Below are 140,948 nucleotides of genomic sequence, written 5' to 3'. Positions count from 1 at the left end.
TGCCCTCCTGTTTGGTGTATTGATCCATCAGCACCCCACCAGCTTCCCCAAACGGTCGGATTTTGAAATAAAAACTCTGATGACTGGTGACCCCAAAGGGTATGTTCAGCGTGGAGAGAAGGCCCCTCCTGGAAGAGGAGGTGGGGCGGTCCAGGGCCCTCTGCTGGGAACAGCGGGTGAGCACAGCCTGCAGCCCCTTCAGAGTAGCGCGTGAAATGAGCAGGGAAGGGAGGGGGAGTGAGGCCCTGGGGCCCTGGGCACAGCAGGTGGAAACCAGGGACGGCCAGGGGCCAGCGTGGGGGGGTGGGGAGTGATGGCTGGAGAGAGGCAGGTGAGACCCCATCCAGACTTGGGGCTCTGTGTGCATATCCTGGGGACCCCATAATAACCCCTTGGGGGCTCAGACCAGGAATTGTTCCAATTCCGTGCAAAGACCACCAGAGTGAGGAGAGCACACTGTGTGACCTTGAGCAAGTCCCTTGCCCTCTCTGTGCCTCAGTTTCCCCTTCTCTCCAGGGGGAAATTGGAGCAGGACACCTAGAGCCCCCTTCCAGCCTGACATTCTGGGAACTCCAGTGAGGAGGAGGGGGCGAGTCCTTGCTGGCCAGCAGGTGACTGGTGTCCCCCAGGTGAAACCTGTGTGAGGACAGCTGGAAGGTGCCTCTGGAGCAGACCAGCTGCCTCCTGTGCTGGCTGCGGGCTGTGTCCTCCTGGTGCGGCCGTGGCCAGTATGGCGCTGCCCCTTCCCTTCTGCCCTGGCAGCCCTCCCCTCGAGCCCCTCAGGGTCCAGCTAGACCCCTGAGCTGACCTGACCTGCATCCACGTGTGGCCCCTGCTGCCCACGAGATGTGGCGTCCCTGGTGCTGGCCACGGGCCTGGGGGCCAGCAAGGCCCTGGCTGCCAGCTTTCCCACCCGCTGGCCCTGTGGCTGCTTCATGGGGGCCTCCCTCACCCTCTCCATGGCTCTCGGGTACCATGGGGGGCCTCTGGGGGCGCCCACTCGGGCCAGGCCTATCCCACTGGAAGGGGATGTCAGGTGGCCCAAGGGCCCTTCTTGAGAAGGCGGGAGAGACACCGCGGCTTGTGAGCTCTGCTGTTTGTGGGCAGGCCCCTAAGCTGGCGTGGGCAGCAAGTTGGCCTCAGATGTCCAGCCTCTGGGCGGGTCAGCGACTGGTCCCCATAGCCCTGGACAGAACAGGCTCCAGAGAGGCCTTGGCCTCAGGCCATCTGCGTCTGCTCAAGCCTGGAGCTGTGCACCGTCCCCCTCCCACCGGGTCTTCTCCCTGGGGGCCACCTCTCCTCGGCGGTGGGCTCACACGGCTGCCGCCTTCTGCGGGGGATTTCTGCTGCTCTATGGGGTGAGTGTGGGGGAGACTGGTCAGTGGCTGCTCTGTTGGCCACGTGTGTCACCTCCCTCTGCACCTCCATGCAGCACCAGGCACCTGGGGGTAGGACAGGGACACAAAGCCACTGAATGTCTTGCCCCCCTGGGTCCAGGAAGGGGGCGCTAACCCCTGCCATCCCTGCAGGGAGGACCCGTGGGCATCCTTACCTCCCCCCTGCCCCGCAGGTTCCCAGCTCTGTTCCCTGGTCTCCCTGCTGGCTGCTGGCCAAACCAGGAAGGTCCTGTGGCACTTTGTGGCAGCGGGACGTGGACCCTGAGGACAGCTCAGAGGAGAGCTCCCTGGACACGGGTGATCACCAGCGAGGGGGAAGGGAGGCCTGGGTGTCAGAGGAGGGAAGAGAGGCGTCGCCCAGAGACACGGACTCATCCTGGGCTTCAGTTCATGAGGAGGGGAGGGAGCAGGCAGGCTAGGGGCGTCTGCACCCTCCACCCTGGGGTGGGGGTTTGGTCACTGTTGTCCCTGGCTCAGGCTGGGCCCAGAGCTTCGCCCGGCCTCCCAGGCTGATGAGCAGGGACCTCAGGGCCAGCTTCCTTGGCAGTCTGTCCCTGCGTGAGCCCACCTACTACCAGCCCTAATTCCTGGTGGCCGGCCTGGAGGCAGCGGCCACCGTCTTCCTGCTCCTGAGGTCTGATCACTGGGGGCGCCACCCAGTTCTGCTGCTGGCACCTTGGTCATGGGCCTGGTGCCCCTGCTGCTCCTCGCCAGGCCCAGCATGAGCGTGGGCCCTGCAGGCTGATGGGGTCGTCATGTTTGGCCCAGGGTCTACCCCATGGCAGGGGTCCTGGGATCAGCCCCCTCCTGGGGCCGCATGAGAGAGGCACAGAGCACAGGAGACTGCTGTTCTCTTTACTCTGTCCATCTCCCCACTGTGCACCCAGGGAAACTGAGGCCCAAAGAGTTAAGGGGTCAAAAGGATCCTCTGCAAAGGGGCTGAATGTAAGGGTCTGGTTTGGATGGGGGCAAGCTGGAGCACCTGACCCCCAAGCAGAGCGTGCAGACGCAGGCAGACAGGTCGAGGAGGCCAGGCCCACGCGGGACCCTGAGACGTGGACGACTGGAGGGCAGGCCCTGGAGTGGCCTGGCGTGGGCAGCCTGGGAGTCCTTTCTGTGTCCCTAGACCTGGGCTGGACTGTGTTGTCCCTCTCTGTCCTGGGGTTCTGGGTCTCCCAGGCCACGTCCACCCTCAGCAGCTTCTTTGCAGCTAAGGTCTCCCCGACAATGACCAGGGGGGCTCCAGGCTGCCCAGCCACACGGCAGGACGTGAGGTCCTGCCAGCCCAGTGCCTGAAGCCCCAGCCCACTTGGGGGCAGGCAGAAGGGAGGCGCGACCCCCGTGCACCTTCCTGGCTCCGTTCCATCTTGACCTGAGTTCAGATCATCTTCCTGGGTGGCGTGGTGGACACGGCCCTAGGAGGGTCTGGACAACAGCTCAAGAGGCGAGGGGGCAAGGGGAGGCGAGGAGATAGAGGCCTGGCGGGGGTGGGGGAGTGATGAGCCAGCCCCCAGAGAGGGCAGAATTCCAAGGAAAAAATCGTCATCCGATTTTCTAATGAAAATAACGAAACTTGTTCCAGGGCAGAGAAGAAAAGCTTTTCCACAAAAATTATGAGTTTTGTTTTCCTGGCCCCCCCATACCTTTGGTTCTGCTAAGCACTGGCCCCTCCCTGGGTCACATGCGTGTGTCCATGTGTCCATCTGCGGGGGGCCGTCTGTCTCAGCTTCTTCCTGCGCACGTGGTCTTTGCCCGCCCTGTGTCCTGTCGCCTGCCCCTGCTGCTGCCCCCCACATCCACCCGCCACACCTCCCAAAACCACTGCTCCCAACCAGCAGCCCCCATGAGCCAGGACACGGATGGCAATCAAGGCCCAGGGCACGGCTGGTCCAGGCGCAGTGACCACACTGGGCAGACACCCCCTCAGATGGCCACGTCAGTGTGGGCGGAGGCGTCTTGGGAAGAGCTGCAGGGACAGCATGAAAGGGGTGTCCCCACTGCGCCCCTTGCCCCTGGGTGCCCCCCAACGTGTGGAGGACAGAGGCGTCCATGGAACTTGGTGTCCTTGCTGGGTCCTCCCTCAGGCTGCACCCCGGTGTGACCACGGGTCCACTAGGACCAGGCCCACTGACCCCATCTTCTCAACAGGGTACCTGAGAGCAGTTTTCCAGGAACTGAGAGTCAACCCCTTGTCCAGCTCAAGCCAGTTGAGATCAACTCCTCAACTGGGTCTGTGCAAATGCCCGGTAGGTGACCCTTTTGATGTCAAGGGGAACGAAAGCCCCACCCCAGATCTTGCTAAGGCCACCCTTCCGTGAACACGTGTCCTGTGCAGAGCCGTGAAGCCTGACTGTGCTGGCGCGGGTCATCAGTGCCCTCACTCCTCCTCACCTCCAGGCATCCATCCCACACTTCCGACCACCTGCCCTCTGCCCCACGAGAGCTGCCCCAGGCCCTGCTCAAGGAGCCTGAGCTGAGAGTTCTCGCCGCCTGCCTCCTTGCAGGTCGACCTCGTGATAAAGCGGTTTTCTCTTCTCACAGCTGATGCTGTGATAACTGGCTTCTTATCCCATTGGGCAAGAAAGCCCCATCTTTGTTCATAAACCCGGGGCTGGAGGGGTTCCTTCTGGTGCCCCCCCCAGCTGTGTTTGCACCCCCCCCGCCCCCGCAGAGGCCCCAGGCTGGAGAGTCAGCACGTTTTAATTCATGTCTGCCCACACTGCTCCCTTTCACACACATGAGGTCCTCGTGGGTGGGAGATGAGCTGGGCGTGGGGCATCTGACCCCCGTGGAAGCGACTGACAGCAGGCCTGTCGGCCCTCGGGACACTTCCTTCTGGCCACTCCACTCCAGGCTCTGTCCCCGGGACTCTGTCCTCCCCTGGGAGAGGCATGCTGCCCTTCGGCCGCCTCCACAGAGGTCAGCCGGGTCTCCCGGCCACACGACCAGGTGTTGGTGTGTCCAGTGGGGCCCCTGTGGTCAGACTGCACGTACTGGGAGGACATCGTCCCCTGTGTCCAGGTGTTTGTGCCCTCAGCAATGTGGGTGCAGGTCCCCAGCAGGAAGCCCCCTCCCCTGGCCCAGGTGGCCACTGTGTCCTGCCCTCGCTCCAGCCCTCAGGGGGGGCCGTACAAGTCCGCCAGCCGTGCGAAGCGGGGGCCCCAGTCCCGGAGGCAGGTGTAGTCTTGGTCCTCGTCGCCCAGGCTGGACAGGATGGAGCTCAATGTCCCAGCCACGGAGCCGCCCCCCTCGTAGTCATAGATGAGAGCCGTGTCGTAGGGTGGGACGCTGGGGTCACTGTCTGCAGCCTCCAAACCCTGTGGGGAGGCCCAGGAGCTCAGGACCGTGCCCTTGCGGGGGGCACTGCAGCACAGGGCGAGGTCAGCCTCCGAGTGGCGGAAGGGGAGGCCCCGAACGGACAGGAGCTGAGGGGTGACCTCACGAGGATGGCTTGGAGGAGAGAGAGTTCCCCGGGGCAGCCCTCCTTCCTTGGGGTTAGAGCCCCTCGGCCCCTCCCCCCGGCTTTGTCCTGCCCCAGGGCGGGTCCTGTTTTCCAAGCTTTCACAAATAGTTCTGTGGCCACCACCTGTCCTGCCACCTGTCTGTGCACACCTCGCCCCCACAGTACTGCACACCCTCCTAACCAGGACCTGCACGGGGCCTGCTCCTCGCTGGGCACCTGGGGGGCTTTTTCTGAGCCAGAGGGCTATGTGTGCATGCCACTGGGCTCGCTAGTGAGAGGTCACATGTGCTCCTTGACATCACCCAATTGGATTTCCCGCATTCCAGGCATCTGCCGTGTTGGCTGCAGGAATCACTGACGCGTCCAGAGGGACTAGTGTGGACGCCCAGGTTCGGCTGATGGCTGCACCCCCACCCACAGGGGACACTAAGTCTCTCCTCGGCCAGCACCCCATGGAAAGTGCTCCGAGCAGACTCCAAGCAACTCCAGCTCAGCCAGGCCCTGCGTGACCCCAGGCGGGGGGTTGCCAGCCTCCTCTTTCCTCAGATTCCTGCCTGTGGCCCGCGCCTGCCCCACTCAGGAACTGGGTCCTCAGGAGCTTCCCAGAAGCTCCGCCAGGGTCCCCAGCGGTAAGGCCACTCCCCGCCGACAGCTCACCTACAGGGATGGGCGCACGTGCAGGGGTACACGGGCTACATGGGGTACACACAGGTACAAGTGTGTGCATATGTATGTGGGTGTGCATGCATGCACGGGTGTGTGGCCCTGATCCCCAGGCACCTACATCATTGATGAAGTCGGCAATGTCGGCAGGGCTGGTGGGCAGCAAACGGGGCGGCGGGGGCCGTGCTTGACCAAAGGGGGCATCGCGGCGCAGCAGTGGGCGTCCCAGAGGGGTGCCCAAGGCCCCTGTCGGGTGGCGCAGCTGGCTGATGTCGTAGGCGTCCTGTGGATGGAGTGTGTAGAATTCAGCCGTGGGTGATCGCCATGGGGTTTCCATACCAGGCACCTTCTGGGATGGCCTGATGGGGCCCTCTGCTCGCGTGGGGCCTAGGGTGTGGGAGGAGGCCTGTGGCCTGGCTCCTGGGGACCCTCCCACTGCTCTGCACTTCCACATTCCTGCGCCCCCTCCCCAGGCCCCCCTCCTCCTCCCTCCCTTCATGGGGTCCACCCCTCCCCTTGCCCTCCGCCCTCACCTGGTCCTCCTCCCCGCCCCCCTGCTCATCATAGTTGAGGATGTTGTCCCGGAGGTCGTCTTGCAGCCCCGGCAGAAGCCCCTTGTCCCACGACCGCTGCCGGGACCGTGCGACGAGGGCCACGGGCAGCGCAAGCACTGGGCGGGCAGACAGAGCAAGGTCGGTGTACGGAGGGGGTGGGGACTGTGGTGTTGGAGGGCAGGGGTCCTGGGGCAGGGGCACTCACACAGCAGCAGGATGACGCTGGCCAGCAGAATGACCAGGGCACCCAGGCTGAGGCCGGCACCCCCTGACCGCAGCGCACTGGCCCCGGGCAGGCAGGTGCCGTCTTGGCCGCAGCGGCACACGGTCACGTTCAGGAGCTGCTCACGCTGCTGGGGCGGCTGCCCTGAGTCCCGGAGCAGCAGGCTGAGGCGGTGCAGCCCCTCCTGGACCTGGTGTCTCAGCCGCAGGCGCACGTGGCTCACTGCGGAGGGCGCCCACGGTCAGCAGGGGCCCCACAGCCCATCCCACCTCCCATGTCCCCTCCATGCCCTGTGCTGCGGGTGGAGCAGCCTGATGGGTGGGGTTCCCGAGATGCTGGGCCTCAGTTTCCCCATCCATGCCCTGGGCATGATAATGAATCCCTGCCCCACCTGAGGATGCACTGCGGTGGGTAGCAATGGGACCACAGTGTTGACTGCATCCCCAAGTCCCAGGCTCTGGCCTCCTGGGGGGCCCTGGGGGAGCTCACCGTTAACCTGGCTGACACTCCAGTTCCGGGCCAGCTCTGGAACCCTGGGACTCAGCTGGAAGTGGAAGGGGGCCCCATGTGGGGGCAGGTCTTCATCCACAGCACCCAAGACAAGGCCGGCGCCCTGGTCTGGCTCACTGCACAGGCTGCCAGACGGTGAGGACAGCTCAGGGGCGTGGTCGTTGACCTCCAGGATCTCAATAGACAGGGTCCCAGTGGCTGTGCAGGGCGGGGAGGCTGCAGGCAAGAGAGGCCTGGTGGGTTCCTACTCCTCTGGAGCCCACCCACCCAAGTCTGCTCAGTGGAGGCTGCACTCCCAGCCCGCAGGCAGCCGCAGGGAGGCCCAGCCTGCATCGGGAGCCCTGGAGCCCAGCCACGGCTCAGTGCTCACCATTGTCGTGGACCAGGATGATGGCCCTGTACCAGCCATCCTTGAGGAAGGGCGACGCTGGGCTGAGCACACGCTGGGTCTGGACCTGGCCCGTGGCTCCGTCCACCTGCAGCCAGTCCTCAGGGTCGTAGTCCTTGGAGTAGCTGTCGGCCCAGGAGAGGAAGAGGGGACAGGGTGACCCTGAGCCTAAGCAGGACCCCAGACGTGTGGTCACACATAGACACACACACATAGACATGCACACACAAGCACATACATACACACATCCCCCACATACATGTACATACACCACACACAATGCACCCCCACACACATCCCCTCCACGCAGACGCACACCCGTACTACACCACACACACCCACACACACTTGCCCTGGGCTGGTGTGTTTTCTGTCCCATTGACAGATCAAGAACCTGAGGCTTAGGGAGGGCCGGGGAGTTGCCCAGGGCCCTGGGCCACTGAGTGACACAGCCAGGATCCAAGCCATGCACACAGTGGAGACGCGGCCAGCGCTGGGGGTGAAACCCAAGATCCTGATGGCCAGACCCACAGGAGCAACAGCTCCCCTGAACCGATGACTCAGACACTCAGGACAGCTGGAACAGCCTGTGGCCATGTCATTGTGTGTCAGCTGGAGCCCCACCCTGCCCTAAGGGACAAAGTTGCATCAGCACACACGCATGCGTGCATGGGGCTCGAGACTCCTTGGGCCCCCCATGACGCACACAGACAGATGAGACCTCCACCCTCTGACCTGAGCCTCAGGGTGCAAGGGCTGGGGCACCCTCAGCTGTGCCCTGGCCCTGCTGGGCGATGGTGGAAGGGGCCCCATCCCAGGGTCCGCAGGGCCCACCTGAGTCTCTGCAGCTGCTGGGTGTCCGGGTCTTGGGCAGCAAAGGTGGCCACGGGGGTTCCTGCGGCCGCCCCCTCAGCCAGGCTGGTCCGCAGAGGGTTCTCCTGGAACACAGGCGCCTCGTTGACATCCCGCACCTGCACGTGGACCCTGGCCTGGCCCCGCTCAGCTCTGGGGGCGGTCGCCTGCAGGGGGGCCTCGTTCTGTACCGCCACTTTGAGGTCATACTGCTCACAACTCTCATAGTCCAGGGGCTGTGGGGGGAAGCAGAGCAGGCGGTCCACTCAGGATCCGGGCCCAGCTCCCATCGGGGCCCCGGAGGCGGCCATGGGGCAGGGAGAGCCCTTCCACGGTGGCACTGCCGCCCCTGGGTCTGTCCTGAGAGCCCGCACTTTCCTTCTTCTTTTTAGCCTTGGAAAAGTAAAAACTGTGCAGGATAAAAAAGCACCAAGAATAATGCAAAAATGATAAAATAAGTGCTTGTCACTCAAGGTGAATTTGTAGTGTGGTCACTTTTGTGTCCCGTGGTGGGCGGTCCTCCCAGGGACTCATGCACACATTGATCTGGGTGTCGCCAAGAAAGTATGGCAGGTGTGGTTACATGAGCCACTACAGCCAGCGGGCTTCAAATGAAGAAGATCGTCCTGGATGATCTGGGTGGGCTGCACCCACAGCTGAGAGTCTTTAAGAGCAAGACGGCGATTTCCCGAGGAAGTGGGAGTTCTGCTCCAGACAGCAGCGTCCGAGTCCCAGCTTCTGCCCTGCAGCCCGCGGCCCGCAGCCCTGCCCGGCCAGCCCCACAGCAGTGTGAGCCATGTCTTGCAATACAGCTCTCCATATCTCAATATCTAAATCATCTGTGTGTGTGTGCACGGCTGTGTGTGTACACGCATCTCCTGGTTCTGTTTCTCTGGTTTCACACCTGGCTGGCACAGGTACAGGCCGCATTTGTACACACAGGTTACATTCGAAAGTGGGAGAATGCTGTAAACGACATGCATGCTCTCTCTGGGCCCGCAGCCCCCATGCTCCCCAGCCTCTCAGCTCCACCCCCTCCCTCTGCTCCTCCCCGAGGACAGGCACAGGGCCCCAGGGGGTGAGGGGCACCCTCCTCAGCCGTGCACCCCGCTCACCTTCACCACAGACAGCACGCCCTCGTTGGTCCTGGGGTCCGTGCGGATAGCGAACTGCCCATCGGGGTCACCCTCCAGGATGGTGAACCTGGCCGCCCAGTTCGGGGAGCCTGGCAGGTCCCTGTCCTCCACCTGGAGCCGGCCCACGTCCACTCCGCTGATGGCCTCTGTGGCCTCCATGAAGAACTGTGGGAGCCCCGCCCCAGTGGCCCGCCAGAGTTGTTGGGGTGGGGAGATGGGGTGGGTGAGGCCCTGGGTCCATGGGGACACCGAGGCCCGACCGTCCCCACCTCCCCACAGGGATGCCCTCCTTGCTCCTGCTGGCTAACTCTGCTGCCCACCCACTGTGGTGCTCCAGGCCTGTCTGCCTCGTAAGTCGCTACCCTGCAGGAACCCCGGGAGCCCCTCTTCAAGGCTCAGCTGCAAGCCAACCCTCCCACCGACCGTGCTGCCTTTTCCTGTTCCATCCCACACAGCGAGGCTGGGAGGATTCCCCCACTGCCCCAGGCCACAGAGGGGTCCCCCTGCCCCAGGGCCACAGAGGCGTTCCCCTGCCTGCTCCCCGACAGCTCCTTCTGACTGTTCATGTGTTTGTGAGCACCCGCCTCTGCTGACCCCTAACGTGTGTTTCTGCACCACTCAGGCAGGACGCCCAGACTCCCCCCTCCACAATGCCCCTTGTCCCCACCAGGAGCCTGAGGGGGAAGGGCAGCTCGAGCAGGGCCGGTGGGGGTGCGGGCAGTGGTGGCACCTCATCCCTGGTAAACGCGGGGGCGTTGTCATTGACGTCCTCCAGGGTTATGATGGCCAAGGCGGTGGCAGTGAGACCGTCTCCGGACATGTCCGCCACCTGCAGGGTCAGATTGTGCACGGCGACCACCTGGGGGCAGGGTGGCAGGGGTCAGGCGACTCAGGCTCAGGGCCAGGGCTGCTCGGCCATTCAGGCCTGTGGGCTGGACAAGGAGCAGGCCACCCGCGGCTCTGGCCTCACAGGAGAGCCCCGTGGGCAGCAGAGGCCGTGGGGCTCCAAGCCCTGCCCTGCTCCCAAGCTCTGGGGCAACACGTGCAGCCTGGCCTCTCGGGTCCGCCGGCACTGCTGTCAACCCCAGACTCTGCTGCGGGGGTCCCGACGGAGGAAGAACGTGCAAAGGACGGACGGGGCAGCTGTTACTCCAGAGCATGAGCAGTCGCTGTGGGCCCGAGAGGTGCGGGCAAAGACGGGCCAACACGACCCTGGCTGCCCAGGCCTGGCCTCCCTGGCGGAGCAGTGGCGGCCTCACCTCGCGGTCCAGGCCCACTTGCACCGTGCGGATCTCCCCCGTGTGCTCGTGGATGCTGAAGAGCTGGGGGCCGCCTTGCTCCAGGATGGAGTACCGCAGAGCCGCGTTGTCTGTTTCTGGGTCGTCGGCATCTGTGGCCTCAGCCTTGGTAACGTAGGTGCCTGGGAAAGATGCGGATGTGTGGGGCAACACCCACGGGGGTCAACCCTACCCGCAAAGCGCGGCTCACGGTGCTCCTGTGGCCACCACGCACCGTCCAGGTCCAGCCTCCACAGCCTGTGCAAACTCGACCGCCCAAGGCTTTGGCCTTGTGCTGTTTGGGGAGGAAGGGACTCGCAGAAACCTGAGTCACCAAGAGCTGACACCCATGTCTCCTGCCAGACACCAAGACAGCCGGCAGGGGCTGGGCACTGGGTCAGACCTGGTGGGCCAGCTGGAGACCCTGGAGCTGGCACTGGCCCTAAGCCCCGGCCCTGGGGAGACAGAGGGTGTGCCGGCACGCTGAGTGGGCACCATCCTCAGCCCCACCCGCAGAGAGAAGCAGCCACGGCCAGACCTGTATTCTGGGGCAAACAAGGGGAGAGGCCCAGGTCGGGGCCCTGGCGCCACTCTGGACCCCAGACTAAAGCCAGAAGGAAGGCTCTTGGCAGGCATCCTCTCACAGGGGCACAGGAGAGCTCTTCCCAACGGGCCTTCCGTGCAGCCTAGGACTGAGCAGATGAGTAAACACATCGGGGGGCCGGGAGCCAGGTTTCTCACCGTCCGAGAAGGGGCCAGAAGGGACCCCACCGATCTGGAGTGCAAGCGAGGGTGCCAGCGGGAACTCGTGACGTGTAATGAAGACAGACATTAACCAGAGACGTGCATGAGCACACACTGCACACCAAATAAGGCGGTGTGCACGCACACTCACACACATGTCTGTATGTACACAGGCACATCCCCAGCTCTGTCGCTAAAAGAGCCGAGACAGTAGCCAGTCTGATGAGTCCCCCGTTGGCCAAATGTGGGCAATCTGAGCATCAAAATAATGGTCATAAAAAATTATAACCCACTGAATGAAGTACAGCACCATGAGTCCACACTAATGTTAACAACAAGATACAGATGCGTGAGGAGAGGTGAAAGTTCTGCCATATACTGGAAGCCAAGTGATAACGGAGAAGGATGATGGGTTCAGAAAACCACCATCAGAATAATAACTGATTCAGGCAAGACCATCAGTGATGCTAAAACTGGTGGGTGGAAGTTTGAGGAGTAAAATGATATTTGCACAGTCTCATAGCATCTTCCACAAGACACCTGCTAATTACAAAGGGAAAAAATAAAAAAAATCCCCGTGGAGAAGCCTGGCAGACAACCCCCCTCAACCAGGTGGATCAATCAACATCTCCAGCAACAGGACATGTGTGCCTCCTGATGTGCCACGCCGAGGAGGACACGCATCACTTCCGTGGAATTCCCACCCAAAGTGCAGAAGCCGAATCCAATCACACAGTCCACATTCACAGATGATCTTCAGAATGACAGCTTAAACGCTTTACGTCAGCGTCACCACCGAGGAGGTGAAGGACTGGCACACTGAGAGCTATAGAACAGCGCTCGCTGAAAGAAACTAGAGAGACTTAAATAAACGGAAACACACCCACCTTCGTGGACTGGAATACTTAATGTTGCTGAGGTGCGAGTAGCACCCAGAGTGACCTACAGACTCAGCGCAGCCCCTGTCAGAATCCCAAGGAGACAGATATATTGTTTTGCATAAATAGAAAATCCATCCTAAAATTCATAGGGAACGTCAAGGGACCCCGAATAGCCAACCAATCTCGAAAAAGAACAAAGCTGGGTGACTCACATTGCCTGATTTCAAAACTTACTCCAAAGGTGCAGTAATCAAACAGTGTGGCACTGCCGTAAGGACAGACACACAGACCAGTGGAGCAGAGTGGACAGCCCAGGAAGAAAGCCTCCCAGATATGGTCAAATGATTCCTGACAAGGGGGCCAAGGCCACTCAGTGGGGAGAGAACAGTATTTTCAACAAATGCTGCTGGGAAAGCTGGATCTCCACGTGCGAAAGAGTGAAGTTGGACCCGTACCTCACACCATCTTCAAAAATTACCACCAAGTGGCTCCAAGACCTAAAACTATAAAACTCTCAGAAGAAAACATGAGGGCAAAGCTTCACAACACTGGATTTGGCTATATTTCCTGGATATGCACCAAAGGCACAGGCAACAAAAGAAAAATAGACCAACTGGACTTGATGAGCATTTTTAAATTGGTCATCAAAAGACACTGTCAATAGAATAAAATGACAACACACAGAGTGGGAGAAAATATTTGCAAATCACGTATCTGATAAGGGATTAATATCCAGGTTATACAGAGAACCCCTAAAACTCAACAGCAAAAAATCAAATAACCCAATTCAAAAATGGGCAAAGGACTTGAACAGACATTTCTCCAAAGAAGATATATAAACGACCAATAAGCACATGAAAAGATGCTGAACATTACCAATCATCAGGGAAATGCAAACTGAAACTACAAGATGCCACCTCACGCCCATTAGGATGGCCATCAAATAAACAGAAAACCACAAGTATGGTGAGGAAGTGGAGAAACTGGAACCTTGTGCTCTGTTAGCGGGAATGTAAAATGGTGCCGCTGCTGTGAAAACAGTATGGTGGTTCCTCAAAGAGGTAAAAATACAACTGCCAAGTGGATCCAGCAACTCTACTTCTAGGAATACAGACAAAAGAAACGAAAACAGGGTCTCAGATCGATACTTGTACATCCTTGTTCAGAGCAGAATCATTCACAAGAGCCAAAAAATGGAAGCAACCCAAGGGTCCATTGACGGATGAGTGGATAAACGGAAAGTGGTCCATCCATACACTGGAATATTTTTTTTTAAGATTGGCACCTGAGCTAACATCTGTTGCCAATCTTTTTCTTCTTCTTCTTTCTCTTCCCAAAGCCCCCCAGTACATAGTGACGTATCCCAGTTGTAGGTCCTTCTAGCTCAGCCATGTCTGACGCCGCCTCAGCAGGGCCGGACAAGCAGTACTAGGTCTGTGTCCAGGAACCGAACCCACGAAACACTGAAGCAGAGTGCACGAACCTAACCACTCAGCCATGGGGCCGGCCCCCATAGAATGGAGTATTATTCAGCCTTAAAAAAGAAAGAAATCCTGACACCTGCTGAACTGTGAGTGAACTCTGAGGGCATTATGCTGAGTGAAATAAGCTAGTCATGAAAAGACAAATACTGTTTGACTCCACTTCTCTGGGGCCCTAGAGAAGACAAATTCACAGAGACAGAAGGTAGGATGGTGGGAGCCAGAGGCTGGGGAGGGGTGGGGGAGGAGTGTTCAGTGGGTGAGAGTTTCAGTTCGGGAAGACCTAGGGAGAGGGAAGCTGGGGATGGCTCCCGCCTCACCTGGGACGGCGCCTTCCAGCACCCGGCCCGTGAACACCTCCTGCCGGAAGACGGGTCGGTTGTCGTTCTGATCCACAACCACAATCTCCAGGTCCGTGGGCTCCTCCAGGGCAGATCCTCCCAGGTCCAGAGCAAAGGCCCTTAGCTAGTCAAGCAGAGAGCAGGGACTGGCACTGTGGGCCCCAAATTTCAGTGGCTCCCATGAGGGGCATGCAAAAGGGACAGCAAATGCAGACTCTGTGTCCCTCTGAACACCAACTTGAAGGGTGCAAACCAGCCCAGGGCAGGGCGCACGGGGCAGATGAGACCTCCCCAGGAGGGGGCTGCTGCCTCAGCCGGCAGGGCGCCTCGGTCTCCCCCTCTGGCCTCCCCCCCAGGAGCTTGCAGCTGTGTCAAGTGTGACTGAAGCCGCGCTCTCACCAGCACTCCTTCTCTCTCCCTTTCTCTATATGGTTCTGGCACCTCTTGAAATTTACTTTAATTCGTCTGCACACATGAAAATTTAAATTCAGCTGCCTCCTATCCTTTTGGAGAGTGGGCATGATATAATGTCCAGGTGAAAACATGCTCTCTGCTAACTTTGTGTAAGGGAATCGCAGGCGGGGCGCAGATCACTCTGTCTGTAGGGAACTCAGAGGAGGGTCCGGGCTCCCCTCCTTGGCCTGTGACTGTCTCCCTCCCGCTGCCTCTCTCTCAGACCTCACCACCCCAAGGCCTCCAGGGGCGGGTCCTGTGGTCCAGCCATGAGAATCAAAGGGCAGCTGTCGCTGGCATTTGCCAACACTGTGGGATCCTTCACCACACCCCGTCCCCACCAGCGCAGCCGGGCTGGGGAGAACTGGCCGTGGCTGACGAGGGCTGCGCCCGCGTCCAGGGGCGCAGTCCTCCCGGCAGGACCGAGCCCCTCCTCCCCCCGCCTCGGTCTGCCCAAGCTCCTCTGCTCCGTGGGAACGCAACCCTGACCCGCTTCCTTGGGCTGCACGTCCCAAGTCCCTGACTCCGCCCCCCCATTAAGGACTTCTGCTCTAGCTGGAGCTGCAGTCTGGCTAAACGTCCCCAACCGCGCCGGGAGCCGGCGGGCGTGGCCGGGAGCCCGTGGGAGGGGCCTGGAGCCCGGTGGGCGGGGCCGGGAGCCCAGAGGGACTGGAGTTGGGCCGGCGGGGCCGGCAGCCCGTGGGCGGCGCCTGGAGCCGGTGAGCGGGACCGGGAGCTGGTGCGGGGAGGGCCCTGGCCTCCCCCAGCCCTCCGGGGCCCCACCCTGAAGCGGTCTGTCTTCTCCCGGTCCAGCATGGCGTTCAGGGACACCTTCCCCGTGAACTTGTCGATGGAGAAGACGCCCCGGGGCTCCTCGTCCACGCCCGGCCCCTGGATGCTGTAGATGACGCTGCCTAGCTGTTGCTTGTCCGACTTGATCTGCGGGAGCAGGAGACGGGCTGGGGAGGCGCCCAGGCCAGGGCTCCCTCCCTCTCCGCAGCCTCGGCCCCTCCCCCAACTGGGGTCAGGGGCGGCTCGGCCTGCAGGCCCCAAGGGCGTCCGGTCCTAAAGCAAACCCAGCCCCTGCTCTGCCGGGGCCTCCCCTCGGCCCTCGCCAGCCCCTGGGCCCCTCACCTGCACCAGTGGGTACGGGAGGCGCTTGTGGTTCTCAGACACACTGATGGGGGGGATGACCCAGGCTCTCCGCACACGGCCCAGCCCGGGCGCCCGGCGCCAGGGGTACAGGGTGCTGGGCTTCCTCAGTCCGGGGAGCTCCAAAGACAGGCCCAGGCTCTGCAACAAAGACACAGACAGCTGTCCCAGAGGGCGCACCCCGACAAGACCTGGAGCCAGGCAGCTTCCCGGCAACCGCTGGGAGTGAACCGCCCCTCCCTGGAGGGCCTGGAGGGGGAGAGCACCGTGCCCCCAGCAGCCCTGTGCCCCAAGCCTGGAGCCCCTAGAGGCTGGTGTAGGTCTCCTGCCTTGCCTGGGAGCCCCGGAGCCCAGGGACCAGGAGTTGTCGCAGGCTCTGGTGAACCTGCTGGCTGGGAACTGACGATGCTGTGCCCCCATCTAGCTCATCTCCCTGAGTGCCAGGCACTTCCCCCAGGTGGCCCAGGTGAGGCTCAGGCGCCGGGGCTTGGGGGCATCGGGTGCTCAGGGGGCAGAGAGTGGCTCTTGCTCCCCAGACCCTGGGGCGGGGAGAGGAGGCCGCATGGGAGGCCGAGTGATGAGTAAGCACAGCTGCTGGGAACAGCTGGGCTGGTGGGGCCCCTCCCCAGGGACCCTTGTGGGTGAAGCATGCCAGCAGGGGTGGGGCAGGCTGATCTGTGTGTGGGGGGTGTCTCTGGGCTGGGACAGTGAGGGGTGACACGTGGCCATCCCAGGACTCCTCTCAGCTTGAATTCTCGAGGGTTCCTGGAGATGGACCAGGCCTAGGCTTTTGTCCCAGGAGGCCTGGGGAGTGGGGAGGAAGCAGCCGCCTCAGGTGCCCCACTCAGCCCAGGGCAGGCCTCCCTGTGGGGTCCTGGCCCGGCTGTAGAAGGGCCTATGGGGAGTGTCTGCAGGGGCAGCCCCATGCCACTTGTCCAGGCTGCTTGTGGGATGAAGGCCCAGGCCCCAGACGTCCAGGATGTTAGGAGCGACTGAAAACACCGCGATCCCCAGTGCCCTCTGAATTTGCCATGCAGGCTGCCCAAGCCATGGGGGAGTGTGCAAGGCCCGCGGGGGTGAGATGGGACAGGGGACCCAGGGGCCACTGAGAGGGACATGGTCGGCACAAGGGCAGCGTGGAGGCATCTGGACTCTCCGCAGCACGCCCCACCCCCAGGAGTGGACCCCCACCCCCACCCCTGGCCTACGCTGTTTTTCTCCCAGAACTGTGGAACCAGGTGGGACTTTCACCCCAATATATTAGTTCCTGGAACGTGGGGACACTCACACGCTCCTCCCTCCCTCTCCGCACGCCCAGGGGACTGGGGTGTCCTGTGTGTGACGCCCCCCTGAAGTCGCAGTGTCCCCAGCCTGTGGGGCTACAGACAGAGAATGGGGAGCACATGATGGCCATGCTCCCCCACCTCTACCCTGGGCAGGTGCACGCAGACACACCCCAGACCCTGCCCCAGGCCAGGCCACCACTACTGGCTGAGCTCTGTGAGCAGCGAGCAAGAGGGAGGGCCCGGCCTGCTGAAGCTCTCCCCAACCACTGAGGGGGGAAACTGAGCCCAGAGAAGGGACCCAACCCGCGAGTCAAGGGCAGAGCTGGCAGCTCCCCTTGGCCTCCAGCCCTGCTTTAAATACACGGTTTCTGTACTGGCTCCTTGGTTGGGCATGGGCTGGCCTGAGTGTGGACTCAGGCACTGTGGCCGGCTGCGCAAGGAGATACTGGGGCCTCACGTTCCCCGCATCACGAGTGAGGCCAAGGCTGGCGCAGCTCTGGGGCACAGAGCCCGGCTGGACGTGGCCAAGGGCCATCAGGGCCCATGAAGTGGGGGGCTCCACCACCTGCTGGGACCCAGCTGGGTTTGGCGGCAGGAGAATGTGAGCCACACCCCCACCCCCTGCATTCGCAGCTGACCGCTGCCCTGCCCTCCTCCAAGCCCAGGCAGAGGGGACACCTCCACCCCGTCCCCTTCCAGCCACCAGCCCTCTGTGCTCCCAGATGGCCCTGGGAGTGGTCTGCCCCCACCCAGGGTCTCCAGGCCCCTGGCTCCCTCTGGAGGGGGCTCCTTTCCAGCCCAGGTGGATGGGGTGGCTCCCAGGGCCCCTCTGAGGGGGGCCCACGCTCCCTGCTGCCCCTCTCCTCCTCACCCTCCAGCTGCCCACCCCCAGCCGCCCGGTCCTGCTGACGTCCCCTAAGTTGTCTCTCCCTCTGGCCATGCAGTCTAGGGGGGCTGGCATGGGATGGGTGGGCTGGTGGCCTCAGGGGAGGGGCAGCAGTGACAGTGCATGGTGGGTGCTTGGCCGGGGTGGGGGGAGCCAGCCAGGAGTAGGAAGGAGATAACAGCTCAGCCAGGAGGCTGCTGTCCTGCCCGAGCCTCTGGCCCTCTCTCTCCTCCACTGCCTCCCCGTTCCGCCCAGGGTTCATTCTCTGTGCCCAGGGGAGGCACAGTGGGCCTCCAGGGCAGCCCACAGTGGGTCCCTAGGGCAGCGCACAGTGGGTCCTCACACACTTTGTTGACAGAACAGCAGTAAAACGACCAAACTAAAGCCAACGCCCCTGGTGGCCCCAGTTCTGGAGTCCTCCTCCCGCCACCTCCCCTGAAATGCCAGGGCGTGTTCCCCTGCAGGGCCTGGAGTCCCAGTGGTAGCAATGCTGTTTATAGAAAGGACCATGCGGCTGGCCAGGCCCCCATGCTCCCCGACAGATGGCAGCGCTGGCCTCCAAGCAGCCTGGGCCGCTGGGGTTTCTCGCCAAAAGCACTTGAGCACAAGCCACTGCCAGGTCAGCGTGGTGTTCCTGCCAAGTGCAGACCTGCTGGCCCTGGTCACAATGCCAGTGGGGACAGCTCTGTTCCTGAGCTGGGGTGGGGGTGGGGGGGAAGCACCAAGCTCAGCACCCTCCCTGGCCCTCCTCCTCTCCATCTCTCCCTCCAGCCCCTCTCTAGGCCCTCAGCTCTCACAGCCACTAGGAATGGGTGATAAACACCTCATTTCACAGCTCCCCAGAATGAGGCTCAGAGAGGCTGAGCATTTGCTCAAGGCCACACAGCTGGAGAGCAGCAGAGCTGAGAGCCACAGGGAAGCAGCGTCTGAACTTCCATCTCTCGGAGGAGCCCAGACACACAGCAGCGCCGCCCTGACTTCAGCTTGGGGGGGTGGGGTAGAGGGGGCAGGGCAAGGGGCGGGGGACAGTCCGACCATGCTCCTTGACCTCAGGCTCTGGGAGGGACACGCTCTGCCCTGTCTAGCTGCTGCCACACCTGGGCCGGACCCCATGCCCCCAGCCTGCAACAGAGCCTCTGGCTGCCCCCTCCCTGCCAGTGGCCTCGCTGACACTCAGGACACCCACCAGCCTGGCGCAGGGCCCGTGGGGTCGAGGCACAGCCTGGGCGTCCTGGGTCCCATCTGTACATGGCCCAAGTTCACGAGGTCAGCAGAAGCCACAGAGCCTTGGCAGGGGCCCCTCGCCCAGATCAGAGGCTGTGGTGGGTGGGGTGGCCGGGCTGGGCCACAGCCAACTTCCGGTCTGGGGGACCTTCTCAGTTGGTCTTTTGTCTCCCACCACACCCTTCCCAGAGGACGTGGCCGCCTGGGGATTGCAGGACATCTGGTGCCCAGACAAAGCCACATGGGCAAAGCCAGTTCACACAGACCCTAGCACATGGACAGAGGAAAAAGGCATCCTTGAGTGGGCATGTGTTCACAGACGCCATCTGCCCCCTCTGTCCCACACTGGGCCGGAACCAGCGCGTGCCACGGACCCGGCGCCCTCAAGTGTACACCCCCACACTCCTTCTTGGCCCTGTCTGGAAGACCTAGAGACACCAGGGCCACTGCCCCCTCACAGGGCTCCGCCCCAGCCCTGGCACTCAGCTGCAAGGCTGCCCAGTAGCAGAGGTGCCCACCGCGGGCGGAGCGCTGGCTGAGAGCCAGGAGGAGTGGCAAGCGCATTGCACGCAGTGGTGCAGAGGGGGACATGGTGCGCCCCCTGTGCCCCCCAGGCGTGGGCAGGAGAGCGCCATCCAGCTGCAGGCTGCCGCCACCAGGCCCTGAGCCTGCGAGCAGCTGGCCTCCTACTGCCACGATGCTTCTCTGGCCTCAGGGAAGTTCCCATCCCGCTAGCCGGGCCATCAGCCTCCGCCGCTCAGACCTCACAGGGCGGAGGTCCCGCCACTGTGCAGGTGCTGAGGGGCAGGGGTGCTTCAGGGCAGGCTGGGGGTCCAAAGCTTGACGATCTGGAGCATCTCTGGGATGAGGAGGGGGGTTGGTAAAGACAGGGATTCTGTGGGGGCTGGCCCCATGGCCGAGTGGTTAAGTTTGCGCTCTGCTGTGGTGGCCCAGGGTTTTGCTGGTTCGGATCCTGGGCGCGGACGTGGCACCACTTGTCAGGCCACGCTGAGGTCGCATCCCACATGCCACAACTAGAAGGACCCACAACTAGAATATATACAACTATGTACTGGGGGGATTTGGGGAGAAAAAGCAGAAAGAAAAAAAAGAAGATTGGCAACAGTTGTTAGCCCAGGTGCCAATCTTTTTTTTTTTAAAAAAAGCCAGGGATTTCATGAGTCTACCCCAGACCCTCTGAATTAAAACAGCCAGGTGGTCCCAGGCGATGTCTTATGACGAACCCCCAGGTGATTCTTGGGAGCCCCGGGAAATGGGCAGGCATGGGGCTGAAAACTGAGACGTCACGGTCAAACAGCCCTGACTGGGCTTCTGCTCCACAGGAAGTCCCTCCACGACCCTGGGCTCTGCGTGTGGGGGACACCAGGGCAGCAGCATGGTTTCTGTTCAGGAGCAATGGACGGAAAGTGCCCTGCCCCTGGGGGTGCCTGCCAGCGGCGCCCCCCGACCCCCGTCCCCTCAACCCCTGCAGGTACCCGTCCTGTCTGAGAGCCTGGGGGCGGCTGCAGAGCTCTCTGCTTCTCTCCACCAGCTGTGGTGGGTTCAAAACAAGGAATTACAAGGCACGACCCATCTCCCTGGGAAAAAAGCTGGGCACGTGGCTGGAGGCCCCTCCACCTGGAGATGCTGGTGACCAAGAGGCCAGGTGGAAAGTGAGGAGATCCTGCTTCCTGTCCTGGCACTGCCGGCCTCTGGTGGCCCCCTGGTGAGTGGCGGGCAAGGGGCCTGGGCTTGGGCTGGACATGTGCTGACTGGGGCCCAGCTCACCCACCGGAGCCCGGTCCACGGTGTGTGTCTTGGTTGAATAAAGGGGAAGCAAGGGTTCTCCATTAGCGTACCCGCCCAGTGGCGTCGGGCAAACCTTAAAGCCCCTTGCGGATGCAGCAACGGGCTCTGGGAGGTGGTTCCAGGGCTGATCCTACGCTCTGTGTAGGGACATCCCTGCAAGGTTGCTTTCGGTCCTCGGTGTCTCAGACATTAGGAACCAGGCGCAGGGCCTGTAGCCTGGTGGGTGGGGTTTCCTTGGGCACAGGAGAGGCCCCTGGTCTGGACTCCCCGCAAGCTTCCCAGGTCTGAGCCCCTTCCCCTCAGGCTGGAATCCGGCCGCCCTGTTCCTGGACGGCCTGGCAGGCATCAGGCACGCCAGGAATGGACCCAGCTGTCAGCCTGGCCCCGAGCGAGCGGCTCCTCCACACCCTCCAGCTGCTTCAGGCTTCAGGGGCGGGATGGGGGTGATGGTGGAGGGCGGTGGAGGGGGCAGCTGTTTCCTCCACCCGCCCCTCTTGCTGAGACACGCTCTGCCACACTCAGTCCACCCCAGGCTGTCCTGCCCACCTTGGAGGGGACGGTGGTCCAGGCTTCCCTGTTCTGCCTCGGGCGCTGTCACACTAAGGTGGGCTAGTAACCCCACCCGTCCTGGAGGAGATGGTGTGTGTCTGTGGAGAGTGCACTGCCCCGGGGGTCTTCACACTTTGCAAAGCTCCTAGGAGTGCGGCTGAGCCCTGCTTCCTCCCAGGGACCGTGTGGCTCACTGGAGCCCTCACAGGCTTGGGGCCCCTCCCAGCAGGGTGCAGCTCAGCCCTGAGGCATCCCTGGCCCCCCACCCCTCCGCCACCCCAGAGGGGGTGGGGTCTCAGGGACAGGCCCAGCTGCTGGGGACGCCGTGGGCACAGGGTGAGAGGACAGACGGACCAGGTCTGAAGGCACACACTCTGAGCCCCCTGGCTGACCTAGGGAACACAGGCAGGCGAGAGGAGTGTGGATCTGTGCAGAATCCTGCCTCTGGGCCCCAACTTGGGGCCGACTCCAGACAGCCCTGCTGGACCCCGGCCGCTCTGCCTTGGGGGCTCACGGAGGTGGAGGAAGGAGTGTCCAGGAAGCGGCCACAGGACCCAGGCATCTGGACAGCAGAGGACGAAAGTCTGAAAGCTGAGCTGACTGGGGGCTGGGCAGAGTCCTGACAGAGACATATTCCCGTGGACCCAGGAGAAGCTCCCCTCACACGGGAGCTAATCTGAGCCACACCAAGCGCAGGAACTTGAGGAGCCAGGTCCCACGGGCTGGCCTCCCCAGCCCCCCACCCCCCACTCCCCGCCCCGGCCCAGAATCCCCACAGCCTCCAGCTGTCTAGGGGATGGCCATCCTGCAGTGACCCTGGAGGCAGGGAGAGCAATCTGAGAGGATCTACTCCACTCCCGTGCAGCAGGGTCCTCCTGGGGCCTGGGGAAAGGTAGACACCCCCAGACTCCAGGAACGTGCCCACCCAATGCACTGGGTGGGGGTGCTGAGGGAGAAATGCTGTTCTCAGGGCAAGGAGGGGGTACACCGGAGGCACAGAGCCTCTGGAATGGATCCCAGTGTGGGGGCATCCCAGCCCTGCGGGGGGCCTCTAGCAGAGGGCTGGAGGGGCGCAGGCCGTGGGCAGCCAGGCTGTGCTGGGCCGAGGGCGACCATGGCCGTGCCGGGCCAGCTGGACATGGGCCGCTGAGGCCCAAGCTGTGGGGCGCTGTCTCCGAGGGGGGAAGTGGGCGGACCCAAAGCCAGGGGTGGAGGTGGCTGGAGCCCTGGGGCTGGGTGCCCCTAGGGGCTAGCTGCTGGAGATCTGGCTGGCGGGCACCTGGTCAGCTGCCAGGGGCTGAAACCTGAGCTGCCCAGCCAGAGCTGGGAGGGCTGTGGGAATTACGGGGACTCAGGAAGCCCCTGTGGTGGGTGCTAGAAAGCCCCACTCCCCTCGCAGCGTCCAGCGCTGCCTGGCTGGCCTGGAACTGTAACAGCGATCACTGATTTGGGGCCCTGCTAAGCCCTTAGGCTCAGTACCCATCCAGTCTGAGGCCTGAGGCCTGAGGCCGTCCGTACGCACAATGTCTTGATACTAGACAGCCCCAGCCCTGGCCTGTGACCCTGGCTCAGCCCAGTCCCCTGAAGGCAAGAGCCCACTGAGAATCCACTCCTGGGCCCAGCCGGGCGCCTGCCCAGCAGCCCAGAGCACGAGGAGACGTGGCCTTGCCCAGGGGGTGCCCCCGCTGGGGAGCGGGGCAGCCAAAGGCCTGTGATTCCTTTCACGCATCCTGCTCCCACTGTGACACGGGGCCAGGGGGCTGGGGACCCGCAGGGAGTGTGGAGGGCGGCGGGCTGCCTCTGCTGGGACCTGGCTTCGCTGGGCACAGGGCACTCCCAAGGAAGGGTGTGCTCCTGGAGGGCAAAGCCTGCAGCTGCCCCTGCTGGCCGGGCACATGGAGGGGCTCAGACTCCACCCTAGACTGGCCAGGGTCATTTGCCAACTCGCCTGGGGTGTCTCTACTCCTGGCTCCCGGGGTCGGGGGCGGGGTGTGAGTGCTCCTGCCGCTCCCCCTCTGTTCCTGCCCCGCCAAAGACTGACTGACTACTCCCAGACCTCGGCAGGCTGAGGGGGCACCTCCGGAAGGAGGGGTCGGCCTGCCAGGTTGTCTCCCAGCGGTCGCACTGCTTGGCTCCCTGTCGGGTCCAGGCCAAGAGGGTTACACTCGTCTCTGGACACCCGCCCCCCGGGGCGCAGAGAGCCCTGGACAGTGCTGCCCACCTGACCCTCCCGGGCCCCTCAGCTCACGGGCCCCCCTAAGGCGGCGGGGACCAGTGGTTCCGGGCAGGCTGGGGCGCCCCCCTCTCCCAGCCGTCCCGGACAGGGACCCCGTGCGGCGCTGATGTTACCTGGGCCAGCAGCCCGAGGGCGAGCAGGAGCGCGGCGTCCATGGGCCGGCGACGGGCGAGTGTCCGGCCCCGGTGGAGCGGCGCCTCCTGCTCGGACAGGACCCGGGATGAGTGACAGCGCAAGTGTGCGGCCAGGCGGGGACCGGTGAGCTACAGCAAGTGTGCGGGGGCGGGGCCGGGGCGGGGCCTGTGGGCTGAGTGACAGCACGTGTGCGGGGGCGGGTGGGGGCCTGGGGCCTGAGTGACAGCACGTGTGTGGGGGCGGGGGAGGGTCAGGGCCTAGAGATGAGTGATAGCGCAAGTGCGCTGGCAGGCGGGGACGAGTGAGTGACAGCAAGTGTGCGGGGACGGGGCCGGGGCGGGGCCTGACTGACAGCACGTGTGCGGGGGCGGGGCCAAGGGCTGAGTGACGGTACGGAGTGGGGGCGGGGCCTGGGGGCTGAGTGACAGCACGTGTGCGGGGGCGGGGCCGGGGCTGAGTGACTGCACGTGTACGCCAAGGAGGGGACAGGCCAGTGATAGCACGTGGGAGACCGAGGGCAGCTGGGCTGGCGTTGCCAGGCAGCTGTCCTGGGTCGCAGGCTCCCAGGATCAGCCGGTGGAGCAGAAGGAAGCCCGTCAGAAAAGGCAAGATGGGTCCGGCTGGTCTAGGGACCACAGCGGACTCATTCATTCATTCATTCATTCATCCATCCATCCATTCTTCATTTGGCTGGTCCCTGAGCTCACCCGGCGCCTCTGCCTCTGGGCGTTTGCACTGGCTGCTCCCTCTACCCCGAATGCTGGGCCCGCTGTCCCGAGGTTTGTCCTTGTCTGAGAGGACCTCCTCGGCCCCCTCGGACATTGCCCCTCACCCAGCACTGACCCCTCGCAGTTAAGACCACATTTCCGTGTTTGTTCCCCATCTCCCACTGGGTAGAGCTCCCCGGCTGAATGGTTCCCTGCTGTCGCCAGGGCTAGCACGGAGGAAGGCCTGGGTCAGCTGTCCTCACCCCAGCCAGAAGCCCTTCCTTTCTCTGGTCCCCTGGTGGCCTGAGCTGTTGGGTTAGCATGGTACCGCTCTCCTCCTGGAGACCCTGCACTCCCAGTGTGTGTGTGCATGTGTGTGTCCCTCAGCACCCTCCCACGCCCAGTGTGCAGTAAGGGGGTAGAGAGGGAAGGAGAGGAGGCAGGACCATGTGGAGCCAGAGGTGCTTTGTTCTGAGCAGGAGGTGTCGGCAGTAGGGCTGCTGACCAGCCCCGCTGGGTCTGTGGAGCCCGGGCCCTCTGCTCTCCTCTCCAGATTGCACGCGGCCGGCCGAGCAGGTGCGGCACCATCTGTGCCCTTGGCCTGCCTGGAAGGAGGCCGGGCTGCCTGCAGGAGGCTCGGCAGCAACTGCATCCCTGGCACTCACTGCCCCAAGGTGGGGGGCGAAGAGCCCCTTCCATTCCAGGCTCTGAGGCCCTGGGGCTGAGGAGCAATCCTTGGGGGTCATTGTCCTGCCTCTGAAGTTAGGGGCCCCAAACACAAGTGGGGAGGCCCTCTGAATGCTTCAGGCTTCTGCCTCCTGGTGCTAGTGTAGGGGTGAGTGCCCACCCTCCCCGCCCCAGAAAGTGGCCCCAGGGTTAAACTTAGGCACCCCAACCCGGGCTGGGGGGGTGGCCTCTGAGCCCCTCTCCTCCCGCTGCTTTTCCATCCTTCCTCCGACTTGCTCTTGGCCACCTGCCTCCCACCCAACAACCTCCCGGAGGTGTGGGGGGGTCTCCAAGGGGGAGGGTAAGCTGGGTCTGGTCATGGGTGAGCCCCAAGTACAGGGAGGGGAGGGGACCCCAGGCTGGTGCAGATGCCCCTGGTGAGCAGTCCCCTCCATGGGGCTCCCACTCTGGTCCTGGGACAGGGCAGCCCAGGAGGCAGGAGGCAGGGATGCAGGAGCCTGGGGTCCAGTCCCAGCTCTGGGCTCTGGGCTCTGGGCAGATCCTACTCTCAGCCAGCCTCAGTTTCCTCTTGTGTCCAGGGGAGGGAAGTTGGGTTCCATGAGCCTGGAGGTCCTGTCTGGTACAGGTCCAGCCCAGGCCACACAGGACCGGTTGACTTTCCTTTCTAATGAAGGACTTGGGGTACTCGACCCTTGCGCCACCCTCTCCCTTCCCCAACTCCGAAGCCTCCCTCTGAGGTTCCAGGCCATCAGCCCTCCATTCTCCCACCGACCCTCCCTCGGGTCCCCGTTGTGGGGAAGGCTGCAGACAGCACGGGGCTGTGTGGAGGAAAAGGGACGAGAGTGGGGCACACGAGCGGGCAGGGCGCAAGGTGCTGCATCACCCACTCTGCCCTGCAGGGAGCCCTGCCCCCTCCTCATCTGCGACCCTCGATCTGCGACCTGCCATCCATGAGGCTGAGCCTTAGGAGGCATTAGGGGCTCACGCGGAGCCGAGCTGGGGTCGAGAAGCCCTGGTGAAGGTCAGGGCCACTCCCATCCCCTGCTCCCCTGGGTGACCCCTCTTAGGGGTGCCTCTTCTGTCTCGGGCACCGTGACACAGTTTGGGCAGGACTGACCCACCGCTCACCAGGGCCTGAGTCCGCCCAGCGCTGACACAGACGGGGTGCAGTGGGTACATGCCCACTCGTCTAAGGGGGTGCATCTGTGGACCAGCAGAAGGACAGGGGCTGGGGGTGTGCAGAACCTGGAGAGGCCCAGAGGGCAACCGGCTGGTCCCCTGGCAGTGGGGGGTGTGGTCCAGGGTGGCCAGGGACCAACCCTGGGGGCTCATCCTCCATGTTTAGGGGTTTCAGCTTTCTCATGATAAAAGGGGGGCACTGACAGGGCTCAGCAGAGGTGACACTATTATAACTTTAAATAATACTATAATTATGCAGTGAAACAAGAATGATTATTGTGTATGAAAGTATGCAGGTCTATATAAAATTGCACACAAATACACCCCCCCCACCACCAAAACCCAGGGCCAGGCATTTAGTCCCCCCACTCCTGTGAGGTAGGGGCCTCTCTGCATGTGCACAAGACACTGCAGCTCAGCAGGTGCTGGACAGGTGGCCAAAAATGTCCATGCCCCGAACCCAGAAGCTGTGAAAATGTTACCTTCCATGGCAGAGGGACCCTGAAGAGGGAGATGATCCTGGATTGTCTGGGCAGGTCTCATCTATTCACAGAAGCCCTTACAAGCAGAGTGATCAGCGAGGGGCAGAGAGAAAGCAGAGCCGCACGACTGCCCGACCATGTTCTGAGGCCCAGGGGTCACAGGGAGGGGCCTCTGGGAGATAGGGATGGGCCTTGCCGACAGCCAGTGGAAATGGAGACCTCAGTCCTACAACCATGAGGATCTGGATTCTGCTGAGGGCCTGAAGGAGTCTGAAGCAGAGTCTCCCCCGAGCTCCAGGTGAGAGCTGCCCAGCCAACACTGTGCCTTCAGCCCCGGGTGACCAGGAACAGAAGCCGTGGCTGAGCCCACTCAGACGCCTGACCTGAAGAAACAGGGAGATAATGAACGTGTGCCGTTTCAGCCACTGAGTTTGCAGGACCTTGTTCTGGCGTGTTGAGTACTTGGCAATACCAGCTGTGTTCACTGAGTGTCCGCTTTGCTCTGAGCACCGCGACAACCGCATGTCCACACTCCCCAGCCTGGGGCACGCAGATCCATTTTGCGAGCGAGGGTCAGTTAGGGTCACATGGCAATGGGACAGTTGGTGTGAATGCAGCTCTTTGGGCTGTGCCCCTGCCCACCGGGCTTCAGGCTGCTGTGTGGGCGATGGGGGCTTGGCCTGAGGCTGCAAGCCGAGGGGAGGGGGAGAATGCTGGGCATTCAGGAGCTGCAGAGCAGGAAGGCGGTGACCCAGAGGCTGGCCTGGGTGAAGGACAGGTTCCCTGTGAACATGAGGTGCCCGTGGGCAGGTGGAGGTGCCCAGTGGGCAGTTGTGTGTAACCACAGTAAACCGTGCTCCTGGAGGCCCAGGCACTTTCTCACCACACGTGGCCAGTCCCTCTGGGGCCCCATTTTAGAGGCAAGGACCTGGAGGCTCGAGGAGGCCAAGGTCACACAGCCAATACAGGCAGGCCTGGCCAGGAGCCCAGGCCAACCCACTGCAGGGCCCTTGCCCTTTCCATGTTTGAGGCTGGTCTGGAGGTCGGGAGGGAGGCTGGGGGGAGACAGACACTCCCTCCCTCTCCCCATCCCTTTTCCTTCCTCCTTCCCCCTTCTTCCCTTCCCCTCCATTCTCCCTCCCACATCCCCCCCCCCCCACCCCCGGGCCAAGCCCTTCTAGGCTCTGGGGCTTCCGCTGAGGAAAGTCCACATGGGGCTGTGCTCCTGGAGGAGTTGAAGCACCCACCCTGGTGTGGTGAAGAGCATCAGGGGTCCCCAGTGGACCCGGGCATACGCTGGGCAGACGGGTGCAGAGTGTCTGGGGGATGAAGGGGTAGAAGGGTCCTGAACCCCTGCCTGGTCCCTGCAGCCTGGACAGGGGAGCGGGGTCCTGTCCCTTAAATGAGTCCCAGGGTCAGAGGGGACGGTGGGGGTGGGGAGGCCAGGACGGGGCTCCTGGGCCAGCACCCAGCCTGGGGAGGGCAGGGGAGTCTCTGGCCGGGCCAGACGGCGCCCACCTTCTGGTGGCCCCAGGTGGAGGCCTCCCAGGACCGCACAGGTCCAGGGGCACCTGCCAGGTCGGGGAGGGCATTGTCTTTCTTAGAAGCCCAGTGACACTCCTAACACACGGAGAACAGTCATTCTCAGACTGTTTTTTTAAAGTCTGGGGTGCTCAAAAGATATGGACAGACAGACAGAGAGACAGCAGCTGGAAGAGAAGCTGAGCGTGCAGGTGGCCGCAGCACCTGGCAGCAAGGAGCCTGGAGCTGCAGGTGCCACGCCGTCTCGGTCCTGGTCCCACAGGGGCTGGGCTGAGGGTCTGGGGTACAGCTCTGTCCCAGCCTCCCTCTGGGCTGCCCGCCCTGGCACGGGGATGGAGAATCAGCAGGCCCTGGGTAGGGGGGTTCAACCAGGGGCTACGGCGGGTCCAAGCAGCTCTGGCCATGCCCGCCAGTCCCAGCAGAGGGCAGTGTGGCTCCAGGGAGGCCGGCAGGTGACAGGAGGAGGCGGCGGCCTGGCTCCCACTTACTGGCCCCATGGTCGTCCCTGGCTCTCAGCTCAGGGGCCAGCTAGGCCAGGCGGTGGGCCCTTCCCACCCCACCCTGGACACACCTGCCCACCATGATCCTCTGGAACTGGAGTCCCCACCGGGACCCCACACGCCCTCACCCCTCCCAGGCATGGACTCTCGTTCTCCTCCGCCTTCCTGCTCTCCCAGGAGAGATCGAGGGGCTGTCGGCCACAGGGTCAGCACAGACTCGTGCTCACATCCATTTCCGAGATGTCCTTGACCCCAGGCCGGGCAGGGCAGCTCTGCTGAGGTCTCGCCCTGGCCTTGGCCCTGCAGCAAGCCCGGCCTCCTCCCCATGGCTGGCCTGAACGTGCTGGGGCAGCCAGGGGCAGCCAGACCAGCAGGGGGGCATGGCCTCTGCCAAGTGGCAGTATTGTCAGCCGAGCCAGGTTACCCAGTGCCCTGCGCTCCAGGCTCAGCCCAGGACCCCGGCCGCAGTGAGGAGTCCTCAAGGGCTCTCAAGGTTTGGGGGAGCAGGCCTGCCACAGTGGCGGGGGGACACGCAGACAGGGATAGGTGGAGGGCAGGCCAAAGGACAAGAGTTTGCCAGGCTCGGATGGTCAAGATTTAATGCAGTTTGTAAATTATAACAGCTGCTCCCAGAACTTTGGGGTTTTTGTTTTTGGTGAGGAAGATTGTCCCTGAGCTGACATCTGTGCTAATCTTGCTCTATTTTGCATGTGGGATGCTGCCACAGCACGGCTTGATAAGTGGTGTAGGTCCATGCCGGGGGTCTGAACCCACGAACCTAGGCCACTGAAGCAGAGCAGGCAAACTTAACCACTATGCCACCAGGCTGGCCCCCAGAGTCTCGATTTTGATGGAAAAACCCACTCCAGTAAAAACCCTTGCCGAGCCCCCAGGGCAGGGGTGCAGGCCTTGCAGGTCCCCTCATTCAGAGTCTCGGGGTGCTGAGGAGCCAGGACAGGGGACTGTGTGGGCAGCTGCCCTCTGAGCTAGGTGGGAGTGGAATGCGGGGCAGAGGACAAAGGCGGGGTGGGCACACCAGGCTGGGCCTCGTCATCCGTCTTCACTGCCGCGGCCTGGCTGGCGCCCTGTGCCCGTGGGTGCCGGCAGTGACTGGCCGTGATCCAGGCTTCCACATGCAGCGCAGCGCGTGGAGGGGCCAGGAGGGCGCCTGGACCCATATGCCCCATTCTGCTGGGGGCTCCCGGAGCCTTAGGACAAGGCCCTTTTCTTGGGGTGGCCTCAGCGTGTCTGTTTCCTGCGCTGTCACAATGCATTTCCCAGGCTCTGCACGACGGGTCACATACGCATCCTTAGTGTGCGGCCTGTGCTGGGGGTCCGTGTCTGGATGAAGGTGACAGGACGGGCTCAGGCAGGGGAGTGGAGGCTAGGGCTGTCCCCTCAGAATGGTGGCTGCCTGGGGGCAGCAGGCCCCAGGGCCCCCTCAGCTCCCTCCACATTCTTCCCACGCAGCCTGGAGAAGCCACCAGCACCGCTGCACATTGGCACCTCCTCAATCCCAGCGAGGCAGGGGGGCCTGGAGGGGGTGCTGGCAGGGAGGGAGGTGTGTGGTGTGGGGTCCTGAGTCAGCCCAGGGGCCTGCCCATCCCCAGCCTGTTCCACCCGGCACTGGCCCACTGTCTTTCAATCAACATCAAGTGGACTGGTGACAAATTTGAGAGCAAAGAATCCCAAACAGCCATGTCAATCCCACTGACGATCCAGATGAGCTCAGTGGCTGGAATAGAAGCCATCTGGCTGGCGACAGTGGTGCCGCACTTGATCTAGCCGTCCATCTGCAGCCACTGGGGGCAGGGGCTCGTTCACCAGCAGGACCGGAGGCTCTCCCCAGGGCCCAGGAGGAAGATGCGGGTGGACAGGCCTCGGGGCAGGAGACCAGGGAGAGGCCTGCACCCAGGTCGGTGCGAGAGCTGGTGGACATGCCAAAGCAACACCTGGCCGAACTCGGCCGCTGGGCAAGGCTTTGGCATCGCCGGGGCCCAGGCCCCACTGGGCAGCGCCCGGCTATGGGCCTCCTCACCTCTTTGGAGAATTGGCTCGTCTCAGCTGTTCTCCTGGCTCCTGACGTCCTTGCTTCCTCTGGAACGTTGGGAGCCCACATACCTGTCTGGGAGCAGCACCCTGGCCCCGTCTCGTTGCGCTGAGAAGTCTCTGTGGACATCAAGGCTGTGATGTGTGTGCACGCCAGAGCCCACCTTCCACTCCTCTCCGTCCCTCTCTTCCCACTGTGTTCTCCACCCAGGCTGCCGAGCTGAACCTGGCACCTTCCAGACCCCTCCTCCTGCAGCCTCCCGGTACTCTCCCCCTCTCAGAGCTGGCACACACCTCCTGGCTCCTCCCTCCTGCCAGTCAGCCACCCTCACGAGTCCCGTGATCTTCCCGGAACATGCTCCCATCCTGCCCCTGCCCCAGGCCCTAGGGCTCTGCGGTGGGCACCCTCTGCCGTTCCAGAGAGGACCCGGATGGTGTCTCAGGGCCTCATGTCTCCTCCCGCTGGTGTCAACCTCCCCAGCCAAGGCGTGTGCTCACCGGGATCCTGCAGGCATCCTTTTGGCGCCTGGTCCCCCAGAGTGAGGCTCCACTGGGCAGGACCGTGCTGTGATCCAGTTAACCCAGGACTGAACGAGTCACTGCATCTGACAGGCGTGCACCGGCTCCAGGGGGCCTGGGACGGCCCTTCTGCAGACGCAGAATCAGCACTTCGGCGAAGCACCCGCCCGAGTCCCCAGGACCTTCTGAGCTTCAGGGCGATGGTGCAGATGCGGGCTGAGCAGCCAGCCCGCCAAGCTGCTGCACTGGAGGAAAGGAGCTGTTGGGGCCCACACTGTCCTCGCCTTGCCCCGTCAGCGACTCCATTACTGCCTGGAATGACGTCGTGGGAGGCGACCCGAGGCTCTGTGGCTGTGACAGAAGCAAGAGTCCAAACTCCTTAGAGAGCTTGTCACAGGAGCCTGTCCTGCAAGATGAAACCAAACCAACGGGGCGGATCAATACTGAGGCCACGTTAGATCCGCACGGTTAACGGGTGGCTGAGGGTCCCGTGTGGCTGCTCACGTGAGTGGACTGAGGCAGACATGGCTGTTTCCGCACTGTCGAGTGGAGGACACAGAGAACCTCAGCAGCACCAGAGGAAGAGACCAACGAACTCGAAAGACACGAGGGCCGCGGGCACCAGGAAGCAGAGGTGCGAGGAGGAGAGCCTGCAGCGTGTGCCTTGACGGCCCGTCACTCACGAGTGCGGAAGAGGTGAAGACTCAGATGCAAAGGTTAGAGGTCACCACTCAGGACGCTTCTAACACAACCATCACAGAGTGTTGTTTATCAAAATGAAATCTGTTGAGCCAAGAAGTTGATAAAATGTCAGTCAATTTAATGATTGACTGTAAAAACAAAGCCTATTGATTTTTGTGTCCAAAACAAAACAAACCTGAGACGCTCAGGACACACATCAAGATGCGGGCGGGCAGGTCTCCCGAGGAGCTCGCAGCCCCGTCCTTGGCCACGGGGAGCCATGTGCTGCACCATGAACGCAGCTGGGAGAGAGCCACAGCCTTTAGAGTGGGTATTTAAAATTTTAAGGGTGCTCAAAGAACAGAAATTTAATTTATAATTTCCAAAAAAGCAAAGAGAAAAAAGTACAGAAGGTTATTAATGCAACACAAGAGAAGGTAAAACCATCCCAGATCCCTAAGGTGGCAGCAGAAAATGCAAAGTAAGATCGTGACGTAAGTCTGAATACACCGACAGGCACACAAATGGGCTAAATCCGCCTCCTAGAGGACGGTGACCGGATGCGTCGGCACATCGGCTCCGGCTCCACTGCTGCCAGGAGACGCAGATGACAGAGACGTGGATGATGGGGACGCGGATGCTGGAGACGTGGTGACAGAGGGCGCAGCCAGCCTTTTACTACAAAGCCCCAGATGCTGGAATAGTGACACTAATCTCAGACGAAATGCAGTTTAAGGAAAAACATGAATAGGGATAAAGAGAAATGCTAAATAACAATCCCCCCAAATTGATAAGAACCAAGTGTAACGTGGGCCTAAGAACATGGTGTAGAAACAGAGGAAACACCGGCAGGTGACAAGGGAAACGAAGCCCTGCGAGGCTGGGGAGACTTCCACACGAGAGATGGGGCCAGCACGGGCTCAGATGCACCGAAATAACCAGATTAACAGATTTAATCCAACAGATTCTGTTCCGTCAGTGACTCCGAAACAAACAGAGCCGCACAGGAGGGCACAAAGGCGGCCCGATTTCACAGAGCTGGAAGCACACGGCCGCGTTCCGGGGCGACGGAGGGCAGTGGGGATGGTGGGTTGAAGACGTGCTTGCCAATAGCTCACGGGGAAGAGATTCAATCAGAGGAGAAGTGTCCAAGCCAGGGGACGCTCGGAAGGCGCCTACGGACCCGGATGTGTTTGCAGGAACAAGGAGATGGACGCCCATGCAGAGGGCCAACGAGGCCGCCGGGGCAGAGCATTCCGGGAGACCCTGTAGGCAGGAGGCAGGAGGGCGACGGCAGGAGTTAACGAGACAGAAGAGCCAGAGCAGGCGGGCAACGGGAAGAAGAGTCAGGCCAGCCAGAGTCCTGCGAGGGGAGCAGGATGTCACTGCGGGCGAGGAGCACAGGTCCCAGGAGAGGACTTGGAGCAAGAAGAGTCAGGCCAGCCAGAGTCCTGCGAGGGGAGCAGGACGTCACTGCGGGCGAGGAGCACAGGTCCCAGGAGAGGACTTGGAGCAAGATCCTGCCCATCACTCTGGGCCCTGGAGAGACGTGCAGTGTCAGGTGTCAGAGAAGATGCAGAACCCGAGCGGACTCAGGAGAAAGTAACAGTTTTGCATAAACCAGTGGCCATTAGAGAGACTGAATCTGCAGTCAAGGACCCCAGGCTCCCCAACAAGGCCACGGTCCTGATGGTCTCGGGGGCCAGTTCACTACTCTTAAAAATCCTACAAACAACGCAGGCCGAGTCCCCGTCCAACCCCGTGGCCAGAAGCGTGCTGGAATTCAGGGTTTCCTGAGGTGTGAAGGGCAGGTCTGCCACACGACGGCGCCCCCTCAGCGTGCGGGCAGCACTGAGGGCACCCACAGACGGGGCCGAGCAGGGCCAGGAAGTCCTCACGCAGCCTCGCATCCTTCCGCTCAGCTGGCTGCGGTCCTCGTCCACTCAGGCTGCCGTGACAAAGCACCCCAGATGGGGGCTGGTAAACAGCCAGCACTGCTTTCTCACAGCGCGGAGGCGGCCGTCCAAGAAGTAGGCTCCAGCAGAGTCGGGTCTGCCAAGGGCTTCCCGGGTCGCAGATGGCCGTCTTCTCGAGGTGCCCTCACACGTTGGGGTGGGGGTGCTCCCTGGGTCTGCTTTATAAGGGCTCTAATCCCCGCATGGGGGCTCCACCCTCAGGACCCGGTCACACCCCGAGGCCCCACCTCCTGCCCCCATCGCATGAAGGGACACAAACATTTAGGCTGTCCCATCTGCCAACTGAGTTCCCTGCAAACACAAAAAAACAAAACCTCAAACAAACAACTTAGGTTTTCTGAGCTTTTGGGTTCTGAAACTGTAGATGAGAAACTACGGAGCTGGATCAATAACCCATTAAACAGAGTATAATTCAGCCGCACCCCCCCCCGCCCCGCCCCCACTCTGACCAAGTAGGGTTTATCCCAGGAACATGAGCATCTTTAACATCAGAAAATCGTCAGGAATCCATCTTAACAGATTAAAGATGGAAAGGATGGTCACTTTAATATATGAGAAAAAAGATCAATACATTTAGCACTCATTCACAAAACATCTGAGCAGTTGGGGCAGCAATAAATGAATCGATCTGAGCCGGGGCGTCTACTGCACTCACGTGTGGAACTGGACATTGGCTCTGCAGACACCCCCCAGCACGAGAGCCAACAGGCTGCCCACCCCTTTCTTCTGGTTTTCACTTCACTGAGATTTCAGCCATGCAGTAGGAAAAGAAAGAGACGCGAAGGCTGAGAATGTAAAGGAGGAGATGCAGCTGAGCCAATGGGCAGATGTTGACAATCCACAGAGGAATCCAGCAGGCGGCAGGACGGAAATACCACACACAAACCACTTCAATAACCCATTAAAAATTGAGACAAAAAGTCCCATTCAGGATTCCCACAAAAACTGCCAAGTACCTAGGACTAAGCCTCTCGAAAGACGTGTCAGTGTCACAGAGAAAACTGCAGGACACCAAGACTCCTGAGGAGAGGCGGAGCTGGGTCCTGTGCATGGGCCGGGGGGTGCAGTTTTGTAAGATGTCAAATCTCACCAAATTAATCTATAAATCCAATCACCTCCAATAAAAATTCCAACGAGGTTTTTAAAAAGAAACTTTAAGCTGCTCTTAAAATTCAGACGGAAGAGCGAAGGGCCAAGACAGCCAAGACGGCCCCAGGAGTCCGTGCCTGCCTCGCAAACAGGGAGACTGAGGAGGAAGACGGGACAGCCGAGGACAGAGGTGCGGAGCAGAGCAGCCCTGGACGGCGGCAGGGATGCAGGCGTGGGAGGTCGGGGGCACGGCAGGCTCTGCACGCCATGCTGGGAGCATCAGTTATTCTGTGTGGGAGAGATCTGGGCTCTTCACACCACACGAGAAAGCAAATTTCCAAGGAATTAAGTAAGTGCTTAAATGAGAAAAGCTAAGCTTTGTAACTTTTAGAACATACAGGAAAATTGCATGCAAGAGCTTAAAGTAGGAAAGGATGTTTTAGACAAGCAAAAGTCAAACCATAAGAAGATTAATGCACTTGAATACATTGAAATTTTAAAATTCTGCACATCAACAGATATCATTAAAAAGGCAAGCCACATAACCAACGCACGATCAAGACAATTACCACCAACACACAGAAAATGGGCAGAGAACAGGAACAGGTGATTCCCAGAATAAGAAACCCAGCCGGCGGTCAGTGTATTCAGACTGTCCCACCTCACTACTAATCACGGGAACACAACTTAAGATGCAGGTTCCATCTCACACCCGGCACAGGGGCAGGAACCAAAGGTGAGACACGGTGCCTCACATCTGCGGGAGGGAGTCTCCACGCCTGGGCCTCTTTGGAAAGAAGGGGCCACATCTGGTCAGTCGAAGGACCTATGCCTACCACCTGCAGTTCCACCCAGGAGTGTCTCCTGGAGGAATCCTTGCACGGAGCGCAGCTCTGTGCACGAAGATGGCAGGTGGGAACGGCCTACACGTCGGGCTGTGGGAGGGGTGGGCCTCTCCACGAAGATCGGAGCCCAGGGCTGCGTCTGTAATGCCAGCCGAAACCCAAGCTGCAGAACAGGCTGGCGTCCTGATGAACTGACGTCAGCTCTAAGCACAGAGCAACAGGACCACTCAGGCGCCTGTCACGTTCCGACAGCCGTCACCTCCCGGGGGAGGATGGGGGACCGAGGCTGCAGCTGTGGCGCTACTTCTCGAGGGAGGTCAGAGGCAGGTCCGATGTAAGGCTGAGACTTGGTAAACGGTGGGGCACAGCACCCGTCAGTCTTCTCTTCCGTCCTCAGTGTTTAAAATGACTTTTAAAGATGTTCTTAATCCACTGTTGGATTTCACTGTCCTGAGGTGGGAGAAGCCAGGTGTGTCCACATGCAGGCCCACGGAGGCGGGGAGGTGCTCTGTGGACCCCCTGCTGACCAGGGACTACGGGGTCCCAGCCTTGTGCTGCTGCCAGCTCCTAGCACGTCCCCAAGCTCTCCTTGATCCTGCTCTGGCTGTCACTGGCCACTGGGGCCTGGGGCAGCTGACACCTGGTGGGTGGCTTCAGAGCCCAGCTCTATGTTATTCATGGACATTTATGCGCCTGTGTCTGTGTGTATGCATGTGCATAGTATGTGTCTGTGCATGCATGTACGTGTGGGCGCACAAGTGTGTATGTGGTCGTGTACACGTATATATGTGTGCATATCCATCTTTGTCAGTATGCATGAATACACAGGTGATGTATTCCATGTATGTGCATGTAGTGCGTACCCATGTATGCATGTACCTGTGTGTGTGCCCGTGATTGTGTCTGTCTGTGTGCGTGTGCACTGTGCAGGAGACAGCCGATCTGGCTGCCGCAGGGTGCCATGGTCTTTCTAAGTGGCTCTTCGCCATCAAGGCAGGTGCTAAGGGGATGTCGCTGATGCATTAAGGATGCGGCTGCTTGTTGTTGCTGCTGGTTTAATGGTTTTATTGCGCGGTGGTGGGGAAAGGGCTACAGGCTGGAGTGAAGTAGATTGATGACTTAATGGCCCGCAGCCATTACGGAGTAATTGAATGGCTGTGTAGATATGATCAGACTGTCAATGGACGACGTGCGCTGCAAGCCGATGATGAGACGGGCTCCCGGTGGGCACAGCTTGAGCTCGGGAGGGGACCCTGGGGTGGGGCAGGATGGGCCGTGTCTTGTGCTGTCACCCTACATGCACATTCCCGCAGAGGGAGGTCACGCCCAGAAGCCTGCACGCAAACCCACACACACAGTCACCCATACACACATGAGCACACAGATGCCCGGCCCCACGTGCGTTTGTCACTCATCTTACACGTGTCCTCACACTTTACACACCCATGTGAAGCTCCTTACACCAGCAGATGCAGAAAGATGGCACCTTTGGAGAGGCCCAAGGGAGACAACTGTGACCGTCTGGGCTGAGGGTGGGTGTGCGTGGGGCTAGGGGTCAGAGGCTAGCAGTTTCCCAGCCTGTGGAGGTCACAGGTGGGGCAGAAGCTGGGCAGCCACCTGCCCAGTCCCGTGCTGAGGGGCTGCACGGCCCGAGGAGACAGGGGAGATGGCCAGTGTTCAGGGCGGTCAGTCAGGAGGGAGCCGCCCTTCTGGCATCTGCTCTGTGCTCTGCTGCGGCGGTGCCCTCGGTCCAGCCTCCAGGCCTGCCCCATCCTGTGCGCCTGCACCCCGTTCTGGAGGTGGGCCCTGCTGGCCCCAGCCCCAGGCTCCACGCCTCCCTGCACGGAGAGGACCCTGAAACTCCACCGATTAGTGGCTGAGAGCCAAGGAGGAACCCCCCTGTTTACTGAGCCGGTGGCCTGTGCCAGGAGCCAGGAGGAACCTTCCGGAATGTGATTTCCACCAAAACCTTCTCCTGCCTTTGGCCATGGGCAGCCTTTCCCTGTCTTCACAGAAGAGGAAACAAGGGGTGGGCACGGTGGCACAGTCGTTAAGTTAGAATGTTCTGCTTCTCGGTGGCCCGGGGTTTGCCAGTTCGGATCCCGGGTGCAGACATGGCACCGCTTGGCAAAAAGCCATGCTGTGGTAGGCGTGCCACGTATAAAGTAGAGGAAGATGGGCATGGATGTTAGCTCAGGGCATCTTCCTCAGCAAAAAGAGGAGGATTGGCAGTAGTTAGCTCAGGGCTAATCTTCCTAAAAAAAAAAAAAAGAGGAACCAGGCTCCTGGTGCACAGATGCTGGGGTCCTCCGGTCCTGGCTGCCCACCTCGAGGAACTGTCCCCAAGATGGGACACTAGAGAGGGAAGGGAAGGTGCAGTGGTCAGGAGGAGCTGGCAAGGGGGAGCTCAAGGACCCCTTCCCCAAACCCCTCCCTTCCTCCCTCCAGATGCCTCAGTCCGCCCCTCGGGTGCGGAGGGGCCCTGAGACCCCAGGACGCTGGTTGGGAGAGGCCACTTGGCCCAGGTTCCAAGAGAATCCTTCAGTATCCCGCTTTTCCTTCCTCATGAAATGCCAGCTGACGGGAGAAAGGTGTCTGGGCACAAGGGTCAGGAGGATGCTGTGAGGACTGCCACACCTGGAGGACAAAAGGGCACGCATGGACAACAGTGGGGCACTCATGGGGGGTCCAAGGATCTACAGCGGCTGGGGACCCACAGCAAGCTCCCTCTGGGAAGGCCCTGCTGTTGTAGTTTCCACAGCCCCTGACCAGCTCCAGGAGGAGTGATCGATTCACTAAGACGGGACCAGGCCACCCCAGAGATGGTGCTCTCGTCAGCCAGGCCAGGTCAGCTCCCTTCTCTGTGACACGCCCCGTGCCAGGCTCCTCCCTGCCCACAAAGTGCCGCCTCCAGCATGCTGCTCCCCACGCAGCTACCCCGCTGCTCCCGAACTCGTGTAGCCTCTTCTCCCAGGTTCCAACATGCAGAATCATCCCAGGGCCCTGCTGGCTTCACCTGGGCCTGTACCCTGGGCCGCACCAGGTTGCCTCCTTCCTGGACCACCCAAGCCAACCTGCCAAGACCAGCACAAATGCTGCTTGGCAGTGCTCCCACGGACGGGCCCACAGCCTCCTCCCACACCCATGCACTTTGTCATACAATCCTGATTGTGGTGTCTGACCTCACCCCTCAGAGCTGCTGCAGCTGCAAGACCCAGTGCTTTGGTGTCCACCCCAGCCTGCCTCTTCCTGTGACCCTGGGGCAGTCGCTCACCTCACTGACCGTTTCCTTGGCTGTAAAATGGCCCGGGACACTCTGCTGGAGTGTCCATCCCAGCATGGCCCCTGTGGCTAGTCCAGCTGGGTTGATCCTCCTCTCCCTCATATTTGGGGAAGGTACAAGCCCCTCCTGCCTCGCGGCAGAGCCGGGCACAGGCTCCCCGGGTGAGGCTGGTGGCCCGGCCCCTCCCAGTGGTCATCCATCTCCCAGCTTTATTAATGGCAGTGTCAGCGCCACGCGGGACGCCCGCGGCTGTCTGCAGTGATGGATCGCACAGCGCCTCTGCAGCTATTTATTCTCAGTGACCTTGTCCTCCCCGTTACTGCGTGTGAGAGTTATGAATGTGGGACATGATAATTTGATATTGATCTATTTGGTGAGCTAGGGATTTACTGCATCCTTGATGTTTTAACAAAGGTACACTTTACTCCCGTGAGCAGGATCAAGGCTGCTCTGAGCTCTGCTCACAGCCCTGTGGGAGGGGAAGCTAGCCCCAGAGGGCCCACCAAGGCAGGGTGTAGGGGGTCACAGTGAAGTGTGGGCTGCTCTGTCTCAGGAAGTTTCTAGAAGGGCTGCCAAGCAACCATGACAGTGTACACAGGACCACAATGACAAAGGTGATCTTGAGCAACTCACCAGACTTCGGGGGGGCTCTGACTATAAGGGAGTGATGGGGGAGGGGACTGTGGCGGTCCAGCAGGGGAGGGCACAGACAGGCCCAGGAAGTGAGGGAGGAGGAACAGGGAGAGGCAGGCATGGGGAGGGGACAGTGTGGGTCACGAAGAAGCCCACAGAAGTGAGGTCACAGACAGGACCATTTTAAGAACTAGAGCTGTAGTTTTCAAGTTGACTGTTTAGTGCTGGAAAACTTCAAAGTTTTTTATGTAGAAATTCAACATAAAACAGAAAAAGAGTTGGGATTTCAGAGCTTAAGGTGATTCCACGGGTTTTCGGAGAACTATTTTATAATCCTAGTCCCACTTAGCCCAAAGACTTGGGGAGCGTCACAGGACATGTGTGTGTGCACAGGCACGTGTATGCACATGCACGCAGGTATGTGTGAACACAAACGCGTGCATGCAGGCGTGTGCAGGGTGTATGCACCTGCAGGCACGCACCTCCTGTTTACCAGTCACTGGCGGTCAGGCAGGTGCTGTGCTGTCTCTCCAGGGCTGCCTCGTCTCGCCGGGCGCTGGGCTGCAGTTCCTGCACTGCAGATGTGTCACCTCCTCCTGAGATGGCAGCAGGCAGTCTCCACACCCTCTTCAGACTGGGCGCCCAGCTCAGTGCCCAGACCCGGGCATTGGGGGCGGTGCATTTCTTCCTGCGGGGCCTGGCTAGCCCTCTGAGGTGGCGGACATGGGGTCCTGCTCGGGGGTGCTTGGCCTCCCTGCCCTGGCCTGCAGGGCGTCCTGGCCCCACCTGTACTGACTGGGGGCCAGGGTGGCAGGCGGCTCTGCTCATGGGCTCACCTGCAGTCTGATCCCTGGCCCTGGGGGGGTCGCAACTCACCCAGGGCATGAAGGCTGCCTGCGGTCCTGGGGGCCTGGCACTGAGGGTCCACGCTCATGATGTTTCCTGACCGCCCCCTGTGGAAGGGGCTGTGAGGTTCCAGGGGAGCCAGGCCCAGGTGTGGACGTTCTCAGGCCCCAGGCGTGAAGGCCGGGCACAGAGGGAACACCGGAGGCCTTGGCTCGCTGAGTGACCCGTGACCGTGGGGAACCTCGTGCTGCTGGTGTGGCGGGAGGGCCAGTGTGGGCATTAGACAGAAAGATCCCAGCCATGGCTGCCACTGGGTGGACACAGAGGTGCCCGGTCAGTGGGTGCTGGCGGCCTGGCCTGTGCTGATCCCTGGCTGCTGGCACTCCGCATGCAGCCCACCAGGGGGCCAGGGCGGGTGGTGAGCTCCTGGGTGGGAGGCTGTGCTGGCATTACCAGCACCCCCAGACTTGGCTTCTGAGGGAGCAGAGCCCTCAGTCCTTGGTCAGCCAGAAGAGCCCTGAGGAAGCACTGGCCTCAGATCACAGAACGGGGAAACTGAGGGAGAAAGGGTGTGGGCCTTGAGGTGTCGGGGAGGGGCCAGGTAGTTTTGGCCCCATTTCTGTGTCTATTTCAAGCCTGTCCCCCGGGGGTCTCTCCCCCAAGCTGGTTCTGTCTGCACACATGGATGCTGAGCTCCACTTCGTCTGCTGAATAAATGGAGGAGGAAGCAGAGCCCATTTTGTGGACGAGGGCCTCGCCCCGGCCACCGATGAGTCCACATCCAGAGGAGAGACGTGGGAACACCTGGGGACAGGACGAGCCAGGCACAGCCCCTGCACTCTGGGGCCTGAGGGACCTGCAGGCGCAGGCCGGTCCCGCTCTGCGCGAAGGATGCGGCCTGTCTGAGGAGCAGCCCCCCAGACACCCGCAACACTCCCGGCTGCCTCCCAGTGAGTTCAAGCCCCACACGGCCAAGTGAGGCCACAGGCACAAATGGGTGTCAGTGGCACTGCAGCAACCTGCTCCCCGGGCCCCGCTCCTGGCTCTCCCTGGGGAGCCAAGTGGCTGATGGCAGGGGCTGCCGGGCTGAGGGTCGCACCCTCAGGGAGCAGGCATGCGCATGTGTGCGGGGGGAGGGAGACGTTTCCAGCCATGGGAGAGCTTTTGGGAAGCCTCGCGCCCCTGTCATGTTGACTTAGCAAGTGTGGCGCAGCGTCCTGACTGTCCTCAGAGGGATGTGTTGGTAGTTGAAGATGACCGTTACTTTTTGGAAAATGTTTCATACAGGTGGATAACAGCATAATTCAAATAATCATGTAAACATTTTTAGGAATCAAAATTCTCAGCATCAGGGCTGGCCCCAAAGCCTAGTGGTTAAGTTTGGCGCACTCTGCTTTGGTGGCCCAGGTTTGGTTCCTGGGAGTGGACCTACACCACTTGTCCGCGGCCATTCTGTGGCAATGACGCACATAAAAAATAGAGGAAGACTGCCGGAGATGTTAGCTCAGGGTGAATCTTCCTCAGCAAAAACAAATAAATAAAAATAAATAAAAATAAAAAAATCTCAGTATTAATACAGATGCAATGTCAAACCAGTGGGATTAGGAAAGATCCTGCAATGTTAGATCTGGTTTTTCTCAGTAGCATGTGGCTCCCTAGTTACCGCAGGGCCAGACACAAGGACAGTCAGGAGCTGGGGCCCGGAGTGTCTGGCTATGGCATCGAGTCCCGTGCCCAAGAGGAGCCGGGCTGCAGGTGCAGCAGCTGAGCCCCTCGGCAGCCTGGCCTGCTCAGTAGGCGGGTGACCGAGGGAGCACGGACAGGGGAAATTCCTCCAAGCAAACGCCATGCCCGGGGTCAGGCCTTGGGGGAGCCACAGGCCACACACAGCTCCTGGGGGAGTGGCCTGGGCCCCCGCGTGCTGCCCGCTGGAGTTCCGTCCGCTCTGCCCAGCCTCCTCTTGCTGGGCCACAGCCTCTCAGGGCCTATCTGTCCCCAGGGCACTGCACCTCCACCTGGCCTAGGGGGCCCCTCCAGCTCCAGCTCCCACATTTTGCTGCTCTTTCAGACCCATATTCCAGGAAAACAATGTTCTGGAAAAGTCAAGGCCAGACTCCTACTGTGCTGTGAGCACCACTTCTCAGTAGTCTTGGGCAGAACGGTCCTGGTCTCCAGTAAACGGTCCAGAAACTTCTGGATTCTCCACTTGGTGTGCACACGGGGGCACTCAGGCATCTGAATCAACACAACCAAGAACGGGAGAGGAAGGCCGACACGCGCGGTCGCTCTCTGCAGGTTAGCGCGCCCCATCGTTGAGCTTGCGGGCAGAGGACCTGGGGCCGCCTAGTAGGGAGCCCCTGTAGCGGGGACAGGAATTGTACGTGGGGTGGGGCAGCTGGGAAGGTGATATTTAGACAAAGACTGAAAGGAAGGGGCTCTTGTGGAGGGAGCACCAAGGCGGGGGGTGTGGGTCAAGGGTCATGGCAGAGCAGCTGCAGGCCAGTCGTGACCAGCCTATGGCTACCGCAAGGACTCTGGACTCCAAATGAGGACAGTGGGATCCACGCTACAATGGTGGAAGTGAGTGGCTGTGACAGGGAGCACGGCCGCAGAGCCCAAAACGTTGACCACCTGGCCCATACGTGAAGTTTGCCAGGCCCAGGTCTGGAAGGTTCCCTTTGGGGGTGCCAGGGGGCTGCTCGCAGCCACCCAGCACAGGGTCCAGGCACTCTGCTCCCTGCCTCTGGTCGCTGAGCCCCATCCCCACCGCCGCTGCTCTGCCCTGAAGAGGCCGTCCCAGAGCTGCCCAGGGACACACCAGGGAAGGTCGGAAGAGGCACCCAGGCCTGTCCTCCAGGTCGGCTGCTCAGAACAGTCCGGCGTCCACCCAGGGGGCTCAGGAGAGGTTGCAGGTCACCTGGGGTGGCTCCATGGGCTTCCCCGACGGCCAGAGACACCCTGCTGTGTGGTGCACAGGTGTGCACTCCTGTGCCCTGTGGTGAACGAAGCGGCCAAACGGGGACACACAGCACAGGCATCCCATTACTCTGTGCGGCCTTTACTGCATTCCTTTTGGAGACCTGTTTCCCTGGTGACACCTCTGGACTTTCCAGGACCTGCCTGGCAGCCTGAGGGCACCTGGGGGCAGGGGGCCCTGAGCATGTGGGGCCACGTGCAGGCGCGGGTGTGGCCCAAATACGGGGCAGAGGTGACATGCAGTCACCTGATGACTTGAAATCAGCCAGTGGCTGCAGAGGCCTCGCGCTGTGGCCTCATTCAGTCAGACTTGACTCTGTTCTGCCTGAGCTAGGGGCTTCGGGTCTGAAGGGGACGTTGGCTCACTGGCGCCCGGCCTTGGGGGCGCCCTGGTTGCATGGGTAGAAGTGCCTGACGAGGTCCCTCTTGTTGACCTTCCCCATCTGGTTCCGCGGGATCTCTTCCACCAGCAGAAGCTCCGAGGGCACCACGTACGGGGCCATGACGTCTCTGCAGAGACAAGCACTGGCTGAGCAGCGGAACCCAGCATCCTCCCCAGACAGCGCCACGGCACCCAGCCGCAGCTCGGGCCAGCCCCGAACTCGAACTCGAACACAGAGATGCCACAGTGTGTGGTCCAGGCCCTGCTGGCCCTCTGCCCCCGCCCCGGGGGAGAGGATGAGACCTCGCCCTGGAGCCAGAAAGGTCCTGCTCCACAGCTTGTTCTCTGCAGCAGGCCTCGGCCAGACAAGTGGAGGAGGTGGGTGGTCAGGGCCGAGGGGCCTGCGGGCACCTCGCAGACCACTGGGTGTGGTGGCCACGTGGGCCGGCGCTGCCCTCCCTCACCAGAGCCCAGCACCCAAGCAGCGGCAGGGGCTTGTCTGTGGGTCCAGGAGCTGCCCTGACCCCCCCGCACCCAGTTAGATGGTGTTTTCTCCTGTCAGTAGCTCCACAGTGGGGTCCCTCCACCCCCAGGCTCTACTCCGGAAAACTCCTCAGGCTGCAGGCACTGGTTCTCCCTCTGAGCAGATGAGAGCTGCCTGCTTCTCACTCTCCGACAGCTGCTTGCGGGGCCACAGGCCCTTTTGCGAGGAAATGGTAGACACTCAGGATGCTGCCTGGGGTGAAGGGGGAGACAGACCCGCGGCCGTTTCCTGCACCAGGCACGCCAGCTCCTGGCCTCCTGGGCCTCGGAGGGTCTGCTCGTGGGGCTGCTGGCAAGGAGCTTCAAGATGGGCAGAGGGTCACAGACAGCAAAGCACAGGACACGCGGCACCCCAATGTCTGCCCAGGGCCAGCAGGCGCACGTGGACCTCCAGGCTGCGAGCTGCGGAGCAGCCTCGACCACAGAGCACGCGTCACAGCCAGGAGCCGGCGATGGTGGCAGAGAAACCCCCAATCTCGGCCTTAGCAGCCCGGTGCTTATGCAGAAGCATGAGCCTCACAGCCTTTGTGGGCTGGGTGCAGCATCAGCGGGGATGGCTCATGCCACAAATAGCCTGCTGGCCAAAGGTCATGCTGTGGCTCCCACACTAGGGAGCTCGCGGTGCAGGCTGCTGGCTCGTGAGAGGAGATGGTGCCACTGTCTGTGGTCCTGGCAGCTGCAGGAGGCGGCTGGTTGCCCACTAGGGCTGGGCTGGACTTCACCGGAACAAGCCACCCGAACCGGCCTAGTTGCCCTGACAGTGCAGCAGGGCGAACCCTACAGCCCAACAGCCCCACCTGCTCCTGGAACAAAGCTGCCCATTCCCTGAGCCCTGCCGCCAACACTCTGTCTCCAGCAGGGTTTGGGTGGGCGTCGGTGCCGTGTGGCTGTCCCCACGCCCGTGCCTTCACCTTCCAGGTGGGCGTCCCACTTCCCCTTTGATGTGCCAGCGTTGAGCTGGTGGCAGGGCCTGGAGAAGAGAGGGCAGGGGCGGTCTGGGGCTGTGGCTGAGACGGCGGCAGGTCCTTGTGTGACAGGGCAGGTGAGAAGGCAGTGGAGGACTGCTTTCCACCGACTAAGAGAAAGCCCGTCACTCTAGAATCCCACGTCTGGGAAAGCACCTTTCAAGACTGAAGGTGAAATTAAAGATGCTTTCAGATGCACAGACGCTGACAGAGTTCCTCCTGAACCAGAGACGTGAGGCATCTGTGCCGACGGAACCCAGGTCCCGCTGGGTGGGAAGAACAGCATGTGGGGGCGTACACATCACTTTCCTTAGGACTAACTTCTCTCTAAGAAATACCGATTTGAACAGAAATACTAAGCATGCAGTGTGGGGTCTGTAACAAATAGAAAAGTGTAGTGACAACAGCAGGCAGGCAGGCAGGGTGAGGCGAGGCACGCTGTCTGTGCGGGAACGCGCAACATTGCAGGAAGTTAAAGCCACTCCTTATAAACCTGACTTAGCGACCACTAAAAGAGGAACAAAGGCTGGGACAACGAATAAACGACCTAAGAGTATGGTGAAGGACGTGGACCCTGCTGTTCTGAGAACAGCGGTCCTTTTGGGAAGGAGACTATCCCCTCTGGGAACCAAGGAGCCCGCCCACGAGTCTGTGCAGAGAACGCCGGCTCTCTTCTCCTCCAAAGGTCTCAGTTTAGCAGCTGGTCGACCATGACACTTTTAGAAGAGCTTTGAGGCCAAGGGGGGTCTTGGCCAGGAGCCCAGCAGAGCCGAGGTGCTAGTGAGAGCAGGTTCCCCCAGCAGTGGGGGAACCGCTCCAGCGACTTCCTCTGCTCGTCTCCTTGGGGAAGGACAGTGGGCACAAAGTTAGGACGGGACTTTAAGCCAAAGCCCACTACTCATCCACAGTTCCACGAGACGTCAACGTGGGGCTTGGTTTTAAGACTGGCTTCCTGAATATTCCTGGTGTTGAAGTCCCACATGGCCCATTTCAACTTGGCAGTTTGGGGGATGGAAGGGTGATGGGGCGACCATGTCCCACACCCTGAAAACGTGGTGCTGTTACCCGGATCCTGGGCCATCCTCACCCCCTCGAGGAGATACCCTGCCTGAGCTGGGGGTCGGCCAGCTCTCCTGACTCCCGCCAACAGTGTGGCAAGGGGAGAAGGACAGCCCTTTACTTGGGGAGCAGAGAGACGGAGGCAGCAAGCATCTTCAGAAATGAAGAAAATGGCAGCAAAAGGGAAAACATTATTTTTAAAGAAAACTTTTAAAAAGACCCCCAAATGGCAATGAACGTGACACGGAAAGGACCAGCAGCTTCACTAAAAAGCAGCATCCAGAAGAATCGGAGCCTGGAACCTCTCCCTCATCCCTCAGGTGTCCCACAGACGTGGATGGTGCCTTGGATGTGGACTCAGCCCTCCCTTTGAAAGGAAGACTCCTCCTCTCCCTCTACGGAATGGGCAACCTCGGTGTCGCCGCCTTGTGACTGCCCAGTGTGAGGACACAAAGGCCCAGACAAGGCCTCAACCTTGGATAGTCCTCATGGAGCCCACAGGCTGGCCGCCTGCCCTCCTGGGAGCACCTCCCCAAGGTGCCCCAAACCCTTTGCACACAGCGCCCATCTCAGGGCCTTGTCACACCCATGGTCAAGCCACAGTGACTGGTGCAGGCCCTGCAGGTGCCAGGCGAGGAGCCACCTGAACTCAGAGGGATGGACAGAAAGCATAGCACAGGGTGCAAAGGGGCAGAGCACTGGACATTGGGTGCCCGGGCCTCCTGCCTGAGGACGGCTGAGGGCTGACGTGTGGCTGGAGACCTGGACCCTGAAACTCTCGGGCAGAGCTCTCGGCACAAGGTACCTACTTTCTCTTTTTAACTAAGTAATGGTTTAATCAAAGCAGCAACCGGCTGACTAGCGTCCTCTCTGCCTTTGTTGCCATGCAGCATTCCACCACGAGGCTGTGCGTCCAGGGGAATCTAACGGCCCAGCTGTGTGGCCCCTCATGAAACAAGGAATCCTGCTGTTTGTGAATTCACGTTGGAGCCAAAATCTCTTTAGCACTAAGGAGAAGGAGGCAAGTTGGGGTGGAAGAGGGTGGGGGGAGAGTGGATAGAAAGGAGAGTATTCTTAGATTTAAAATAAAGAATCTGGGGATATTACTAACAGCTTCATTCCGAGCTTGCCAGGACACTGCCCAACGGTCCCATCAGAGGCTTCTCCCTGTCCTGTCCTGTCCAGCCTCTGATGACGGCGGGGGTTCAGGTTTGGGCTGGGACTGACTGCTGGGCACAGAGAAGGGGGCCTGTGTGCCTTGGGATGCAGAGAAACCACCAGGGCTGCGATGGGGGCAGAAGGGCTTGGGAGAAGGTTTAGGGTGACACGAGGGCAAATTGGTAAAGACGCAGGGGAGAGAGGGACAGGGCTCCTGCTGGCTCCCATGCAGGGGTGGGGAGCTCTGGCCTCAGCCAGGCAGTGAGCTCCCAAAGGGCATGTGCAAAGGCCTGTGTCTGCACCACGGTGGGGTGGCCCGCTGAGGGATGCTGCCATGTTTGCCCAGGAGTGGACGGGAAGGCTGCAACTCACTCAGCCCAGCCCCCAGGCCACGTCCACTGCTCTGGATCGCAGTGCTGGGCTCATCCATGTGTTTCCCTGACGAGTCCTGGGAGGACTCACCCGCTCACCGTAGGGGATCCTGTCCCCAGAGCACGTCTGTCTGCCACCTCAGAACCTGCCCCAAATCTGGGACCTGAGTCCTGTGCCAGGAGGGCAGGGGCCTCCTATTTCCCTGTAAGTGTTCACGGTCTTTAGGGGAAAGCACAGACAGGGCCACATCTGCTCCTGCTGTGGTCATGGCGCTTCCTGGGTCCTTGGCGTGTTGTGGGCAGACTCCTGTAAGTACTAGCATGTCTGACCCTCGAGGTTGACCCAGCCCCACGAAGGAGGCCAGCAGGACCCAGGATGCCACCTGTCCCTCCCTGACACAGGACAGTCCATAGCCCGTCTGTCCCTCCCTGACACGGGACAGTCCTCTCCCCACCTATCCCTCCCCGACACGGGACAGTTCTCACCCTGCCTGTCCCTCCCTGACACGAGACAGTCCTTACCACGTCTGTCCTGTTCGTCTGACCCTGCAAGTTGTGCCCTTCAACCCTTACCTTGCCCACTCTTTGAGCTCCCTGTGGGACAGCGAGTGTCCCTCTTGAAGGGTCACTACTGCAGTGACCCGCTGGCCCCACGTCATGTCCGGAACTCCAATCACAGCCACATCTGGGGACAGAAGAATAGAGAGGGGCACCTTGGAAATACAACCAGGCCTCCTGTGGGCTCCAGAGTAGCCAGAACGTGCAGCAGTCGCCCAGGGCCCTAGAGCCAGTCCTGGGACACCCTGTCCGCAGCTGAGGAGCATGAGAGTCCTGCTGGGGACAGGCAAGGACACCCTCCCCTGGCGTCTCTGGGGGGGTCCAGGGCGGGTTGGCCCTCCACCACTCCTGCCCTCCCCCTGCACTGTCCTGGGGCACAATTCTTAATATGAAGGCTGTGGACGATCAAATTCTGGAATGTTCTGCCTCCTGGGCCCAAGGGCTCCCATGGATGGGCCACGTGGACAGCCATCTCTGCCGTCCCCCGGGTCCTCACAGCCTGGGACCCAAGCTCAGGAGAAGGTCTGGATGGGGCCCACACTTCCTGGACCAGCACCCACGTGCCTACTGCCTCCCCTCAGTGCCAGGATGGCCACCTCCTCTAGTCTTGCCCAGGACAGTTGGCCCATGGCCAGCCCTGATCTCACTGCCATTCCTGAGCATGGGAGAGGGTGTGGACACCGCTGCTCTTCTGCTCGCAGGCTAAACAGACCTGGCAGCATCTGGATCAGGCCTGGAAACCAGCTGTGGTGTAGGGTGGGCACACGCTAACTGTGGTGGGTGGTAGGCAGATCCTCAAGGTGGGCTGGGGTGGGCAGACACTAACTGTGTGGCACCTATGATTGCGTCACCTGGTCCCATTTTGTCTATGATCAAGCACAGGAAGACATAGCTGGAGCATGTCCATCTGGGTCCAAGACAGGCTGGGTCTGGATCAAGAGCAGCTGAGCTGAACTGACAGGCTCAAGGTCAAGGCAGTGCCGTGGTCACTCACCTGTGATGCTAGGGTGGGCCAGCAGGAGTCGCTCCACCTCCAGGGCGCTGATCTTGTAGCCCCCACTCTTGATGATGTCCACCGATGTGCGGCCCCGGATCCAGTACCTGCCGTCCTTGAACACGGCCGTGTCACCTGGGAAAGGGGCTCTGGTCACTGGGAAGCATGTCCTGGGCTCCAATAGGGCTGTGGCTCCGTGTACTTTGGTGTGCACACGTGTGGTGACCCCTGGGTGCCTGTGTTTGGGAGCGTCAATACCAGGGGTACAGTGGCCGCATGGGGGTCATTTTGGGACAAGGCAGCGAACACGAAGTTCAATGGCCGTGACCTCAATCTGTGATGCCAACACCAGAAAAGCCCCTCTGGCTGTGGCCCTAAGCAGCTGGCAGCATCCCACGAGGATGGATATGGACTGCCCATGAAAACCAGGGCTCCGAGGCGTGATGGCTGCTGCTGTCACTGCCCACCCAGTGCCTTCCTGTTGTTTCTCAGGCCGTGAAAACAGAAAATGTAAGAGAACTTGCCACCTCCGATGTCCCACTGTGGAGTTCTGGCCACAGCAGGGCCCTATGGGGCCGGCACGACTGCGGCCCTTTCCCAATACCTCTGACACGAGAACAGGGACTTCCTGTCCCTCCACGCTGCCTGCCTGCACTTTCCCGTCTAGTTTCTCTGACGCAGCCCTGATGGCAGCCCTCTCAGCTGAGGACGCAGCCATCCCTTCTCAGATGGCCTGGGAAACGTGACGCCCGACCACGCGTCGCCCAGCATGAGCAGGGGGGTGGGACGGAGAACAGCGAGTGACATGGGGTCTGCGCTCCAGCCCAGGCATCCAGGATACGGGTGAGGCGGGCTGAGTGTGAGCATGGGTACATGTGCGTGCAAGTGCAGGTCCCTCAGATGTGCATGGATGCGAGAGTGTGTGCATGTGCGGACGCTTACACCCGCCCTCTGAGGGCAGCGCTGATGTTCACTGTCTGCTCTCACACACCCCGCACTTCACGCCAGGTTATCAGCTGAAATAAATCATAAAGATTTCACTATACATCATGCCATCCGATGAGGAAGGCGCCATCCATCACCTTGCGACTCCTGGCGACCTGCCACGGCACGCGGCGTCCCCAGTCTATTAAACAAGACAGATGAGTGTACCTGGACGGGCTGCGGCTTATTTATGGGGCCGAGGGAAGGGCAGGCTCCAAGAGCGCAGGGCTGCGAGCACAGCAGGTTCACTCTCCTGCGCTGCAGGAAGCAGGAGAAACGGGAGGGCCTGACATGGAGAGACAGCCTGACTCGGTGGCTGCTGGCCGGCAGGAAAGGGCACAGGCGTGGAGTGACAGGAGGGGCTGCAGGGACCGGGGCAGATGCAGCCTGTCCTGAGTCTCGTGAGGCCCACTGCAGCCCTCTCCCGTTTCTGCCATGCAGCCTGGCTCTGGCTGTGGCCCCTCTGCGCTGGACGGCCATGAGTCTTCCAACAGCTTCCTGACCACCATCCATCTGCCCCTGAAATGCACGGAATGGCCCCAGTCCAGGCCATCACAACTGCCCACGCCCAGAGCAAGGCTATGCTGGTATTCAGGTTGCTCCAGCGGCTTCCTGACCCTGCTCCTGCCTGCCGGCCTCCACTCAGCCAGAGACCCAGCGGAGTGGGGCATCGCTGCCCAGCCCTGGGCTGTGCCTCCCGTTCCCAGTCCTGCTGGAGACACCCCCCACTGCCCACACCAAGGCTGACACAGCTTCAGGGCCTCTGTCAACGCCACCTACACTTCTCTTGCTCTGTGTTACTGCCTCTTAAGTCAGGGCGAGAGCCCCTGACAGCTGCACCCATGCTGGTCCCTCCAAAGGCCCCTGCTCTGTTCAGACACTACTTCTTTGACGTCTCCAGGCGTCCCCCTCCTCGCACATCAGCTCACGGGGGATGAAGTCTTCCTGTGGCATCTGTCTCCTGTCACCAGTTCATGCACATACGCAGACCCTGCCCCAGCCTGATGAAGAGCAGTAAGAACCAGGACCTCCTCTGGGAAAAGTCAGGCCCCAAAATGGTAGGGATGGTGCTGGAGACACATGGAAATTTTATCAGGGAGAGATTGGGGGATTTATATGCCAAGTCAGGAAGGCTGCACACTCAGGAGAGCCCTGGTCACTTATTTGGGTCATCGTCACATAGAAGGATAGGTGGTGAGGTCATCCTGAGTTACCTGGTGGGCCCCAGTTATGATCTCACGCGTCCTTATAGGAAGGATGCGGAGGGAGATCTCACACACAGGAGAGGCCGTGTGACGACAGGGACAGAGATGGAGGGATGCGGCCACAAGCCAGGGACGCCTGGGCCCCACCAAGCTGGGCGAGGCAGGAAGGACCTCCCCAGACCTTGTGGAGGGAGCGCGGCCCTGAGACACCCGGATTCAGAGGCCTGGTCTCTGGAACCGAGAGGAGAAGTATCTGTCGTTTTAAGCCCCCAGTTAGCGGTGAGCAGTTACCGCAGCCCTAGGACACACACACGTCAAGAGCTGTGTTCGGAGTCCTCGCGGGCTGGATGCAGAAGCGGGTCAGCCCGGGCTCAGGGAACTCGGGCTGGAGGGGAAGTGACAGCTGTGAGAAGGAGCCGGGGGCAGGTGTGGTGGACGACGCAGGACTGTGCCCAGATGCACTGTCTTTACTGAGAGCCCCTGAAGCTGTGGGAAGGTCTGGCACAGGGGGCTTTAGACAAGCTCCTTCCAGCTGCATTGTGGGAACTATGCTAGGCAGTGCTGATGACTGGGGGCCCATCGATGGCTGCAACCACGTCCAGGCTGGAGACTGGGGTGGTAGGACAAGCAGATGGAGCTGAGGGGAACTCAGGAGGCAGGAGGACAGCACTGGATCAGGTCCCACACCAGGTGAGGGAGAAAGGAGTCTTGCCGTCTGCATCTTCAGGAAGAGCCCGCATCGATGCCCACAGGCCCGAGGTCCTTTGGGGTGGCCGGTGGCCAACAAATGACAGACACGGCTGTGAGCCCACCTGGCCCAACTTGGGCACCACTGGGGTCACCCCAGCCCAGTGCTCCCATGGGGCCCCAGGCTCCCGCACAGCTGTCCCTGCTGACCGCTCACGGGGAGAAAGCAGCAGAGGTCTGCGAGGCAGAGGCAAAGAACTTTGGGAGGTAGTGTGGCCGACATGGGAAAACTCAGGAGGGACGAGAAGACCAGGATGGGGACGGCCACTGCTTTCAGAAATACTGAGGTCATGAGTGGGGCCACAGTAGAGATGCTCCTGTGGGATGAGGGGTGGGGAGGGTGGGGCAAGTGGAGGAAGGAGACGAGAGTGGACCACAGACTCTTGAAGAACTCTGGTTTTGAGGGCATCCTGGAGCAGGGAGAGGCATGGTCAGGCTCTGGAAAGGCCGGAGGGGATGGGAAGGGGCACCCGCCTTCTCTAGGGTGAAGGAGACTGGAGAGGGTAGGGGCCAGGGGTGAGAACGGAGGGTCTGTGCAGAACAGGGCCCACCCAACACCAGTGTGGAATTGCTCTGCTCTACAGGGGACCCTTGCTGCATGGCCTGGAGACCCCGAGGCCCTGGCTACCTCACTTCCAAACACAGGACTGGGGCGGGTGGGATGACGAGGAAACACCCAGGATGGACACATACACACATGACACATTTGGAATCGGGAAGTATGGCCCATATGGCTGCTTGACACCCCAAAAACTGGGGACCCTGAACACCCCTTCAAGCCCATCTGCTCTGTTTCCCGGGACATTGGCTGAGACAGATGCTAAATCCCAGCCAAGAGCCGTGGGCCCGGAGGAGTGCTGCCCTGGCCCCCGCGAGCCTCTAATGCACACAGACATCTCTGAAGGGCAGCAGACGTGCGCTCAGTGGTGACGACGGAGGCCTTCTGGAAAGAAGGGTGTGGCCTGCGCGGTGCGGGGTCAATGCAGCACAGAAGCGAGCCCAAGGGCGGGTGCTGTTTACAGAGCGCCGGCACGGACATCGCACAAGCCCCATGGCAGGAGCGCACCGCCACTGAGAACCAGACTGCCGGGCGCCGTGCCCACTGGCTCCACAGGCCACCCAGCAACGGGCCGAGCTGGCTGTGAGAGGGGAGGGGATGGCGCTGGACGTGTGCACCTTGCCCGGCTTCCCCGCCAGCCTGAGGCAGCCGCACTACCGCGACCAGGAGGAGTCAGGGAGCAGCGTGGGTCTCCAAAGATCCCAAAGAGGCACAGCAGAGCACAAAGGGTTTCTAGAAGCTCAGGGAGGAGGCGGTGTGGGCAGGAGTGGCCGGGCGCTCCAGGAGTGTGCCTGTGGCCCACGCTGCCTCCCGTGTGGCCCAGTGTGAGGAAGGGCAGAGGCTGGCTGGTGCCCTGGTGTTTGCACTGCGCAGAGCCGCTGCCCAGCAGCACCTCCTGGACACACGACGGACGCTCCAGGATGGGGCCGCCTGTGCGCACCATACTGGACACCGCACTGGGCACCATGAGGCCCTGCACGTTCCTGCAGGGCCTCGGCCTCACGCAGAGCCATCCCCTGGAGGCTGCCACCCGCCCACGTGAGACACCTCAGGCCCTGAGAGCTGAGACAGCCCAGGGAGGGGTGCCCACCACTGCAGCCTCACCCACCTCACCCTGGGGACTGGCTGGCAGCTCCGCAGCCACTGTTGAGCCCTGGCTCTGGTGACATGTGGGTCAAACCCAGGCAGCCACAAACAAGGGCCCTGTGTTCAGGTGGTGCAGCCAGCATGCGACGGCTCATGCCTGCTCTGCGCCACGCTGCACCTCCTTCGGATGAGATCTCCCTGAGCTTCTGGCCAGCAGCTGCCTCGCCCACAGCAGGTGTGACTGTGAGCGCGGAGGCTGGCCCGGGGGATGTGGAATTCCAGGGAGTTATGCTGAGGAAAAAGGCCAGTCCCCAGAGGCTCCATGCACACGATTCCATTTCCATGACACTCCCTAAATGACAAGGAGTGGTGGTGCTAGGGGTGAGGGATAGTGGCGGAGGGACACGAGGCTGGGAAGTGGCAGCACGTGGGAGCCTGTGGTGACGGAAACATTCTCACCGTGGTGGTGGTTACATGGATGGATATGTGCAATAAGAGGGCAGAGAGCTGAGTACACGCACACGTGCACACACACAGGTGCACAGAGCTGGTGGGACCTGAACGAGCCCCGGGGCCTGGCTCTGGCATTGTGCTAGTCACACAGGATACCAGCCCCTGGGGAAACCAGGTGACCCGGCGCTTTACTTGTGACTTCTTGTGAATCTGTAAGTATTTCAGAATAAGAAGTTTTAAGCAACAGCTGTTGGGTTTATGGAGAATTTTCTTCCCCAAACTCCAGGAGAGTGGCCTCCCCAGTGGGCTCACCACCACGCTGTCACTTGCAGCATCTGCAACATGTTATAAGTGAGCAATAATCCTTTAAGGAAAGAATTTATGTTAACCAAATTCATGACTGAGAAATGTGTCACAAACTAATGTGGGAAACTGCCTATCAGGATGCTAATGAGGGGTCCCTTGGGTGTCAGCCCCTGCTGGGGACACCTGCCCTGTTCCCCTGGGGGCAGGGGTGGAGGGAGCTGCAGGGCCGGGTGAGTGCTCGCCCTCCACTCCACGCTCCACCAGGCCCTGTGACCCGGCGTGGGGTATGTGCTGTTCATGGGGCCAGCCCCGGCCAGGGTCCTGAAACAGCTGTGGGAGTGGCTCTCGGGTCATCTCTTCCCTGACCTTGGGCCTCTGCCCCTCCTCTCAGTGAAGTCTGGGTCCCCCACGGCCTCCCCACCTAGAGGCGTGCAGCTGTGCGTGCAGACCACCCAGGGGTCATCACTTGACCCAGCAACTGCACCTGAGCTGCACATGGGGTTTCCGCTCAGCCAGACTGAGAGCAGACCCTGAGGGCCATGTGCGGCTGACCGGGAGGGATGGCAGTGCTGGCTCACGTCCTTCTGGAAGCACCAGACTCCTGTGTCAGAGAACGTGGCAACCGCCGGTCAGGAAGAGGTTGTCCTGGATTCCTCGGTTACAGGATCGAGAGACTTGTCTCCCCATGAAAGCCAGCCAACGGGTGGTCAGCCCAGCCCCACACCCACATCAGGGAGGTTCTGGGGACGCCCAGGACTCACTTGGCTTGAGGGGCGGCCGGTCTGTGCCCAGAGTGTGTCACACATGCAGTGGGCCCTGGCAGAAGGTCGGGAAGCCTCATGCCAGCTCTTAACTCGGCCACAGCCACATAGCTCCTGCCGTCCTACATCAGAATCCTTATCCCCCTGGCTGCCTCGGAGTTCCTTCCCAGCCATAGCAGGGAAGGCTTCCCGAGGGCCACAGAAGAAGCCCCAAGTCTCCTGATGCGCCCATGGGGCCCTGTGGGCTCCCAGCCCTTCAGGAAGCCACAGTGAGACTCCTGGGGGGAGCTCTCGAGAGCACCGTCTTCTTCCAGCTCTGTAAGTGCAGGTCTCCCCCTGCTCTGCACATGGTTCCCTCTGGACACCCCTGCCCCTGCGCCCCCCGCTGGAGCCCCGCAGAGGGGCCTCCCTGCTAGCCCCATACCGCACAGAGCCCGTCCCGGGGATCTCTGCCGCGTTTGTGATTCCTGACTTCTCAGGGCGGCGGTGCTGGATGGGCTCCTTCCCAGAGCCCCTCCCAGCCTATGTCCTTCCGGCCTCCAGCCCCATCACAAGGGAGGGCCCAGCGCATGGAAGCCAAAAGTCTCAACAAGGTCTCAAGAGAGCAGCGAAGGTCGGCCCCATGGAGGGTCAGCACCAGCATCGCAGGCCCTGCTGCCCAGCAGGAGCTTCGCAGACACAAGGCACCAAACAAGTCACAACTTTCACTTTTGTAACAACACATCTACCCAAACATGTCGATTTGGAGTCAGTCCTGCCAACGACGAGTATCCACCTCTCGGCTCTAACGCTGGGGGAGGGGAGTTTTGTGCTGACAGATACAACAGAGCGATCAATAAAATCTTATCGTGGGGAGCCCAGGTCCACGGATCTGCAGCAGGATTTAGGCTCTGCTCGCAAATCAGTGCAACTTCATGTCTCTGCCTTAAACTGTAATTGAAAACAAATCTCCTGACACTCGGAGGCTAATTCTGCGGATGCGTGGGCAACACGTGGGCAGCAGACCTGGCCCCTGCACGTCTGCGGTCCTTAGAGGGTCCTGACCCTGGCGTGACACGGAACAGTGTCGTCCCTGTCCCGTGAGGATCCTGAGCTGTCGATCTGGAGTGACGCCAGGTACCCCACACACCCCAGCCCGGCTGCGCAGACAGTGAGGGGAGGGGGCGCAGTGAGCAAGGAAGCCAGGTAGACGAGGCCTAGCCTGGCTCTCACAGTGGCCATGGAGCACCTCAGACTCAGGCTCCCGGTCCTCCAGGACACCGAGGGGGCCAAGAGCACTGCTGCCAGCGTCCCCCAGCTGCTCTGCCCTGAAGCCACGTGTGCGTCCACTCAGAGTCTTGACTCTGTCTACAGGCCAGGAGGCCGAGGCTGGGTGGGGCAAGCACAGAACCTGGCCCCCTCCCAAGCACTTGGTGAAGGTCAGCCACCCAGGTAGGCAGTGGTGCAGCCATCCCGCCGGGGGCCCCAGAGAGACAGTGCCCACACAAGAGACAGGAGCCGCTCCTACCTGGAGACTCTGTGGCCCACTGCCCCGACTCCTCCCTCCGTGTGCCTGTTCTCTAGGACCCACTCCTATGGAGCAGGGGCCAAAGAAGATACTAGAAGCAAAATGAAGTCACGACAACTTCCAGAGCACAAACCTCACCTGAAAACTGCCAGGAGAAATGGAAGGTGAGCACACACAGTGAGGTCCTCTCCCTTCTGAATCAACAGTAACTTTTTTTAAGGCAGAAAACCTTAAATTGGGGGATGGGCAAGGAGATTATGGGAAGAAAAAGTGAAAGCTGGAAAGCAGTTGGACTAGTGGTCAAGATCCAGAAGAGCTGACCCTGTGTGGGCTGGAGTGGCTATGGGATGCGGATTCCTCCCAGAGGCTGCGGCAGACGCCCGGGGAGGAGGAGGACGGACTGAAGTGAGACACAGGGGAGCCTGGGCCCTCAGCACACCCTGGCTCATTCTCTGGGGGCTGAAGGGTGGACGGCCAGGCCCGAGAGCTCATGGTCCGTGGACACAGGCTCCGCCTCCCCACTCACCCCTCCCGCTCTTAGTACAGGACGTGGTTTCCAGAGCGCCAGCATGCCGAGGAAAATCAGGGCACCCCAGGTGCATGGCTTGTCGAACTTCAGGACTTGAGGATGAACAGAAGATCCTCTAGGACTCCAAAGAGGGGACAGGTCATGAAGTGCCAAGAATCAAGTGCTGCAAAGATGCCAGCAGCAAAGACAGACGCCAGGAACCAATGAAGAGACGATTTCTAACCCAGAATTCCGGACCCAGCCCAGCCAGACCAAAGACACTGTCAGACACGCAAGTCCTCAAAAAGTGCACGTCCCACACATCCATGCCCAGGAGGTGCCGGGGACTGCAGTCTCGAACCACGGAGAGGAAGAGGAAGGAGGAAGAGACTGTGACGACGGAGGAGGCAGCCCAGGTGGGGGCTGTGCACTGACTCGGAGGCGACCAGCCCAAGTGGAGGGCGGCGGGTCCCTGGGGGTCTCTCCCGGAGCAGGGAGGGCAGCGTGGGCGTGCCTGCCCCATGGAGCTAGTTGGGACTGGGATGCAGGAGACGAGAACAAAGCAGCCTTCCCAACAGGAGGACACGCGAGAAGGGAAGGAAGCCACGGTTCCCACCTGGCCTTGGCTCAGCTCTAAGCAGTGCAGACGCGGCACAGAACCGCTGCCTACAGACCACGTTGGGAGGACGGGCCGGGTGAGAGCGAGTCAGAACTTCATCTCCCACAGCAGGGTCCGCAGAGCTGCCAAGTCCTGAGACGGCAATCTCAGCAGTCACTTAGGACACCAGACCAACATCCACGAAACAGCTCACAAGTCTGGGGCAGCTGGTTATGGTTCCCAAACTGGTGAAACCACTGGGATCTTTAAGCCTTGAACGAACCACTTCGATAAAAAACAAAAACTTAAAAACACACCCTCTGCCCAGGGGTCTGGGACCGGCCAGTGCAGACCAGCAGAACACAGGAGCCACACGGGCCCAGGAGCTCTCACACAATGGGGACAACGTGCCCCGACGTCACCATGTCCCTCTACACAAGAGCCAGTTCCAGGTGGAGCCAAGACTTAACTTAGCGTAAGCTGAGCTAGACAAGGTTCAGAAGCAAACACAGGAGAACACCTTTCTGACCACTGGGGAACAAAGGATTTTTAAGTCATGTGAAAAATAAAACACACACACAGGAGACGACGCCAGTCAGGACTGCAACACAACCCAAACCCTCCACACACAGAAGGCACCACCAACCAAGGGACCGCGCCACAGCAGGGGATGTCTGCGCGGAGTCACACCACCGGGGTGTCGGCCTCCTGTAGTCAGGGAAACACCAGGGTGGCTGCTGGACAGGGTGGACTGAACAGCCCAACACCGAGTGTCCTTGGAGGGACCTGTCACCCAACGCAACCTTCACAGTGACCCTGCCTTGCGGGAGGAACGAGGATCACTTAGGAGCCAGTTGGCTCAGTCAGCTGGACTCACGTGGAGGGTGTCAACAGCCTGGGACACGAGCTGCCACACTCACTGACATGCGACATGGGTCCGTGCATCTCTACACTCTGCCGACCTCCTGACTATGATTTACGGTCACAGCAGAGCTCTCGTCGGAGATGGGAGAACTCAGAGCAGCACAGCGCAGTGTGCGGCACCTGGCGGGAAGTGAGCGGAGCCAACAGTACGCCTGAGGGCCACCCTGAGGCCTTCTGCACACGAGGAGGGCTCAACGTCAGTGCAAAGCTTAAACACAACTTACACTCATCTGTGTTTACAAGACTGAAAAAGCTTCCTACGGAAACACTGGGAGAGAGAAAACAAAGGAAGAAACAGAAATCACGCAGAGATGACAACAGGCAGCGCTGTGTGCTCAGCACACAGACCCAACACGCACCCACACAGGACACGCATGCACAGACGTGTGACACACCCACCCACGCACAGGATGACACGCACCGGCAGGGGTTCCCTTGTGTCACTGCTCTCCACAACCTGGCTTCTAAAGGCCTCACATACTCCGCTGTTTGGACACGTCACAGTAGGCCCCCGCCCCATCACTGGATAAGTGACTCTAGGGTCTCGTCTCACAAAGAACGCTGTGACAGATGTCCCTGTGCACTGTCTGGACCTCCCCGATGATGTCCTTGCGTCGATCCCTGGAAACACTCGACATACAGCTCCACTGAGTGGGACAGAACCTGGTCAAGGCTCTGAAGGCCAGCTTATGGAGGGTCTGTGCCAACCTGGTGACGAGGGGTCAGTCTCTGTTTCCGTAATTCTCTCTTCCATCCCACTGAGGAAGTGACATGTTGTCTGTGTTTTGCAGCTCGTTTTCCCTCCTGGGTTGCCCGGGCCCAGTGAGTGGTGCGCGGCCAGCCCTCACGTCATGCACACTATGACTTCTCAGCACTCCCACAATCCCTCAGGCTGCCAACCTCGGGCCGCCGGCCTCGAGGACATCTCTGCGCCCATCCCTGTCAGGGTTCACCCCTGCTGCCCTGCTGTGACTCATTTTCCTTTCTTAAATAAATATCCTTGACTGTCTCTGATGATAATATCATGTGCTGACTGTAGAAGAAAAGGAGGCATCGCCCCCAGAGGCCTGGTGCCGCCCTGGTGGGTTTCCTTATGGCTCTTTCTCCCGGTTAGCTAAGTCTCTCCTCCCGTGTCTTTCCTTGTGAGAGGCACATACAGTCCACCGCGTCGCCCTGACCGTTGAACAGTGCACGAGGGAGTGGTCTTTGAAGTCAGTCAGAGGACGTTTTTGTTTCCTCAAGTTCCGTTATCAGTCTCTTTACAAGGACAAAGCTGCTCAAGGGAAAGCGTTGAGAGGGCAGTTCGCTGGCTCTGTCCCCATGTCCTCATGTCCATCCTGCAACCCCATGTCCATGTCCTCATCTCCGTCCTGTGTTCTGGTCAATGTGTCCTCATCTCCACCCCCCGTCCTCAGCTGTGTGTCCCTTCTCTGTCCTGTGTCCTCATGTCCAGGTCCTCACCTCTGTGTCTTCACATTGGTCCTGTGTTCTCCTCTCTGTCCTGTGTCCTCGTCTCCGGCCTGTGTCCCTGGCTCCGACAGCAGGGTCAATGTATAGCCTGAGGACGCCCCATCTCCCCAGCCTGGGCCAGCCCTGAGCCTGTGTGTGTGTTCACAGCTTCTTTTTGGGCGTGGTGGTGCTCAGGTGGAACTCAAGAGAGTCTGGAGAGGTCAGTGCAGCTGTCGGGGGAGGGTCTGGGGGTGACGTTTGACTTCCTCCCTGAGTGGCAGCTATGACCCCTGGGGGCTTGCAAGAAGCTCCCTGCCCATTGGGAAACCGGGCTGAGGGGAAGGAGGCAGATGCACACAGGGCGGGGAGGGTGGGAGTGGCTGGAATCGAAGTAGGACCTCTCCCCTTTCATCTAGACATGGGGAGGCCACTGAGAAGGAGCTGGCCAACGGCCCTTCCACGCGGCAGCGGCTCTCCAGCTCCTGCCAGAATCCGCGTAGCAGGAGGGGCTGGCAAGGGAAAGGGTTAAGTTTAATTTATCCTGATTTCTATTTAATATCATGCTTTCCCCGTAGGAGCCAGCAGCTGTGAGCTGATTGCGCTCGCTCATTATGCAGTCTGTATCGCTAATGGCCTGTGACAAAGGCATGCGGCTTCCAGGCCTTACCCCGGAGAGCCAATTAAACACACATACTCCCTTCCTGTTCGCAGCGCATTACAATGAAATTAAACTGAATTTCAAAATCATTTTCTCCTAAAGACATCTCTTTACAATAATTAATGCATGCTATTCCTTTCCGACTGGAATATTCATCAGGGTGGTGACTGAAATGTTTGAACACTGACTGCCCCAAGTTTTGCACTGCTGCCACCCAGCACCCAGTGAACCCTCTAGCTGCAAAATCCACGGGCTTTTGGTTCCTGTGCTTTTAAAGAAAAAAAATCTGCAGCTTTTTAGCTGAATTTAAAAATAAAAGGAGATGGCCACAGAGCAAGCCAGGCTTCCAGGTTGGGGCTGTTCAGGGGCTACGGGGGGGATGCACGAAAAAGAGATTAGTTCAGAAGTAACATTTCCTAAATATGCATTTGAAAGACAATAATAGAGAGAGGTTTATTCCCACCAGCTTGCTTGTATTAATGCAGATGCTGATAGAAGGTAAACAGGCAGGTGTGTGTTAACATGGTGACCACATTACAGACAGAGACAGGAGGGCCCCAACCAGGTGACCTGGGCTCCTGGGTCCCCAACCTCTGTGCCCTCTGCAGACCAGCCCCCTGGATGGGCCTGCCAGGGTTCCTGGGGCACTGGCCTCTGCTCTGGGGCTGACACACGTCCACTGTGAAAGCTCTTTGGAACCCTCCACACACCTGCTCTCTCTGCCCAGCATGGAGGGACCAGGGGGACTGGATATGTCCAACTCCAGCTCCTGGGACATGTGTTTTCAAGGCCACGTGAGAGAGAAAGGCATGGGTGGCTGTGGGACCACACGGTGGACGTGAGACTGGCCGGGACCAGCAGGCCCTAGTGCTGTCTGCCAGGGGAGGGGCAGGAAGGGGCCCCTCCACGTCCCCCAGGAGGACCTTCCATCTGCCCCTTCACCCCGAACACCCACTTGATGGGCCCACACAGCACCCCGAGACTGCCGGATTGTCTACATGAACCCCCGCTCTGTCACTCGGTGACCTCAGGCCCACGATGGAGGCCAACTGGAGAGGGGACATGTGATCCTGCCCATACAGACCTACGCGGACCTGAGCCCAGTAAGACGACATGTGTGTGAATGTCAGCCCCAAGCAGCACACCATGGGGGTCACCAGCCTAAGGCCACAGCCACTGACCACTCCATTCCTAACATCTTCTCTCCCTCTCAGGTGCGCACAGCAACTCCTCACAGTCGTGTGCCATCTGCAAGCTGCCTCCCTTCTCCGTCACTCTGCTCCCCACAGAGGAACAGAGAATAGGGTACATTTCTGATTATGTGGCCACATGTGATGACCTGTGAAAACAGGCCTTTCTTTTTGGAAAATATTGCCTTAAGATTATTATGAAATAATGCATGTCAGCACAAAAGTGTTAGAAATATAGACGGGCAAAAAGAAAAGGAGAAACCACCCAGAATCCCACCATCTGATGTTCGGCTCTGACATTCCAGTGGTGAACATGCACACCAGTGAGTCAACGTAGCTGCAAACCTCAACATTCCCAACATCGTTCACTTCAGCAGGACCCCTGGGACCATGCAGGTGGGGAGATAGGGGCCAAAGGGGCCAGGAGGTCAGGGGGTACCGATGGATGGGGGCATGGGGGATGGAGGAGGTGGGGGTCAGGTGGATGAGGGGACAAGGGGCTAAGGAGACCAGGGGACAGGGGAACAGGGGGGTGGCAGGACAGAGGGATGGGGGATGGAGAGGAAGGGGGAACAGGGGGATGAGGGGCCAGGGAGATGAGGGGATGTAGGAGATAGGGGTCAGGAGGATGGGGGTGGGGGGATGAGGGGACAAGAGGGATGGATGTGATGGGGGACATGGGCTCTGGGGTGGGGGATGGAGGAGATGAGTGTCAGGGGACTGGGGGCTCCTCAGAGCTAGCTCTGGCTGCCTGTCTGGGTGAGAGGACACCAACGTGGGGGCCCCTCTGCCTGCCCATGCACAGGGCCCTGGGCAGACTTCAGCGAGGGAATATGGTAAACGAGTGACCCAAACCACAAATAAACTACGTTCTATCCCAACAACTCTGGTCCTGAGTGGGGGAGGGGAAGGTGGGCTAAGGGTGAGGTGGGAGGTGTGAGGGGGGTGTCTGATGCAGAGTGCAGCAGTCACTTGGGAGGGGGAAGTCCTGACCCACGATGGGCAGCGGGGCCACCAGATGCAGGGCTGCTGACGCTCCTTAGGGTCATGGTCTCAGGAGCTTCCTTCTAGGGGCCAGCGGGGGCCAGGGCACTGGGTGGGGGGTGCAGCTGTGAGACACGAAGTGTACCCCCATCCCACTGTGTCTCTGCCCTCGACAGAAGATTCTGGGGGTCCAGGCACGGTGACAACCCATGGTGCACGAGTCACGCTCCTCCCCTCCCGCTTGGGGCCCCTCTCTCCTACCTGTTTTGAACCAGCCATCCGAGGTGAATGCATTTTTCGTTTCTTCTGGTTTGTCCCAGTATTCCCGGAACACGGAGGGGCCCCTGACCAAGAGCTCACCTTCCTTCTCCTTGAACCCTGGGGTCACCTGTGGCGTGGAAGAAAAGCGTGCACGTCAGAGCACACACCTCCCAGGGCAGGGTCTCCAACTGGCTTCCTTGTGCCCCCACCCATCCTGAGGATCACACTCTTCTGAAATTAGACGTTTTGTTGGAAATGATTGCTTTCAACATAGAACTCCACCATGGCACGCTGAGCTGCTCCCTGTCCTGCCCTATTCCAGGCAGGAGATGCGTGTCATCTCTTCATCCTAAAACAGCCCCGCCCTGTAGATTCGAAGACATGAGTAATGGGCCAGGTCTTGGAGCTCAGGGCTGGGCTGCATTCAACCTGTCTGCCCGCTTCTAAAAGCCATGCTCCTGGCACCCCATGAAACTCCATCTTCAAGGCATTTCTTGGACAAATCATGGAATGTGAGAGGTGGGCAGCTGCTCACACCCCACCTGTGGCTACTGAGGAGCTCGGAGTTGGCAGCACCTGCTGCAGGGCCTTCTGGAGTGGGTCACTTTGCTTGGTGAAAAGGAAGCTGACAGAGTGGCCAGCCAAGAGAGGAGGGCTCCACGAGGAGACTCAAGTGCCGGGGGGAGAGCGACACCTGGGGATTCACGTGGTCATGGGGAGCTGGGAATGTCCATGCTTCTCTATCTGTTGCCAGCAGATCTGGTCTAAAAGAATGATTACAGAGTGGTCTTCCAACAGAAGAGAAATGATACCAGAAGGAAACCTGGAGACCAGAAACAAAGGAAAAGCAACAGAATTGGTAAACATGTGGGTGAATTAAACTGACTCTCCTTTTCCTCATGAGTTCTTTAAAACATTTTTGCCTGCTGAAACCAAACATTATAACAGTGTCTAATGGAGTTTATGATATATGCATATGTTACATATGACAACCACACATGACAGGGAGAGGGCCAAGTGACCATGACAGTGGTGACAAAGATTCTTTGCTCAACCAGACTGCAGCCAGGTCCTGAACCTCCTCTGAGGCCCTTCTGTGTCCTTCCTTGCAAAATCCAGTTTTAGCAAGAACCCTGCTACGTCGGTTTAGCAAGAGACCCCCACCCTGCTATCTGGTCACCCTCATATCTGATGGGGTTCCTCACCCCCCACCATCCCCCAGGGGATGTCTGCCCACCTGGCCTGCCTTCAGTAAGCAGCCTGTTAGGTCCATTTAGCCAGAATCCCCCTCCCCCCGATGTTTCCTCCTAGCAATTTTCCATACACTGACCCCGCCCTGCTTCTTGGCATAAATTCCCATTTGTCCACGCTGTGTTTGGAGCTGAGCTCAACCTGTCTCCCCCACTGTAACCCCACTGCAGGGGTCCCTATACCTATGCCAGCAGTCCTCAACAAAGTCTCCTTCACCAACTTTAACAAGTGTCATTGAATATCTTTTTCTTTGGCAGTGGTAGAAGTTATATGTTCTTCTGGAAGTGTTAAAATGTTGATTCTAAGTAGGTTTCAAAAATTGAAGTATGTACACTGTAGTCCCTAGGACAACTACTAAAAAACTATACAAAGACATATGGTCAAAAACTGAACAGATAGATTAAAATGGAATACTAAAAAAATACCCCAAAGAGGGCAGTAAAAGGAAGCTGAGCAATGAGAAACTGAGGGACAAACAGAAAACTGAGAGCCAATGCAGGCTTAAATTCAAGCACATCAACAATCACACTAAATGTAAATGCTCTAAACATGCAAATTAAAGGACAGAGTGTCAGACTGGATTAAAAACACACATGCTCTAACTATATGCTGTCTATAAGTAACTCACTTCAAATACAATTATGTGGGTAGGTTAGAAGCAAAGGAATGTAATAATACCATGCAAATATCAATCCAAAAAGATTGAAGTAGCTATATTGATACTACACAAAATAAACTTAAGAGCAAAGAACGTTACCAGCAGCATTACATGATGATAAAAGGGTCAATTCACCAAGAAGACATGACAATTATACATGTGTTTTCGCCAAGCAACGGATTTTCAAAATACATGAAGAAACTGAAATCAGAAATGGACAAAAAAATTATAGCCAAAAAGCTCAACACTCCTCATTTAATAATAGAACTGGTATTCAGAAAACCAGCCAGGAAATAGAAGAACTGAACAACACACAACCACCTTCATCTAATTGACATTTACCCTTCAACCAAACCAGCAGAATACACATTTTGTTCAAGTGTACCAGAACATTCACCAAGCAAGACCGCCTTCTGGGCCATAAAACACACCTTAACAAATATAAAAGAACTGAAATCATATCAAGTATCTTTTCTGACTGTAATGAAATTAAACTAGAAATTAATAACAGAAATACAACAGAAAAATCTTCAAACATTTGGAAAATAAACAATACACTTCCAAATAATCCATGAGTCAATGAGGAAGTTTTAAGGGACATCAGAAAATCAGAAAATATTTTGAACTGAATGAAATGAAAATACAAAGTATCAAAATTTGGGGGGTACAGTTAAACTAATGCTTAGAGGGAAATTTCTATCATTAAATACTAGATATTTAGAAAAGAGAAGAGGTCTCAAATCAATAACTTAAAGTTTCACCTTAAGAAATAAGCCAAAAGCAAGCAGAAGGAAAGAAACAATAAAGAACAGAAACTAATTAAAACTAGAAAGAGAAAAGCAATAGAAAAATTCAATGAGTTCAAAAGTGAGTTCTTCAAAAAAGATCAATAAAATGGATAAACTTCTAGGAAGAATAACAAAGAAAAAAGAAATAGAAGACAAATGATCAATATGAGGACTGGCGAGGATCTCACTTCAGATTCTGCAGACATTAAAAGGTTAATAAAGGAATGCTATGAAAAACTTTATGCACATAAATTCAGCAACTTAAATGGGCCAATTCTTCAAAAACCAATATCTACCAAAACTCACTCAAGATGCAAGAGATGACCTGAACAGTCCTATAACTATTAAAGAAATTGCATTCATAGCTACAATCTTCCAAAAAAGAAACCTCCAGGCCCAAATGGTTTCACTGGTAAATTCTATCAAACATTTAAAGAAATACACAACACCTATTATATACAATCTCTCCCAGAAAACAGAAGAGGAGAGAACAATGCCCAACTCATTCTGTGATGCCAGCATTACCCTCATACTCAAACTAGACCAAAAAAGTACAAGAAAAGGAAACTACAGACCAAAATCCCTCATGAACATAGATGCAAAAATCCTCCACAAAATGTTAGCAAACCAAATCCAGCACTATACGAAATAAATGATACACCATGATCAAGTGGGGTTTGTCCTGGGAATGCAAGGCTGGTTCAATATTAGAAATTCAATCAATGAAATCCATTGTATTAGCAGTCTAATGAAGAAAAATAAACTGAGGCAGAAAAAGCATTTGAAATATTCAAAATCCATTCATGATAAAAACTCTCAGCATATCACGAATAGGACGGAATCTACAAAAAGCCTACAGCTAATGTCATGCTTAATAGTGAAAGATCAAATACTTTCCCTGAAAGATCAGAAACAAGACAAGGACATCCACTCTAACTACTCCTGTGTGACATCATACTAAAGTACTAGCCAGAGCAATAAGGTAAGAAAAAGAAATGAAAGGCATACAGATTGGAAAGGAAGAAATAAAACTGTTCCTATTTGCAGAAAACTTGATTGCATATGTAGAAAATCCCAAGGAATCTACCAAAAAAACCCCTCCTAAAACTAAAAGTAAATTTAGCAAGGTTACTAAAGGATATGAAGCACACACACACTAAAATCAATTGTATTTTTATATACTAGAAAAGAACAAATGTAAATAAACAAACAAAAAGCTCTACACCTACAATAGCTGAAAAAGAGGAGGAAAACAAGGAGGGCTAGAAGAAAGAGAAAAGAAGAGGAAACACTTAGGTATAAACCTAACAGAACATGTACAGGATCTGCATGCTGAGAAGCATACACACACAACAATGCAGCCCTAGGCAAAGGGAGAGACACTGCGTCCATGGATTGGAAGACTCACCACAGTAAAGATGTCAATTCTCCCCAAATGCAATTTTGATCAAGATCCAAAAGGATTCTTTTTGGTAGATATAGAGAAGCTACTTCTAAAATTGGTATGACAACAAAATTGGGTAGACGACAGAACTAGAAAAGCCAAAACAATTTTGCACAAGAATACAGTTGGTGGAATAACACTATAATTTTGAGACTTACTGTAAATTTACAGTAGTCAACACTGTGGTAACAGCAGAGGAACAGATACATAGATCAACGGAAGAGAACATTCAACCTACACATAGACCTGCTCAAATATGTACAACTGATTTTTGACAAAGTTGCAAAGGCAATTCAATGAAGAAAGGGTAGTCCTTTCAACAAACAGTATTGGAACAACTGGCCATCCATATGCAAAAACAACAATCTCCACCTAAACCTCACATATGCAAACATTCACTCAGAATGCATCAGAGATATAAACGTAAACTACAAAGCTATAAAACTGTTAGAAGGAAACCTAGCAGAAAGCCTTTGTGACCCGAAGTTAGGCAAGGAGTTCTTAGAGAGAACATCAAAAGCATGATTCGCGAAAAAGATAAATTAGACTTCATCAAAATTAAAAACTTTCATTCTATGAAATACAAGAGATTGAAAAGGTGAACCACAAACTGGGAGAAAATACTGGCAAATCAGATATCCAACAAAGAACTCTCAAAACTCAAGACTAAGAAAACAAACGACCTGAGTGGCAGCCAGCAAAGCAGGAAGCAGCAGGACTGTCTCCTCACCTGGACAAGAACTGCGCGGGCAGAAGCTATCTGATCTAACTACTTTATAATGTGGAGTCTGTTTAAGGCTCGTAACTTCCAGGGGAAGACTTGGATGGCAAATTGTGGCTAATTTTGGTCATTTTTAGCTCTCAGCACAGTAGCAGCCACCCATCTCCCACGCCCAGCCCCATGGCAGGCAGCTGTGCACGTGTTCCTGGAGCAGCTTGCACAAAGCTTCCAGGAGCCAGGGTGGGCAAAAAGGACCTGGTCCCCCAGCTATCATGGATCTGTGCTCTGACTGTGGCTTCTGATCGCAGGTGCAGACAAAGAGGCCAGCAGCCACTGTTGTTGCCAGACCCTCTCTCACCAGCTGAAGTGACCTCCAGGGGACTTAAAGGGCTGGTGCCCACCCCCACCCTTCATTTTTCGCTTTTCCCTCTTTCAGGAGCCAGATATTAACATTAGAACATTCAAAAACAAGTGTTTATATAGGGAAAATCAGGAAATGACTGGGCATGCCTAAGGAAAGGCTCAAAAAGACATAAAAAGACACTAGGTTTACACCTCAGGTTGATCCTTAACACAGAGACTACCTTATATTAATCAATAAAACAAAAATAATAAACAAAAATAATGACAAAATACAGCAAACCCTAGGCAAATAGAGAATCTGATTCCAGAGTTACCACATTATTAGATTCAAATGTTCATGTTCAACAAAAACTCATAAGGCACACAAAGAAACAGGAGAGCACGGCCCATTCAAAGGAAAAAGTAAACCAACAGAAACCATCTCTGAAAATGACTTGATTGCAGACCTATAGAGAGAGATTTTAAAACAACTCTCCTACAGATGTTCAAAGAACTAAAGGAAGATGTGGAGAAAGTCAAGGAAATGATGCATGAACCAAATGGAAATAATAACAAAGAGAGAGGAAACCTAAAAAGAAATCCTGGAGCTGCAAAGTACAGTAATTGAAATGAAAAACTCACGAGGCAGATTCAAAGGCAGATGTGAGCAGGCAGAAGGAGGAAGCAGCAGACTCGAAGACAGGACAATGGAAATTGTTGAGTCTGAGGAACAGAAAAAGAAAAGATTGAAGAAAAGTGATCAGAGCCTAAGGGACCCATGGGACACCATCAAGCAACCAACAGATGCATCGTGGGAGTCCAAGAGGAGAGACAGGGAGAGAATATTTGAAGAAATAGTGGCTGAACATGTCCCACATTTGATGAAATACATGAATATAAACATCCAAGAAGCTCAACAAACTCCAAGCAAGATAAACTCAGAGAGACCCACACCAAGACACATTACAATCAAAATTGCAAAAGTGAAAGACAAAGAGAGAACCTTGGGAGCAGCAAGACAGAAGCAATTCATCACAGACAAGGGACCCTCAGGATCAACAGCAGATTTCTCATCAGAAACGCTGGAGGCCAGAAGGCAGTGTGTTGATCTATTCAAAGTGCTAAAAGAAAAATCTTCAACAAAGACTCCTCTATCTGCCAAAACTGCCCTTCAAAAGTGAGGGAGAAATGAAGGCATTCCCAGACAAACAAAAGCTGAGGGAGTTGGTGACCATGAGACCTGCCCTGAAGGAAATGCTCAAGGGAGTCCTGCAGGTTGAAATGAAGGGACATGCACAGTGAGTCAAAACCACATGGAGAAATAAAGATCTCAGGAAAGGTAAATACATGGGCAAGTATAAAAGCTAGTATTATTGTAACAATGGTTTGTAACTATACTTTTTGTTTTCTACATGATTTAAGAGACTAACACATTTAAAGAAAAAAAACAATTATTAGTGTAAAAACTAGCATTATAAACTTTGTGACTCCAAATCTTATCTACATAATTTAGGAGATTAATGCACTTAAGAGAACGTTTAATTTATGTTTTGGGACACACAATGTATACAGATGTAATTCTGTGACATCAACAACTGAAACGGTGGGGACAGACCTGTATAGGAGCAGTTTTGTATGTTACGGAAGTTAAGCTAGTACAAATTCAAATTAGTGTTATAACACTAGGATGTTAAATGTAATCCCTATGTAACTACAAAGAAAATAGCTATAGAGTATACCCAAAAGGAAAACAGAAAATATTTCAAACATTTAGCTACCAAAAAACCCAGGTTGACACATAAGAAGACAGTAATGCAGGCAATAAAGGACAAAAAAGCCATCAAGCATTTAGAATACAAATGGCACACTGAGAGAAGTTAGTCCCTGCTTATCAGAAATTACTTTACATGTAAATGGATTAAACACTCCAGTCAAAAGACAGAGATTCAGGGCCAGACCACTGATGCAGTGGTTAAGTTTGCACACACTGCTTCGGTGGCCCAGGGCTCACAGGTTCAGATCCTGCATGCGGACCTACATACCACTCATCAAGCCATGCCATTGCAGTGTCCCACACACAAAATAGAGGAAGACTGGAACAGATGTTAGCTCACCAATAATCTTCCTCACCAAAAAAAGAAAAAAGGACAGAGACTGGCAGAATGAATAAACACACATGATCCAACTATATGCTGTCTAGAAGAGACTCACTGAAGATCCAGAGACACGGACGGACTGAAAGTGACAGGAAGGAAAAAGACACTCTGTGCAAACAGTAATCCAAAGAGAGCAGGGTGCTACACTAACATCAGACAGAGCAGTCTTTAAATCAACAAGGGTTATAAGGACAAAGAAGGACATAATATGTTAATAAAAGGTTCAGTACAGCAGGAGGACAAAACAGTCGTAAGCATTTACATGCCTAACGACAGACCATCAACACACACAGAGCAAAATGTGAGGGAGCTGCAGGGAGAGAAGGGCAGCTCTAACCAGGTTCCACTCTGTTAGAAGCAAGTCCTCTCCAGCCCAGGCCACCAAGCCTCCTACTGAGTGCAGCCATTCTTCTGGCACAGCTCAGGCACTCTTCTGTCACCTATTCAAATCCTTGCCGTCTGTCTCCTGAGTGGACCCAGATGATACCCACTGTGTGTGAAGTGACTCTACTCCGCGCTGTGGTCACTCCACCTCCTGCAGTCGGTGGATGCTCTCTATTCCTCTGTCCGTGCTGGGCTTCAGGGTCCAGACAGAGCAAAGCCACGTCCTGCCCTTCTCGCCATGGACAGGTGCACGCTGATGGCATGCAAGCTGGTCTGTGTGGTGGGCAGGAAGCAGGGACCAGAGTTCATCAAGTCAGACAGGGCTTCCTGCCCGGCCCCCAGTACTATGTCGTCACTTTCTGATTTCATACAGTATGAAAAAATATTTACCATCTTATTGCAAGCAAGTTGCACAAAATGAAGAGATACTAACTTTATTAATTCCGAGGATAATTTTTTCACAACTGGCAACTCTGAAATTGGGCTGTGTCTCACCTAAGACATTGTCTTGGGTTTGGTGAATGAGAAGGATACTATGGTCCATGGATGTCACACCGCCCCTTCCCATGACACACTGGCCAGTGCCTGAGCACAGCAGCTGCCAGCACGCAGGCTCTGTGGCCACAGACACATAGAGCAGAGAGTCGTGGACCGAAACCAGCTCTCCTTCAACTAGATCCCCTCCAGACTCCTCACCGACAGCTCAGCCCCATTCAACACGCGATCCGAGCCTCTTCTCAGGGCCACCTAATACATCCATCGTGGGCTCAGTCCCACAAAGACAGACACATCCATGAATCACAGTGTTCACACAGATTCACCAAAGTCTCTGGTCTACTGAAAGCAAGTATCAAATAACTAAGATATGTCATCATTTTCTTTATGCCAAAAAAAGACATGGCATTCTTCATTTCTTCGTGGAGAGGGGAAAAGTGAGCCCCCCATGTGAAGCTCTAAGCTCTCCACACCCGCTCCACATTTGTTCCCTAAGACTAACTCCTCAGACAGGCCTTGGGACAGTAAGGTCAACTTAATTTTGGTCGTTGATGTTTGTAAATTTTAGAGACAGGGTATGAGGGGATGTCAAGAGTGAAGATAAACCAGGAGAAGAGGGACAGTCAGAGGAGAATAACACCAGAGAAACAGTCTGAAATAGGGCGCAACAATAAACGTTGCCTTTGACTAAAATCTATCCTCGGCCACGGGGTTAGGCACAGAGCCACAGCCCTCAGGGCTCCTGGTGACTCCTCAGAAGCACTCAGGGTCGACACCCCACAGCCACTGGGCATGAGAAACAGGGCTGGTGGGTGGTCAGCGAGGGCACTCAGGGCGCAGATGGGAGCAGGCACCTCCCAGACCTCGGGCGCCCAGCAGTCGCACATGACTTCATGCCACAGCTGCTTCCCACGCTGCAGCGAACAGTCTGGGCTATCTTCACAGGGAACTCCCATGTTTGGGTGTGTAGGACACGGTGTGACTGAGGGCACACGCACCTGTACAGGAGTGTCACTCCATTTTACGATGACCAGACCCAGGCCTGAGAGCGGCCAACAGAGAATGAACACATCCTCATTTGAAAGCAGGCTGAGTCCCTTTCACAGACTCAGAGCAGGTTGATGGCCCCGACTCTGAGCCGCCTCGCTGGCCCAATGACCCGCAGGCAGCTGCACTGTCTTTCTTCTCTCCATCAGCGGCAAGTGCTACTGGAAAGCCCCAGGTGGGACCTCTGACAGCTGTTCAATTCTCTGACACAAGTTCACGCTTAGGGGATGGCTCTACCCCTCTGTGGAGGAGGGCGTGCTGGAAGAAGGTGCTGGAATCCAAGCAGGTGGGCCATGGGCCAAGGAGAAAGCAGGTGAGGAGACAGGACGCACGGCAGAGTCCCCGTCTCTGAAGGTCTCCTGAACCCCTCCTTGGCTGTGGGCTCCTGGTCCTGCCCAACTCAGCACTGCCCGCTGCACGGGTCAGGCCAGAAGGACCTGGTCGTCCATGTAGGGATGGAGCCAATGGGAGGAAGGTGGGCGACTCCTGCCTTGTGTTTCCCGAGTGTGCCTTTAAAGGGCATTCGGGGGCAGGCTCTGGTTTATGGTCGGGAAGAGAAGCACAGGGCAGCTAAGTGCTCGCAGACACGCACCTGGCATGTCAGGGTGCCCCCTGGACTTGTTCTTCCACGTGAAGATTCCCCACTTAGAGTTGTGTGGCCTCCTACCTGGCCCTGCATAGGGAGGTGCAAATCTACCACACCCAAGAAGCAAGGACCACATGGCCGAGGACGGGCTGTCATCTATCCGAAGCAAGGCCTCTGTGGGGATGGCACCCCCAGCGAAGGCAGTGTATGTCCAGGCCCTGCAGCACCCCCAGTCCCTGCCCCGCCGTGGGTTGCATGCAGCAGTTGGTGGCACACAGCAGTGGCAGTGACAGATGGCAGCCACGAGGGAGGCGGGAGTGGAGCCCAGGAGATGTGCTGGTGGCTGTGGGGGGAGTGGCAGCGGAGCAGACTGCCGTCCAGTGACAGCCTGCATACGGATAAACAATGAGATAATTAATTTTTAAGAGGGAAATGAAGGGAAGCAGAGCTCGCTGCCACCATCCTCCCACTCCAGCCAGCGTGCACATCCCATACAGGTCTCTGCATCCTCAGCAAGTGAAGAAGATTCTGTAAAGGCCTGGTTACCCTGTGTGCCACTTACAGCTGTGAAGCCATTTATCTATTGATGGGCCCTATTGTTGCTGGTTGGTGTCTGCTCACACGTAAGTGAGCAATTTGAAAACACAGAAATAAATAAAAAAAGAGACAGTGGGCGACGTGCTCGCAGAATTTACAGGCGGGATCCAGCTGGGCAGCTAAGGCACATGAAAGATGCGTCGCAGCAAGCAAAGCTCCTGATCTGATCTGTGGGGCGGGCAGACTCACCCCCTGGGCCAGCAGGCGACAGCAGCCAGAGGAAGCCATGAAGGTGGAACCACCTCGAATGGAGCCAGAGAACCGTCACCCGCGTGGGAGAGGAAAGGTGCCGGCTCTTCCAGCACCTGAAGTCCAGCTAGACAAAGTTGCAAGACTTGGCATGGGCAGTGGAACCACGGACAGCTGGGACAACTGAGTGCCCCCAGGCCACTGGCCACATCACCAACCAGCCACAGCCGGGGCCACCACACACTGGTGGACACTGCATGAGGACCAACAGGGAGAGCCCAGACTGTGCTCCGCCATACCCAGGACATGGGAGCTGCTCTCCTGAGCTGTAACAGTAGCCCCAGACTCGGGCATCGCCCTGCTCCACATCTACCGGGCGATGTGGGCATGCGAGAGCCCACATCATCGGCTCGAGCTCCCCTCTCCCCTGCTCTGGGCTTGTGGGAGCCGAGAGGGACTCTCCACGCTGTCTGGGAAGGACTGCTTTGTCCAGCTGGCCCTGTGCCCTCACAGGGCGCTTGTCCTCCCTGGGACTCCCCTTTGTGGGGCAGACAGAAGCCTGAGAGCTCCCCCGGCCACTCACTCCTGATTCTCGGTGGTGGGTTCCGGCCAGAGAAGCCCCAAGACCTGTCAGGCTGCAGAGGCCCAAGGGACACCTTGCCCTGCACTGCATCTGCCATGATGGGTGCCATCACTGCTGACGCCTATCTCCTGATCCCGGTGGCTCTGTGGGGCATGGTGCCTGGCCCAGTGGAGGGCTCAACACATGCCAGGTGGATGAAAGAAGGAAAGAATGGCTGGAGAAGCTGAGTCTGCCATGCTCACAGTAGGGCAACCTGGGAGGTTCTCAGTGAAGGGTCCCTTCCCACACCTCCGTGTCCCACCCTCACGTCATCACGAGGTGCACTCTTGCTCAGCCAGCACCTTCTCTCTTCAATACACGCTCCCTGCACTGACATCATGCCTGTTGCTCAGAGATAAGGGCCTGGTGACCATCTGGCTAAGAAGGCATTTCCAAGTTCAAGACTTGTTCTCGTCATGACAAGAAAGGTGACACCTGTCCCCAGACTGAGCCTGCAGTGGAGGGAAGACATCAAACGTGATATCATGGGGTTAGCAGACAAAAGGAACACCATGGTGGTGGGGGAGGTAAGCCTGTGAGGGTGTCACACAAGTGAAGCCTGATCCTGAGCTGCAGTCATGTGAGGGAGCACCCACGCTGTGGGGTGTCATGGGTGAAGGCCAGGAGGCATGGCACAGAGGAAATCCGTGTATGGAAGAGAGTGGGGCCAGGTCAACAGGTGCTTCTGGGAAGGGGCAGATGGGAGGGAGGGTGTCCTTTGTACTGTGATTTTGGTAACTTTTCTGTAAGTTTAAAATTATTTCCAATTAAAAGTTAAAAAAAAAAAAAAAAACCTTGAAACAAATTGTCTTCAGACATCCTGACTTCTTAACATTAAAAATGTCAGTCTGGGCCCGCCCAGTGACACAGTGGTTAAGTTCGCACACTTCACTTTGGCGGCCCAGGGGTCACAGGTTCGGATCCTGGGTGTGGACCTAGCACCACCCATCAAGCCGTGCTGTGGTGGCGTCCCACGTGAAGTAGAGGAAGACTGGCACAGATGTCAGCTAAGGGACCATCTTCCTCACAAAACAACAACAACAAAACATCAGTCCTTCCGAGCTTGGACTGCACTAAGAATTTATAACGGACCAGACAGGAGCTGGAAGGACTTTGGCAAATCTCTTTTTCAGAAACACTATCAATACTTTTCAGCAACATGTGCAAGACCCGTGTAAGGACACAGCAGACATGGCCTCCTGCAGCATCGGAGAAGCTGTCCTTCCACAGTGACAGTCCACAAGCTCACTGCAGCTTCCGCCTTGGTTTATTCACAATCAAGGTCCCCAATGGGGCAAGGCATTAGTTCCTGTTTCCACTTCGACAAGTCACTGAAATGGACAGAAACGCATTTCCTTCAACAAGATGGCCCGGGCCCGGCAGTTTTCACGTCTTCAAGCTTAGCCCTGCCTTCGGGTTCGTCCTATGCGCTGAGGCACTGATGGGCTTTTGGAAAGCAGAGGCAAGGATGGGATGTCCCACATAGGTCTCACTCCACTCTCACACTACAAAGTCTGGGGGTGGAGGGAAAATATCTCTGAGGCCCCACTTTAAATGATGGAGAAAGTGTTACAAATGCCACAGAGATGCAGGAGGCAGGTGCTGACCTGTTGCTGGGCTGTAGGTCTTACAGGTGACACGCCTGAGACCTCATGTCCTACAGCCCAGAGGTTCCTTCAAGCAGAACCCCGGGGAGAGAGAAGCAGGCCCCTGCAGCTGGGACTTCACCCCAGGGGCCTCTGACAAGTGCGGCCTCACTAGTCGCAGGAACAAACATGAGGCCCAGGTCCACCACAGCCCCAGCGTATGGCCCACAGGCCTGGTGGTTGTGCTTTTCCCAGAGAGCTGTCTTCAGCCTCTGCATGGCCACTGAGGCAGTTCCATTCTGGACTGTCACACTGACCCACTGACTGGGTTGGAAATGTTCTAGAACACGGTGTCACAGCACTAGACCCCTTACTTTCGTATTTAGATGGTCACGGGCATGTCTGTATGGGGCTCACCTTGCATGGACGACAGAAGTCTCTTATCCCCCCTCCTGTCTCATGGCCCCCTAGACCCCCAGTCGGTGGCGCCAGCTCGCCTGGAGCCCCACACCCTGTGAAACAAGTGCTTCTCTCTCTCTGATGAAGGAGCTCTGGGGCTGGGCTGCCGGCTCCTTCCATCTGAGGGAGTTTCAGTGCGGAACTCTCTGTAGACTGAAACAGGAACAGGCAGGTGGGTGGGCTGCTTGCCGCCACAGGGGCAAAGTAGTTAAATTGTATTATAATTTAAGAGGAGACACTCCCCATCCCTTCTCTCTGGCAGCATCTCCACCAGTTCCAGCAGAACAGGTGCACACGGAGGCCAAGCCATCAGGTGACCAGCAGCTGGAGGTGGGCAGTGCAGTAGCCCACGATGCCACCTGTGTTGCTACGTCTGACTGATCCACATGCCCCCATGGCTCCCCTCTCTGCTGGGGACCTCCTGACGGAGTGTGTCCCCAGAACCACACCCCAGCCCTCGCTCTCCACTGGCCATCCCTGACCCAGCACACAGGCTGAGCATCCAGTGGGGAAGGCAGCCTGTTGCTGCAGGGAGGGCTGGACCGCTGGACGCTGGGGCAGTGACCTGAGTGTGAGCAGGAGTCCAAAGGAGACAGAGGGGGCTGCAGAGCATGGGTGGAGGGCCAGAAAAGGACCCCAAGGTGTGAGTGTGGCTGACAGCCCTGGACCAGCTGGGCAGAGGCAAGAGCCCAGGCAGAGGGTGGTCAGGGAGTGACAGCTATGGCTCAGGACCTCGAGGCCACCCTGATGAGGGTGGGGCTCCACCTGAGGGTAGCATGGAAGTGGGCCCACACACCGTGGAGGGGAGCGAGGGCAGATCTGGAGGCCTGTCATGTCCAGGAGGAGAGGCTGAGAGAGCAAGAGCTCAGTGAGGTGCTGCGGGTGGACCCTCCACACAGGCTGGGGTCTGGGTGTGGGGGACCCACCAGGTGAGAGGCTTCCTACGGTCCTCTCTTGATGTCATTCTACAAATGTTCATAAAATTACACTAAAACCACCAAGTTCCAGCTATTCACTCAAGAGAAATGCTCAACAACCATCTCACCAACCCTCCTGTCTCAGGTGTGAGACTCAAGGCCCCAGAGGAGGTGCAAGGCTGAGAGAGACCGAGTGGGCCCAAGAGTGCTCACAAACAAGAAAATGTGAGAGGGGCCAGCCCCATGGCCAAGTGGTTAAAGTTCCATGCGTTCTGCTTTGGCGGCACGAGTTCTCGGGTTCAGATCCCAGGTGTGGACCTACACCACTCATAAGCTGTGCTGTGGTGGCGTCCCACAAACAAAGTAGAGGAAGATCGGCACAGATGTTAGCTCAGAGCTAATCTTCCTCAAGCGAAAAAGAGGAGGATCGGCAACAGATGTAAGCTCAGGGAAAATCTTACTCACAAAAGAAAAACAAAACAAAACCAAACAGAAAAAATGCAAAATGAGGACCCACTACTTTTTCATCCTTTAAAACCTCAGAGTAACAGAAATCAACTACATGTGATGTCTAAAACGGACATCAGCTGTAGGGAAAATAACTTCCTTTTAAATCACAATTCCATTTCCTACTAATCCACAAACTTCTGTGTGACTCCTGCTCACTGACGATTGGCAGATCTGTAGCTACTAAAACCCTCATGGAAGCGAGACAACAGCCCACATGCCTTTCTTCTCCACCCTTGTCGATTTTAGAATAACAGGAACTAAGAGGGAGCCACCAGTGATTTCAGCAAAAGTGGGTAACTTCATTTACAGGGCTGTGTGAAGCTGCCTGAAGGGCCTCGGTGAGGCTGGTGGCACTGGACACACCAGCCCTGGGAGTTTGTGTTAGAGTCTGCTCTGAGTGGGCGCCAGGGTCCAGCCAGCACAGTATTTCTAACCAGATCCTGCTGACAACGACCTCTGTTTTAACTTGGGCTGTCCTTAGCCAAGCTGTCACCATCTGCCTCAAAGTGTCCCCAGTGGACGGAGCCTGGGGAGGAGCCAGACTGAGCACTGGAGGTCGGGGCACAGCTGGGCCTCAGCTCCCTCTACACCGTCCATGGGCAATTCAGGAAACACCAGCAGGCGCCCTCAGTAAACATCAGCCGGCATCCCTGTTGTCCAGCAGGGCAGTGGGGACTCTACCTCCAAAGCAGAGAGACCCTGAACCTCTGTGACTGGCCTGTGACCTCTGCGACCCTTGTGCCATGAGCCAAGAACAGAGAGGCTCACCTTAGTCTCCTTCTCGTTTCCTTCCGCGTGCAGGATATAGGGGTAGCCCTCCTTCTGTGGGTTTTCTGAGACAATGCGTACCTCGACGCCTGGCAGCGGAGTCCCCACAGAACCTGCAGGGAGAGGATAAACATAGGAGAAAAGGAGGCAGAGTCAGAGAGATCCCCAAGGACAGGACCACACGCCCGAGGTGTTTGGACCTGCCTGGACGTCTCGCAGGCGGGAGAAGACCCAAGAGCCAAGGGTACGGAGCCCAAGCAGTGCGCACAGTGGCTGCCCTGGCCGCAGCAGCTACCGGCGGCATTGAGGCCTGGCTCTGAATGCCCCAGAGACTTCAAGTCGTCTTGGGAGGGCCTCCTGGCACCCAGACTGGATGCTGGGACTGCTTCCATTTTTATTCTAGCACCTGATGAGCATTATGGGCACGGATCGCGGACTGTCCCCAACAACGGCACTGAGGTGCACTGTGCAGAGAAGGTCCAAGAGGGAGGAGTAGTGCCGGCAAGCAGGCGGTGAGCAGGCACCACATGGGAGGGGGACACTGCCACATGCTGGGTCCTTATTTGGCGCCATGGTTGGTTCAGTGTGTTCACTCCAGCGTGTGTGGCCAGCTTACAATCCAACTCGGGACCTGCATAGGTGAGGGCAGGTGGCCTGGCCGTGCCCCACAGTCATCATAACAAAGGAGTGAGGCAGGGCAGAGGTCCCGAGATCAGACACTTGGCACCTGTGGAATTCACTTCAGGGTCTCAGGCCCTCTACTCCAACCGCAGAATCAGGGAGGAGCTGTTCGGGACGATCGTTCGGGAGCCTGACTCAGCAAACTCTGCAGACACTCAGTATTCTCGGATGCCCTGTCCACTCGCCACGAGCTCTGCTACGTCAGTCTTGTTCTGCTAGACCAGCGCCATCCCATCCCCATCGCCTGTCTTTGGCCTCTGAGGTCCTGGGGGTGAGGCCTGGGCCCCACAGCCTTCGGGAGCTCTCTGCTGTCCCACGCCCTGGAGGCCTCACACCTCAACTCTGGTCAGAAAGCCGTGTCCCTGTCCCAGCAGGAAGCAGATGGACCAGCATCCTCCCATCCCCGCTTCTTTTTTCTACGTTTTGCTTCCAAAGATTTTTTAAGTTAAACTGAAATTCATATAAGATACAATTAACCATCATAAAGTGCAGTTCAGCGACACTTAGCACATTCACAACATTGTGGAACCACTGTTACCACCTAGCTCCAGAACATTCTCATCACCAAGAAGGAAACTCATGCCCGTCAGCAGCCACTCCTTACTCCCCAGCCCCAGCAACCACTAATCTGCTTTCTATCTGTGGATTTGCCTGCTCCGGACATTCATATAAAAGGAACCACAGAACAGGAGCCCTCCCATCTCTTCTTGGTGATCCGTCTACTCAGAGCTGGCAGTGGCACAGGCGCCAGGACACTCAAGACTCAAGACAGCCTGGAAGTGGGGGTGTCTCACCTCCAGTGTGCAGACAAGTCTGAGGACCAGAGACAAGAATGAGCCTGTGAGTGCAGAGGGGGCTCCAACCCCAGCCCTCTGACCCAGCAGGCCTATCAGCACAACCCTGGGCACAGTGAAGCCCAGCTGCCACTCCACGCACCTGCGATGAAGTTTCCAGGTGATCTCGAGGTGGTTATCTGTTCCAGGTTAAATGAGCCCTTTCCCGGCAGGTCTCTGTTCAGTGACAGGTTTACCTCCTGTCCTCTACACTGCAGCTCCCTGACCTCACGGTCTGATGAGGACCAACAGACGCACGGGCACAGCGACCTGGCTGGGGCCCAAGGTCTTCAGGTGGCTCCCAATTGCTCGTGTGTTACTGACAGACTTCAGCAGGCTACCCTGGTGTTAGCCCTTCGTGACCACAGTGTGTGGTCGTAATTTATAATGTAAGTGTGGGTATAAAAGCCACAGAACAAAAGGTTTAAGGGAGGAACTGGGCAGATAAAGTGCAGAGGAGAAAGGCCACATGTAGGAGGTGGGGCCGAGGCCAAGCGGGACGCTGAGCCAGGCCACGCTGACCTGACACCATGCCGACCCGGGCCTCCCGGCTGTGCAGGCCCTGCTGGGCTGATGCCGCCCCATATCCACATCCAGAGAACGGTTCCTTCTGCTTGAAGGAGGTGGAGCGGTGCTGGGAAGGCTGATTAGTGCAAACAGTGAGAAAACATCAGACACTGCAAACTGATTTATTACCTTCCGAGACTGGTCAGATAGGATTTCTTCAAGTGCCTGCCAGAGATAAAGAGCTCCACGAACACACCTTGAGCAATCAGGCAGAGTGTGATGACTTCATCAGGAGGCACTTCATCAACTGGAGTATAGAATCTTACACAGGACCAACCGCCTCACAGAAGTAAAGCCCGCTCTTCTTCCCTTCCTTCTGAGCTCCCGTCTCAGCAGCGGGGTGACACCTGCTCCGGCCCCGAGCCCTGTCCGACAGCGATGTCTCCTCAAGCGTGAGCCTGCGCTCACCTCCCCAGAAGGAAGGAAGCAGAGGCTCCTTCCAGGCCCTGGATGCCACGAGCTATGTGTGGCAAACGGAGCCGTGTGGAGCTTCGCAGCTGGCCTCATGGCAGGGGAGGCACATGGCCACCCCAGGCCGTCTGACCACCTGCAATGGCTGTTGGGCAGTGTGTGGAGAAGGTTCAGGGCGCCGATCGCACAAGGCTGCCTGCCCTCCAAGACGCCAGTCACAAGTGGTGTGTCCCCAGGTCGCCCACAACTTCTGGCTTGGCTACAAATCGGAGGTTCCCACGACCCCCTGCTCCGGGTCAATAACCCGATAGAGTGGCCCACAGAACCCAGGAATTAGTTTACTTCCTAGGTCACCGGTTCATTACAAAGGACAGGACTCAGGAAGAGCGGACGGAAGGGATGCCGAGGGTGAGGCATGGGGAAAGGGCTCCAAGCTCTCATGTCCTTCAGACACCACCCTCCCAGCCCCTCCACGAGTCCACCAGCATGTTCAGGGTGTTATGGAGGCTCCATTATGCAGGGACGATTGAGTAAAGCACTGCCCATGGGTGAGTGACTCAACCTCCAGTCCCGTCCCCAGAGGTGGGAAGCGGGGGCTGAAAGTTCCAACCCTCTAATCACTGGCTGGTTCTCCTGGCAGCCAGCCCCCCTCCTTAGGGACTTTCCAAAGTCACCTCATTAACACAGACTGGGGTACCGTTGGAGGGGCTCGTTAGGAATAACAAAAGACATCTTTATCACCTAGGAAATTCCAAGGGTTTTAGGAGCTCTATGCCAGGAATTCGGACAAAGACTAACATATATTTCCTATCAGAAGAGGGACCTCCAGGCTCCCCCTCACTGCCTGCTCACCTGCCTTTCAATCCACTGCTTTCTCCTTTCCTTCCCGGGCTCCAGCCCCTCTCTGTCCTGCTCAGTAAGGCCTTTCCTCCCCTCTCAGCAGTGAAAGTTACAAACCGTTAAGAAAATCTATAACGAAAGTGCTGACAGAATCTTAATTAATTAGGAAATCACAAACACAATAGAATTAAAATCTCTAGGCAGAAACAACGACTTGAGTTTCACAGGCCTGTGACCTGTTAAAGTGAGGTCCACAGAGAGGAGACTGCAGCCAGGGAGGGGCAGCCATGGAGCGCCGAAACACCCCTGAGCTGCCCGGGGCAGAGTAGGGTCACCTGGGCAGCAGCCATCCTCCTAGGATCCATGTGGACAGCGCCCCCTCCTGTACCATGCGGACAGTGCGGCACTCCTAGCGTCCACCTGGGCAGCAGGGCTGGCCACAGTCAGAAGTGGCATGTCATTCTTCTGCCTCTCTTTAAAACAGTTGTCAGCTCTTCCCCGATAACTTTAATTGGCCTGTGGCTCTGTCCAGTGTCTGGGGAGCGAGGCTGCTCTGCAGCTGGTCCCGAGAGAATGGGAACAGGCTGATAAGGTCCTGGAGCTCCTGTCAACGCTGGAGTCCCGCTGCAGGAGCCATTAGCGCCTCTGATCTCAACCTCCAATTAGAGCCTGATTAGGCCCAGTGGTGCTTGGCCATGAATTATTCATCTCCCTTCACGGTAACCACATGGGATGCAGAGAATGAAAGATCGGAGGATCCCACTCAGCACTCACCCCTCGGCAATGTCCCTCCTTCACACAGCGTGCCCCTCCTCTGAGGATGCCCTTGCCCTTCCACGCCCCCACCAGGTTTCCAGAACCTTTAAATGAATCCTGGTGGTCGTTTGGGGGATGGTAGGAGTAATGCTCACAGGTTGCGTGGGCAGCAAGAGGAAGGGGCTGCCAGAAACGACCCCTGTGCTGGGAGCAGGCATGGGGGCGCCCAGGAGGGGCAGCACAGCTGTGTCTTGAGTGCAAATGGGACACAGGCCAGGCTCTAACACAAGTCCAGAGCCTCCAGCTGGAACAAGCCCAACCCAGGAGCCAAGGCACACTGAGAAGACACCGAGGCACCCAGAGAACCTCCTCAGGCTGATTTCTCCAGAAACAACTCTCAGAGATGGCACCTGAGGGATCTTCATGTAGCACTCCTGAATTTAATGTTGAAGGCTACTTTTTTCCAAACCACAGACATGGCACTGTGCTCGACTGTTAGAGGCTTGCTTTACAGACAAGAAAAAAATCATGGATGTCTGATTCCGGTGTACAGAAGGGAGACCACGCCCAGCCTGCGTTCTGATGTCACACACACTGTCTTTGAGGCCTGAATAGGAGCTGCAGCCATAATTTAAGATTCAAGAATTTCTGCACTCTAATTTCTTGCCCAATAAACCCTGGGTTTCAGAGTCTTTGGGTTCCACCTTCCACAGAGGGAGCTGGAGGTGGCCAGTTCAGTCGGGGACCCTCTCTGTGTACCTCTGTCCAGGGTGACTGCTCTGCCAGCTCACCTGAGGATTCTGCCTCCACCATCTGACCTGCACTTTAACATTGCCTGCAAACGGTCCCTATGTCTCCTTCCCGCAGGCAGAGATGGTCCCCATCTCAATCCCCAGTTAGTCCACGCATCACCCTTTGCTCACTCCATCCTGTCCCAGCTCCTGGTCTTGGCTTCTCAGCCTTGTGTTTGCTCTTGTAATTAAGGCCCAGAAGACTCCCTGTCCATCATTTTGCCCCCTCTATCTTCCTCCAAATAAGGTCGTCTGTTGTGCCGCTGTGCCCCCAGCAAAATGGGTGTTGCAGTCTAACAGTGCGAATGTCCACTCCGTCACTTACAGCCGGGTGGCCTTGGGCATGTTAGGCAGTCCCTCACAACCTCAGTCTCCCCTTCTGTCAATGGGGTAAGACCACCCCTACAGCAGGGGCTCTTCTGGAGATGGTCTGGCAGCTTCTCAGAAAGTTAAGCAAGCACGCACCCACCTCTGACCCAGCAATCCCACTCCGAGGCGTTTACTCACGAGAAACAAAGACATGTTCACACAAAAGCCTGCACAGGAACGCTAACTGTCAGCCCTACTGGTGATTGTCCAAACTGGATGCAGCCCAGCATCCTTTAGCTGGTGACAGGTTAACAAATGGGGGCCCATCCACACCACGGGATACTACTCGGCAATGGAAAGGAACACGTGCTGACACGGATGAGTGTCAGACACGTCTTGCTAAGTGAGAAGAGCCAGACCCAAAAGGCCACATCCTGTAGGATTCAGTTGTATGGCACTCCAGAAGCACGACTACAAGAAGAGAAAGCAGGAAAGCGCTGGTCCGGCCCTGGGGTGCAGGAGGTGCTGACCACCAAAGGGGGGAGGCTTTGAAGCAATTAAACCCTTCTATATCTTGATGTGACAGCGGCTACATGACCACGTGTGTTTTTGATAACTCAGAAGTGAACGTGAGAAAGGCGAATTTTAGTGTTTGTGCAAGATAAATGGATGTACGGATATAATTACAGATACGGAATTATTTTACTTCCACCTGAGCTCTCTCTTGTGCTTTGGACACACTGGAGGGGACTTATGGCGAGGACGAAAGAAAGGCCGGGAACAGCACAAAACACGTTCCAGTCTCAGGCCTCGGGCTCTGCTCGCAGATGCCCTGTTAAAGGCCCAGGACGTGAAGTCTGTTTAAATGAAAGTCAGAGCAGAACGTCTCGGAGAAGGCTGGACAGGAAGACCAAAGGTCAGGAACTCCTGTCCAGAGCAGCAGGTCATCCAGGGCACACAGTCACCAAGCACGGGGGAGGGTCCCCTCATCCCTTGCCTCCACATTAGCCGTCTGTCCTGCTGCCACCAGCCTTGAGTGGCACAGGGTGCCTGGACGGGAGCAGCACCTGGCCCTAGGAGGCACTCTGCTGAGCACACAGTTTCCACTGGCTCCCATTCTTCCCACTTGTCCTCCCAAGTCACCCGAGAAGGACACAAAAACATTGTCCTTGACCAGCCACTTGGGAGAAAAGTGAGTGCCAGAGAGAACAGGCTCTCCTGGCCCCCATGGATGGGGCAGCATTCCCCAGACTGGCCCACCTGAGCAGCTCAGAGCAGAGGGAGAAGACACGGCTGGGGGCACTGCTCATACCTGGCAGGCGGGCTGCGGTCAGGGGGTTGGACAGGGCCATGCCGATCTCCGTCATCCCGTACCTCTCCAGCAGAGTGTGGCCTGTGATGTTCTTCCACTTCTCCAGCACAGGCAGGGGCAGGGCGGCCGATCCCGAAACCATCAACCTACCCGGCACAACCAGAGGCAGCCTTAGCTTCTCAGACATGACTCCACTTCTTCAGCACCATAAAGAATATCCTTTGTCCAACATCACTATTTTAACATTCGTAATAAAAACTGTAGTTGGGGCTAAAATTTAACTTTGTTCTTTGAAAAGAATTTGTTGGGCATACTTCAGAATGTAAATACGTCTTCAAAAGGAATGTGTAATCAAGGTAAAAGAAAAAAATAATTTTAAGGTCTTTGGTGGCACTATTTGCAAGTACTATGCTGTGCACAAACAATCCTAAATGACAGCAACAATCATAATAAGGTGATGACGACAAAATTTAGTTTATAGATAAAATGCTACCAGGTCTGAGGAGTAGGTGGGGCAGAGAAAGGAGACAGCACAGCTGGGGGACACAGGCAGAGGTCCTTCACACCGTCTCGGGCTAACAGGCTCATAATGGTGACAATGACACTGCATAACCTTGAGAGCTCCTCTGTGCCTTGGCGTATACCACGTCCCTTCAGCATTATGTGTACAAAGACAACACTTTTGTTTCTGGTGGGAGTTGGAGAGTAACCACCACTGCACTTCCCCACAAGGGTGTACAGCGCACGGGGACCTTCCCCACCATGAGCCTGCACCAGTGAGTCCAAAGGCCTCTGTCACCCAGGAGTCACCCTGACTTCCTCTCTCTGATCTCAGTCTTGCCCTCGGTTCCTTAGATTTGGGTAGAATGTGGTGCTAATCCTGCTCCTGTACTGGTGGCCCGCACATCAGACACTGTCATCAACAGCTGCCCAATCCCACAATGCCACAAGAGGCTGGGCTAGGAGGGCGCGGGCAGCAGGCGCCATCAGAAGAGGGTTCTGGCTCCACCAGAACATCTACACGACAGGAGTACAGGAATGGTGGAGCACCATCACAGCAGCAGCAGCAAATATTTGTCTTGGATGATCCAGAATGCTCTCCGGGAAACCAAGGTGCCCTCCTGCGCTCTTCTGAAGGACAAGGAATCAGAAGCACGGAGCGGCGCAGAGGCCACAGGTACACGCACGGAAACACACTGAAAAGTCTAAACGCACGTTTCCTAGCAGCTCGCTCGCTGTAGTGTGAAAGGCTGTGCTCACCACAGGCACAGCTTGTCATGACTCTCTGGCAACGTGCGTTGTTGGCCTGCAAAAACTCACCAAGCTGCTCTCTTGGTTGTGCACTGAGCGGGTCACACTCTACCAACGAGCAGGGAGAGAACTTGCTGTGTCTACAGGTTCACAAGGGAACGCAGAGCAACCTCCCACCACAGAAGGACCCAAAGACTCAGCGCCTCTCTGTCAGGGAGTGTACGGGATCGAGGAGGGGGCGCCAGGAGCCACAGACTGCAGTGCAGAGAAATGACACACAGCGGGTGGGGGGAAGAGCGGCGCAGATGGGGAGTCAGAAAGGACGGGAGTGAGAGGGTCAGTTCACTGCCCTCACCCTCGTCCTTCAGACTCAACCACAAGACAGACACACAGTCAGATGGAATAGAGATAGAGATAGAGAATACAGATATACACAGAGATAGAGAGAGGGATGGACCAGATACGGAGCCCAGACAGATCTACAGGGAATACAGACATAGAATATCGATTGGTAGACATGATATATAGGCACAGATTTTAAAGGAAATGGAATACACTGCTTCCTAAAACTTAGTACAACTGATTTATTAAAAATAAGTTATACTGTCTGATCTTTAATAACGACTTTCTGGATGGGAAAGTGGATTGTTTTCATTTACCTAATTTTTTCTTCACAAACTGCACGCACAAAATCCTGGACATGAGGCTGGGTGAAATGTTTGTCATAATAATCCATCAGCTTGGTGTATATTGTAGGCACTGCCATAAACACATTAATCCGTGGAGTTTCAGAACTTAAGAACTTTTCCCAAACCTAAAAAAGAAAAGGAAGGATATAGCGAAAAGATTAGAACTAAACCCACAGGCAGATGTGTGCGGACACCAGGTTCCAGGAAGGCTGTTCTTCACGAGGCCTCTCCCTTCCTTAAGCAGTAAAGTCTCTGCAAGCGGCTGCCATCCAAAAGGGCGTCTCACTTTTACAGGGTGACACAAGCCTCTGGCCCCCCCGGAAACCACACTGTGCCAGGAGACATTCAGGTCCGGCCTTGGGTGAACTGTGAGGAGGGGCGGATTCAAGGACGAAGAGCAGGGGCAGGTTCTGGCCTCAGATCTGCCGTCAAGAGAGATGTGGCGCCTCAGGCTCTTCCACGTGGCCACCCGCGAGCCTGCGAGTCAGCGCAACGCCAGGCAGATGGGCACGCAACGATGGTGAATGGACGATATCTTCTATTTTACTGGAAAAAGTCACAGGAATTTTATATTTTACTCCATAAAAGATGCTTCCTGTTTTAATGTAAAGACGCTTCAGGGGCTGGCCCAGTGGTGTAGTGGTTAGGTTCGCGTGCTCTGCTTTTGGCAGGCAGGGCTTTGCTGGTTCGGATCCCAGGCACAGACCTACACACCACTCATCAAGCCATGCTGTGGCAGTGTCCCACATGCAGAATAGAGGAGGACTGGCACAGATGTTAGCTCAGGGTCAATCTTCCTCACACACACACACACACACACACACACACAAAGATGCTTCAAGTTTCTCACCAGTTAAAGTACTTGTGTGTGAACGCTAATCTTCAAGAAAAGCTGGCATGTCAGGCTCACTATGTGGCTCTTACACTGTGGTGCCACCGGGTGAGCCCACGGTCAGATGCAGAGCAGAGCTCATGGCACTGGGTGCTCAGTATGTTGTACACACGGATCTCGCCCCGACGACATGTGAGACATGGATGAATGGAATGAACGCCGCAGCCCAGCCCAGCCCGGCCCGATTCCTAACTGGATGGAAATCACTAGCTCCTCACCTCAGCTGCTAGACAGAGGAAAGGCATGCCTCTGCGGGCACAAATAACATCATCCTTTTGAGGACAATGACTGGCATCCCCCCAGAATCACAAAGCACGTAAGGAAACAGAAAAATGTGGCCCATGATTAAGAAAAAAGCGCCAAAAGAAGCAGACCCTCAGAAGATGCAGATGTAGGAATTATCAGACAAGTAATTTAAAACAATTACAATAAATAGGCTAAGGAATTTAGAAGAAAAGATGAACAAAATGAGGGAAAATCAAGGATTTCACCAGAGAACTGGAATTACAAAAAAGAATCATTATAAAACTGAAAAATATATTATCTGAAACGAAGAATTCATTGAACAGACTTCACCAACTAGAAGCAGGAGAAGAAAAGATAAAGGAAATGGAAATGATCTAAACTGAAGTAGAGACACGAAAGAAAAGACAAAGGAACAGAGTGCGCGATGCACAAAGGAAGCAATCTCAGATGCTGTGACGGTGGTCACCAGAAGACTGAGAGCAGAGAACACGCTCATGGATCGGAAGACTCAGTATTGTTAAGATGGCAACTCTCCCCAAACTGAGCTACAGCGTCAATGCATTCCTACCCAAACCCCAGCAAGCTCCATGCCGCAGAAATTTACAAGCTGACCCTACAATTTACATGGAAAGGCAAGGAACCCAGAAGACCCAAAACAAATGTGAAAAGGAAGAATAAAGGGGGAGGACTTACCCCTCCCAACTCTAGAACTTACTCTAAAGCAACAGTGATCAATGCGGCGTGATCCTGGTCTAAGATCAGACATATAGATGAACAGAACAGACGAGGGTCCAGAAATAAACCAACACGCTGAGGGCCAAGTGATTTTTGACAAAGGAGCCAAGTCACTTCAATGGCGGAAAGGATAATCCTCAAGAAATAGTGCTGAGACAACTGAACATCCACATGCAGAAAGATGAATTTTAGACCCTTACCTCACCATACACAAAAATTAACCCAAAGAGGATCAGAGACCCGAACATCTGAGCTAAAAGTATAAAACATCCAGGAAAAAACACAGGAGGAAATCTTTATGACCTTTGGTTAAGGAAAGGTTTCTTAGATATGATACCAAAAGCGTGATCTATGAAATCAAAAAATTGATAAAAGACTTCATCAAAATTAAAAATGTGTTTCAAAAAATACTATTAAGAAAAGTAAAAGATAAGCCAGACTGGGAGAAAATATCTGCAAAACCGTATATCTGATAAAGGACTTGTATCCAGAATATATGAGGAACTCATATAACTCAGTAATAAGATAACCCAATTTAAAAATGGGCAAAAGATCTGAATAGACAGTTCACCAAAGATAAATGGATGCAAATAAGACCATGAAAAATGCTCAACATCATTAGTCATCAGGGAAATGAAAATTGAAACCACAATGAGATACCACTTCATATCTACTAGCACAGCTATAATAATAATTTAAAAACCAGTTAACGAGTGTTGGTGAGGATGTGGAGAAACTGGAACCCTCATACACTGCTGGTGAGAATGCAAAAATTACAGCCACTATGTAAAATGGTTTAGCAGTTTCTTAAAACATTAAACATAAACTTACACACAACCCAGCTATACTACTCCTGCACATCTACACAAGATAAAGGAAACACGTCCACGCAGGAGTGGTGTGCAAACGTTCACAACAGCATTATTCTTAACAGGTGAAAAGTGGGAACAGTCCAATGCCCATCAAATGGCGAATGGGGGGACAAAGGGGGTACACCGTACAATGGGGCGCTAAACAAGGAACAACTGACTGGTACACATGCTACAACAGAGATGAAACTCAAAGAGTTTTACAGAACGAAAGAAGCCAGACACAGAAGACTACATATTACACAATTCCGTTCATATGCAATGTACGGGAAAGGAAAATCTACAGAGGCAGAGGCAGACAGTGGTTGCCAGAGCTGGGCACGGGAGCAGGGATTCAGACAATGATTGAACACCTCTATAAATTTACTAAAAATTGCTGAATCATTTACAATAGGTGAATTTTACGGCACGTGAATTAAATCTCGATAGAACTGTTTTTCAAAAAAGGAAGACGTAATAAAAACATTTTCAGTGAAACAAGCTGAGAGAATTTGTCGTCAGCACAGAGAATCTGTCACTACAAGAACTATAGGCTGAAGGGAAGCACAGATCTGAGGAACAAATGAAGAGTACCAGAGAAAGAAACACATAGGTAATTATCTTAAAATGTAAGGACCTGACTGTTTAAAGCAACAGTAACAGTGCTGCATCATGAAGACACAGGAAGGAAATAATAAGGAATAGAAGTTAATGGAATAGAAAGCACAGCTGCTTTAGGGAAAATCAACATCAAAAAGTTGGTTCTTTGAAAGATTAATAAAATTGATAAACCTCTAAAACAAGAGTGATCAAGAAAAAAGAATGAAAACATAAAATCAGACAGTTAAAGGAGACATCACTACAGATCATAAAGACAGTGAAAGAATAATGAGAAACTATAAACTACTTTATGCCAAATAATTTGACAAATTGACAAAATGGACAATTTCCTTTAAAAACAAAAACTTACCAAAACCGACACAAGAAACAAAATAGAAAATATTAGAAGTCCTGTATCTATCAAAGAATCTGAACCCTTAATTTAAAACCTTCCCAGAAAGGCCCAGCCTAGATGGCTTCAATGGTGAGTTCTACCAAACACTGGAGTAAAGACCAGTCTCAGCCTCACACAGACTCTCTGGGGAGGAGAAGCAGAGGAGCCGCAAACTCCCTTCAGGAGTGAGCACCCAGGACCCCGGCAGTCAGCCTGCCACTGACAGAGGCAGCCTCCATAAACCCCGAAAACGCTGTGCTCAGGGAAAGAAGCGGGCAAGCGCTGAGACCCTTTCCCTACGAAGTTCAACAACTCACATAAACTGACCGACGTGGTCGTCAGTTCAGAGGAGCTGCTGCCTCTAGTGGGTGACTCACTGGAAGGGGTCATGAAAGAACGGGGGGAGGGGAACATCTATCCCACCTGGTGTGAGCTACACAGGTATATTCACCAGAAACCACTACACCACATGCATTCACTCCCTGTACACAACACTCCAATAAAAGGAAATGAAACACCATACACACACATACAACACACCCACCCACATGGCTCATGTTAACAAGACTGACAGTACCCAGTGTGGGTAGGGATGCAGAGAAACCAGCACTCTCGTCCTGCTGGTGGGAGTCTAACACATGCATCTACTTTGGTGAACTCTGGCGGTTTCTACCAAAATTAAATACACGTCTAGCCCAGTGGATGTCTAGCACTAGCAGGTACAGGTCCAAGAGAAACGTCCACATTTTTATGAGATCTTTATGAGAATGTTTATAGAGCTTTATTTACAATACAGGGATACCTCAGAGAAATTGTGGGTTTGGTTCCAGAACACCATTATAAAGTGAATATTACAATAAAGTGAGTCAGGAATTTTTTGGTTTCCCAGTGCATACAAAGTTATGTTTACACTATACTGTAGTCTATTAAGCATGCAGTAGCAGTATGTCTAAAAAACAATCTACATACCTTAATTAAAAATACTTTCTTGCTTACACGCCAAGACATGGAAGCAACCCAAGTGCCCATCCACTGATGAACAGATGAAGAAGATGCAGTATACATACACAATGAAATACTACTCAGCCATAAAAAAGACAAAATTGTGCCATTTGCAATAACATGGATGGACCTTGAGGGTATCATGTTAAGCAAAATAAGCCAGAGAAAGACAAACACCATATGACTTCACTCATATGTGGAAGGTAAACAAGCACACGGATAAGCAGAACAGATTAGTGGTTACCAGAGGGGGAGGGGGTGGGGGGGCGGGTGAAAGGGGTAAAGGGGCACATAGGTATGGTGACAGATAAAAACTAGACTATTCGGGGTGAGCATGAGGCAGTCTATACAGAAACTGATATATAACAATGTACACCTGAAATTACACAATGTTATAAACCAATGTGCTCTCAATAAAATAAAAACATAAAGATAAACAAAAAAAATACTGCTAAAAAACACTAACCATCACCTGAGTTTTCAGCAAGCTATAAGCTTTTTCCTGGTGGAGGGACTTGTGAAAGATGCAGCATCTGTGAAGCTCAATAAAACGAGGTGGCCTGTGTCCCCCAACTGGAGACAATCCAGTGTCCCTCGACACAGAACGGATAAATAAACCATGGCACTTTCGTACAATGGAAGACAACACCCAATACAAAAAGAACCGATGACAACTGATGCAACGCAAGAACAAATCCTAACATCGTATGATGAACTAGAAGCACGAAGGGCACAGCCTGGCGAGTCCAGTTACGTGAAGAACACGAGAAACTAAACCGCAGTGACAGAAGCCAGGCTAGTGCGACCTCTGGGGGGGGGGGGGTGCCTACAAGAGAGGGAATGAGAGAGCACTGTGGATGATGAAAACGTTCTCTCTTCCTCTAAGCGGTGCCTGTTACACAGACGCACAGGCAGCTGTAATGCACCATGCTGCAGACTTAACTTACACACACCTTAATGCACGTAAATCATGCCCCAGTTAAAATAAAAGAAGCCATGACAACATTCCCCAGTGAATTAACAGCTCTGGGCAGGAAGCCTCAGTGAGTGCTGACATCACAGAACGAGGGACATGGGGCGTCATGTGCCCCTGCTGGACAAACACACATCACCTCTGAAGTCTCCCTACCCACGCCCCAACCAAAACCAAACCAAACCCCTGAATCTTCCAGGCCTCTAGATCTAACTACCACTTTTCAAGAAATACAGGGATGGGGAACATGTTAAATGACACCACAGGGATGCAACACACAAAATCTGATGTGAGAAAGTCTACAGGACACACAGCCCCATTCCTTAAACAAAGTGCAGGGAAAAGACCGAGAGAAAACCTCCCCACAAAACAAGACATGCAGCTGATCCCGAAGCACAAGGTCAGGAGGTGACTGAGGCCCAGTTCCAACACTCTACAACAGAGAGGGGGCCCCCCACGCGCTACAACAGAGAGGGGCCCCCCACATGCTACAACAGTGAGGGGCCCTCACGCGCTACAACAGTGAGGGGCCCCCGACAGCAAGGATATGGATGGAACATGTGATGACACAAAGGGACTCTTGCTCACCGCCTTGCTGTGACCACAGTGCTGTCGTCACCTCTAAGAAAAAGCGTCCCCACCTCTAGGAGATGCTGTAACCTTATGAGGGCTGATATTCGTCTGAACAAACTCCTGAGGTAGGAGGAGACGTTTCTAGATGAGACAAGAATGGTTCTGAGTCAGTAACTGTGAAGCTGGGTGATGCACATGGGTATTCATTTCTCTTGGAGACGGCTGGAACATTCCATCATTTGAAAGCTTTAGGATCTGATGAACAGAAAGCTGAGACTAGGCTCTTTCCCTCAGAGCCCTTGAACTCTGATACTCTGTGGTTCTCTACAGGCTAAGAAGGGAGCTAACATCATGGACTAGCAGAAAAATACTCACAACTCACAGTTACCCCGTCAGCATTTGGAAGTTCATTCATGTCAGCACCACTCCTATCTACCTATGGCTGAGCAGACAGAAAATAAATGTGTACTGAAATGAGAAGTGAGGATAAAAAATGTGCACATGGCGTGCCCCTCCATACAATCCACACTTCCTCCTGCCACTGAGCAGAGGAAATAAACCCTAATGGCTCAAACTCACCAGGCACTAACCAGTGGGTCCAGCAATTGAGAGCAAAGTGTGGGAAATCCAGACCCACACGAATCAACGGGGATGAAGACCACCTGTAGGCCACCCTCACCGCCCCAGGGCGGCCGTGACCTTGACCAAGCCCTGCAGCTTCCCTGTCTTCTCATACCACAACATTAATTTAGACTAATCCCTGAGGTCCCTTCCAAGCTCTGAAATGTGGATTGCTGGAAATTCTGTGTGGCATTCTCCTTCCCACTGGCTTGTACAGAAACGCAGGTCTGCCAAATTGGTGCTGACCCAGGTGGTGCCTGTCACAAGGGAAGCTGTGGGTCCTGGGAAGAGTGCAGACAAGGGGACACACGGGATACCACCAGACTTCCCCTGGGAGCGTTGACATCCTGATCTGGCTGACAATAAGCAGCCTCGGGCCCCCATGTCCTTCTTGCCCACAGCAGCATTTACAGGGTAGCAGTTGTGTTTGCTTGAGTTCGTTCAGGGTGGCTGACCTCTGACAGACCCCACCAGCACCCAGACGGACGTCCCAATGACACCCTCACCTTAGCCCAGTCCTTTTCTGCTCAGAAGGGCTCGACTGTTACCACGAGCACTCAGTCAACAGGTGCAAAAGCACAGACTTCACTGTGCCACCTCATAGTGAGGCCCTGCACACCAGCACAAGAGCAGGTAGCACAGGCCGCACAAGCAAACGGTCCGCGCACCCTTGGGGACCTGTGGTCCCCGCCAGGCCTCCTCCACCTGCCACACACGCAGTCCCCAGGCTTCCCACAAGAAGCTGAAGGAAGTGGCACATGGTCAGCCAAATGAAGGATGTTGACGGGTCCTACGGTCATCAACATGGACATGTGACCTGACACACAGCCAACATCCACCCCAGGAGCCACCTCCTGAGAATCGCTGCAGCTGGGAAGGCCTCGCCATTCCTGGAATTCACCCAAATCAGCAAAGTGGCAGGTGCCGTCCTAAAGCAGGATATTTATGACAGCAGCGTTCCTCCTCCATGGTGTTCAACACACTCAGAAACTTTACAACTGCAGATCTGGGGGACCCCCCAAAAGAACACCAAGCCTCCCTAGGCCTGCATTTTACTAGCGACAACACCTGTGTGTCAGCCAGACCACAGTGCTCAGCTGTCACATGAGCTGTCATGGCACAGACCAGACAGTGTTCCCAAACCAGGCTGCAGAGAGGAACCCCTGGGAGTTGGGGTCCCACCCCATTCCAGATGCAGTAGCGTGAGGGGTCTGGCACCTCTTTTACTCACCATCTCCCCACTTGTGCAGCAAGGGCTGGAAACCCAGGGTCAGATCCCAGCCGGGCAGGACCGCCAGACTGAGCCGACCAAGGACGGGGTTCATAAAGATGAAGAACTGTAGTCAATACTTACAGCACAAAGCAGCCATCCCCAAGGACTCAGCTACCCATTTTCTGGTCATTTGAAAAGGCACAGAGGACGGGGCTCCAGTTCTGTTCTTTAAGGGGCTCTGGCCACAACTAGGCAGTGAGAAAGGACATTTCATGATGAAAGGCCAGAGACAGGAAAACAGCAGCTCGTCCAGTTCCTAAGGCCAGTGTCCTGGTGACTCCCACACTGTGGATCACATCTGTGAGGTGTGCGAGCACCCCCTGTCCTAGTGACCCCGCACTGTGGATCACATCTGTGAGGTGTGCGAGCACCCCCTGTCCTAGTGACCCCGCACTGTGGATCACATCTGTGAGGTGTGCGAGCACCCCCTGTCCTAGTGACCCCGCACTGTGGATCACATCTGTGAGGCCTGAGCAGACCCCGTCTGAGTGACTCCACAATGTGGATCAGATCTATAAAGCCTGTGTGGACATAACGTGCTCTGCTTCCTTTCCCCAAACTCTGCCTGCGCCTTGAAACACACACTGCCCAAAAACAGGCCCCCTCCCACTTCAGCAGAAGCTGATTTCTCAGATCCCAGAATGAACTTCATCTGGGGCCACAGGTCCCCCAGGGCTGCATGTTTAACCACGGGAAGTGGTGTCCTGGGCAGGGGCACCTGCCTCAACTAAAACACTGGTGGTTACCCAGCAGCCTGCACAGCCGAGCCCCTGAGAATGAGCGTCTTGGTGCCCCAACCCCACATGACCACAGTTCTGGGGCATTCTCCTGCCTTGCTGGACTCATTGCACTCTGCTGGCCTAGCCTCTGCCCTCGGGCAGGCCCCCCAGGAGGTCAACAGAGGAGTGAGTGCCAACCCATGGTCCTGCCCTGATTTAGTCTCCTGCCACTGGAAGTTGCCCCCTCTGTGAGTGGCCATGATCCCGAGGAAGTCGCCAGAGTGAAGTTATCTGAGACAAGCAATCGACTGAGACTCTGGACAGCCTGCCCATCCATCTTCCTGTCTGTCCTCTGAGTCACTGTCACCTCATCAATCAGCCTCATGAGATGCTGACAGCCTGTCGTCCCACAGTTAGCATGTGTTTTGTTCAGTGGGATGACCTGAAGACCCCAACTAAGACCATTTAAACACCACTGCACATTTTTGGTCACCCGGCACCACTATTTTACACAAATTTCTTAAATATAAGCTTAGACAAAACCCCAAATTTTAACAACACTGAAAGCAACATTTTACTAATATAGTAAACTTCATCAGACTAAAGAGCTTCTTCAAGGCAAGGGAAAACAGGATTGAAACAAAAAAACAGCTCACTAATTGGGAAAAAGTATTTACAAGCCACTTATCCGACAAAGGGTTAATCTCCATAATATACAAAGAACTCACATGGCTTAACAACAAAAAAACAAACAACCCGATCAAAAAATGGGCAGAGGACATGAACAGACATTTCTCAAAAGAAGATATAAATATGGCCAATAGACACATGAAAAGATGTTCATCATCGCTAATCATCAGGGAAATGCAAATCAAAACTACACTAAGATATCACCTTACACCTGTTAGATTGGCAAAAACATCCAAAACCAAGAGCGACAAATGTTGGAGAGGTTGTGGAGAAAAAGGAACCCTCATACACTGTTGGTGGGAATGCAAACTGGTACAGCCACTACGGAAAACAGTATGGAGATTTCTCAAAAAGTTAAAAATAGAAATACCCTATGACCCAGCCATCCCATTACTGGGTATCTATCCTAAGAACCTGAAATCAGAAATCCCAAGAGTCCCTTGCACCCCTATGTTCATCGCAGCATTATTTACAATAGCCAAGACGTGGAACCAACCTACATGCCCAGAAACTGATGATTGGATAAAGAAGATACGGTATATATACACAATGGAATACTACTCAGCCATAAAAAAAGACAAAATTGGCCCATTCGCAGCAATGTGGATGGACCTCGAGGGTATTATGTTAAGCGAAATAAGCCAGTCAGAGAAAGACGAACTCTATATGACTCCACTCATAGGTGGAAGTTAATATATTGACAAGGAGATCTGATCGGTGGTTACCAGGGAAAAGGGGGGGTGGGGGGAGGGCACAAAGGAGGAAGTGGTGTACCCACAACATGACTAACAATAATGTACAACTGAAATCTCACAAGATTGTAATCTATCATAACATTAATAAAAAAAACCCCCAAATTTTAACAACACTGAAAGCAACATTTTACTAATATAAGTCTAATATAGATATCTAAATTCACAAACCCCTGAAACACAGGGTTGCAATCTTTTATCAGCCCCCACATCAAACTTGTTTCAAAATTCAGTTCTGCTGTTCTGAGAAATCCCAAGTCGGTGCCAAAAACCACAGAGGTGGCCCTCCTGTGAGCTGCCCTTGCAGCCTCCTACCTCTGACACCTCGACAGGATAAAGATGGTGCCAAATGGCAGAAAGGGCCCTCACTCCTCAGGGTGGTATAGGGACTGGGAGAGGGTAGGAACAGAGCCCGGGGCCCAGCCCGCCTGCCGGGGCAGAACTGCTAGCAGGGCTCTGCAGCAGAGACAGCCCACTGGGGGCGGCAGCCACAGGGGACAGGTGGGAGGACGGCCGGGAGGCCAAAGAATTCAACGCACAAAACCCGATGCTCAGGGGCAGGTCTGAAACCCCCGCAGGTGTCTCCCTGTCCAGTGCTCACCCACTTGTCTAAAATCCACACTCATTTTCAGAATATCTAAGCTACAACAGGTACATATTCAGCAAAGTTAATTCTATCAAGCTTTAAAACCAGCAAGACCTCTTTGGAGGGTGGAACACCAACGATGAGATTCTCTGCCTGTGCTTCCACATGAATCTCCCATGGCCCAAGGACACCGACGAGCCCATCCATGCTACACGCCTGTCCACAAAACACGCCATCATGGCCACCGGCAATTTCAGGCGGAGCCGAGCCACGGGCACAAGAGGCCTGATCCTGCAGTCCTGGGTCCTCACAAACACTGCAGAACAAACTTTTAAGTGGACCCCTGTATTACATTGTATTTACTTATGCTCAGACTCCTCAGAGAAGTTGATACAGTAAAACTTTTATTCAACAGATAACCACTCCCTGTGATTTCAGGGGACTCTCCCCCAATATGGCTATTGCACAAATGCAGATGGTCACAATGACACGTAAGTAAACTGAGACAGTCTGGAGAGAGGGTTTCCAACCGGCAGCCCAGGAGCGTGCCCTCCTGGTCCACACAGCAAGTGGGGAAGCGAGAGAGGCCCAGAGCCTGGGTGTCGTGTTGAAACACAGTGATACCATTCATCCATTCACTCACAAATGCTCCGACCCTGCTGCTCTAGGACCTGGGGAGACACCACGAACAGGAGGAAAACCTGTGCCTTCGGGGATGACATTCTAGGGGAAGAAAGAAGAAATGAGCAGGACACATGGGCAGATTCCATGAGGCTCCAAGGGGAGAAGAGTCGTGATAAACAGCAGTGCAGGGGCAGGGCCAGGAACCAGGTAGGGGCTGCAGTGCTGAGGAGAGTGGCTGGAGGCAAACGCTTACAGAGCTGAGAGCAAAGCCAGGGCAGGCGGGTCGGCAGGGACAGGGCACTCGGGCGGGCAGGTGTGTGCGGAACAGGAGGGAAGCCATGCAGCGGGAGTGAAAAAGATGGGGGTGGGAGAGGCGAGGAGGGGAACGAGCTCGCGAGGGGACAAGGCCTGGGTTAGCAGTCTTCCCTTGCTGCGCCAGCCCTGCCACGCATCGCTGCCACCCCTAACAGGGGCAGTCATGCCCCTGTGAATCAGGAACAAGGAAATCGGGATTCTTGCAACATCCACTGAGGCTGTCAGCCCCTGGGGCTCAGCCTGTCCACGTTTCTGATCGAGGCTTTCTGGGGCTCTGAGGCTCCTGATCGAGGCTTTCTGGGGCTCTGAGGCGGGGGGTGACCTGGAGACTCTGCTCTCTTGAGCTCTGAGCCCTGCCCTCCCTCTGTAATCAGCTAGATGCTGGTGTGTGGAGGAGGAGCCCACAGCAGCACAGCTCTGGCTCCCAGCTGTCTTAGAGGAACAGTCAAGTGCCCTTGATCCCGGGGAGGCCCTCCAAGTGGAAGAGAATTTGGAGGGGGGAGGGCAATTTGCATTCTTCGGAGACCCCACAGCGCTGCTGCATTCTTGCTGCACAAGCAGCCCAGAGAGTCACAAACAGCTCCCAGGCAAAGCGCCCCCTGCGAAGCACCCCGGGACTGTCTCTGCTTGCCCTTAGCAGTCACGCCCCTTAGCCCGACAGCTCAGTCGCCCCCTGCTCCTCCCCCAGCCCAGTCTTCAGCCTCAGTGCAGCAATGGCAGGTTGGAGAGAGCAGTGCTGAGAATCACAATGTGGCAGGGGCCTCAGTCAGCGCCAGGAAGGAGCGTGTGCAGGCTGGGCCTGACCATCCTTTTCTGAGAGTCACCTTGGCCCACCCCCCTGGCCAGGAGGCTAAGGGAGCCAAACATAGGTTTATGTCTAGAAGGTGAACTTGGCCTCAGCCTGCTGCCCTGAAAGGCATCTTTAAGCTGCAGACTCTCTGTTCATCTAAAATCATTAAAGGTCCTGCAGCTTAAAAATCCAACACAGGGGGCTGGCCCGGGGCCCAAGTGGTTAAGTTCGCAGGCTCTGCTTCAGCAGCCCAGGGTTTCACCAGTTCAGATCCTGGGCATGGACCTATGCACGGCTCATCAAGCCATGCTGAGATGGCATCCCACATAACACAACCAAAAGGACCTACAACTAGAATACACAACTCTGTACTGAGGGGCTTTGGGGAGAAGAAGAAAAAAAAAGATTGGCAACAGATGTTAGCTCAGGTGCCAATCTTAAAAAAATAAATAAATAAATAAAACACAGAAAGATAAAGGTGAAGCTGTGGTGGGTGAAGGTGGAGGCGGCAGGAGCCCCAGAGCCTGCCTGCTGGCGCCCGTCCTGGAGCCATGCCTGGGGTTCTCGGGACGGGGTCTGAAAGGGACTGCCTTGGCCCATGGGCTGCCACCTCTGTTGTCATGTCGACCACTACCGTGCTAGATTTTTAAGTGTCTTTCTCTAAACCCCAATATCATCTGTCAACAAACAGGCTCACAAGGTCTCCTGAAGCTTTTCTACACAGTAACCACTTCTAGACTCTCACTCAAGCAGAAACAAGAGGATAAAGATCCCTTCTCAATTCTCTGCCTTTCTGGGACTAGAAGGCACTGACATTGGTCTTGTTGCCCCTCCATGTGCCAGGCTCTAGCCCAGACACTCCCACACGTTCCCTGGGCTCACATGGCCAAGGGCAGGGGTCACTGCCCCTCTTTCTCAGAAGACGAGACTGAGGGTCAGAGAGGTGGAAGGCTGGCCTAGGTTGCACTGCTCTAAACGGCTCTAAAAGCTGGGACTCAGCCTGCCTCATCCTCTCCACTCTCTGGCGGCTAAGGCTCCAGGCCGTGAGAGGACAAGGCCCAAGCCTCTCCAGCCCTGCCTCTTTTTGGTGGCCACAGACAGGAAGCTGGACTTCAGTGAACAGTGACTTCTGCAGCCCAGGGACCCCTGCTTTCAGGGACCCCTTCATGAGGAAATTCACACTCGACTAAAATGCAAGCTCTGAGCTGCTAGGCAGAGAGCCTGGGAGCTCTTCCAGACGGACGCTCCAAGGGGCCAGCAGGGCTTCAACAGTGGGAGTGCTGGGTTAGCACTGTGCTGAGGCAGGCGGCCTGCTGAGTGTGGGATCAACAAGGCCATGCTCCACTGGCTGGGGACGGTCCACCCCACAGGAGAGCCCCTGCACGGCCACCAGCCTACAAACCTGTGCACACCAGGAGCCTGGCCTCAGGGGTTTCCTGCGCTCTGCTGCTTCCGCAGTCCGAGCATTCCATGATTTGAGAACTACCATGATGTGATCCAAACACTAAGGGTTTTTACCACGTTCACTTTTTCCACCTTTTCCCCTTGAATAAACACTGTATTCATGATGTGAGTTACCGTGTAAATCAACGGACATCTTGGGCCTCACTCAAGGCAGCTGGCAGCACAGCCTCCCTGCAGGGACGTGGGCACCCCTGCTCCCGGGAGCTCACAATCATCCTCTCATGACCTCTGCAGCCCACGGAGCAGCTCCCAGGTGCAGTCAGCCCAAATGCATGAACAGAGTGGACAAGGACACACGGCCTAACAGCCTTCCTTCGAGGGTGGCCCCATGCAGAGCTCTGCCTCACCAGGCCTGTGCTCAAAGCCACCCCATCACCGCCGACAGATGGAAAACTGAGGGTCTGGGGGAGCGCTGGGCACCAGGCCACTAAGTGTCAGGGGACAGGGTCGGGATCTTTCCCTCCAAAGAGGCACCCTTCATCACTACACTCTGCTCAGCAGGACAGCTCTGCTCCTGCCTCCATCTCCACATGGCAGCAGCCAGTGTCCCTCCCCGCCGACCTGACAGCAGTGTTGGGAAGACCACCACACTGCAAAGGGGACAAGCGGGGAGACCAAGAAAGAGCCCCCAGCTGGACCATCCACGCTGGAATGCTGGTGTGGTCACCTGAAGAGCCCCAGAATATCCACATCCTAATCCCCATGAACATGTGACCTTATGTGGCAAAAGGGACTTGCAGACATGACGAGGTTAAGGATCTTGAGATGAGGAGGTTAGCCTGGATATCCAGGGGGCCCCATGCCATCATAGGGTGCTTATGAGAGGAGGCGGAGGGAGACTTGATCACAGAAGAGGCGGCGGCCATGAGACCACAGAAGCAGAGACTGCAGTGACGCCACCACGAGGCAAGAAATGCAGCTGTGTCTAGAAGCTGGAAGAGGCAAGGAACAGACTCTCCCGGAGAGCCTGCAGACAGAACCAGCACTGCTGACACTTTCATTTTAGTCCATGAGACTCATTTTGCACTTCTGACTTCCAGAACTGTGAAGGAATAAACTGTGCTGTTTGAAGCCACCCAGTTTAGGATCATTTGTTACAGTGGCAACAGGAACCTCACACAACCTTTGCCAGCTGCCAGAGTCTACACACCAGAGGAAGGAGCAGGGCCCAGGGGGCATCCAAGCCGAGAGCCCACCCCGACTTACCAGCTGAGCATTGAAGTTGGGCAGCATCACACAGGTGGCTCCCACCCAGAGTGGACAGAGCAGCTTGTTGACCACGCCGTGGACATGGTGCAGTGGGAGGACGTGGAGGATCACATCGTCTTTAGTCCACCCCCACTTGTGGACCAGCCCGGTCACCTGCAGGACATCAGCAGAGCCTGAGCAGGGGGAAGCCACAGCAGGACGAGGGAGTTCAGAGCAGGCACTCTAGCTGAGAGGAGGAGGAGGAAGGCCATTCTTTGCTGTCCCGCCCTTAACAGGAGATGGTAACAAAACCACCGAGGGTCTGTGGGTTCACCCACTCACCCTCGTGTCAGAGAAGAGAGCCGTACAATTCGGGGCTTTAGCAAATTGGAAAGGGTCTTTGATTTGGGGGTCCCATGGCCTCGGCAAACACTCTTGGTGGCTCTCCCCCAAGGTGGTCAAGAGTTGCAACCACAGCTCCGACAGGCCCTGGGATTCAGGGCCTCACCAGTCCAGGCTGGAATCCAGTCACCGGCCTCTGCTGCCTGGCTGAGCTCCCTGCTGAGTCCACCACTATCCTCGCCCCAGCTCAGCCGTGACAGAACCCAGAGCTGGGTTTTCCAGGTGTATCCGCAGGTTTTACTGAGAAGCAACGTGAGACACGCCCATGTGAACCCTCTGAAATCACTACTGAGGACGTGGTCCTGCAGGGACCGCTACGTGCAAACACAGGCGAGAGACTCACTCCCTTGGAAATATAAGTCCAGAGATGGTCTCTACAGAGAGCAAGTCCGCCTTCCAGGAGAAAGGTAACAGACCACTGCACCTTGCTTACAGCCAGCTGGACTCAGTGTGCCCCTGACTTGGGGGACTGAATTAGCCTGACGCTTGAAGGCACTGATCACTACCTTCCTCTTTGTGGTTCGGAGCTTCTATTTTATCTCATTGCTCCTACTGTGTAAGAGTCTTTACGGTACCTAGAAATACTTTTTGGAAGCAAGAAGGTTATACATTACAGATAAATAAAGGGGCTGGGAGTTTTGCACAGATGTAACTGAGGCTACAGAACACAAAAACAAGGCCTCAGACATGATATGCATGAGTTCCTGCCTACAGGTTTCCCTAATAAGCCCCAATTTGGGGTGCTGATCATACACCCTGCATATTCACTCTGTGGCTGGTCTCCTTGAAGACTACCTGAACATCACGCACAGTGAGTGGCCCCTTCTGTCCTCACACACTAGTAAATCCCTCCACACCTGAGAGCTAGCCCCTTGGCCCTTTCCCAGGAGCCATCCTACGCGGGTTAGTGGACTGGATCCCCTGGCACTGTGACCCTTTATTGCTGAGTATTTCAGGTAGGGCTGGAAGGGTGGTGACAGCTGTGACTGGCCCTACAGAAAGGTGAAGGAACAACAGACCACCCCGGAAGGCACTTCCGACCTACGGACCTGGCCCAGGGGCCACACAATAACTGCTGCTGTAGGCAATGGGCCTGAGAGGGACAGAGCAGACCCCTCCCGATGGTGTGGCCTGAGCGAGCACTCACCACGGCCCTGATGTTGTAGTGGGTGCTCAGGACGCCCTTGGGCCTCCCAGTGGTCCCACTGGTGTAGATGATCATGGCACCCCGGTCTCTCCAGTCCCGCTCTGGTAACTGCCCATCCCCGGCTTCCTCAGCCACGCCATCATAGACCGTAGGCGTGAGAGGCAGGAGCGGGACCCCCAGCTTCCTGACCACCGGGCTCAGGAGCTCCACGTACTCTTGGCCGGCAAGGACCACCGAGCTGCGGGAGTCCTGGATGAAATACTCCAGCTCGGCCTGGGGGTGCTTCCTGTAGAGAGGGACGGCGATGCCGCCGCTCATCCATGAGGCCCACTGAGCCACCACATAGGAGACGTCGTTGGAGCACATGAAGGAGATCCTCTCCTCCTGGAGGTCCCCGCCGGCACACTCACGGAGCCTGCAGATCTCCCGGGACAGGCAGAGGCTGCGGTGGTAAAGGTCCTTGTACGTGTGGTGGCCGTGCTGGTCAACAAGGGCAACTCTGTCCCCGAAGGCCAGGGCACGGGTGAACACCGGGGCGCTTCTGTCAGAGCAGGCTGCTGGGGCTGCATGCAGGAGGTGGATTCCTTCGTGTCTCAAGGGAGCCGGCCGGTGGGAGGCCAGGGCCCAGACCAGGCGCCGGAAGGACATCACCACGTGGGGTGGCATGGCACCGACAAATGTCCGACTCGGTTTAGCTGGGGCGGGGCTGGAAAGAGAGGGGCACCAGATTACTGCTGCCAGATCGGCCCTACTTGCCCAAAGCAAGATTTAAAATACCCATCCAGATGGAGTCTGTTGACCATCAATCATAAGGTAACATCCCAAAATAGAAACCGTAAACGCTCTTGCCATACACCTTTGAAACTTAAATGTCCAACATTTTAGCATTCTATTTAACGTTAGTTTAAGGATTTCAAAACCACACAAGGTTCTAAAACAATGAACTAAACTAGGTAAAACCAAGGCAAAGTGAATAGAATTCAATGCACTTAAGGTAAATTCTGAACACCAGTTTTTAAAAATCTGAGGCTGGATGGGGCTGGTCCCGTGGCCGAGTGGTTAAGTTCACGCGCTCCGCTGCAGGGGGCCCAGTGTTTCGTTGGTTAGAATCCTGGGTGCGGACATGGCACTGCTCATCAAGCCACACTGAGGCAGCATCCTATATGCCACAACTAGAAGGACCCACAACGAAGAATATACAACAATGTACCGGGGGGCTTTGGGGAGAAAAAGGAAAAAATAAAATCTTTAAAAAAAAAAAAATCTGAGCCTGGAAAAATACTAGCTAAGAGGAGGGAACACAAGGGTCACTATCCAAATATTCTCTCTCCACTGGCGGGCGAAGCTGGACACCTGAGCGAGCCCAACACAGACCCAGGCTTGCTTCTGTTCTCGAATGCTTCCCAAATGGTGGGCATCCGGGAACCTGGTGCCGCAGTCTTAAACGAAGCCAAGTGCACATGTCTGAACATCAGGGCTTTCTTTTTAAGCTGAAACATAACTCTTCTCTCTCTCCCCAAAAAACATAACTACTAAATAATGGCCAAAATAGTCAGCAAGAAGTGAGAGCTCACTGAAGGGGTCATGACCAGCTGGCTCAACTAGAATTCTTAGGAGGGTGGAGAGAGGGGAGACGTGGGAGGGAGGGCCCGGTCCAAAGCTCCAGCTGTCAAGGGCCAGTCTGACTTGCCATCCTGCTCTAGGACACTGTCCCGGGGGACAGTCACCACGTGGGTACTCAATAAGAAAGGGCATGCACTTTTCAAACTGCTTCTGCATAGACAGCAGTTTACCACTGAAGCTCAGCTCAGTTCAGGTCAGGAGCCCACCTGCCACCAGACTCTTTGCTACCAGCAAAACTGAAAATGCTTCCTCCCCAGTGCCAGTGCGGCCTGGAAGGTCAAGAACCACCACTGGCCCTGGTTTGAGGCCCCAATTTCACAGCTCCTCCAGGAATCCCTGCTCCCCACTACAGCCTCTGGAGCCAAAGAAGGGTCACAGTGCCTTCCTACCCAGCAGCACCCTCTGGCCTCTGCCCTCCTCTCAGCTCCAACTTGTGGCTCTTGATCAGAGCAGCATCCATGACCGGGAGCTGAGTGGACGAGCTATCCAAGGGGCTCCTAAAGGATTTTAATGAGTACTGGGTTTTGTTTTTTTTTTTTTGAGGAAGACTGGCCCTGAGCTAACATCCATGCCCATCTTCCTCTACTTTATATGTGGGACACCTGCCACAGCATGGCTTGACAGCAGTGCACATGTCCGTGCCTGGGATCCAACCTGGCAGCCCAGGGGTTCACCGAAGCCGAGCATGCAAACTTAACTGCTACGCCACAGGGCAGGCCTCTTAATGAGTATTGTTTTGACAGTGATAATACACTTAATATGTTATGATGTGTTTTCATCTTGTAATTTCACCTTTAGCCACCCTGTTCAGTAAACACGGCAACCACTTTTAACTCTATGGGACACACGAGAAAACTCAAAGCTGTCGAGTTCCTAAAGCAGAGACAGGAGTCCGACCTGAGCCTTCCCACGCCAGCCATCTTTTCTCGCCACAGTCAACCACACTAGAAGCCCACGGCTGCTTTGGCCCACATGAGCACAAGGAAATGACTAGTGGGTGGAAAGTGTAGCTAGCTGTTCCTGGAGGGGGACAGGCACAGGGGACCCCAGAGGGCGCTTCTGAATGCCACAGGCTGACAGGATGCCTGCCAATGGGCCGTCTGACAACATTATAAAATAAAAGCTGTGGGTCTCGTTCCCTTCCTTCAGGCCCAGGAAAACAAGGAAGGTGAGGAATGACCTGGCAGGTGGCCCCTGCCCACAGGAGGCGGCCCAGCCCCACTCTCTGCTTCTCCACGCCCCTCGCGCTGCTCTGCGGGAGCTGCTCCTCCCGTGCTCGGCACATTCTCCCTGACAAACCCTCATTTCTCTGGCTCTTTCATTAACTTGCCATGGGGGAAAACTAATGTGTTATTGTTTGTTATATGAACTGAACAGTTTTGTTCTCGGTTCTTAATTTAAAAAACAGATTATACACACTTTATAATTACCTAACAAAACAAACAAACTCTACTACATTAAGAATAGCCAGATCTGAGCGATGCTTTGTACATGAGGCCCTCAGCATGCTGGTACTGGTATTGCCTGTTAGCTTCGGTGGCCTGGTTTCCGCTGCAGCCATGGGCTCCCCATAGAAAGTCACCCAGCCCCGCCCCCAGAGGAACCAGGGCAACCACACCAGCCTCCAGCCAAGTGGGGAAATCAGACACCTTGGAGACAGCCCACCCCAGGCGCTTCTGCAGGGACTCCCTCTCAGCTCTAGTGGGCTGCTCTGAGGACCTGTGCGAACACTCCTTAAGGCTCCATGGCCTCGGCCAAATGGCTGATTCTCACATACACTTGACCCACACTCTTTCCTGGTGAAAGAAGCAGGCTCTCAAAAGCCAGAGTGGCCTGGACTTCTCCATGTCCTGCCCTCCACACACGTTCATCGGTGGAGTCACGGCTGGTTTTACACCCCTGCATTTCTGTTACTATAAAGAAACCTGGCAAATTATAAGAAACAGCTGGGCTCAACCAGAGAAAACAAGAAATGTGATAAACATGTGAGATATGCCGGTTTCAGAAAGAAAGTCTGCTAGTAAAAAGCAACCCAGGGCAGCTTTTACGTGTTTCCTTTTCTCACTTCTAGCAAATTCTTCTCTATTTGCTTGACAGGTGGCGGGGGGGCCGGGGGGGCTGGGGGGGCAGACACAAAAACAAAGAGAACATGCAAACAGCAACAGAAACCCGAATACACAGTATTTCTGAGTTACAGCCCGAGGCCAGACTCCTGCTGGTAAGAGCACAAGAGAGATATTCCAGGGGTGCCAGCTGGAAGCCACGGCATCTTCTGGGGTGCTCAGGAGAACTCAGGCAGCTGGGTGCTGCTCACACAGACAGACACATGGAAGACAGACAGATGACAGACGAACCAGGAATGGCAGCTCCTCCCACCCCTCTCCCTGGGAGGCACGGGGGAGTGGGCGGTCAGACACCACCCCACAGCTGCAGGTGCCAAAATCAACATGACTCCCCTTTCCACAACACCTCCCAGGTCACCCTGAAGGGCATCCCTGGGGTCTTAGAGAATAGGCACCCTCGCCTCTTATAGGGAGGTGCGAGCACTCTGCCAGTTCCCCCTGGGGCCCCAGGAGCTGCACCACATGGGGCAAGGGGGGGGGGTCACGAGAAGCTGGAGTCTGAGGACTCAAAATGGAAAAGTGGAAAACAGGGCTGACCCCCAGCTTCCCTCCCTCGCTGGGGACCTCTGCTTAGGGTGGGAGGGTGGGCTTGCTGCCTGGGCTGGAGATGGACGGCTGAGCAGGCAGTCAGAGCCACGACTCCCAAATGGGACAGAGAGAAGAGGTGAAGTAAACTGCCCGAGGCCACAAAATCACAGGAGAGGCAGCAGTCCAAACCCGCCCAGGCTCGCAAGCCCAGGCGATGAGGAGTATCAGCCACAGGGAGCAGCGAGAGCGCCATCACACCATAACTCAATAGCACTTCACAGGCTACCTGCAGGGCTGCCCCAGGACGCAGGCGAGGGGGAGAGGCCCAGCAACCCTCGGCCATCCGAAGGGATGCTGTACAGGCACTTCAAAATGAGACATGAAAACAGGAAATGCAAGGCTTTTGTTCCCAGTGTATTCTAAGAATGTATCCCAAGGAAGCATCAGAGATGTACATAAAGATGCAGACACGGGGGCGCACGGCAGAGTTCTTTATAACATGGAAACACCGGAACCAAACCAAATGGTCAAGAAGAGGTCTGAGAAAACTGGGCACACATGTGTGGTGTTGGGGCCCCAGAACAACTGTGGGGGCACATGCTGACGGGGAGAAGCTTCCACAACACCACTAAGGGAAGAAGGACGGCCAGTCACAAAGGAGACTTGAAGGTCAACGTCCAGGTGTGATTTCTCTTTCTTCTTAGTGCTTCTCAATTTTCTCCAATTTTGCTACATGTATACAATACATACAATGAGCATGTATGACTTTTGTAATCAGATAAAAAGTCTAGTAAATGTCATTTATTTTTTAAAAATGGGGATGCTTCAACTTCAGCATTAATATTTTCTTTTATACAAAAAAGTATATAAAAATATACAGAAAATATTTGTTCTGGATGGTGAATCTACAGGACGTTTATAACTGTCTACAGCTCTTTAATCTCTCAAAATCATAGAAGCAAATAAAAATGAGATAACGGCATTCTTCTTTTAATTAAAGCTACTGGTTCATAAAAGGTTTACACAGACAATGAAAAAGTATGTTCTGACAACAGCCATTCAACCGCATGCTGTGCCAGCACTGAGCACTGGGTTCAGTCAGGCCGCACACCTGCGGCAGCAGAGACTGGGTTCCACCTCCTGCCACCCAGTCCCTGAGTGGGAGGTAGTGAGACTGCGATGAGCTCTGCATGGGGGCTCTGCATGCAGCCGGGCGTGAGCCAGGCAGACAGGGTCCCAGTGCCCGTGAGCAGAGCGCCCCTGCAGGCAGGCCCTCCTGGGAGGGCGGTGGAGCTGGAGCACAGAGTGAGAAGGAGCCAGACAAGCATGCGTGCAGGGCAGGAGGCATGGGAGGTGCACAGAACTGCGCTCCCCCAGGGCTGTCTGCGGAGTGGCTGTACTAATCCATTCTCCCGCCAAACATGTGGGAGCAGGACGCCACCCCTTCAAAACAGTTTTTATGTCCCTCACATTATGTGACCCCGAAACCACTCCATCGTAGTAACTTCTTTCAGTACAGAGCTAAATCTTCACGGTCATGGGGATCAGGGCCCTGCCTTGAAGAAGTAAACCAAAAATCTGTCCAGGGCAGATGACTGTGTCCTGAACACCTCCAGGTCCAGAAAGATCAACAGCTCCCTAGGAAGAGACCCACCTTCCCACCACAGGATCCCTTTGGTCACGGGGCTCCCCATCACCCCCAGCAGAAAGCCTGGAGTGATGCTGCGCCAAATAAATGCACTTTGGCCCTGGGTTTTCCCTGTCTCAATTAACCCACTTCATAAAACTGCTCTCAGCCCTTTGACCAAGCTGAGATAACCGCTGTCACCAACCGGCAATGTGAAAGACCCCCAGCCAAGAGCATGGAAACCTGCCTGCTGGTGAGCCAGGACACCCTCCTCCCCGAGAAGGACATGCTGCTCTCAGACTGCTCTGGGAGGCAGGAGCCCAGCCAGAGACCCAGCAGAGACCACTTGTGGTCTAACCACCCAGATGCACGGGTAGCCCACCTGGCATATGGACTCTCAGGACCCGGACACCACCAGGAAGATTACGTCTTTTGTGTCTTAAGAATACTGGTTAAGAGCCCAGATTTTAGAGTCAACAAGGACCCAGCCTGGGACATCCACTCCTTCCTTCCTAGCTTTCTTCACCCGGCTAAGCCTTCGTGTCCATCTGTAGTAACAAGACCTGCAGCAGGGAGCTCGTATGAAAACGACCTGGCACACATGGAGGCAAAAAGCAAACCGCCACGCCATCCTTAGCAGGGTGCTCACCACGGAGCCGCACGACAAAAATTACTTGATAAGAATGATACTTGCATTCAAATGAAGGCGGCTGGTTTCGAAATGAATAAAACGGCACCTGATCCATCACCACCACCCCAGACCCCCCAGACCAAGTTCAACGCAGACCCCAGCGCTTCCTGTCATCTGCTGCAGTGACGAAGGTGTGGGGTGGCAGAAGTGGACCACACTCCCCATGTGGAGGACACTTGTTTCAATACGATGCCTGTGGTTTAGGGGGTTGTTTTCAAAGTTACATTTTTAAGTAACAGCCACTCACGTTGCTTTCATGAGCACTACATTCAAATCAAAAAACCAAAAGGGAAAAACACGCACTTAAGCCCATATCCATATTAGGAAGTAAAATACTACTTTTAAAATGCCATCTGGAGGAACGAAGCTTACCCTCCCAGGCCCACAGTTTAATCCAGTGATTCAGTCTGCCTTGAATGGGGGTTCCGGGACTACAGTGTGAGCACAAGCAAGTCTCCTTTTACAGTGGTCACAGCATAGACCCTGGAACCATCACTAGATTGAGTCACACTTCACATCACAATCTCCCAGGGCACCCTGAAGCCCACTGGCAACGTCTGCGCCCCTGGGCCCAGGATAAGCGCCCCCACTGCCGTTTCCACCCAGGCCCCCAGCACAAATATCTCCCCTCCGGGGTCTGGGAATCCACAGCTCCCCAAATGAGTGACTCCTGTTGCCACCTCGAAGCTCTCGTCCTTTCCCTTTTTGGCAAACTCCTAGTCATCCTTCAAAGCCCAGCTCAATATCACCTCCTCTTTAAAGTCTCCCTTCTCTGCGGCAAGTTGGCTGCTCACCAAGTCCTCCAAAAACCTGGCACTTACACACTGTCATTGTTTGTGTACAGAGGAACCTGCCGGCGGGGGCTGGGCCGGCTCTACCTCAGCGCTATGCACCTCACCCAGCGCCCCGCGCAGGCGGACAAATAAATACAACGGGGGAGGGAGGTGCTCCAGGCGGCCCTGCGGGCCCGGGGAGAAGGGAAATGGATTTACTGGGACGCACAGACCGAGTCCCTTCTAACCACGGCTGAGAGCGGACTCGACGAACTCAACACCCTCCCGGGCTCCGGTCGCTCCCCGAGCGCCAGCACCGCCCGGCCCGGCGCCCGAACGGTGGGGTCCCCGCACGTGACCCGGGCCCCGCGGCCAGGAAGACGACGCCCCGGGAGGCGACAAAAGGGAGGAGCCGGACCCTCGCGGCGGCGGCGGGAAGAGGAGGCCTGGACGGCGGGGTGTACCTCGGCAGCCAGCGCTCCGCTCCTCCTCTTCCTGCTCCCCTCCTCCTCCTCGGGTCGCGCCGGAACCGGAACCGGAACCGGAAGCGCGGCTGCGCGCACCCCGCGTCCTTGCCCGTCGCGTCCCCCGGCGCGGCCTGGGGCCCTCGCGTTGGGTTCCGGTGCGGACGGCCGGCTGGTGCCGGAGGGCGGCCCGCAGAGCGGGGACTTTTGCTTTTATTCTCGTTTAACTTAGCAGCCGCACGGCCGCCTCCCGGGGCCCGGGTCCGCGGGCTCCCTGGGCGCTGAGCGGACACCAGCCGAGCTGGGGAAAGTCGTAACTCCCGGGCAGCAAAGGAGGCGTCTGCCCGACGCAGACTCCCTCTCTTTGGCGGAAATGTGTGGCTTCTTCTCTAAAATAAGAATAAAAATCAAAATCAGGCAAGCCGGATGTGCCGCCGTGGGCATGACTGACGCAGGCCTGACTTTCCCGAGCGCCTCCCTTCCTGGCGGGGCGCGGAGGCCCCTCTGGAGGAGGGTTTCCTGGGAGACAGGAGCTGGGTCTGGGGGCCGGCCGTGGGCCCGCCGCCACCGCGGGGTCACGCGGAGAAGGGGCATCCGGGCCTCCGTCTGCGTCCACAGCTGCTCCAGGAAGGACGGGCCGGAAACCTCCAGAACCAGGGCGACGCGGCTCAGGGATGGGGAGCGGGAGAGCACGATGCGGAAACGTGCCCTTCCGGGGGATCAGGAAGGGAAGAAATCAAAGAAATTCGAGAAAATGAGCAAAACTAAGGGGCATGGGCTTCTGGGTCAAAGGCCACAGGGCGCCTGGTACGTGAGTGAAAGTGGCCCGCAGAAACTTAGCCAACAGCGTGGGGTGTTGAAGACCCTAAACTGCCCACGGGACATCGCACTCACACGTCCAAGAGAGTCGCTCCCACGACGTGATCCACCTGAACTCAGGGCCTGAATGTTGTGTCCCCCGCATTCATAGGTCGAAGCCCTAACCCCCAATGTGATGTGGTAGGAATTGGGGCCTTGGGGAGGTGCTTAGTCATGAAGGGAGAGACACCACAAGTGGGATTAGTGCTCTTATGAAAGACGCCCCAGAGAGCTCCCTTGTCCCTTCTGCCATGTGAGGACACAGTGAAAAGATGGTATCTATGAGGAAGAGGCTCCCACCAGACACCGTATCTGCAGGCACCTTGATCCTGGACTTCCAGCCTCCAGACTGTGAGAAAAACGTGTCTGGTTTGTAAGCCCCCCAGTCTGTGAGCTTCTGTTACAGCCTCCGGAACAGACCAAGACAGTGCCCTAAGCAGTTGCCCACAGCCGTCCCGTCTCCTCCATCACCCCTGGTGCATGTCTAGTCCTGTTGGCTTGACCTTCAGAATCTTTCAGAAGCCAGCCACTTCCCCCATCTCCACTGCAGCCACCCTGGGAGGCCCTCTTTCACACCCGAATCACTAGAACAGCCTCCTGGCCTCCCCACTTGCACCTCCCCCTCAGTCTGTTCCAGCGCAGCAGCCAGAGTGGCCCAGTTAAAAGCTGAGTCAGATCCCAGCTTCCTGGCTGTCCCCACCTCCTGTGCCCCCCAGGGGACCCCCACCTGACAGTGGGAGCGGTCATCCTCAGGAAGACAACACTGATGGGATGTCTGGTGTGTTTGCCCATTAGAGGAGATTTGAACAATCGAGGGAGAGTTTGGGCATAGAAGATGGATAAATACAGAGAAAACTGATCAAGAAAAAAAGGCGATGGTGGAATACTAGGAAAACAGAGATGTGCAGCCAAGGGGAAGTGATCATGTTATTCTAGGAGGCTCAGTTCCCAGCAGCATTCACAAAACGGCAATAATGTAAACATTTATAATGTAAACACTGATGTGCAAACATTGGTGTTGATCTAACTGAGTTTATGGCAGACTCTTGTGGGGAGGGATGGGGGTGCAGGAAGGGTGTGGGGTGGAACACGGGGTATGGTGGGAGAGCGTGAACCCTGAGTGTCCATCACAAGAGCAAACAGTGACAGCAGTGACCGTGAGGCTGCTTAGACACATGAGGGTAAATATCAAGAGAATTGTCCCACGTTGTCACCTCCAGTGATCAGGAAGGGGAGGGTGGTTCCTTATACTGTGTGGATTATAACTGGTGAACTGTGGTAAATAGACTGTAGTGTAATTTTAAAAGGGAGGGGACAAGGAAACGCTTCAGGGGTGTCCATGTCAGTCTTCAGGGAGCCCCTGCCCAGCACTGTCGTCACCTCAGCTGCATTCTTGCCTCTGGTCCCCTAAACACTCCAAGAGGATTCCCAGGGGTTCAATTTGCACCAGGCACAAGATGGGAAAAGGAACCAGATCACCACCCACGTGCAAATCCTATCATCAAGGCTCCAACCCCCACGGAAGAACATGGACCCTAAGTGCTCCCCTTGGCCTCCCAGGCCTTCTGGGACAGATGGGCGGGTGTTGCTGCAGGTGCTAATGTGCTCGGTTGTGTCCCCAGCATGGGGTGTAGACAGAGCCCTTCCCTCCTGTAGCTTACAGCTCAGGAGAAGGAAAGTGAATGAATAGACAAACAAGTAATGTGCTCGGGGATGAGGTTATGGATGAATGTGTGTGTCCCCCCAAATTCACCTCTGGAAACCCTACCCCTTAATGTGAAGGCGTTAAGAAGTGGGGTCTCTGGGAGGCAATCGGGATTAGATGAGATCTTGAAGGTGGAGCCCCGGGATAAGATTAGGGCCCTTCCGAGAGTCATGAGAGAGCTTGCTGCCTCCCTCTGCTCTGTGCCCTGGGACACACAGAGAGAGGACGCTATCTGCAGACCCAGAAGAAGCTCTCTCAGACGGCAGGTCTGCTGTGCCTTGATCTTGGACTTCCTGAGGCCCCTGAGAATGATATCTGCTGTTTACGCCCCCGTCGTCTGTGGTGCTCTGTTATAGCCGCCGGAGCTAAGACAGAGAAGTGATCTGAAGGGAAACGAAGCCAGTCAGGCGATGGAGAAGGCTTTCAGACACAGAGGCCCCAGGGCCCTCTGAGGAGGTGCGTGGGAGCAGGGCTCTGCGGGCAGCGGGCCATGTGACGGTCTGGCAAAGGGCTGCATGGTACCCATTTTACAAATGAGGAAACTGAGGCTCAGAGAAGTCACATCACATGTCCGTGCTCACATTCCTACAAAGGGGCAGAGCTGGGATTTGAACCCAGAACTCCAGGTCCCGTGCCGCTGCTACATGCCTCACCTCTTGTGAGATCAAAGGAACAGACACGTGTCCCTGTGCTGAAGACCAGACTCCCTACACCAGGCCAGACCGTCTCCTGCAGGCTCTATCCTCAGAGGCGTTATTCATTATAGCCACAAACCAAGAAACAACCTAAGTGTCCTACCCCTGGCTTCTAAATTAGGAGACAGCGAGATAATGAGAGACGCATGGCCATCACAAGGATAATAACAGAGTTATATAGAAACCCTACAATTGCTTATAACCATCTATGGTTGAATAAAAATAGCGTAAAAGGGACCAGCCCAGTGTCGCAGTGGTTAAGTGCGCACGTTCCCCTTTGGTGGTCTGGGGTTCGCTGGTTTGGATCCCAGTTGATGACATGGCACCGCTCATCAAGCCATGCTGTGATAGGTGTCCCACATAGAAAGTAGAGGAAGATGGGCATGGATGTTAGCTTAGGGCCAGGCTTCCTCAGCAAAAAAGAGGAGGACTGGCAGTAGTTAGCTCAGGGCTAATCTTCCTCAACAACATCAAAAAAAGCATGAAAATAATTTCCCAAATCCTACAATTCAAAAATTACAACACAAGGGCTGGCCCCACGGCTGAGCAGTTAAGATCATGCGCTCCACTTCCATGGCCTGGGTTTTGCAGTTCAGATCCTGGGCGCGGATGTGGCACCACTCATCAGGCCAAGTTGAGGCGGCGTCCCACATGCCACAACTAGAAGGACCTACAACTAGAATATGCAACTATGTACTGGGGGATTTGGGGAGAATAAGGAAAAAAGAAGAAAAAGAGGAAGAAAAAGATTGGCAACAGATGTTAGCTCAGGTGCCAATCTTTAAAAAAAAATTCTAGTAAAAAAAATTACAACACAAAATTATGTGTACAGTAGAATTTCCCACGATGTCTGTGGACAGGTTCTAAAGGATGGCATGAAAAATGGGAGCAGCTGTCTTACAAAGAGATGAGCACCTGCACCTGCTCCCAGTGCTGCCTGGTGAACCCACGCATTCTCCCCGCACCTTCGATTTGGTGGGAACTGGCCCCAAATGTACATTGCCGACAGCTTTCTTCCACCTTGGTGGCTTAGAGCTGGGAGGCCTGCATCACCTGGGAGGAGAAGACCTCGCTGCTCCTGGAGCCCTCCGGAGGGAGTTCCACCTGTTCCGAACCTGAGCTGCACTTGGATTGGACCCTGGGAGAGGTGTCCTTGGGAAGGAGCCTTGGGTGGGCAGGGCCTCCACAGGGCCGGGTGGCGCTGGCCACTCAGTCTGCATCTGCTTCCACCTGGGAGCCCCTGCGAATATAAGGGAGCTCGCCGGTGTCTAATCCTCCCGTCTAAAAGATGGGGAGATGACAGCTCTCACCTCAGTTCCTAGTTTAATCCTGCTGTGAGGATCAGGGAGCCAGGACACTTAAGCTCTTCATAAATGTTAACTGCTGTTACCGTCCTCTGCTGTCGTTATCAGCATCTTTATCGCCAGCCCCCTCAAACAGAGACCCGAGTGGGCGCTCAGTAAATGGATGTTGATGCATGGGGATGGCTTGTCCAGAAGGCAGACAAGAGGGGTTGCGGCCTCTGCAAGGGGTGATGGCTCCCACCTGCCCCTCCGGGAGGCGGGCCAAGCCTCCCCACCCCGACAACTTGGGCAGAGCTCGGGTGTAGCTCAGCCTCACCCCCCATCCCCTCCCAACCCCCAGCCTTCCCCAGAGGAAGTCCTTCCAGCTGGAGCATCCTGGGAACTGGCAGAGGCGGGAGGAATCACCTCCTCCTTGATTCCTTCACACCTCCAGCTTAATGAGCCCAAACTGCTGGGGGCGTCTGGGTCGCACCTTTTCATTTGATTAAAGCAAAACACAGATCTGGCTGGCAGCAGTTCCGCACAAAGGGAGCTTCTGCAAACTGTGAACACATTACCTTCCCGCTGCAGGCTCCCAGCTCTGACCGGGAGCGGCTGTTAAACGCTAGGAAGGAGTCCCCAGGGCTGAGTCAGCTCTGGAAGCCATTACAGAAGACTCGCTAGTCAGCCACGGCTCGGGGTAGAGGTTACGGACCCCAGTGTCAGGGTCACGCAAGATCTGGTTCCGATCCTGCCTGCGGCCCTGGTGGACCCCGCCTCCTGGTGTCCATGCCCACATGTAGTTCCATTCCAACTGAATAGGCCTGACCCGTGTCAACAGCAGGGTTTTGAGGAATGGCTGTGTGTGACTTCTGGGCAAGAGCATAAAAAACATTAAGCTTCCTTCTGGTTCTCTCTCCGATCGCTCACTTAGGGGACGCCAGCCACTACATTGTGAGGACACTGGAGCAGCCTGTGGAGAGGTCAACGTGGGGAGGGACTGAGGCCTCCTGCCCACAGCCCTGTGAGGAGCCGCGTTGGAATCAGCTCCTCCAGCCCCTGTGGAGCCTTCACATGAAACACTGAAGCCCCTGTTCACGTGAGACCGGGAGCCAGGACCACCCAGCTGAGATGCACCCAAATTCCCAGCACAGAACTGTGAGATAATAAATATTTGTTATGTTAAGCCACTAAGTTTCAAGGTAATTTGAACACAGCGACAGACAACTAATACACGTCTTCTATCAGTTACAGCTGTGTGATATTGGGTCCGTTAATCTCTGGGTCTCAGTTTCTCACCCAAGGATAAGAATGTCTGCCTCCAGTGGGTGTAATAAAAACTAAACAAGATCTTCCGTGTAAAGCTCTCATTACTGTGCCCGGAATATAGAAAATGCTGAACAAATAGTGATCCTCATCATTAGAAAACATCTATAAAAATGTCTGTATCACAAGGTAGGAAGGGATCAGAAAGACTTCAGTTCAGATGGGTGGGTTCAAGGAAGATGTTGTGCGAAAGCAGCATTCGATCTGACCCTTGCAGGATGAGCAGGATTTGGAGATGGGAGGGGGAAGGACAGCAGGGCCCAGGGTGAGCAGTTCCTGCTCAGTGGAGAACTGCTCAGTGGAACTCGGGGCTTGAAGAGGTGTGCTAGGAGATAAGGCTGTGAGGGCGCTGGGGTCAGGTTGGGGGGTGGGATGGAGGAGTCGAGAATTTACACCACGGGAAGTAAGAAGCCACTGGTTCTGAGTCCACCGTGGGAAGCTGGAGGGAACCGTACGGTGTGCACTGGATGGGGCGGCCCTGCCTCTCTCCTGTGGTCTGCCCGGCACACGGAAGGCATTTGGAAGGGATGGAGGAATGCACGGAAGCCTCCCTAATTCTTGTATCTGGTCACCCCAAAGCATCAGCTGACGGATTCTGGCAGAAGCAATATTAAAGGGAAAGACTGGCATTGGAAGGAGCTGTCATCAAAGCCTGTTGCCACCAGTCCACCTGTGTACTCCCAAAACCCAGGACCACAACCCTGGCAGACCTGTTCACACCCACTTGACAAACGCTCACCACTCCACCTTCCTTCTTTCCTCTGAACCCTGATTTTGTTCATGTTCCCAACTTCCCCACGAGTCATGTGTTTCAGGAGAGGTGGGCCCAGACCTCCAGCCACAGAGGGCAAATCGTGATTGGCCTAAGCCACTGACAGCCATCTCGCTCCTCTTGCCGGGGATCTGGCCTGTGAGATGCAAGGGCAAGTCCGGAAGGTTTTCCTCACCAACGGAAGAGACGTGTTGGAAGAAGCAGCCCCACTTTTTCCAAGATGGATGTCACGTCTGCGTGTGATGTCTGGAATCTACACAGCCATCTCGTAACCATGAGGAGCGCCATCCTGAGAGTGAGCCAACAGGAGAACAGGCAGACAGAGCCCAAGTGCCAGAACCACTGCACTTATCATGTTGAGAGCTGTCCTCCCTCTAGACTTGTGCTCAGGCTGGCTAAGTGGCTTTGGCCACTTTGAGTCTGGATCTTCCGTTATTTACGGCTGAAGGTAGCAGAAGGTGGCAGTAGGAGGAGGGATAAGGCAGCCAGTCAACTCATCAGCCTTCCTCGCTGAGCACTGATTAGGGATGAAGAGAACCCGGTCAACACACTCAAGGAGCCTGGCCACGCAGCTGGGCTTCAAAACTGAGGTTCTACAACACGGCTAAGAGCAAGGAAGCAGGGAACCGTGAGGCTGACCTCGGGGCGAAAGAAGTCCCACAGAGACGCGTTTGGGGGGCTGGGAGGCTCTGGGCAAGGCAGGTGGACATTACGTTACAGCTGGGGCAGCACCAGGACAAAGGCCAGCGGTCAGGGACGGGCAAGTGCTCGGTGCTGGGGAGACGAATCCCCTGCGTGTTCCCTCTCGGGGCAGTGGAGGCGGGCAGAGCATGAACTCGGTCCTCGGGACCGGCACTCCTCATAGTCCGTCCCCCTGGCGGCCCCAAGGCCCTTTCAGGGTCTGTGAGGTCAAAACCAGCTGCGTGGTACACTCAGAGGTCATTGCCTTCTTCACAGGTTGACCTTTACGATAATGGTGTTGATGCAGGGGTGGCGGCGACATTGCTGCTGCGGGAGCAGGATCGAGGCCGCGGCCCCAACCTGTCTTCATGGTTGCCGTGCCCTTCACGGCTCCACACGCAAAGAAGCATGGCTTCCCTGAGACTGTCCTCGATGAGACCGCAAAATGACTGTTTATATTAAATCTCCACCCCGAGGGGTGGTCTTTTAACATCTTCTGTGACAACAGGGACGTACGCGCAGACCGCGCCCCCTGCTCTGGTGGTGGATTCCACGTGTCCACTTGGCTGATTGGGGGAGCCCGGATACACTGCGGTAAAACATCATTCCCGGGTGTGTCTGTGAGGGTGTGTCTGGAAGATTAACATTCAAATCAGTAGACAAAGAAGATTGCCCTCCCCAGTGCGGGCGGGCACCGCCCAGTCCACCCGGCCTGAGTAGAACAAGAGGTGGATGCTCCCTGCCTGAGTGGGCTTCCATCTTCCCCTCCCTCAGGCGTCAGCACTCCTGGTTCGCGCTCAGGCCTTCGGACTCAGATGAATTACACCACACACAGGTGTGGAGGGGCACACACAAATATAAGGGCAAGCACACAAATGCATGGACACACACGTGCATGTACGGGCACACGTAGTAAGCACACACGTATGGGGCACGCATGTGCATATGTACTGGCACACACACGTGTGTGGTCATGCATGGGTGCACACGCAAATGCATGGGCGCACATATGTATGTGTGGGCACACACATGTGTGTACATACTTAACAAGCATGTCCGCAAGCCTCTCCCTGGTTCCTTCCACCAGGCTCTTCCTTTTTCCACCCAAGGCCCACATCAAGGAGATGAGGATGACGGAACCTGACTAGGGAGTGCCTGCCCACCTGGACTTGGGGAAAGTTCTGCATTAGCTCGGAGCTCCAGATTCAGCCTCGCTGGCACCTTGCAGAGGGCCTGACTCCCATGGATGCTCATGCCATTACGTAGAGCCAGGCAAACCGTGGGGACCAGACTCTGTGGCTGACCTCTCTCCTGGAGATAGATAAACAGGCTGACTGCTCTGGGCTGATGCCATGGATGCAGCTGCCAATGGGGAAGGCCCAGCAGGATGGAGCTCCAGCATGGGCATGCTGCCCAATGCCCTGCGTGCAACACCTCCCTGCTCGGAGTTGGGAGAGAGGAAATTGTCCAAGTTCCAAAACATGTGTCTCTCGGCAGCCGGGCGCTGACTTGGCGCCAGCCCGCTACCAGCTCTGGCTCCTTGAAGGCGGCGCAGCAGCACAGCTGCCAGCTTGTCGAAGCAGCTGTAAGAATGGCCCCAGCCTCCCCTGTTGGTGCCAGTGGGGATGTGGCCGCTGCTACTTCGGTGACTACCTGTGGCTGGGGATGCACTTCCTGGCGACTGGAAATTGGATCTGTTTCCAAATCCTTCTTCATCCCATCGTGCTCCCCTCCTTCTCGGGCCTCCCTCCCTCCTCTGTGGTGGCCAGCAGCCCCCGAGCCCCACCGTCCCCGCTGCATCCCATGTGCCTCTCGCTGCTCAGCACCATCTGCACCCACTGCCAGTCAGGGCAGACGCAGTGTCTTCTGTGAGGGCCCCTGGGTCCAGGCCCTGCCTGCTGCCTGGTGCCCGAGGTCCCCAAGCCTGGGTTTTGCCCTCCACAGAGGGGGCAGCTGGTGCTGTGCAGGAAGGGACCTGAAGCGCCCTGAGGGATCCAGAAGCGGCTCTCAAGAAAGTGGCTCTCATGAAGTTGAAAGGTTCCTCCTGAGCAAGGGAACCTGCACTTGAATGGGGAGACCCACAGGAGCCAACGACAAGAGGGGAGCTCCTGCAAGAATCACCGTGTGTGGACCAGATGGCCCCTCAGCCCCAGGAAATGACGGAACACATCCTCACTCAGCACTTCTCAGTTTACAAAGCTCTTTCCCAGATGCTATGCCACTTGAGCAGCTCTTCCCAGCATTCGGAATCACCCCATCTCCACAGAAGGAGAAGAAGGGGGTGCTGGGAGGGGCCTGGGGTCTTTCCAGAGCATGGTGACAGCATCCCCTGAGCCAAAGTCTGGCTGAGTTTGGAGTGTCTGAGAAGTAAGGCACTCATTTGGTCATCCTTTCACTCGACCACTGTGTGGTGGACGGAGGGCAAGGATGAAGATAGAAATGGGTAGGGGTGAGATGGGGATGGGCCCAAAAAAAGATGGGCCAGGCCCCGGGAAACCGGCCCATCTGCAGAATGTTCTCAGGAATCCCGCAGCCAAGGCGGGAGCAGGTGAGCCAGACAATGCATCTGGAAGCCACAGCCCTTGTCCCTGCTGTCAAACACGAGCCGAGAGCTCCCAGAGGAGGACCACAGCCTCTGGATTTGTCCATGGGCCACAGTCCTCCCGGGTCCAGGGAGATCTTCGGTCGCCCAGGGCGGAGCCGTGGGGCTGATGGCTGGAGGGGTGGCTTGTGCTCCAGGTTCAACCCTGTCTCCTCAGAGCACGCTTACTGTCGGGAAAACCAGAAGTTCCAAACTGCTCCAGGGCCCAGCTCCACCACAGTCCTGACATACATTCTGGATGGGGGAACTGCATGGAGTCTCAGCCTGTCTCTGTTACCTTGGAAAGGTGCCCTGGCAGGTCGTGGGCAAGCGTGGCACCATGTGGCCAGCAGCTCAGCGCATAGGGGAGGTCCTGGAGGGGGTCCTGCCCGGCTCATGTCCACATCCCAGGCCCAGGCCAGGAGGTCAATGGAGCACAGCATGCGCCCAGGGAGGCCCCTTTGGGCCTGGCCCCTCCAGAACCACCCACCCCTAGGCCCCGCCCCGCCGAGTGCCCCCAGTGAGTCCAGCACCACCGCAGAGGCCCTGGCCGAGAAGACACATGTGGAGCTCTCACTTCTGCTGGGGCCTGGACTCGGCCTCCACGCCTGGTCTCCTCAGCTGTTCTCTGTCAGAATGACTTTTGAATTCAGGCCACTTTGGTCTCAATGCCCCATTTCCACATCAGCCACAGCTCTGGTGCTGGCCACAGCTCGTCCATCCGGGCTTTACCCTGGGCAGGCTCGGGGGAGCAAGGTGGCCCCGGGCCCAGTCCCAGCACCCACCCCGCTCGTTACCCCCCAGCAGGTGTGGGCTGTTCTAGTGACCAGAAGCAGCAGTGACAGGCTGGTGGGTGGAGGGGCCGCCCTGCACCGTGCCACAGGCCATCAGTGAGGAGCCTGGGTCTTCTGCAGCCTGCTCCTCCCTCCCCCGGCTTCTTACAAAGCCGGTTCCCGGGGAACACTTCTCCAGTCCTCTGTTTTCTCACTTAAACTCTCCCCAGAGCACATTTGGGGCATCTGGGTTTAATCACAATGACAGCTGAGCAGTCTCAGGCCCTCGCCTGGGGCGTTCTGGAGCGGGCTCAGTGCCAGCCAGTCTGCAGCACAGACTCCTGTCCTTGAACCCCTCCCTGCCACCCCACTGGGTCCCTCTGTGCCTTGATCTTCTTTCCCGGAGCACAGCAAGTGGGGCCAGATGATCCTGTGCTCCCCCAGGGCCCTTCCTGGGCAGGACCCTGTCCCATCCCCCCAGACAGGAGCCACAGCCCCTGGGATACCTGCACTCAGGAGCGAGCACAGGAGCCAGCCCCCGCCCTCTACATTGTTGCAGACCGCAGGGTCAGGCCGATTCTTGGCCCAGGAGAACGTTATCCTGGGAGACACGGAGCAGAAGAGGACTGGAAGCCTGAGGGCAGAGATTGCTGGGCCACTGACAGTCCAGGGCAATATGGACCAGGGCCTCAAGGAACTGGAGAAGGACGGGCAGGATAAGGTGACAGTGACGATGAGAGTCTCAATGATGACGAGTGACAAGAGTGACTCACCAGGCTGTAGCTCTGGGTTGGCACCGGCCAACCGATTCTACAAAATCGCCCCCTGCAAACTTCTTAGCCCACAGAGGCCATGATCTCTCTCCTTTTACAGTCAAGGATGGTGGAGGGGGCGGCCACTCGTGGTGAACAGGAGGCAGGGCCCAGTGCCTGGGAGACGCTCCTTGTAAGGGAGACACACGGGTACCATTGCATTGAAGAAAATAAGGCCTGTGATGGGAGGATGCATGCCTTGGTAGGGAGGCAGGAAGGAAGGGAGACCTGCTGGCTGGATCAGAAGTAGCTGCAGCATGGGCCCTGGACACCCTGGGGGTCCGGAAGTGGGAGAGCAGCCCCAGGGATGAGGAGGGGGCCGCAGAGCAGAGACACGGGCATTGGGGTCCCAGCTCCACCACTTACTATCCACGCCTCGCTAAGCCTCAGTCTACTCATCTGCAAAATGGGTCAGCAAGGCACCGACTGCACAGGGGTGGAAAGGTGGAATGAGAACGACTGGAGGGAGGCAGGCTCGACCAACACACATCATTTCTGACTTTTTCTGTCTCTTGAGTGCCGGTGACTAGAAGCTAGAAGCTCAGGGAGGGAACCACTGGGGTCCAGTGCCCACCCAACGTGCAATTTGCAGATGACACAGACGTCCAGCTCCCGTCCATCCTTAGGACAAGAAAGTGAGGGGAGGGGTTGGCTGCAGGGGCAAGTAGCCAGAAGCCCAATTCACTGGCCCAAAAGCCACAGCCCAGAGACTGCTCTGCCCTCCACCTGGGGCAGCTGGTCCCCTGACTGTTTCCCCAGCAAAAGCAGAGGGATGCAAGCCCCTGTGGCTGGCCCTAAACCTCACTTACCCCAGTCCTTCAGGGGAGAGGTGGACAGGTGGACGCACTGCCTCCTGAGCTGGTGCTGGTCACTCCAGGAGGGCAGATCTGGCCCTGGTTGGTAAGGCAGAAGGGGACATGGCCAGGATTTTGGGCTGTGTGGTGGCTGGCAATTCCTGTGTGGGAGGGGCCCCTGCATCCCCATATGGGAAAGGGAGTGAGGGCCGCAGCCACCCCAATGCAGCTTGGCCTCCAGCTCTGGACAGGGAGACCAGGCTAAGCGGCCACGGTGGGCCCCAGCCACTCTGGGAAGCACAGTTTGCAAACAAGACCCACAGCTGCGGGGCAGTGCTGGGCACTTGTCCTCAGTGCCAGGGCTGCCTGCCACATGTCTGCCTGCCGCCTGGCCACACAGAGCCCGGCCAAGGATTGCAGTCCTGTAGCACTGGGACACACACCAGATGACAGCCCTCCAGGGTGCCTGTGGTTCCAGGCCCAGGCGCCGCTGTGGCATTGCTGGCATGGCTTGGTCAGCCCCCCGAACTCCCCCCCAGCTGTCCCCTCCTGTTCCCCTCATCTTACTTTAGACACAAAGCTCATCGGGAGACTCTCCCCACCAGAAAACTGGACAAAATTCCCATTGAACAAACACCCCCGGGCCACTCCTTTCACCTGTACGATCCATTTATCCTTGCCCAGCATGCTGCCCCATTTACAGCTGGAGTCACTGAGGCTCAGAGAGGTCCAGCAGCTTGCTCAGGGCCACACAGCAAGCCCACAGCAGAGCAGGATTCAAGCTCAGGCCCCCCCAGGCAGGTCTTGCCTCAGCTCCTCGTGTGTCTATCTGGAACATGGGGCAGGTGCCTACTGTTGCTGCCCTGCAAATGTTTGCTGACAGCGGCGATAAGGTGGGTGGGGTGTGCCCAGGCCCCTGTGCAGTGGAAGGAGGGTCTCCAAAGGCCCCAGAGTCAGGCCTGAGCGGCAGAGTGGTCAAACCCGGCTGTGGAGGAGTTTATTTGGCCAGCACGATGATTATGTTTTTAAATTTCATTTTCTTTGCTAGGGCGTGACCTCCCGTTCCCCACCCCACACACCTCCTGGTCTGCACCTGGCCTTGCCCTCCTGCACTGTCGCTGTGCCTGGTCCTCGGCTGGTGGATATGGGGACAGCAGCCAGGCGTGAGGGACAGGCTGTCACCTGTCACCTGCCCCTCCCCAATCAGGTGATTCCACACACACGTCCTTCTCTCCTAGAGGTGACAAGCGCCTCACGAGATAGTGACCCAGTCCTCGCACGAGTCAGTCAGCACACAGATGTGGAGGTGCCACGAAGGGCAAGCAGTATAAGGGGCTGCCTGAGTCAGGAGCTGCAGGCCATGAGCCAGAAGGCAGCTCCTAAAGAACTTCAGACCAGCAGGGAGACCCCTAAACCTCTGACACCGGGGCCAGCTCCAAGCCCGTCCAGCCAGGTTCCAAGTGACCAGGCAGGGGACCTGGATTCTGGGTCAGCTCCATGGTGCCCAGGAGCTCACGTCTGCTCTTGGTGCCTCAGTTTCCCTTATGTGGAAATGCGGAGTTGCGTGAGATCCATTTTACATTTTAACCACATGTATCTCTTTGAACCACCCTTCCTCCAAAGATAACTTTTTTTTACATAGAAGTCCTATAGTCACTTATTCCAAACAATAATGACCAGGAATATGTAAGCTGAACAGCTGGAGTTCCTGGGGGTCAGGGTGGGGCTGGGGTTTCCTTGGCCACGCCCCAAGGCAGCCTCCTAGGGGCCAGGGAACTCTGGTTCTCTAGGGAACCCAGTATGAGAATGCCTACATGGGGCCGAGCATCAGACCCTCCTGGCCTGGCCCGGGAATGCTGTTGATGCTCACGACAGCTCAGAGGGATGGCAGGGGAATCATGCTGAGTGAAACGAGCCAACCCCAAAAGGTGCGGATTGGCTGGGCCAGTGCTCAGCTGTCGTCATCTTGAAACGCTTCATACTCCATAAACAAGGGGCCACACAGGTGACAGAACTGGTCCTGGCTCTGGGCCTCAGTTTCCTCATCTGCAGAAGTGGGTGGGTGGAAAGCGAGGACCGCGGCTGTGGGGCTGTGCTGAGCGACACGTACTGGGCGCTGAGAACAGGCCTGGTGGGCTGGAGTGTCACCAGCGGACTCTCTCCTGCAGGCTGCCCACATGGGCTGGACCCCAGACATGGCCGCCACGTGGGTGCACAGGTGCCTTGTGATGCGGCTGCAGGATCGCCTCTTCCTGGCGGACGCTGAGCTGATGGTCAGCAGCAGTCAGCAGGCTGGGCGGGCGGGGGTCTCTTTCTCACACCCGCCAGGGCCAGGCCCTCTGATCCTCAGCTGCGGACACTTGGAGTCCACCCAGGTGCTTGGGCAGCAGACCGGATCCCATCTACCCCGGAAAAACCTGCCTGGTGGACCCTGCTGGCCCTCGGCCGAACTCCCGGCACAGACCCAGCGATTTCACTTCCCGTCCCGGGGGTGGGGTGGGGGTGCGGGTGGAACGCCCCTCGCCCACGCACTGCATGCATCAGCTCAGGCGCAGCTGGCCAGGGCGGCCTCCGGAAGGCCAGGCTGCCAGCACATGGGGGTGCTGGGACCATCCCTCCCCTCTCACAGCCAGAGCAGATGGTCCCCCTTCAAGGCGGAGAGCATGCTGCCGAGCCAGCCACGGCAACAGAAGGGGCATGTTGGGGAGGGGGCCGGGCTGGGGCTCCAAACCAGGCCCTGGGCCTGGGACAACCTCCTCAGGCCAGCGGGCAGAGTGAGTGTGTGATTAGGAAAGCAAGTGGCTCACCTGAACATGCCTTCAGGTTCATGGAAACTTCTAGAAGCAGCAACAGAATGACCTGGCCTGAGGCGGTGCCCTCTCACAGGACATGGTCCTGGCCATCCTCAGGGCTCTTCACCAAACTTCTGTAGCCTCTGGGTCTTCCTAGGGGCTGGGAGTGCCTCTTAGGCCAAAGGGAACACCCTTCTGTGGGTTGTAAGGCCTGGTCCACTCAGGTGCAGCCACAGACATGCTGGGGGACCATGGACAAGTGCCCATCCTCTCTAGGTCGCCAGGGGCCCTTCCAGCTCAGGACGGTCATGGTAGGGTAGCAGGAGGCTGGCTCCCTGCAGATCGGCTGCTTTGGTCCTAGAGTCACCAGGGGCAGAGATGGTGCAGACACAGGGCAGAGGTGGTGTAGATATGGGGCAGAGGTGGTGTAGACACGGGGCGGAGATGGTGCAGACACGAGGCAGAGGTGGGGCAGACGCGGGGTGGAGGTGGGGCAGACACGGGGTGGAGGTAGGGCAGACACGGGGTGGAGGTAGGGCAGACACGGGGCGGAGATGGTGTAGACAAAGGGCGGAGATGGTGTAGATACAGGGCAGAGGTAGTACACACATGGGGCAGAGGTGGTGTAGACACAGGGCAAAGGTAGGGCAGACATGGGGCAGAGATAGTATAGATATGGGGCAGAGGTGGTGTAGACACAGAGCGGAAGTGGTGTAGACATGAGGCAGAGATGGTATAGACACAGGGCAGAAGTGATACACACACGGGGCAGAGGCGGGGCTCTGGGGGCCAGGCTGTGCCTCTGCTGTTCCCACAGGATCAGGGACTCCAGAGCTGAGCGTCTGCTCAGAAGTCAAGTCGTCCAGGCCTTGGGACGCCACCCTGCTGAAGGACGGGGCTGAGCCTGGGCCCCAGCTCCTGGTGGGGCCTTGGGTTTGGTCGATGGGCAAAGAGGAGCCGCTGACAGGGCTCTGAGTGGGTGTCCTAGGAGTGAATAACAGTCACAACGTTGCATGGTGCTCACACTGGAAGGTTTGTGAAGCTTGGAGGGCCAGATGTAACGAGCACAGAAAAGATACTTGCTTAACAAATGTTTTCTCCTCGAATGGCCATGTGGCCTCCTCAAAGGGACTTCACTCCTGGGGGAGAGGAGGGAGAAGCTTCTCAAATCCCTGAAGTGACACCTGTGGAGGCCAGGGAAGGAAGAGGAGTTAGCTTGGGGAGCGTCTCAGCTGGACCGGCTGTGTTACAGACTCCATTCCCAGCCGGCAGATGAGGAAACTGAGGTTCAGAGAGGAACATGTGAAGCCAGTGGGCAGCAGGTCTTGAACTCCAACCGTCACCTGCCCAGCTGAGCCCCACCCTGGCCAGGACCGGTTAGGGGCCAGGTGGGACCAGCGGGCCTCCCTGATGGCGGAGGGGTCATGCCTTCCTGAAGAGCACCTGGGACACCAGTGCTTGGCCATTCCCCACCCCTGCAGGAAGCAGAGAGGACTGGGCTGAGCTGTGGTGGCTCACGGGGCTCTGTGACCGGGTGGAGCCAGAAACATGGCTCCTACAGCACGGCAGCCAGACTCAGAGCCGCCGCGGCCTCTGAAGTCTCCACGGCTTGGAGGAGCTGGGGGTCGGTAGGAGGGCCAGTTCCCAGGGAGGCCCTTGTGCCTCTCCCCTACCCCCAGGCCCCTCGAGGAGCCGACCAGGGCACTGACCCCGACCAAGTCAGAGTGGGGCTTTTGGGCGGCCTCCCTTCCTGGCAGGCCATGGGTGCCACTGGGTGACACATAGCCCCAGCCTGCAGCCAGCTGTCCTGCTGTCCCGTGGTCTAGGGTGGGTGGACCGGGGTGGGTCATGAACTCGGCTCGACTGAAGGCCAGCCCACGTTTCCGGGGCTGGCTGTGTGGCCGGGAAACTCCCACAAGCTGGCCCGCCCTGGGCTCAGTCTCCCTTCCTCTTTCCTCTGGCATGGCCTGGCCGGACCACACCTGGGGGCTGCGGCTGGCCACCTGTGCCTGCTCTCTTCTCAGCTCCTCCTGCTTCTCAGCTCCTCTGGGGGCCCTGTGGATGCCCCAGCAACCTAAGGGCTCAAGAGGCAGCAGCTTCTTCCTGCAAGTAGGGGCGTGGGGTGAGTATCCCCCAGCGGCCCCTGCACTCCTCATGGTGCTGGAGGGGAGACTGAGGCCAGAGCACAGAGGACGCCTTCCTCCAGCCACGCGGCCAGTGAGCGGACCCAGCGACCATCTTCAGACGGTATTGGGCCTGCAGTGGCCATAAAGCTCCTGGACGAGGTCGTGAGCACTGGCTGCTCCCTAGAGAGAAGGCACAACCAGGCCCAGGAGCCAGGGCAAGGGTTGGGCCGCCAACACCCATCTAGCCTCCTAGTCCCCGTCTGTGCCTGTGCTCATTTGGTTGACTCCATTCCTGCGACCAGAGAGCCTCCAGCATCTCCAGCCCTTGGGCCAGTGGTCCCAGCCCGGGGGGGTCCGGCCCAGAGGCCATGGCCTGCCTGGGACCTGTCAGCCCAGGGGCCCTCACTCTGTCCTTGGGTTAACACACAGCTGCCAGGGACACTGTTCCACTGAAGATGACCGTGTCCTCCAGGACCCCCTTTGCCCTCTACCACCCCTCCCTGGAGACACTCGGTGTCCACCCCTGCAGGTAAAGCCCCAAACGGACTGCAGCCCCCTGGGTGGCTTCCAAGGAGCTCGGAGAAGAGAGAGACACCCTCTGGGCTTTCAGCCTCTGTTTCCGTGAGGAGCCTGCAACCCAGCGCTGTCAGCTTCTCTCCAGGGCCTTGGTGCATGTATTCCTATAGACGTTCTCAAGGTCCTGGTGTCCGGAAGCCTTCCTGGACCCCTGCCCCAGCTCCTACCGAGCTCACCTCTCCCCTGGACTTGCTGCAGACCAGCTCTGGCCACAGCCTGCCCGGGGCCGCTCTGTCAACATGGCCCCAACGACCACATGCAGGGGCACTTTCGTCCTCCTCCCATTCTTCTGTGTCTGTGGCACTCCCTGTCTCCGGGGTCCTCTGGGCCCTGGACCCCCAGGACCCCCACTGCGGCCCCCTTCACAGCCTTCTCTCGCCTCGCCCACCCGTTATTTACAGGGCCTCCTGATTCCGTGCCACCCTCTGGGGTGGGAGAGGGCGGGGCCGACTGCCAAGGGGCACAGGGAACTTGGGGGCTGGTGGACATGCTCAGTATCTTGGTTGTGGTGATGGTTTCATGACTGAATACACACGTCAAAACTTAAATTGTACATTTTAAATATGTGCACTTTGTCATACGTCAATTATGTCTCAATAAAGCTGTTTACAAAATGGCATTACTGTCCTGGAGAGCAGACCTGAAGAAAATGCTAGAGTGTCAGGGAGACCCGTGGCTGGCATTCCCATAAATAGCCAAGAACACGTGGGACAGAAGCAACAACCTATGATGTGACAGAAGGAGACTCCTTGCCTGGAAGTGAAATGGCTTGTCTGCGTGCGGTGAAATCAGTGAAAGAAAAACCGTAGATGATCCTCAGAGGAACAAAGCATTTTAAATGTTGAGACTAAAGAAAGAATTCTATTAACTTCCAGGCAGAAAAAAATTTAAATATTACATTAAATTCATCACTTCCTTAAAATCATAAATTCTGAACAGAATAGTAGCAATACATTCAGAGTTTTGAAAGAAAATGATTCTGATCCAAGATTTTATATAAAACCAAGGTGTCATCCTGTGTGATGGCATCAGGAAGACATTCTCAATTATGCAAAAACTTAGAAATTATGCCACAGGTGAGCCACAATCTAACAAAGAAGAACTGAGGGGAAGAAATCCACAAGAACAGGGGAGTGGTTGTATAGAAGACCATCCAGGGGCCGAAAAGCCAAACAGAGGCGAATCCAAATGACCTCTGCGATGTGATCAGAGACAGGATCCGAACGCCATGAACATTCTGAAGAGAAAATGTAACATGTTAACTCAGTTAACATCCACCAACTGAGTCTTCCCTTCCTAACATGCGATAAAAATAAGGCAGGTGGCGCAGGAGTCAACGGGGTGGGTTCAAACCTGATGTGGCCGATTAGGAAAGCAGGAGGTCAAATATGTTTTTAAAAATAAGGTACCTGCAAGGAAATTTGAAACAGGATGAATATCTCCCAAGCAACGAGTGAAAATAAGTTAACTAAAATATAGTCTATCTGCGATAATTAGGAAGTAGCAACCCCCCTCTCCCGACACACACACAGCAAAAGAAAAACAGAAGCCACCGCCCAGATGACGGGAGCACCCACAGACACAGTGTTGGCTTGTGAAACAACTGTAAACAAATTTGACTCCTTCCTTAAAAGACAAAACCTCTCAGATTTAGTAAAAAATCAAAATCTAACTGAAATCTGTAAGAAAATATCTAAAAGAGAGCAAATTAGAAAGGTTAAAATTGAAAAGTTAGACAAGACAGGCCAGGAAACACAAACCAAAGGAAGTAGAATTTCAGTGTTAAAAGTGGAATTCCACCTGCGGAGTTTTAAATGAGACGAGAGATCAGGTCTTGTTGACGAAGGATGTCAGCTGCGGCGACGAACTCTTTAGAGTCCTCATTAATATTTATTAAGTGGATGAATGAGCTGTGTAGACCACGTACCTAGTGATAATCCTGAAGGCGGAGTCCCCAAACCACCACAAATGCACTGTTTTCAAGGTTTTCTCGTCCTTGAGGTAGTTTTTAAAATCCACCTTTTGGTTTTGAGATAACTGTGGACTCACATGCAGTTCTAAGAACTTAGAGAGACTCCGTGGGGCCTTTACGCAGTTTCTCCCAACGGCACCACCTTGCAAAGCGGAAGAGCACCACAACTAGGCTGCTGACGCTGATGCGCCCGAGGACATTTCCGCCCCCTCGAGGACTCCTCGTGCCGCCTGGTAGCCTCCCTCCCACTCCCGCCTTCTCCTTAACCCGGCGACCGCGGATCCCTTCTCCATTTCTGTGTTTGTCATTTCAAGGATGACACACTAACGCAATCGTGCAGTCCGTACCTTTTGGGGTTGGTTTGGTTCACGCAGCGTGATTCCCCTCCCATCCCTCTGAGCTGTCATGAGCATCAACAGCGTGTTCCTTTTTACCGCCAAGGAGCATCCACGATGTGGACGCGCCGCTCACCCAAGGAAGGACGTCTGAGTTGGTTCCAGTTTGGGGCCATTACAAATAAAGCTTGGATGAGTACTCACGTACAGCTTTTACTGTGAACATGAGCTTTCATTTCTCTGGGATAAACGCCGAAGAGTGTGATCACTGGGTCATATGAAAGTTGCCTGTGTTGTTTTATAAGAAACTGCCAAACTGTTTTCCCAACAGGCTGTACGTTTACATTCCCAGCAGCAACGTCTGAGAGATCCAGGTTTTCCACATTCTCACCACTTGGTGTGGTCACTATTTTTTATTGCAACCATTCTGATTTGTGTATAGTGATGTCTTACTGTGGTTCTAACTTTCATTTCCCTGAGGCTCGTGATGTTGACCATCTTTTCACGGTTTATTTGCCGTATCCTCTTCAGTGAGATGTCTGTTCACGTCTTTTTCCCCTTTTCTAGTTGGGTTGTCTTTTTACTGTTGAGTTTTGAGTGTTCTCTGTGTATTCAACATACTCGTCTTCTGTCACTTCCTTGGCTGGCAAATACTTCGTCCAGTGTGTAGCTTGTCTTTCCATCCTCCTAACAAGGTATTTCGCAGAGAAGAGGCTTTCCATTTTGATGAGGTTCAATTTATCATTTTTTTCCATTTATGGATCATGCTTCTGTTGTCAACTCTAAGCACAAAACTCTCACATAGGCCTGAGAGATTTTCTCTTGCGTTTTCTTCTACAAGTTATACAGTTTTACATTTAAGTCTGTGATCCATTTTGAGTTATTTTTTTTATTCAGTAAAATGCACGTAACATAAAATTCCCCATTTTAAAATGCACAGCTCAGTGGCGTTAAGCACATGCAGCTGCCGCCACCATCTACTTCCAGCACTGCTTCATCATCCCAGATCTAAACTCATACCCACTGAGCAGAGTCCCCACCTCTCCTCTCCCCAGGCCCTGACAGCCACAAACCTCATTTCTGTCTGCATAGATTTGTCTGTTCTGGACACATTTTGAGTTAAATTTAGATAAGGTGTAAGGCTTAGGTCAAGGTTCATATTTTTTGCCTATGGATGTCCAATCGCTCTAGCACCATTTGTTGAACATGCTGTCCCTGCTGTTGAATTGCTTTCAGACCTTTGTCAAAAACCAGTTGGGCATGTTTGTGTGGGCCTATTTCTGGGTCCTCCATCTTGTTCCACTGATTATGATCTGTGCCTCCACCAATAGCACGTTGCCTTGCTGCTGTAGCTATATATTAAGGCATTAATATCAGGTCGAATGATTCCTCCACTGTCTTCTCCCTTTTTTCAGGATTATTGTAACTATTCTAGATCCTTTGTCATTCTCAACAAGAATTTTAGAATAAGCTTGTCTATGTCTACAAAATGCCTTGCTGTGGTTTTGATAGGAATTGTGATAAATCTACAGATCAATGTGGGGGAAATTGACATCTTCACTACATTGAAATCTACAATCCATGAACATGGTATGTCTCTCTGTTTATTTAGGTCTTTGATGTTCTGTCATCAGCATTTTGTGACATTCAGCATATGGATCCTGTATGTGTTTTCTTAAATTTATACCTTAGCGCTTCATTTTTTGGAGTGATTAAAGATAATATGGGATTTTTAAATTTCAGTTTCCACATGTCTGTTGTTTATATATATATGTGTGTGTGGTTGATTTCTGTGAGTTTATCTTGCATCCTGCAACTTTGCTGAACTCACTTACAGTTCTAGTAATATTTTGTAGAAACCTTGGGGCTTTCTACACACACAATCATGTCATCTGCAAATGGGGCAGTTTTCATTCTTTCTTTCTAATCTATATGCCCTTTCTTTCTTTCTTTCTTCTTGCCTTATGACACTGGCTAGAACGTCCAGGACAGTGTCGCATGAGATTGGTAAGAGTGGACGTCCTTGCCTGGTCCTTGGTCTTAGAGGCACACATTCGGCCTTTCACCATTAGCTACAGGGCTTTTGTAGGTCCTCTTTATCACATTGAGGTGGTTCAGCCTTTATTCCTAACTTGCCGAAAGTTTTTGTCATGATAGATGTTGGATATTGTCAAATGCTTTTTCTGCATCTATTGCTATAGTCACATGATATTTTTCTCTTTAGCCTGTTGATTGATTTTCGAATGTAGCACCAGCCTTGCATAGGTGGAATAAGTCCTACTTGGTTGTGCTGTTTAATTATTTTTCTATATTGTTGGATTGAGTTTGCTAATATTTTGTTGATGATTTTTGCATCTAAGTTCATGGGAGACGTTGGTCTGTCGTTTCCTTTTTTTGTGTTGTCTTTGTCTGGTTTTGGTGACAGGGTAATGCTGGCCTCATAAAACGTGTGTTCCTTCTATTTTCTGGAAACGTTTGAGAAGGGTCGGTGCTAATTCCTCTTTAAATGTCTGATGGAATTCTCCAGGGAAAGCACCTGGACTGGGAAGTTTCTTTTTTTGGAGCTCCTAGGTCATGAATTCAATTTCTGGAACGGCTGTAGGTCCGTTCAGAGGGTCTGTTTCATCTTGATTGATTCCAGCGGTGTGTGGTGTTGGAGGAGCTGGCCCATTTCTTCCAAGTTGTCAAGTGTGTGAGTGTAAAGTTATTGGCAGTGTCCCTTGACCGTGCTTTTACCGGCTGCAGTGTCTGCAGTGTGTTCCTGTTCGTTCTGATATTGGTGATTTGAGTCTTCTTTCATTCTGGTTTTGTCAGTCTTGCTGGAGCTTTATCAATTTACAGTCATAGACTTTTATGTGAAAAGTGACAACGTTGAAATATATAAGGCAAACTCTGTGTGAAAACATTGATGGTTGCAATAACAGAGGTGATAAACTTTAAGACACTTCTCTCAATTTTTGACTAATCAAATTAGCGAAAAAATAGACCTAGAGGAACTGAGAAATATTATTAATTAAGTTAATGAAGCAGGTCTAAATTTAAACTCCGCACCCTACAGTCAGGAAACACATTCTTTTCAAGTTCCCTTGTAGCAAGAACTAAAACAAGTCACATTTTAGGTGACAAAGTCTCAGTGATTAGAGTGGCCGGTTCATCCTGGTTTGCCTGGTACTAAAGGACGCGTGTCCTGGGAATGCCTTGGTCCCAGGAAAACCAGGATGTTGGGGCACCCAGATATCATCCAGGCAGAATTCAGAGGCCAAAATACATTAAAACTAAAAGCTCACAATTTAACATTTGTTACAATTCCCAATTTGGAATTTAAAACATAACCTAACTGTTTATTTTAGCAAAAAGAAGACCAAAACTGTGCTTCCAAAATATCTAGAAAATAGCACACTGAGGTTCCTCAGTTTTGAGACTTATGTGACACAGTTCAAGCTAGACCGAGAGGCACAGCGACGGCCTGAAATATTTCCATCATTAAATGTGGGGTAAAAGGCAGCCAAGTCAAAAATTTGAAAAGAGAAAATAAACCCAAAGAAAGTAGCAGAAATAAACAAATAAAGCATAAAAAAATAAATTATGAAAGAAAAAGTCATATTGATGGACACAGCAGAGAGATTTATTTCTTGATTGAAAAAACAAACAATAAAATAGTTCAACTTCTACTTAATCTAATCTAGAAAATAAGAAACTGGGAAACAAAATGAAGAATAAGAAAGAGCCTATAGCTACCAATTAGAGGATCTTAAAAAATCACAAAAGAGTATGCATGATTCCTTACTAATATATTCTAAAATAGTACTGAAACACATAATTTTCAAGAAAACTATATACATTCAAAATTGACCTAAAGAAGTAGAAAATCCAAACCAACCAATAATCATAACCAAAGAAGAAACTGAAGAAATAATTTAAAGTTTCTCCAAGAAGGGCTCTCTACTTGGAAGTCTTTATAAGTAAGTTCTTCTAAGCAGTCAAGGAAAATCAATCCTCAATTTATTTTATGAAGATAGCTTAACCCCGACACCAAAACCAAACAAAGACAACACAAAAACAGAGGAGCCCCAGGCTGACAGAACAGCACGTGCAAAGGCCCTGGGGCGGGAGCTGGAGCGTGTGTTCCAGGAAGAGCGTGGAGGCCTGAGTGGCTGGAAGGGAGGAGGCAGGGGGGACATGCCTGCAGTTCCTCCGTGTCAGTCATTGCACCTGATGTTTCCTCAGCTCCTTCAGACAAATTGGGACAGAAATGAGCACAAGATCACATGGCCTGAAAGGTCCACTTGCACTAGCCCTCCTGTCCTGTCTGGGGTGGCAGAGACGGGGACACATGTGGAGGCCCTGCGGAGCAGCATCTCACATTGACATGTCGCTGCTCACGCCCAGCACAGGCCCCGGGGGACCTCAGGACTCATGACCACCTGCAGGGCTGGACGGGCTGCCCCCAAGGTCTCTCCCAATGCTGGGACCGTGATGGTGGAAAGGGCACTCTCTCCCACTTACTCGCCCGCAGATGCACACACCTTCTCCCAGGCGCGCCACGCGTGGTCCACGCAGGCTGGGAAGCACAGGTGCTCACGTGTGCACGTGTCTGCATGCTCACCGAGGCCGGCAGACATGCACCTCACAGCCCCCTGCGCTCAAATGTAAAAACCGTGGTTTTCACCGTCCTGAGCTTCCGCTCCCACCGTTATGTCTAGAGCTGCACTGAGGTCTCACCTAGCCTGTGAGGAGTACTGTTCTATACTGGGGTAAACTGAGGCATGGAAGGGTACAGAAGGAGCAAGCCTGAGCAGTGGGGAAGCTGGCTCTGGACCAAGGCTACTGGTCAGTGTGCCTCTGCGTGTGTGGTCACCAGACGGAGCTGCAGACCGCCCCTCCCCTATGCCTCCTATGTCCACCGCACAGCCCCAGGGCCGGGGTGGCCCGCAGAGCTCTGAGTCCATGGGGGAACAGTGGATAAGCCAGGGAACCCTGGGGAATGTTACCCCCACAGCCAGACCACCAGAAGAAGTCCCCTGACAAGGCAGGCAGCAGCAGGTGGCTCCTGGCCAGTGTTCTGGGGGCTGAGGGCGGCAGGTGTGCCCAGCCACCCACCTGCCCAAGCTGGGGAGGGGTGGGGGGCGAGAGGCACTTAGCGCCTGCTCGGTGGCCTCTGAAGGCATGTGCCCGGGGCTGCTCGGGCAGCTGCTGCGGCCAGCCCTGCCAGCAGCCCTGGTGATGGATGAGGTTCGAGTCCCACAGGCAGCAGGGCGCCAACCCCAGCTGGGGGTCCCCTGACTTGGCTCATCCATCAGGGTGACAGGTGGAGCCCAGGGGAGCTGGAGGGCGGGAGGGGAGGAGGAGGCTGAGCCTCAGGGAGCCCCGCAGGAGTGTCTTGAGGAGGCTGGGGCTCAGGGGCACTGTGGTCCCTGGTACATCTCTGCGGTCAGACTGTGGCTGCGGGTCCATCTTCCCAATGGCCTGCCCACCCCCTGACCTTGCCCTAAATGCAGCCAGTGCCAACCTCACACTGGACACCTGGTCATTCATCATCCCGTGTCCATGTCTGCTCTCCCCAGCCCAGTGGTCAGCAAGCTCATTTTATTTCATTTTATCGGGACATTCTGGAGCCTTCCATCCTTCACTTCTATGTGGACTGAGGGCAAGGAAGGGGCACAGGGAGATGGGAGACGTGTCCCTGTCCCGGGTCCCACAACCACGCCCAGATGGCAGATATCACCCAGACAGGTGGAGTGGCAGCTGCTACAGGGGTCACGGACCTCGGGTCCCACAGCCCTGGGGTGCACCCAGCTCCATCACGAGTGGTGGGACAACCGCAGCAGGCAGCAGAGCGCAGTGGGTGATGGGTGCACCCTTGTCCATGGGCGTGGGACAGGAGCAGGGTGACCTCCCTAACCCCAACAGAGATGCAAGGACCCAGGGCTTTGCTTTCCTGCGTGGGGAGCGTGCTGTCCTCCAGTCCCTAAGCCAACCACTACTCGTGCGGCCATTCAACTGACCGCGTCCTCTGTGCTACTAAAACGCTTCCCTTCTCATCCAAAGCGAGTCTGGTCCCCGCCCGGCCGCGCCTGGCACTGGCTGACGTGGTGGTGTGACAGCCGGGCCCATTCCCGAGACACGAGACAGGAGTGTGCCTGTGAGGGGGATAAACCACCGGGCTGTTTAAAACGGAGGCAGATCAGCCGAGACAGGAACGGAGCTCTGACACAGGCCGCGGGGGGATGGCCCACGAAAACGCGGTGCAAGAGAGAGAAGCTGCATGTGGACGATTCCTCGGCGGTGGCACGCCCAGCAGCAGATCCACGGAACCGCGGGGGGCCGGGGCTGGGGCGGGGCGACTGCCAATGGGGATGAGGCTCTTTGGAGGGCGGTGGGATTGTTCTGGAACCAGGTAGAAGTGGTGTTTGTGCCACACTGTGGATGTGCTAAATGCCGCTGAATCGTGCATTTTCAATGGTTACAGTGGTGACTTTTATGTTATGTGGATTTTACCACAATTAAAACAAAAAGGAATGGTCAGGCAAGACCCCCTGAGGAGGGGGCGTGTGAGCCAGCCTTGAATGCGGAGGAGGATAGGCCCATGCGAAGGAGTAGCTAGAGCCTCAGCAGGAGCTGCTGGAATGTTCTGGAAGCAGTGAGGAGGCTGTGTGGGGGACGGGAACCGAGTAAGTGCCGGGAAGCGAGGCTGAAAGGCCAGGTGGCCCTCCAGGTGAGGCCATTCCTTCCAGAACCTCCTCCAGCCTGGGGCCAGGGCACACCCTACAGAGAGGAAGACTCAGTAGCCTAGAGGTCAGAGGTTGCCCCGGAGGTCACCTCGGAGCCTAAATGTCAGCTGTGACCAGGAGCAACCTTGATGGTGCGGAGGGACACGACCTGGTAGAGCAGAGGGAGGTGATGACTCGAGGGAGGCGAGAACCCGAGGGAGGTGACGACCTGAGGGGCTGATGACCTTAGGGAGCCGATGACCTGAGTGGGTGACGACCTGAGGGAGGCGAGGACCCGAGGGAGGTGACGACCTGAGGGGCTGATGACCTTAGGGAACTGATGACCTGAGTGGGTGACGACCTGAGTGGGTGACAACCTGAGGGAGGCGAGGACCCGAGGGAGGTGACAATCCGAGGGAGTGAGGACGTGAGGGTGATGAGGATGTGAGGGAGTATGAACCTAAGGGGGTGACGACCTCAGGGAGTGAGGATGAGGGAGGTGAGGACCCGAGGCGGGGGTCTGCTCCCAGCTTCCGTGGGCTTGTGGAGCAGAGACGCGGGCAGACGCCCAGCCTCCACTCCGCAGGTTCTAGCCTCCATCGGGAGTGGCGCTGGCGGCGATCCCGGCGATACCCACGATGCCGGGCCCGCAGGGGAGCAGGCTGTGGCCTGGGGGGATGGACTGGCAGGAGCACGGGGTCCTGGGCAGCCAGAGTGTGGGTAGGCGTGGGCTCTGGGCGTGTATCCAAGTTGGAACTTCCCCACGTCACTGCCTATCATGGTCACCCTGTGGTGACTTTTCCTTTGTGTCTATTTGGGGACTTCAAGGAATTTTGAAGCTAATTAGTCTTGTCAGGTCCTTAGGATAATTGGCAAGAAAAACGGTGAACACCCAGAAAAGCCGAGTGAGGCCTGAAGGCAGAGGCTCCCAAAGGCTCCCCCACCTGCACAGGCGCCCCACAATCGCAGCTGAGGCTCAGGGTGACCTCTGACCCAGAGCCAACGTGGCCCAAACAGGGGTCCCCAGTGGACCCCCAGCAGGACGGCTGGGCCGTCCCCGGACTGGGGGAGGACCCCTCACACACATGTAGCCACAACGCCATCCTGCTCCCTCCCCATGCTGGCACTGTGTGACCGCCTGCAGGATCATGGAGATCTGATGCGGGACTGGGGACACGCCGAGCGGGGGTGATGAGAAAGTGGGCGGCGGCAAGTCCAGGTGGAAGGCCACTGCAGGGGTCACGAGGCCCAGTTCCTTCTGGTTTCCTCTAGTTCTTTCTGGTTCCCTCTGGCTCCTTCCGGGTCCTGGCTTGCCTGGTGAAGGAGCCGCTCTCATGCTCTCAGCCTTGAGGGGCCAGTGTGCACTGAGGGCAGGGAGGGTGAGGGCAGGGGGCCACGTGACCTGCCTCTGTCCCCACCCCTGCCCCGGATGCCCCTGAACAGCCACCTCGGCTCCTGGGTCAGAGATGGCCACCTGCCCTGAGCCCTGTGGGCTGTGTGTCACCAGGTCGTTCCCTCAGCGAGGAGGGGAGGCTGGGCTCTAAGCAGACAGCTGGCAGTGCCACCCTGCTCCCTCTCCACTGGACTCTGACCCAGGCCCCCAGTCCTGCACCCCACCCTGGCCAGAGGCTGGCCTGGACCCTCACGTCCACTTGGGCCCCTGCACTGCCCCTCAGTCGACTCAGTTGCC

The 140,948-nt window shown here is 56.0% G+C and overlaps 3 protein-coding genes and 1 long non-coding RNA gene across 6 annotated transcripts; 1 reads left to right on the top strand and 3 right to left on the bottom strand.

Annotated features, from left to right (window-relative positions):
- The first annotated feature begins 1,806 nt into the window (after nt 1-1,806).
- Nucleotides 1,807-2,809, top strand: SLC22A31 (solute carrier family 22 member 31). Its single transcript, XM_070613998.1, is given in 3 exon segments — nt 1,807-2,063; nt 2,066-2,104; nt 2,107-2,809. Coding segments are annotated over 3 exon segments (780 nt in total). The 5' UTR covers nt 1,807-1,909; the 3' UTR covers nt 2,694-2,809.
- Nucleotides 2,810-4,079: 1,270 nt separating this feature from the next.
- On the bottom strand, nt 4,080-23,781 carry CDH15 (cadherin 15). The gene is made up of 14 exons (XM_070613997.1): nt 23,619-23,781; nt 15,498-15,656; nt 15,147-15,302; nt 13,890-14,034; nt 10,446-10,606; nt 9,917-10,045; nt 9,166-9,351; nt 8,033-8,286; nt 7,181-7,323; nt 6,790-7,026; nt 6,283-6,522; nt 6,057-6,193; nt 5,645-5,806; nt 4,080-4,714 (listed from the first exon to the last, which is right to left on the bottom strand). Exons 1-14 carry the CDS (start codon nt 23,658-23,660, stop codon nt 4,514-4,516), a joined length of 2,352 nt encoding a protein of 783 aa, XP_070470098.1. The 5' UTR covers nt 23,661-23,781; the 3' UTR covers nt 4,080-4,513.
- A 5,538-nt stretch (nt 23,782-29,319) lies between these two features.
- Nucleotides 29,320-32,598, bottom strand: LOC139082504 (uncharacterized). The gene is made up of 2 exons (XR_011538566.1): nt 31,285-32,598; nt 29,320-30,906 (listed from the first exon to the last, which is right to left on the bottom strand). It is a non-coding gene; the product is annotated as an uncharacterized lncRNA (long non-coding RNA).
- Nucleotides 32,599-43,695: 11,097 nt separating this feature from the next.
- ACSF3 (acyl-CoA synthetase family member 3) lies at nt 43,696-113,059 on the bottom strand. Of its 3 annotated transcripts, none has more exons than XM_008537016.2 (10): nt 112,468-113,059; nt 104,639-105,344; nt 103,108-103,263; nt 87,775-87,929; nt 85,865-86,010; nt 79,365-79,477; nt 63,845-63,971; nt 49,665-49,799; nt 48,686-48,797; nt 43,696-44,144 (listed from the first exon to the last, which is right to left on the bottom strand). In XM_008537016.2, the coding sequence occupies exons 2-10, from the start codon at nt 105,302-105,304 to the stop codon at nt 43,997-43,999; spliced, it is 1,758 nt and encodes a 585-aa protein (XP_008535238.2). In that variant the 5' UTR covers nt 105,305-105,344; nt 112,468-113,059; the 3' UTR covers nt 43,696-43,996. The 3 variants fall into 3 exon arrangements, with proteins under 3 accessions (XP_008535238.2, XP_070470096.1, XP_070470097.1); XM_070613995.1 differs by having other exon boundaries at nt 112,237-112,506; XM_070613996.1 differs by lacking the exon at nt 104,639-105,344.
- Between the last annotated feature and the right edge of the window lie 27,889 nt (nt 113,060-140,948).

This window comes from Equus przewalskii, chromosome 3 (assembly GCF_037783145.1).
Source record: "Equus przewalskii isolate Varuska chromosome 3, EquPr2, whole genome shotgun sequence".
Classification (NCBI taxonomy): domain Eukaryota; kingdom Metazoa; phylum Chordata; class Mammalia; order Perissodactyla; family Equidae; genus Equus; species Equus przewalskii.
This window is presented reverse-complemented; position numbering and strand designations above follow the sequence as displayed.

Bases quoted from the DNA above. Each gene is read 5' to 3' on its own strand.
- CDH15 (XM_070613997.1), bottom strand. From the start codon at position 23,660: ATGGACGCCGCGCTCCTGCTCGCCCTCGGGCTGCTGGCCCAG. The intron at 15,657-23,618 runs GTAACATCAGCG...TCTTTGTTGCAG, and splicing joins CCCTCGGGCTGCTGGCCCAG to AGCCTGGGCCTGTCTTTGGA. The intron at 10,607-13,889 runs GTGAGGCGGGAG...CATCTTTCCCAG, and splicing joins GCTGGAAGGCGCCGTCCCAG to GCACCTACGTTACCAAGGCT.
- ACSF3 (XM_008537016.2), bottom strand. From the start codon at position 105,304: ATGCCACCCCACGTGGTGATGTCCTTCCGGCGCCTGGTCTGGGCCCTG. The intron at 103,264-104,638 runs GTGAGTGCTCGC...GATGTCCTGCAG, and splicing joins ACTACAACATCAGGGCCGTG to GTGACCGGGCTGGTCCACAA. The intron at 79,478-85,864 runs GTATGAGCAGTG...CTCTCCCTGCAG, and splicing joins GACCGCAGCCCGCCTGCCAG to GTTCTGTGGGGACTCCGCTG.